This window comes from Haliotis rubra, unplaced genomic scaffold, assembly GCF_003918875.1.
Source record: "Haliotis rubra isolate DU_JTF1 unplaced genomic scaffold, ASM391887v1 Scf32, whole genome shotgun sequence".
NCBI lineage: Eukaryota > Metazoa > Mollusca > Gastropoda > Lepetellida > Haliotidae > Haliotis > Haliotis rubra.
The window spans coordinates 1,588,402-1,732,580 of NW_025766991.1; the positions used below are offsets into that span (position 1 = coordinate 1,588,402).

Consider the following 144,179-nt stretch of genomic DNA (forward strand, 5'->3'; position numbering starts at 1 on the left):
TGAACATGTGACAACCAAATTTAAACGAAAGTTCGGGAGAAGATAAGGTTCAATCACGAATCATCAATGAGAGATGAAAACAAACCAATGTTGATTTGCAGTAACGCTGACGACAACACAAGTAGGACACTACTGAATCCACAAGCTATACCCTGGGGTGCATGGGTATGTGCAATGTGCCGTGAGTGCAGGGTGATGGAACATAGTAAGTCAGTCAAACAGTCAATATAAGTTTATTGATAACCTAATTTGGGTATAATTAATGCATAACGCCTAAGAGTAACGCCTACACACTTTACTGATTAAGCAAAGGTTTAAATTCTATTGAAGCTTCATAAAACACAAAGCACACCACACCCACACATCACAACGAAATACCACGCAGCACTAACTGGTGTCTATCAGGGTACATGTAGTCATCACTAATAAATAAACAAATTCAGCTGACCTTCAGTAAGTGATTCAACTAAATAATGGAAAAAATAAACAGTTAAAGTTGAAAATACAGAATAATTGTTACAACAGGAATAACACTGCAGTGTAAAGTCAGTTACTAAGTAACAGGAAAACCATTTGAAATTTCACAGAATATTGGATGCATCCACTGAAATTAGATACCTGAAAATATGCCGGCAATGGAATACACGCTCGTGTGATGAGGCAAAATACAGCAATTGCTTCTAAGCTAGCTTTGGAATCAGTCCATGATTGAATCAATCTTGGTGCAAGTTGATCATATCGTTCAGTTTATAGTTACCACGTATTGACGTGCATATGCAGTCTCTCACTGGATCACTTGGATTGTCAGTTGATCACTGGGCTTGTCACTCACTCCAACATCAGTCTTCAACAGCTCCTCATTGGGGGCTCCATTGTAATAGCCATCAAAGTGTCTTGTGGAGGTCACGATAACACAGGCTAGGGTGTGAGAACTGTTTATTTGAACTGATGACAAACTGATGACAAACTGACACCCTGTAACAAGGAATGAGATAATAAGAATACATTTCATCTCACAATCTGACATATAAAGGCAACAATTCTACATAATCATAAGTGATACAGACATCTCTACTTTATATAATCTTGACATATTGCGGTCGTTGAAGTTACACATGCAATACGGATATGGCATGACATGCATGATGTTATATTCAATTAATTATACTATACAAATATATATAAACATATGTACCCTGTGATTCCCACGGGGGTGTTGTTGTCCGTATTCAAGATCATCTTGTATGAACCTGTTCATGATATAAAGCATACCATGAGTACTAATCTATTTACACACCTAAATATTTCATCTAAACTATTATCAATTCAGTAATAAACAATACAAATTACTGCCAGATAACCAAAACCACACATACAATCAGATATGGTATTTCTTATATACATACACTCAACACACACACACACACACACACACACACACACACACACACACACACACACACACACACACACACACACACACACACACAAAGTATATGTGACATTTGTAACACAGCATTAATCTGATATAGATATGTTTACATGAAGTGATTTATACATTACAATGGCATTAAAAGAACATAATAGTAACTAACCCTTTTAATTTCTGGTCCTGTGTCTCTCCAAGTGTCCAAGTGCAAGTTGTAAGTGCCAGTGACAAGAATGCATATGTGGAAAAAAAAGGGTTTGAAAGTGGGACACCTAATTCAAAATTAGCCAATCATTAAAATACCTGGGCTTATACTTTGATTGCTAGCTGATCTACCCGACACTGAAGTGGACTTACCCAATGAAAGTACTTAACAAAAGAAATGAGGTTTTAATGATACTAGTTTATTTGCAACTGCTTAAATATCTTATGCAGCCGGAAATAAGAGATTTGATTATTCATAAATCAGTGAAGATGACTGGTTCATATATCTGAAATTAATACAATAAATAGTTATTAATTACTGTATTGCCTGAAATATACAAATGACATTATTTTAAACATGTTAAAGTAAAACAGCAAAATGATAAAACATAATCACTATGTACAAACTTAAACTCTACCACAATAGTATGCCCACGTTTTTTTAACAAAATCGATGATCACATTGATCAGCGAAAAAACCTATTGTAACAAACAGCAAAGTTCCTGCAAGGTGTTTCTGTCTGTATTGACTTGTTTCCATTGTGTGTGCATACGATGTATGTGTGCAATGAAATCATATTAACTTTTTACTCGTGATCAATAATTACGTGGAACATAAAAAATTATGTACAATTACACATCTGTTACTGACGAATGCATAGGGGCCTATTGGGCAAACGTTCTGTATGACTTTGACAACGACTTCATCCTGGTCATGAGAATACGTAAGTAACTTAAGCTTAATGTTTTACATTTAACTGTTATGGTTGTATTGACTCATATACTTAAACGGGATGTCTTGTTGTTTTGAGGCCATGTATCTATAATTATTAGGTAAGATATTCGCATCTTGATGAAACTGCAATCGAAAATACTTTGAACAAATCTTAGAAATAGAGTCAGAAATAGCGAATGCCGAGACAGCTATACAATTTGTATCACAACGAGTGCCAACGTGCAGGTACACGTCACCATGTCTCATGTGGTTGTCTGGCACTTGGAAAGAGTAATGGGTGGTGTTAATCCTCCTTGAAGTATCACGGGTTGAATACCAGTGCCATTGTTTATTGTGTTGTCACCCGAAAGGGAGTCTACTTGTCGAGGTAGGTCACCTATTCTTTACATTTTAGCACTTTCAATACGGATTGGGTGGCCAAGTCGTAGAAGGCACCGCAATTCACGGTATTGAGTTGCGTGTCTTGACACGCTTGACACTTATGATTGTGGGTTCACATCCCGGTTCGCCCCGATTATGTTGGTAGGTTTATCAACACCATCCCAATGCTCAAGGGCTTCACCCAAGGTAAAGGTCTGAGACCTGTATCACTTCGGGCTTTTCCTGTGGAAGGTCAGAAAGATCGTATTATATAGAGGATATCATATGAGTTCCCATGCCATACAATGTTTACGACACGAGTGCCTAAATGTCGGTATTTCCGAGCGAGAGCGGGGATACACCGATATTTAGGCACGAGTGTCGTAAACATAGTATGGTATGGGCACGAATATGATATTATGTTTATTACCGAAGTCGTCAAATTGAGGAAAATAAACCCAAATCTACTTTCAAACATAGGCTTGCTACCCGCCGTCGGCTCATGTAGAACGCAACGTCACAGGAGAAACCTGTCGTCATAGCATTGTTCATGACGTCACGTCACCATGACAAAGTGATATTTTGCCCTAGGGCATCGTATGAAAAATATGAGCCCCGATATGTTCGCCCTCGTAGGTAATAATATACAGTAATCAACTCCTGTTATGGCGTTACCATGGGCATTCTATTGCAACACAGGATCTTATTTCAGTAATCCACAACAATATCCGGATTAGAATTCGTCTTCCCACGTTATCATAAAAGGCGACTAACGGGATCTGATGGTCTCTCTCGCTGATTTCGTTGATGACATGAATTGTATTCTTATTGCGTACACGGAATGCCATGAAACCAAGGCTCCAGCCAGACAAGTGTAAAGGCCGTGGTGTAAACAGTGCTACTAAAGTGTAACGTTATTAAACTAAAGAACGCAAACAAAATGCTGCTTAACATTAAGATAAGATATGAGATAAGATGTAACTTTATTATCTCGGAGGAAATTCCTTTTGCATCAAAACGGTCTCAACATGAATCTATACACAATTCACAAAAATGTACACAATAATTACATGCACAAAATGAATGCTGGTTACACACATTTACACAATAAAATAACATGATTCAATACAATTAAGCAGATTGGTAATGAGGCTGAATAATTCTAGTAGTTATCACATAATGATGATTGAAAACATTTGTTGCATTCACGAATACTGGATGGTATGGAAGACTGTCGAGCTCTGTTTTGAAGAAAGGTAATCGAAAGTGACGTCCAGAAGGAACTAGTTCAAAATGGTGAGATAAAATATGGGAAGTATCGATTCTAATGTTAGTTGCGATCAGTGCAGAATAAACGACGCTGATCAAAAACAACAATAGTTATAGAAGAAAATCATTATTATCACCTGAGAAGATTACCGTTGTTGTTTAGTAACAGAAGACCACAAATTATACCGATTACTAACCTCCAAATTACCTGATTAACTTTTACATTTAAAGATTAACGGCACGGTAGGGTAGCCTAATGGTTAAAGCGTTGGCTTGTCACGCCGAAGACCCGGGTTCGAATCCCCCACATGGGTACAATGTGTGAAGCCCATTTCTGGTGTCCCCTGCCGTGATGTTGCTGGAATATTGGTAAATGCGGCGTAAAACCAAACGCAGTCAGTCAGTCAGTATTTCGTCATAAAATTAAACGAAAATAGGCGTTAAGCTAAGGTGTAAACCCAGGTTGTAGCACTAAAATATGACACCGTCTATTAACTGGATTCTGAGGATTTTTGGTGCAATGGGAAATTCACAATAGCTTGTTGAAACACGGGACTGCTTTTTATCAAGAAGTCAGCTTTTGTACTGTCATACACAGGACAATTTTTTCTTTCTTTGTTATTTCCTTCAACTGTTATGTTTGCAGGGCATTTAGAATTTGGGAGGTAGCATAGCAGCGTATGGTATGTATTTACAACTTCTTCAATATTTACAACACGAAGTTTCTGGGCTACTTCTTGCCCCTTCATCAGGTGAATGAAGGGGCAAGAAGTAGCCCAGATTCGAACGTCGTGTTGTAAATATTAAAGAAGTTGTAAATACATACCATACGTTGTTGTGTTCATTTGTTATGATCTCCATTAAATGGATGGAAACTATAGTGGATAATTATATTGTTTATTGGAGCAGGTTCAGTACCGCTTAAACGTTTACGCAAATGACGTACCTGAAGTTGATTGTGATCGGCATGTGATGTCACAAGTGACTGTCCTTACCTGGGGCGATCAGATGTCGTGTCATTTCGATGCTCACGTGTCCTCGGGTTGGTAATTGTCAATCTACTGCATCTCATGGTATCGCCAGCCACAGTGGACTGGCGAATCTGGAGAATGCCAATCGCACGTTCACGAGCAACATTTGTAAGACGTGGCATGAGAATTATTTATATCTTAAGAATTGTTAACGTGTTACACCAGCACATTCTGCACAGGTGTAGGTGGTTTGGCAAATGGAATTGTGGTCACATGACCTGGCGCAACGCCCTGGGTCGCTTTTCACAAAAGAGCGTGCTGCATGTAGCCTGTGTGGTTCACCATAGCTGAAATGGGCGGATGCGTCAGGTTAGACCTTGGGCCCGTTTCACAAATCGATCGTAGCGCTACGACCGTCGTAAGTCTATGTTAAAGTACGGGGTTACGATCATCTTAGCGCTACGATCGCATTCGCCAATATTAACCACCTTTTCTACCCATTTTTAATATAATTCATCAAATATGAAGTTTCTTTTTTTTTGTTCAGTATATTTCTGCGGAGGTCACATTGAATGTTTGTAGTTAGATCAATGGTTTCTAAAAAACCATTAAACTATATTATTGACGATATTGTTATTCCATGTTGTTGCGAACACAGCTGGTGATGCAAGTAGTCAACAGATTGATCTGTATGAAACCGACCAGGTATAGAAACAACTATTGCGAAACTGGCGAAGGTCGTCCAAACATGATAAAAACTGTTTGTAATTGATTCAAGAGATTGATTGGGTAAATGTTTCAGGAGCTGATAGTGGATGCTATCAGCCGTATCATGACCTTGCGCTGATGCATTATTCATCTCATGTTGTGAAATTATTTCATTGTAGTTTTCGGATTTTCAGAATTTGCAATAATTTTAATCTTTTCTTGTTCATTTATATTTCTGCAAATGACGATAATATGTTGACATCGAATGTGCAGCTAAAGTTTCACACAACGTATTTGCAGTGTCAGATCAATCAGTTAATACTGAGCATATTTTTTTTAAGATTATGAACACCAGAATTTGTACTTTTGATTTGATTTCTGTATTATGTTCCACTCAGTCTGTTCTTAGATCTTGTGCCATGTATTGTTATATTGTAAACTGTAGGATGTCGGCAAAAGTATGTGACTGCTCTTTTCCTACGACCCGTGAAAATCCGGGTTAGTTGTCTTCAGCAACCCATGCTTGTCGTAAGAGGCGACTAACGCGATTGGGTGGTCAGGCTCTCTGTCTTGGTTGACAAACGTCATCGTATCCCAATTGCACAGAACGATGCTCATGATGTTGCGTACAACGGTGCTCACTGGATTGTCTGGTCCAGATTTGATTATTTACAGACTGCCGCCATATAGCTTGAATATTGCCGAGTGTGGCGTTAAACAACAAATTAACAAAGCAACTGTTTCCTACACTACACTTTGCAGTCGTCAGTAAACCATGGTTTACGAATGTGTGGTTCAGCCGAGTAGAAATAATTTCATCAGCTATGTTATTCTGTTCTTCCGAGAACAGTCCAGTTGTATCATCGCTTTATTACCTAATATCAACACTGATTATTCAATGGTAATTAGATAATGGCATCATCAAAACGGTTATATGAAACTCTTATTAGCATATCATTATCTAATGACGTCCTAATGTAATTAAAAAAATTTTGGGATTCCCCTAAATACTTCCCACTATTCCCAAACGTAAACACGTGCGCTTTACTCCCGGTCGTCCGCCAAAGGGGGACCGTTATCGCCTAAGCCTCGAAACAGAAATTATTTTTCGAAAGCTGCGTTGTTCAATTACTACTGGAGCTGGTTAGGAAATATCTCAAAACTGAATAGTAGCAGTGCATCACAGTCACCCATGAAACAAAAGAGATCAAATATTTCCTTAAAGCTTGACTGGCAGAACAGCTTTACGTGTTATTCACGGACGTGTCACTGGTCAGTACTACCGTGGCAGCATCCTGAATATTAAGATAGTGCCATTAGCGCGCCGACATGAACATCGTTTTGTGTTTCAGTGAGTGAGTGAGTGTAGTTTTACGCCCCACTCTATATTTGTACTGAACATGATTGTAAACACCATTATTATTCGGAACACAAAAAGTTAGGGATCGTGAATATTTTAAAAATATGTTTATGTAATTGTGCGCTCAGTCTTCACAACAAAAACATGTCCCCAAAAATAGCGACTTTAATGATTTTTTTTATCGTTGTATACATACTGTTTTATTGAGGATCATTGTTGAGGTAATAAGAGATAAATTGGTTTGTGTGTCGCACTCAGCAATATTCCAGCTATATGGCAGCGGTCTGTAAATAATCGAGTCCGGACCAAACAATCCAGTGATCAACAGCAGGAACATCAGTCTACGCATTTGAGATTCGATGTGTCAACCAAGTCAGTGAGCCTGACCATTCGATCCCGTTAGTCGCCTCTAACGACAACCATGGGTTGCTGAAGATCATTTCTAGCCCGGAACTTCCGAGGTGTCTTGTGTTCCAGGATGACAACGTATGGTCAAACAGTTCTTGTATTGTTTTTGACGGGTCGGAAACTTTTTATCGTTGATTCCTCACCAATACAGCACAATGCATTTGTCAAATTCACAAACTTTCATATTGTTCATTATTATATGTTTATAGAGATTGTGCCAAGCTGTATTTCTTCACACTTGAAATTTATTTAAATTTGAAATTGTAGAAAAGGGAAAATTGCACAAAATGTAATTTTTTTACGAATCTGCGCAGGTATCTATATACAACGATAATGTTCACTATCTATGTACGCATACACGTATTCATGCAGCATATGAGATTCACTACAAAATGCGTTTGACTAATACGGATAATATAATGTCTTTTCGTGAGGCTTTTCATGATGTTGATCAATGGATTATCTGGCTCGGACTCGTTTATTTACAGGACGCCGCCATATAGCTATAATATTTCTGAGTGTGGCATTAAAAACAACAAACAAACCCAAACAAACATTCGCAACCACTGATAAAGAACAAAATGTCTATTTTTTGTATACTACTGCATTGAGCACTTATAAAAAATTCGCGTCTTTTGTATTTAAAACACCATTAATTATTAAATTATACATATTTAGATGCTTGATTGGCATTTTAGAAGATGATATTTGATGAACATAGAGATTTTTTCTGGGTTACATCTTCTTTTTATTATCGAGTACAACGTTTCAGGGCTTGTTCTGGCCCCATCATCAGGTAAACTGAACAGTAACTGTTAACTCTGGCCGTGACGTCACAATGCTTATGACGTCACAATGCTATGACGACGCAATACATGTGGTGGTCAATAGATACAGATGACATGGCTCATAGAATACATGTTATTATGAATATATATTGATCCATTAATTTTGCAGTAAATGACATCTTATATATTCATAATAACATGTATTCTATGAGCCATGTCATCTGTATCTATTGACCACCACATGTATTGTTGTTCAGTTTACCTGATGATGGGGCCAGAACAAGCCCTGAAACGTTGTACTCGATAATAAAAAGAAGATGTAACCCAGAAAAAATCTCTATGTTCATATACATATTTAGTATGTAAATATCAAAGCTTCAGAATGAAATATTACTTATGGTCACGCATCATGAGCTTCCTTGAAGTGACAGACCCAGTGAATAAGAAATATCCATTTCAATCGAAATCCCAATTAAAGTCCAGCACGCATAGACTTTGTTTGCTGGTTCAGAACGCCAGATGTTGTTATCGACCAATATTCAAGTCGAACACAACCATTATTCTGGAAATACAACGTCTATCCTAGAGAATAGTCAGTCTTGATTTTCCAAATGCGTACAGCAGTGAATATGAATCCAAAATATTTCTACAAAGGAAGGCTAAATCTATCATTTGAGGTGAGGTGAGGTGAAATTGGGTTTAACGTCGTGCTTGAGAATATTTCGCTCATATGACGACGTGCATGCGTGTGTATGTGTAGGTGCGGCTGCTTGTACTAGCCCAGACTTAAGCTGGTTTTATAGTGCTAGCCCACTGAGATACCATGCAGCAGTGAAGCATGAATACCCCACTCAGACACATTATACTGACTCCGAGCCGACCAGTCCTTGTTGTACCCAGTAATGCCGAGCGCCAGGCAGGGACCAACAAGTACCATATTTTAAGGTCTTTTGGTATGACGCGGTCTGGGATCGAACCCGCGACCTTCCGCTCTCCGGGCAGACGCTCTAACCACTACACCACGGAGGCGGTCTCTATCATTTGAAATATACTATCCCAAAAAATGAAACGCATAGACCAAAAGTCTGTTGCAAAAATGTTGTATTTTCAAACATGTATAACTCGTCAACAAATAGACTGTAGTACATGAATTTTTACTTCACCTTAGAAGGTCTATATAACCAAGTGGATAATTTTAGATGACGGAGACGTGGAGCGCGATGGCGACAACGTAGCACGGTCCCGACGTCGGGTCTCCTGGCTCTCAGTCCAATCTCTCTCAACGATGTACCGATCTTGGGCTGCAGTGGTGACTCGAGGTCTGCCTGTACGGGGATGGTCAATTGTTATACCGGTTTGGTTGTAACCTGCTGCAAGCCGTGATATCGTGCTGAGACTAACATGCAGACGCCTGGCAACAAAAGATTGGTAATCTCCAGCGTACATTCTTTCAATGGCGATGTTCCGTGTCGCAGCGTCAAGACGTGGCGTAGTGATTTGACCATGAAACTCCTTCAAAACGAATGCCGATTTCCGAAAGTAATTTTTATAGCCATGCTCTTTGCTGCACAATTTCAACTGGAAGGTGATTTATGTTGCGTTGTGGCGATGCCTTTTTAATCCTTGTAAGAAATCTCATCAAAATCAACATTTTCAGGTAAAATCGATTTTTTTTACTTGTGCAATTGTGTAAAATCATGTTATCAACACTTTTGTTACAAAGGACAAGGTATGATAAAGGCCCTTATTGGCCCACAAAATTTCATGATATTCAAAGTTCTACAACATGATAATTTTAGCATAAAAAATGCTAAATAAATTGTTGAAATTACCTCCATATGTTTTTTTAATATGTTTTAGTGCTGTTTTTCCTCTTTGAAGACCTCAAAGTTAACCTATTTTACAATATCTTCGAAAAACCTGCATTTTCATATTTTCAGAGTGATAAAAAAGTGTGAGCAAAAGCTTGACCCATCCCAATTTTTTCACCACACATGAAGAGAGTAAATTAGAATGCACTCCTAAAAAATTGTGGTGGGTCACGCTTTTGCTCATATCAAAATGTTTAAAAAAGTACATTTTTTCTGTTGTATGAAATTGCCCCATACAACATCTCAAAAATAAACATTGGCGTAAAGTAATATCTCTGAAAACTATCCGTCACATTTACACAACTATACCATGATTCATTACTATTTTGAATGTTTTAGAGCACTAAAATGAACTTATCAAACATTTTTATTAACAAATTTCAATATCGTAAGGGACTCTCAAGGCTGATTACTTTGAGGTAAACAAGGGTAGTTTTTGGGAGACCCTGTTGATCACTGCTGGAAAAATAAGAAGACATCAGAAGAGTTTTCAAAATATGATAAGGCAGAATTCTAAAGGTGAGAATCTTTGTAATTATGCTAGAATTTTATCATATTTGTTCTATCATCTGTTTAGCAAACCCCTCTCTGTCACCTGTCACTGTCAAATAACACTGGCATTCCACTGGATGTAACTGTGTATAAACATACACATTTTAACAAAAATAATGTACCTTGGTGTTTTCTAGGATATATCAGGCTACATTTAATATTGTTAGAATAAGAACATTGTATCAAGGTCTAGCAGATTATGAAAAGCAAGCAGACTTCAAGTGACACATTGTTGCAAAGTATAATATATAAGCTTAAAGTGACAAATCGTAACAGTAAAATCTGTAGCCTAGTGGTTACAGTGATGGCCTCTCAATTTTTTTCTGTCATCAGACATTCAGGTTCAAATCCTAATGTTTTTTTTCTTTTCTGTTACCCTTGAATAGATTTATAATATCAAAGTTTTAAAACAGAATTTTCTTTTTGATATAAAGTCATCTGTTTTCAGTTGAGAGAAGATCTGGGTATGGCAGACACCAAAAACAATATGCCAGTTTCCAGCAACTCTAGTGATACACGGTTGAATGCTGCAGTTCTTGACAGTGATTCAGAAACTGATTCAGAGATTGATGACCATGTGGATGAAGAGTGAAAGTGGATGTTTTATATATCTTTGCAGTGAATGAGTTGTGAATAATTACTTTTGAAGATTTTTGATAACTGACTTTTAACACTTACTTGGTGTCAAAATCAAGCTGTGCCAAGAATGTAATTTCACCTGAAATAGGCCCCTTTGAGGTCAAGACCTGTGCTTTTAGTGCAACATGATTGGTTATTATAACAACATGCTTGAGAATATTTCGCTCATATGACGACGTGCATGCGTGTGTATGTGTAGGTGCGGCTGCTTGTACTAGCCCAGACTTAAGCTGGTTTTATAGTGCTAGCCCACTGAGATACCATGCAGCAGTGAAGCATGAATACCTTCCACTCAGACACATTATACTGACTCCGAGCCGACCAGTCCTTGTTGTACCCATTAATGCCGAGCGCCAGGCAGGGACCAACAAGTACCATATTTTAACGTCTTTTGGTATGACGCGGTCGGGGATCGAACCCACGACCTTCCGCTCTCCGGGCAGACGCTCTAACCACTACACCACGGAGGCGGTCTCTATCATTTGAAATATACTATCCCAAAAATGAAACGCATAGGCCAAAAGTCTGTTGCGAAAATGTTGTATTTTCAAACATGTATAACTCGTCAACAAATAGACTGTAGTACATGAATTTTTACTTCACCTTAGAAGGTCTATATAACCAAGTGGATAATTTTAGATGACGGAGACGTGGAGCGCGATGGCGACAACGTAGCACGGTCCCGACGTCGGGTCTCCTGGCTCTCAGTCCAATCTCTCTCAACCTGTTCCGTACAGTTTGACCGGATATCCTCCGAAGTCCAGGCACCCTGGCTGCTATGTTCTCACCCGTGGCAGTACGATCACGCAAATGTAGTACCCGGATGTACCGATCTTGGGCTGCAGTGGTGACTCGAGGTCTGCCTGTACGGGGATGGTCAATTGTTATACCGGTTTGGTTGTAACCTGCTGCAAGCCGTGATATCGTGCTGAGACTAACATGCAGACGCCTGGCAACAAAAGATTGGTAATCTCCAGCGTACATTCATTCAATGGCGATGTTCCTTGTCGCAGCGTCAAGACGTGGCGTAGTGATTTGACCATGAAACTCCTTCAAAACGAATGCCGATTTCCGGAAGTAATTTTTATGGCCATGCTCTTTGCTGCACAATTTCAACTGGAAGGTGATTTATGTTGCGTTGTGGCGATGCCTTTTTAATCCTTGTAAGAAATCTCATCAAAATCAACATTTTCAGGTAAAATCGATTTTTTTACTTGTGCAATTGTGTAAAATCATGTTATCAACACTTTTGTTACAAAGGACAAGGTATGATAAAGGCCCTTATTGGCCCACAAAATTTCATGATATTCAAAGTTCTACAACATGATAATTTTAGCATAAAAATGCTAAATAAATTGTTGAAATTACCTCCATATGTTTTTTTAATATGTTTTAGTGCTGTTTTTCCTCTTTGAAGACCTCAAAGTTAACCTATTTTACAATATCTTCGAAAAACCTGCATTTTCATATTTTCAGAGTGATAAAAGTGTGAGCAAAGCTTGACCCATCCCAATTTTTCACCACACATGAAGAGAGTAAATTAGAATGCACTCCTAAAAATTGTGGTGGGTCACGCTTTTGCTCATATCAAAATGTTTAAAAAGTACATTTTTTCTGTTGTATGAAATTGCCCCATACAACATCTCAAAAATAAACATTGGCGTAAAGTAATATCTCTGAAAACTATCCGTCACATTTACACAACTATACCATGATTCATTACTATTTTGAATGTTTTAGAGCACTAAAATGAACTTATCAAACATGTTTATTAACAAATTTCAATATCGTAAGGGACTCTCAAGGCTGATTACTTTGAGGTAAACAAGGGTAGTTTTGGGGAGACCCTGTTGATCACTGCTGGAAAAATAAGAAGACATCAGAAGAGTTTTCAAAATATGATAAGGCAGAATTCTAAAGGTGAGAATCTTTGTAATTATGCTAGAATTTTATCATATTTGTTCTATCATCTGTTTAGCAAACCCCTCTTTGTCACCTGTCACTGTCAAATAACACTGGCATTCCACTGGATGTAACTGTGTATAAACATACACATTTTAACAAAAAATAATGTACCTTGGTGTTTTCTAGGATATATCAGGCTACATTTAATATTGTTAGAATAAGAACATTGTATCAAGGTCTAGCAGATTATGAAAAGCAAGCAGACTTCAAGTGACACATTGTTGCAAAGTATAATATATAAGCTTAAAGTGACAAATCGTAACAGTAAAATCTGTAGCCTAGTGGTTACAGTGATGGCCTCTCAATTTTTTTCTGTCATCAGACATTCAGGTTCAAATCCTAATGTTTTTTTTCTTTTCTGTTACCCTTGAATAGATTTATAATATCAAAGTTTTAAAACAGAATTTTCTTTTGATATAAAGTCATCTGTTTTTCAGTTGAGAGAAGATCTGGGTATGGCAGACACCAAAACAATATGCCAGTTTCCAGCAACTCTAGTGATACAGGGTTGAATGCTGCAGTTCTTGACAGTGATTCAGAAACTGATTCAGAGATTGATGACCATGTGGATGAAGAGTGAAAGTGGATGTTTTATATATCTTTGCAGTGAATGAGTTGTGAATAATTACTTTTTGAAGATTTTTGATAACTGACTTTTAACACTTACTTGGTGTCAAAATCAAGCTGTGCCAAGAATGTAATTTCACCTGAAATAGGCCCCTTTGAGGTCAAGACCTGTGCTTTTTAGTGCAACATGATTGGTTATTATAACAACATGTTTAGAATGAAATGTGTACTGTATATATTTGCAAGAATGTTGTAAATACTGACTTTTAACACTTACATGGTGTTAAAATCAAGCTGTGCCAAGAATGTAATTTCACCCAAAATGGCCCCCTTTGAGGTCAAAACCTGTGATATTTAGGGAAGCATGGTTGGTTATTGTAATAACATGTTGTGAATGAGATGTTTACTGTATATATTTGCAAGAATGTTGTAAATACTGACTTTTAACACTTACATGGTGTTAAATCAATCTGTGCCAAGAATGTAATTTCACCTGAAATAGGCCCCTTTGAGGTCAAGACCTGTGCTTTTTAGTGCAACATGATTGGTTATTATAACAACATGTTGAGAATGAGATGTTTACTGTATATATTTGCAAGAATGTTGTAAATACTGACTTTTAACACTTACATGGTGTTAAATCAATCTGTGCCAAGAATGTAATTTCACCTGAAACAGGCCCCTTTGAGGTCAAGACCTGTGCTTTTTAGTGCTACATGATTGGTTATTATAACAACATGTTGAGAATGAGATGTTTACTGTATATATTTGCAAGAATGTTGTAAATACTGACTTTTAACACTTACATGGTGTTAAATCAATCTGTGCCAAGAATGTAATTTCACCTGAAACAGGCCCCTTTGAGGTCAAGACCTGTGCTTTTTAGTGCTACATGATTGGTTATTGTAATAACATGTTCTGAATGAGATGTTTACTGTATATTTGCTAAAACCGGTTGTGAATACTGACTTTTAACACTTACTTGTTAAAATCAAGCTGTGCCCAAAATGGGCCCCCTGTGAATTTTCGTGGGACATGATTGGTTGTGAATAATGAGATTTTTTGTAATCAACTGGCAAGTATTTGAACCTTGTGATTGATGTTGACATGTTCCTTCATCATGAATACCTGTTGCAAAACTGATACTATTTGTATGTAAATAAACTGATAGTTGTATATAAGTCATTATGGCACACTGATATTTCAGATTTCTTGTTATTTTTTCATGGGAACTGATAAAACCCATTTTTGGCCCCTCAGCATTGAAATTATGGCCTCGGGTCATTTAAAAAATAGCTTTTTTATGCAAAGCCATCTTGTCTCTAAACAAATAACATGTGTTCAGCCAATTCTGTTTGTGGGCCAAAAACCACCCTTATCATACCTTGTCCTTTTGACGATTGTCTGAACACAATAGGTAATTAATAGATTTTTTAAAGTCCAAAACGTCTATGCGTTTCTTTTTGGGGATAGTATATATACTGTTAATTGCATAAATTGCTTCAATATTGGTGACAATGAGGTCAAGGTCACAGAGCAAGGTCACAGCGATGTTTCATCTCGCATTTTCCTCAACTGCTGAGTATGTTATAAGTACAGCACCACGTACTTGGTATCATAAAACACCTAAAAGACATGGCTTTCTGACAAAATGCTTTAACATTTATTAATATTTTGCATTTTGTTGTAAAGCATTCTTGTTTGTTGTGAAGATATTCGTGAAATGCATGTGAAATGTCATACCCCAAAATTTTTAAATTAAGTGACATGTCACTCTCTCTCTTTTCAATTTCAATTGAATGTTCAGTATTGTAATTGTCATTGCATGTCAAATTTCAATGGCTGCAACTTCACTCTCGACAACTTAACTCTCGACTGACAACGTATTCAGGCGTGGTGGTGTGTGGTCACAAGTCAGTGGAAGTTATACAACGTTGGTCGCGGACAGTCCTTGGATGGGTGACCGCTGACTCAACTGAGTGTGTCTAGGACTTTAGTCCTGCCCCACAACGAAGCACACGTGACACATGTGGTCTCACCTTAGGCAAGTGAGTTTGTTCATGAATTGCCTCTGTTCACCCAGCAGTGAATGGGTACCCAGTGGGATAAGTCATTCAATCAATCTTTATTTACAGTACTGAAGAGACCGTAGGCCTATAGTACATTTTACATACATACAGTAGCAGAGGGTGCAATATAAAAGAATATATAGTAAATAATATCACATCTGTAATGCAGAGGATCTCATATTCATGGTATGGTATACATACACTGCGAGATATTTTGTAGCTGTTTGATTTTAGGATGCCATGAGGGTATAGAATTTGTCTTTTCGGGGGTTCAAGTAGAAATATTTCTTTATGTATTCTTTTATGATATTTGCATACAATGGACAAACAAGCAAGAAATGATATTCATCTTCTACCTCCTGATAAGTACAATATTTACACAATCGTTTTTCCCGTGGTATCCCTAAATGCCTACCTTTTTCTATTAGGAGATCATGGGAACTACATCTGAAACGGGCTAATGCTGTTCTGAATTTCTTAACATTAATGTCTAGAAGATATTTTTCTGTACGAATGAATGCTTTAAAACAGGAATAATGGTTTAACTTAATGTGTAAACGTAGTGAAAAATTCCACTTTTGACAATACATATCTCTTAGCCTTTGTCTTAAATCATATATAAAATGCTCTGGTGCTGTTACATTTTTTCTCTCCAGATATAATCATAACCGCAAGACTGAAGCTCTCTTAGCGCTAAGATAGTCGTAAGTGCCATACATTAACATTAACTTGCGACTATCTTAGCGCTTAGAGAGCTTAAAAAATCTAGGCCCATATCTTGAGACTGCGAAGCGAACCCGTTTCCATAATGTCAGTTTAGTCATTTTCTACAAATGTGAGTAGAACAGGTCTCCAGACAGAATTTGTTTGAATTTTGTCATTCATTTGAAATAACAAATAGCGTTGTTTCATTTTTTCGTTATTCAAATTCTTCATGTGAATATCTGCGCAAGAAACTCAAATTATAATGGTTTATGCCGGTTTCCAAATGTTGAGTTTACGTATTTTAAACAAATACACAGCTTAACAGGGGACCGGATAGGTATTAATGTATTAATACATTGCACAGGTACCTCAACTTCCCTCTTTGTTTCCACTACCTCAAGGATACTAGTAACTGGACAATATGATGCTGAATACGAGATCACACAAGCACATCACACATACAATGTATATGTACATGGACGTGCACACGTACATATGCTCACACACGCATTAAGGTAAAGCATTATGGTACGTAGCCTTTCCACATACCATAAAATCAAGCAGTTATTCAATTTCTTAAATGCACATTGATCAGCTGGCGAAAAGAGTATGAGCACACGGGGCAAAAAGCTGAATTGTACACCAGTGAAATAAACGTAAATACAATAGGATACATGACGTACGTTGTCCGATATTTCCTAACTTGGGCACTGATTTCATATGAAGCTGCACTTCTGAAGCATATGCTCATCATATATTGCCGTATGCACGAGCACCTATTTCAGCTATGCTATGACCGGATTTGCAGACATTTCCAAGCATGAATTAAAAATTTAATACCTCAGGAAATACTTAATCATACAGTGTTTCCAATACATCCCTTATAATTGTAATAGGTGCTGTAAGTTTTGTTTCTTTTCTATGTTTACTAGTGTTGGAAATATGAATATTGCCTTAAGTGAGAAAGCAGTTGTAACTTTTCAAATGTTTTCATGCTTAAGAAACTTAGGCCTTCGTCATTCACCTGACGAAGGGGCAAGGAAATGCCCAGAAACATTCTGTATACAATAAAGAAGTTGACATTTATACTATTTTGTCTTATGCTAAGAAACTTATGTATCATTCCGGATATCAAGCGTATATATTTGAACACATTTTATATTTATCTTATTACCAGTACTAAAACAAAACGATCACAGAATTTTGCACCATGTGAAATACTGGGTTCAGCTGAAGCCTTTGAAGTCAAGACCCATATGACCTCATTAAGCGTCTGTCGATAGGAGGCTGTCTAAGCAAAACATTGTTATGCAAGCGGACAGGTTTCCATTAGGTCACCAGCTTAATCACTTCCCATCTACCCGGCCCAGTGTCATTTCTTTAGACAAATGTGGGTGGGAGTAAAGGGCTACAGACTAAAATTGAATCGTTAAGCGTTTGCTTGAATGTTGTCATTCACATCGGGGTTTGATAGTTGTTTAGGGTATGCAATATGTTATCACTCTCTTCTCGTTTATCGGGTGTTAGCCGACGACAACATTACAATTTGTGACATGTTTCGCATTATTCAATGTAGTTCTGGAATACATGATTCCTGCATTCAATCGATAACAAAAGATCTGTATTCGAAACCTGCTTAAAGATATCTTACTCACATGTAGGACTGCACGGTATACCGGTATATCGGAAGACGCTTTTCAAACGATACGTATTGCAATATTTTTTTCTGAGAACCGGTATATTGGGTAAAGAACATAATGCTATCATTCAATGACAAAATTACGAGTCAGATTTCAGACACGTCCATGGGAAGAGGTGAATCTTCCTAACAATGCCAATCCATTACTTGTAGCTTCAGTGTCTTAAATAGTTATAGCGCTGGATATTGCATTGGGTCAGTGCTCCTTTTGCAGGAAACAGATCTGGGCAAGCACAAGCTTCCCTGTGTTGCTCACAGCTGGTGACCATGTAATCTCTGTTGGAATTATGTACTTGACGACTGCCGATTTGGTTCGGTTCATCTGGGCAAGGTCTGTCAATATGTGTATACGAATACAAGGCTATGTAATCCTATATCTAATGCATCTCACACGTCTGCTAATGCCTGTACCAACTTGTGTGGCTATATTGAATAGCTGATAGTGATTATATGTAAATTGACCATTTCTTCTGTGAGGTACGACTTATGCAGAGTCTAGTTGATATTGTCGACAGACAGTGTGTTGTCAATAATGGCATTGGGATTACCGAAATCAATATCATGAGACTGACTATGCATATATTCATTACCATTCCAACAGGTTCCCAAATATGTTGGACCCGTAATAAATGTGGGTGAGAATTGCTCTTCAGCAACCCATGTTGTCATAACAGGGAACTTCCGTGTTCTTGTTTGATGCATGCGATCGTATCCCACTTGCGAAAATCGATGCTCATAATGTCATGTAACATGTTATGTGTAAGTTGTAAGTGAATATCATTGTAGATATTGCTAAATCGGAGGCCTACATATATTATAAACGTTATGGAACAAGCAGACTGTTCATATAAATATTATCTAGGAATATCTAGAATAACAACAAACAAAACAAACACTTAATGTTTTGCATTAAAGCAAAACGTTTCTTTCGCAATACTTAGTTCTTCGTCAAATATTCCTCTGTGATAAAGTTGCAAATTTGGATTAAACTTCGCCGTGGCCACAAAGAATTAGATGTTCCTTGCTGGTGTACTTTGTCCTCGTAATGAGCTGTGACTATATTTACGAAATCAGTCGTGATACCGAGTTCCTGCAAAACTTAAATGTCCTAATATTTCCAATATATTGGTTGGAATGCAATTGGTTGGAATGCATATCTCTCAATATTCCATGCATATACATTCCACCTCATTTATACCCAAAGTGTGCTAAGCATTTGAAACTGTACGATTTCCTGTAAACCATTTCTATCGTTTAACTTCTAATATTTGAAATAATGTCGGAAATTGTAAACTATCCAAATTATTCCACATGGTATTACTGACGGGCGGACGGAAAGTCAGATTGTTTAATGTGTGATGCCATATAGCCCAGGATACAATCAGACGCATTGCATAGTGATATGATATGTAGTTAATAGCATGTGAATTTATTTAGCATATCACTTACTATACAAATGTATTTTCAGAAAGATAGCTAACTCCTTTTAAGACGCTACTATTTCTTGTTGACATAAAATCTACAAGTCTCTGTCCTGATGGAAATCATCGATTTTAGTATAGAGTAACATCTCTCTGCTTGACTTATAGTGAGGACACACTAATGCAAAATTATATATCCTCGATCTCCTTCAAATAACATTTATTGCAGATTAGGCATTGGAGATCATACGTTTTAAGTTTTTCACCTGTATTTTAAACCACGTGATAGACATCGGAATTTGGTTAGAATTCTCATAAGACCTTTCCCAAAATTTTACATTATGTATAATCCAGGTTCTAGTAATGGTTTGTATCATCCATAATATCTGTGAAATACAAGAGTATTAAATTTATACCAATTTGGATTTGGTAACCAGTGCATCTCAATAGTAATATGTTCATTAAATCATTCTCAGATTCTTTGGATATATGCTGTCATTCACATATGCGAGATGTCTTGCATCGGTGCATTATCCTGTATTATCAGTATTGCATATGGATTCAGAAAAACAATGGTTCCAAATTTTCTGATAATCATAAGTGTCATTCTGGGGTAACTGAACATCGGTACCCATAATCAAGCTGCAACACCAATGTGAGAAAAACATATTTTTATAAACGTATTACAACATGAGAGAGAGAGAGAGAGAGAGAGAGAGAGAGAGAGAGAGAGAGAGAGAGAGAGAGAGAGAGAGAGAGAGAGAGAGAGAGAGAGAGAGAGAGAGAGAGAGCAGAGAGAGAGAGTTTAGAAAGATAGGTGTTTATTTATGTGGTAGTATCTTTACTCAAAAACTACTAGATGGATTTCAATGAAACTTACTGGATCTCATGTGTATGTCCCCATGTCAAATCAATTAGGTGTTGAAGAAAGTACACTCTTCAAAAAAAGAAACGCAAAGCAAAATATCATTGAAAAATTTGGTCATATTCAATTATGTAAATCAACAAATATAAATGGTACAGCATTTAAATTATGTAGAGCAATATATTGGTAAATCGTGCATATTTCACAAGAATGATAGTCATCATAGTCATTACTGCTCTCCAGGAGGTGACGTTGACGTTACTACCTTGTATGACCACCTCTTACTGCTGGAACTGCACGACACCTCCATGACACAGATTGAATCAGTTGTTGGATGTTTCGTTGTGGAATCCTTCTCCATTCCTCCTGCAGCATGTTGAACAACAGTTACTGTTAAAACCTCAATGGAGGATTACGACGTTGACGTACACGTTTTTCTGTCTGATCCCACAGGAATCCATTGGTTTCAGATCCGTGGATCTGGAGGGCCAGGGGAGGACATTGATGTTGTTATTGTCCAGGTAGTCCACTGTAGCACGTGCTGTGTGAGGTATGGCGTTGTCCTGTTGGTATAGCTCCCTTTGGCGGTCGACAAGACGATGCACGTGAGGACAGAGAAAGTGGTCGGTATATCTCGCAGCCGTAAGACTGCCTTGGACGAGCACCAATTCCGATCTGCATGTGTATGAGATGGCTCCCTACATCATCACACCATCTCCACCAAATCTGTCCACTTGCCTCATGCAGTTTGGATGCAAAACGTTCATTGCATGGTCTGTAGACACGTTGTCTTCCGTCACGTCGCTTGAGGGGATACCATATGTGCCTCCAGTTTCCAAGGTTCTATGTCTGCACCGCGCTACACCATCTGACTCGCGGACGTTGACGTACTCGTGTCAGAGAGGGGGCAACTTTTGAACGTCTGGCACGCAAACCTACCTTTCGGAGACGGTTCCTGATTGTCTGCTCGGACATTCTCCGGACTCCAAACCGTTCTTGTCCTGTGTCCCGGGCTGAGCGATGGTAGTGACGTAGGTGGGTTACCCGGATGTAGCGATCATGGGTTGGTGTGGTGACTCACGGTGTTCCTGGTCTTGGATGGTCATTTGTCGAAATGGAATGCACAAAACGATCCCACAAACGAGTTATTGTGCTGGGATGAATGCTGAAGGTCCTCGCCACGACACTCTTGGATTCGCCAGCTTGTTATTGTCCAATGGCAATATTTCGGTGGGCAACGTTGAGACGTCCCATTTTCTCATCCAGTATTTGCAAGGGTCTTGGATGAATTTGCGAGATGCATTTGGGTCTTTTATAGTGTTAGGTTGTACTCATGCTTTGCACGTGAAAAAGAATAATTGAGGCTTTTGGTTGTGTTCCGTAACAGTCAAGTTCATCATCACAATCATGATCGATAAAACCATTCAAAATCAATTGGTTATGGTTGCATTCGTTCACGCATGTTCTTCTAAACCATACCAACAACAATATTCAACCCTCAAAGCATGCTTACTTTGACATATGCGTACAAACTTTCGATCATCATTTTCAAACCTTATTTTGCGTTTCTTTTCTTTTTGAAGAGAGTATGTTAAAGTACATGTACACAGTGGTACTTTGAGAATAATCGCAATGTTAAATAAATGGGGAATATTAATAATATCTCAAAACGTTATTGATGGATTTGAATGAACCTTGGTTGTTATGTTAGGTATGACACAAGGACTATCTGCGTACGGTTCGGTGAAAGTACATTAAAGTACAAATACACAGTAGTACTTCAAAAATGTAATAGTGAAAGGAAATTGCTGTGCAATGTTCTCTAATGAGGGCCCTTCTAGTTTCCAAATTAAAGAAAAAAATATACGTAGAATTCATGCTTGTGTTTGTATGACAAATAATGTCAAAGCTTGTATTTCAACAACATATTTTGTTCTTGCAGGTTAATGACGGACTGATTGACTATGCAAGTTACTTAACAAAGTACTAGAATCTGTACTTTGCTGGGAAAGTGTAATCCCAAATATAACATATCTTACAAGTTACTTAACAATTTGAAAGTTACAATAAATATACTAGTGCACATTATACATTGCACTTGCATACCCCACTTGTAATATGTAGTTATCTGTTCACTGTGATATAATTTGTCACTCCTGTGTTAATACATTCAGTTTATTTTGACGGCAGATTTGACTTTATGTCATTTGTCATTTAATTACCCAGACACGGGTGTCAGTGTGTCAATTCTGACTGTACTGGTAGGCCTGATTTGACACTTGTGCACGACTATATGATAGTCACATTAACCTTACCTGGGTACTATTATTACTATCATTACTACATAACTATGTCGTGGTAGTATATTTCATGAAATGGGAAAATACATTAATTGAATTAAATGGTTTCAATTACTATAGGCCAATACTTACAATGCTGGTGTCCAATGAAGGAAAGGCAATATTTGATTAATTTAAATGATTGTGTCATATTTTATGTCACCAAATTGAAATTAGAAGCATATTGTGTGGTTATCTCTACATCATCCATTATAAGCTGCCTTTTGATATGCTACATGACTATGTTGTGAGAGGTTTATGAAAACATGTTTTTCTCGCAAGCAATTTTGGAAAATCATATTCAATCACCCCACAATGACACTTACAGCAAGCAGAAATAATGGAACCATGTTTTTCCTGAATCCATACACAATGGTGCTTACAATTAGTATTGGTTCCAAAAATTAACATGAAATTCCCACGGAATTACGCAAGCCCCTGCACTAAATACCTTGTACAGATACATCCTCTCATTTCGCTATTTCCACTATCCCAAAGTAATGCTAAATAAGAAATCAAACAGGCACATCAATGTACATGGATGTGAAGACGTAGGCATGCTCACACACGTAGGTGCATTTTCATCCCTTTTAATTATTCACGCGTGTGTTAAATGTATGAAAAATCTAACCCTGGTCATGCGAGATTTCAAGGGTATTGAAATCCATGTCCTAAATTCACAGCATTTACGTTTGTTACACATGCTAGAAAACACATGAAAACAATGGCCAGATTTGCACACATATGAAACCAATAAAAATAGTTGAGTGCTCGTTTATTTCAATACCCTCTTAAGCGTGTGCAAATCTGAAATCCAAATGATATGTATATTTCAAACGTTGTTCATATGACCGCGGGATGAATCGTTCATTTACTAGGGTAAGTACATTTGGGACATACTGTTCCTTTGTCTGGTGATACTTTTCTGTATTTCCTTTCGATCATTTATATATTAATTGTAAATGATGCATATATAAAAATACAGCTCTAAGAAATGATGCCTTTTGCCAAGACTTTCCAAAGGAATGATATCGATTCCTCTGTTCATTTTCTCTCATACACTGCTCCTCTATATTGGGCGGTATCAACAGCTGGTCCGAGCGTTCACACCATCTCGATACTTCATCTCAGATCACACATCTCAATACAAACCACAGCAGGTGCGGTGTATTTAATGTATGCAGTCCGCGTCGCAGGTCTACAGGAATACGACTATTCTTGTATTGCAGTTCATATATTATTACTTTGATTCGTGGAATTATTTACTACGGCTTGAAACTACCAGGTAAATATTTTATCATCATTCTAGACACTCCCATTTACGGGCATATGTATTGTATAGATAGCTATTTACAGTCAGAAAATGTAAATACGGACTCTTTCATCTTGAATTCACTGATTTTCCTTTTCCATTAGCAGATTTATCTGAAAAGATTTGAGTACAGGTATCTTGTTGGTTACAGACAGGGGCTAGCGGTACTGATGCTCCTATTGCACTAATGATGGAATATTGTTCGAGTAAGGAGATGATAAAGTGAAAATTCTTTTGGCCATCCGTATTTGTTACTCATCTACAACCTCCACCCGCAAGACAGCTGGCTGGCGAAAAAAATCATGAACACTCTAGAAATATAAGAGCGATTTTCACAAATTGTGTTCATTTGTGTAAATCGAACTATATGATAAACGAAAACAACAGATGAAATGGTAATAGTTTTAAATCAATTGAAGATCTAGATCGGCCGCGGGTTCCCGAAAATGTTTTTAATAAATGTAGAGTCTGACGAAGAAAGATCAAGTTGATTTGTCATGAGTGGTAGATTATTTTTTTATCACTTCAGGACATAAATTTCCGGGGTAAACTCTTACAAATAATATCGGTAATAATAGTTTTCGGTAATATTATTTCATGAATGAAAATTCAAGGCGAGCGGGAAATTGAGAAACAAAAAAACAACTACGGTCAGTCTTATCAATTCGCATTAGGGCTCTAGGCTGTCGAAAACGACCAATGAACTGTTACAGCATTTTGGCTCGTTAGAGCGCAACATCAACGCCAGTGACGTAACGAGGTAAATTGGTAAACATATGGCATGGAGATCCACTTTTGGACAGTTTCCTGTGTTTCATCAACGCTCTGCATTTAATTGATAGCAGGTTATAAAGCAAATATTTAATATATATTTGATATGAAGTAACGATATGACTAAACCGTGTGCGTACACTCCTCAACACGTTTATGTCCTTGGAGGAGGGGGGTTCCCCGCTTGTGGTGGGGGGTATATCATCCGGAAATGATCTATGTGAGTATGTTTCCATCAATGTATAAATGATACAAGCACCGTCATCCGCCACCCCAATAATATCACAATATCATGTCAATTCCATTGTAAATTAAGGGTTTATGCTCAGCGGACAATAATTGGGTTTTGTTTTGTTTTGTTTTTGGATTTTTTGGTTTGTTTATCTTTTGTTTTTGTTTTTGATATGAATGCTCAACATTTACATGATGGACATCAGGGGCGGTTGGGTAGCCTAGTGGTTAAAGCGTTCGTTCGTCACACTGAAGATCCAGGTTCGAATCCTCACATTGGTACAATGTGTGAAGCCCATTTCTGGTGTCCGCAGCCGTGATGTTGCTGAAATATTGCTAAAGGTCCGTAAAACTCAAGCCACTGACACTATATGGACATCTTCATAAAATTCGGAAAGAATTAGCTCTGAAACGTCGTGTAAAGAATATAAAGACGTTGTTATCGATAAGACGTGTCATGTAGATGACTTCATATACACATATATAGAGATTATTAACCTGTGTCTTCCCGTATCATGAATATCATGTATTAAGAATAAAAATTCCTTTGGCGAACATAATGCATATTTTGTATTCCTAATATATGATATTTATGATACGGAAACACACGAGGTTAATAATCTCTTTATCAAATAATGTCATTCTTAAAATTACTCTAATAACAGAAGCAAATCGTACGTGTTATATGAAGAGAATCGAGCATTCGCGTAAGAATACTTAGCGGTACACCAAGGTGAAGGTCGTTCATATAGTTGTGACTAGTCGCTAATACAGTGTAAACATAACTCATACTTAAAATAAGATCTTTCTGTCTAAAAAGAACAACAAAATCGTGCAGGGTTTTCCTGGCAGTGTTTCTATTTCCACTGCGGGTAATCACCTCATCAATATCAGTTTCTGATACCTGACGGAACGGATCGTCGTCAGTATTGTGATCGACAGATCGAAATCCTTGGTTGGTACCTTTCTTAGACGACTGCCTTTCAGTCGTACCTCATAATCAGTGCCTTCAATTTGAACGAAGTACTCCGTTTCATGTTTACCAAAGTCAGTTACTTGCAGTAACGACTCCAGAACCTCGGTCATCAATTCTTACAGAATCACCAATTTTGAGAATGGGGGCAGCCATGTTTGTTTACAAACAATGTAAATTCGTGACGACGTTTTCAATGAAATATTTAAACGTTTTAGGATTCGCATGGCGTGTATGGAGTTTTGTGAAAGTAGTTCGTGGATTGACCTAATTTGCATAGTTATCAGATTTGGATACCAAGTTTATCAGATTGCTTTATTGCACCGATAACACCCTCCATCAGATGATAAATTTCACATACACAGGACATGTTTACATGGTTGTTTTGCTGGCTTCTTTCTTCACTACCACAAACCACTATACAGTACAGTACTAGTGCGTGTGACTGAATATTATCGTTGCTGAATATTATCGTTGCTGAATATTATCATTACTCCAGGATACTACCTTAGTGACATTAAAACATGATTTTACATATATTTCATTGACATCATATTACTAACTACATCAATAATATCAAACATATCTCACCTGAATAAAGGTGAGTTAAGGTTACATACTTTTATATATACACCTGTATATATATATATGGAGATTGTATGTGCGTATGTGCGTGTCAGGTCGGCTGTTCTCCCCATATATTCGACCAGTGCGAGTATTATAATTTTATGTTATATAATATGAAAAAAACAATTCTTCTACTCACTAGAGTAGCGCATGTACAGGCTACTTTTGTTACCGTGATGGTTCTACCGTTTATTTGCTTGTATAACTTGTTGAAATAAAACGTATTGTTTTCCATGATGAACCCAAACGATATCCCCAAACTATACTAGCCACATAAAGAAACTGTGCATTGTCAAAATATTATCCCAGTTGATAAGTACGATAACAATGTCAACGGTACATATAAACCGTAATGGAGGGATCATGAGACCATAACAAGTCGGGAGAATTTCAACTGAAAAGTCAGTCACAATGACGTCACGAGTCCACAAGCGGGACAGGGGTCAAACGACCATGTCACAAGCTCAATAACGGGTATGTCCACCATCGGCATTGAGAACAGCAGTGCATCGACGACGCATAGAGCCCATCAAACGTGCAAGGAAGGCTTGTGGGATGTCACGCCAGATTCTCTCAAGTTCTGTTGCAAGATCAAGGACGTTATCTGGCGGATGAGGAAGACGGCGTAGACGTCGATCCATCTCGTCCCAAACATGCTCTATCGGGGAGAGATCCGGTGAATTTGCAGGCCAAGGCAGTAAGTCAACGTTGTGGTGTTGCAAGAAATTCATAGCAACCCTTGCCGTATGAGGGCGGGCACTGTCCTGTTGGAATGTTAACCCAGGGCCATGACGTTGCAGAAAAGGAATTGCCACAGGTCGAAGAATCTGATCCCTGTAGCCCACACCAGTTAAGTTGCCCTGAACAATCCCCAAAGGAGTTCTTTGGCGTGCTGTTATTCCTACCCAAATCATCACGGAACCACCACCAAAGCGATTCCTCTCCAAGACACAGGCCTGTGCATAACGTTCTCCCACGCGTCTATAGGCACGTTGACGTCCATCACTATGGGAAATGTTAAACCTAGACTCATCTGTAAAAACAACATTTCTCCACCTTGATTGACCCCTAGCTTGCTTCCCAGATACATACAATGGTCACCCACACTACGTCATCACAGGCAATCGCTCACAGCTGTCGACTTCATGTTTATGTTTCATACATGTATTTAAGCTGTACATAATGATGTAAGCTTGTACCTCCAATACCGCAGAGCGCTACCGCAGTGTAAATAAAGTTCAATTCTGTTCATGATTTCTGTTGGAACAATGCCCTTGGCGACAGCCGCTTGATTCGGTTCGTCTGGTTTTCACGTGAGCCAATTCAATAATATGCTAGCTATTGTTAATTCATTTACCCTCCGCACTACTGGCAACCTGGTCATACTGAAATCGGGAAATGAACGACAGTTGGCGTGGTAGCATTCATCTAGGCGAGGGGCGGTGGGGCAGTCTAGTTGTTAAAGCTTTTGCTCGACACGCCGAAGACCCGAGTTCGATTCCCCAGATGGATACAACGTGTGAAGCCCATTTCTGGTGTCCCCCGCCGTGATATTGCTGGAGTATTGCTAAAAGCGGCGTAAATCCCAACTCACTCACTCACTCGGGATCATATATTAAACGACTGTCAATAATTAATTCGCGCAAAATCTATTTCTAATGCATCTACCTCGTTTGCCAACGTGTGTACCAACTTTTCTGTGCGTGTATTGAATAGCGCTGATAGTGTTTATATGCAACTTTCCCCTGTGAGTTAAGACTTTTGCAGAGAACAGTTGCAACTGAATGATTATTCTTCATTCAACTGATACAGCCTGAATCAGATATGTTATTCAATAACACATGTTGTCGTAAAAGGAAACTAACGTGATCGGGTGGTCGTTCTCACTTATCTGTTTGATGCATACCATCGTGAACAATTGACTTGCCTTTGCATGCGTTTGCGATAGGTGACCAAGGTTGGTCAGGATACGCTCACCGTTTCCCTGTGTGGCTAGGGTGTGTCTTTTTCAAGTAAGACAGTTGCAAAATTGCTAACCCATTACATTTGTAACCCAAGTCATACCGTAAACACAAAATGACAACGACCCGTGAAGTTCCGGGTTAGAATTGGTCTTCAGTAACCCATGCTTGTCGTAAGAGGCGACTAACGGGATCGGGTGGTCAGGCTTGCTGACTTGGTTGACACATGTCGTCGTATCCCAAATGCGTAGATAGATGCCCATACCGTTGATCACTGGATTGTCTAGCCCAGACTCGATTATTTACAGCCCGCCACCATATAGCTGGAATATTGCTGAGTGCGGCGTATAACTACACTCACTCACTCACATACGACATCTGACTAGGTAAGACCAAAGCTATGATGGACACGTTACTCCATACAAAAAGATGGAAAGGTTATTCCATATAAAGACATCTTCTGTCAATCTTTAATCAACCTAAACCAACAACTGACCACCTGGAAAAGATCAGAGGAACATATGTGTCTAACACATAGCAATTCGCTAGCACCAGTAGTACTTGTCGCCACAGCTTCTTCAATTTACAGGGGCGGCTGGGTAGCCTAGTGGTTAAAGCGTTCGCTCGTTACGCCGAATGCCCGGGTTCGATTCCCCACATGAGTACAATGTGTGAAGCCCATTTATGGTCCCCCGCTGTGACATTGCTGGAATATTGCTAAAGGCGGTGTAAAACTAAACTGACTCACTCACTCATGAAGACACAAGATACATAAGAGTAAAACTGCAGCAACCCAGAATATACTCTAATAATTGTATCTCTATAGAAAAAAAACAGTGTATTGGTATTCCCTTTGAGTGAATTAACTTAGGTTAATAGAGGCAATTTCCTCCAACGGTCGATGTTTTAAAGCTGCCTGTTTCAAATTTCAGACATGTTTCGCACAAGGAGACGATGGATGAGAACGATGTTCACGGGCGCCCTCTTTCTCATTTGTTTCGGGGTGTCAATGAACTACTTTCGAGTGGAACAGCTTCACTCGTACAGCAAGGACGATACGTTTACTAAGGTATAATGTTCACTTGTACGGTGACTAATGGCAACGCTTAGGTATAATACCTTATTTTTTATATTACATTGATTTCTTTGTTATTTTCGAAATTTTGACTTTTTTTGTCATTACGTCTCACATAAACATGTGTCTTGTTAGAATCCAGATATCAAGATTCCATTACCATGCGTCAGTAGAATCTCTGGTGATATATAATGTCACATGCATCAAGACTCACTTACCATGCGTCAGTAGAATCTATGGTGCTACATAATGTCACATGCATAAAGATTCCATTCACATGCGTCAGTAGAATCTATGGTGCTGTATAATGTCACATGCATCAAGATTCCATTACCATGCGTCAGTAGAATCTATGGTGCTGTATAATGTCACATGCATCAAGATTCCATTCCCATGCGTCAGTAAAATCTATGGTGCTGTATAATGTCACATGCATCAAGATTCCATTCCCATGCGTCAGTAAAATCTATGGTGCTGTATAATGTCACATGCATCAAGATTCCATTCCCATGCGTCAGTAGAATCTATGGTGCTGTATAATGTCACATGCATCAAGATTCATTCCCATGCGTCAGTAGAATCTATGGTGCTGTATAATGTCACATGCATCAAGATTCCATTCCATGCGTCAGTAGAATCTATGATGCTGTATAATGTCACATGCATCAAGATTCCATTCCCATGCGTCAGTAGAATCTATGGTGCTGTATAATGTCACATGCATCAAGATTCCATTCCCATGCGTCAGTAGAATCTATGGTGCTGTATAATGTCAAGATTCCATCCATGCGTCAGTAGAATCTATGATGCTGCATGCATCAAGATTCCATCCATGCGTCCAGAATCCCATGCGTCATGCATCAAATTCCATTACCATGCGTCAGTAGAATCTATAATGCTGTATAATGTCACATGTATCAAGATTCCATTACCATGCGTCAGTAGAATCTATGGTGCTGTATAATGTCATGCATCAAGATCCATTCCATGCGTCAGTAGAATCTATGGTGCTGTATAATGTCACATGCATCAAGATTCCATTACCATGCGTCAGTAGAATCTATGGTGCTGTATAATGTCGCATGTATCAAGATTCCATTACCATGCGTCAGTAAAATCTATGATGCTGTATAATGTCACATGCATCAAGATTCCATTCCCATGCGTCAGTAGAATCTATGATGCTGTATAATGTCACATGCATCAAGATTCCATTCCCATGCGTCAGTAGAATCTATGGTGCTGTATAATGTCACATGCATCAGTAATCAACAGCATGAGTCAGTAGAATCTATGATGCTGTATAATGTCACATGCATCAAGATTCCATTCCCATGCGTCAGTAGAATCTATGGTGCTGTATAATGTCACATGCATCAAGATTCTATTCCCATGCGTCAGTAGAATCTATGGTGCTGTATAATGTCACATGCATCAAGATTCCATTACCATGCGTCAGTAGAATCTATGGTGCTGTATAATGTCACATGCATCAAGATTCCATTCCCATGCGTCAGTAGAATCTATGGTGCTGTATAATGTCACATGCATCAAGATTCCATTCCCATGCGTCAGTAGAATCTATGATGCTGTATAATGTCACATGCATCAAGATTCCATTCCCATCAGTAGAATCTATGGTGCTGTATAATGTCGCATGCATCAGTAATCAACAGCATGAGCATTGCTTGTCGGAATTGGTGTCCACCAAGTCAGCGATCCTGACCACCCGATCCCGTTATTCGCCTCTTACGACAAGCATGGGTTACTGAAGACCAATTCTAACACGGAGCTTCAAGGGTATTTGACGTAGGTAATTCACTGCAGGTTCATAAACCAAAACTGAGAGCAGTGCAGCCAGATGAGTTCGAGGTTGAACCACAACACCACCCTACAGGATCGATGGAAGCTGTGTACAAAGAGGGGGAGGTGGGCAACTTTGAACCTCCTCCAGAGAGAGTCGTGGAAGGTCCTGGTAGGTATTAATCAACTGATATATCGTAAGATAACACACTAAACTTTTATAGATATTGAGTAATTGGTACCATATTCTAGTTTAGCTTTTCCTCCTTTCATAGGAATCAAAACTACATAGCTGTTTATATAAAACAGAGTGAATGAGTGAGTACGGTTTTAGGCCGCTTTTAGCAATATTCCAGCAATATCACGGCGGGTATAAAACAAGAAGGAAAGGTAAGAAATAATGGCAAATCGTATGAAATGATCACTTATCAACCACATTCCACATTTTATTTCACTCAAATTGTCGATTATACATATTTAGATAAATAAAAGTTTCACTAAACATTTTTGGCATTCTTTTTGTCTGCAGGTGAGGGGGGCAGACCAGTAAAGCCAGTGAAGCCAGACCAAGATTCATTAATGCGTTACGGCTGCGACATGAAAGTGAGCGACCAGATCTCGCTGCAGCGCTCTATCCCTGACACCAGACCAAAAGAGTGAGTAACATCTGAATCCATTTTGTCAATAGTACATGTCACTACCCCGCGAGCCTATGCAAGTCAAAGTGAATATGGGGGCAGTGGGATAGTCCAGTGGCTATCGTAAGGCCGAAGAGTGAGTGAGTTGGGTTTTACGCTGCTTTTAGCAATTTTCCAGCAATATCACGGCGATGAAGATCAGAAATGGACCGAAGAACCGGGCTCATTTCCTCACATGGGTACAATGTGGTTTTGTTTTTTTTGGTTTTGTTTTGTTTTTTGTTTTGTTTATCTTTTGTTTTTGGTTTTGATATGAATGCTCAACACGTACATGATGGACATCAGGGGCGGTTGGGTAGCCTAGTGGTTAAAGCATTCGTTCGTCACACCGAAGACCCAGGTTAGAATCCTCACATGGGTACAATGTGGGAAGCCCATTTCTGGTGTCCCCCGCCGTGATATTGCTGGAATGTTGCTAATAGCGACGTAAAACTAAAACTCACTCACACACCAAGTGAACATGAGAGTCGGAGAGAGAGGTTTTTTAAAGTAAGTTTGAAAGTTGTCATGTTTAAGGTAAATTATAAATACATGAAGATGTACCACTAAATTGTTCTACGCCTTAACTCTGCACGATGAGAGTTAAAGATTCAAATTTAAACCTCTCAAAAATTTGGGCTGCACAGTATATTTTTCCGTATGTCCGACACGTGCGTTTGCTTTGTTCATGCTAAACATCTACACAATTCCGTCCAAACGGTAACAAAATTCTTTGCTTTTCAAGGTGCAAGTTCTGGCACTACCCAAGCAATCTACCAGGTGCTTCTGTGATTGTCATCTTTCACAATGAAGGCAACAGCACGCTCCTGAGGACTATCAACAGCATCATCAACCGCTCCCCACCCTCCCTTCTGAAAGAGTTGGTCCTTGTGGACGACGCAAGCACCAAGGGTGGGGACAGATTTACATTTGCCACCATTTTCGCCCCTATATAATGTGCAGTGAAAATGATTGAGTGATTGTTGGTTGATTGGTTGGTTGATTGTTTGGCTGGTTGGTTGGCTGGTTGGTTGGTTGGGTGGTTGGTTGGTCGGTCGGGCGGGCGGCCGGGCGAGCGAATGAGTATGGTTTTACGCCGCGTTTAGCAATATTACAGCAAATATCATGGCGAGGGACACCAGAAATGGGCTTCACGGTGAGATTGACTGAAATGATTTGTTTTGTTTGAGTGGCATTTTAGAAGTTGCTGGTATAGAGATGACACAACTTTATGGATGATCAACTTCTTTATTTTAACAATAGCGACGTTTCGGTGTACAGTCCGTTTGGCTCAAAAGCGGACCGATGAATTGCAATCTAACTCGAAAACTAATAAACATAATATACTCAATGAAACGCTGATCATAATCAAAACATCATACCCACTCTGTGAGGATTTTGCAGAAAGGGACAGTCAGGTGTTCGAGAAGCACGATCACAGACAAAGTTATTTATTCATTAACCTGTGCTGTGCCGTCTCCATCCGTTCTCGAACACCTGGCTGTCCCTTTTCTCTGCACTCCTCCCTCGTAACAAATAGTGAACTGTGTCAATATTTTAATGATAGATTGTTAAACAAATTTATTACTTTTAGGACAAAAAATCTGCAAAAACCTCACAGAGTGGGTATGATGTTTTGTTTATGATCAGCGTTTCATTGAGTATTTTATGTTTATTAGTTTTCGAGTTAGATTGCAATTCATCGGTCCGCTTTTGAGCCAAACGGACTATAGGTTCTTTTACCGTTTTCAAGCATAAGAACCTATACGGAAACGTCGCTATTGTTAAATTAAAGAAGTTGATCATCCATAAAGTTGTCATCTGAAATGATTTGTATGTTTTATAGGCTTGAAAGTACACGAAATCAATGAACATAATTAAACACTCCTCTTGAAACATATTGGATAGTCCCGTGAGAAATGGTTGATAATGGTGAATATTTGCAAATGTCCTGGGGGGTAAATAATATATATATATATATATATATATATATATATATATATATATATATATATATGATGTGTGTTTGTTATATTTATTTCGGATCACATTTCAAACATTGGTAAATGTGTAGAATACCTTCGTGTTGTCAACCTTGTGGAACAGTTCTGTCCTGTGTGCGAGCGAATTGTATTTAAGCGCTGATTTTAACACAAGTCCAGTTAAAAGGCAAATATTATGGATGACAACTGTTTTTTATTGTATGTCAACGTCCCTTCGTCAGGTGAATTGTAACAAACAAGATACATCAGTGAGTATATATACTAAATGGACAAGAAGCCAGTGTGGCATGTATATACAATAAATTGGAGTGAGTGAGTGAGTTAATATTTATCGTCACATCGGCAATATTTCAGCCATATCGTGACGAGAACATTTTATAATTATATTAAAGATGAATAAAGTTAGAAATTAAAAAAAATGTTGATGAAGAACAGTAAAACTACCAGTGTATCACATATATCTATTTAAAACTAGCAATTAAATCTAAAATATTGGAACTATAAATGACAAGACAATATAGAAACAGGCTGTAGATTGCTAACGACTGAAGGTAGATCATCATAATAGGGACCATGGGGACTTACAGTACATTTGCTTCCTGCATGGACCCTAGCTGGATTTACACCATCCCTTCAGCTGTCAGCAAGTTTAGACAATTTAGCCATAAGTTAAAATAACACATATTCTACGCTTAAAAATAATGGTATGTTTAAACTTACTTTGAATGTTTTGGGACTTACGTATCCCCACAGGAGGAACAATAAATTGGCTAAGAAACGGGAGATGAAAGATGAGATGTACGTACAGATAATAGGTATTGTTTACACAAGGGAAGAGTTTGTACAAGTGATTAGCAGATGTGGATAGAAGCCAGTAATGACCTAATTGACTTCCCAGTCCATATAGCGAATCGCCAGCTTAATGTAGGACTAACCCCCGCAGTGATGAGTGACTGAGACGTTTACCGCTTTGGCGAAAACCACCAACACTGGTTTGGTGCTGGCAAACATAGAAACACAATTGAGGCGAACGGGAAAGTGATCTCGAACCCACATTCGTAGCTTCCTGGCGTGCCCAAGGAACGCAACTCTGCAAGGACTGAGTAAGTTTAGTTTTTGCGCCCCACTCAGCAATATTCCAGCTATATGTCGGCGGTCTGTAAATAATCGAGTCTGGACCAGACAATCCAATGATCAACGGCATGAGCATCGATCTACGCAATTGGGATACAATGACATGTGTCAACCAAGTCAGCGAGCCTGACCACCCGATCCCGTTAATCGCCTCTTACGCATGGGTTACTGAACACCAATTCTAACCCGGATCCTCTTGGGTCAACTCTGCAAGGAAATGCAGAGTTTTAGATACAAGTGATCCGGCACTTTGTTTTAGAAGTGATTGTTGCTTGCTTCACTTACGGCCTGCAAATAATCAAATATTGGAGAGATAAACTAGTGATTGATATCACGAGCTTCGGCACACCATGTCGAAATGACCTGCAACTTGAACTGGACAAGCTTAACAATTACGTTGCCTTTAGGAATATGTAATTGAGTGATGACTTTCTCGTATTCTAACCCAGGTCCCTGTAGTATTCGGGGCTGTGGGGTAGCCTAGTGGTTAAAGCGTTCGCTCGTCACGCCGAAGACCGGGTTCGATTCCCCACTTGGGTACAATGTCTGAAGCCCATTTCTGGTGTCCCCCGCCGTGATACTGCTGGAATATTGCTAAAAGCGGAGTAAAACCCAACTCACTCACCCTGCAGTATTCATTTCAAGTATATCTTAACCATCATCTACTTTTCAGATCACCTTCTTGCGCCTCTAGATAATTATATTCGCCGGTTCAGTGGATTGGTCAAATTGTTCAGGAACAAAAAGAGACTTGGGGCTATGGGTTCTCGGACAAGAGGAGCAAGGGAGGCAAAATCTGAAATACTTGTAATACTTGAGCCTCATTGTGAGGTTAATGTGAACTGGTTACCTCCCCTGATTCAGAGAATTGCTCGTGATAGGTGAGTATACTTATTTCTATTACCACAAAGGGTTCATTATAAGTTGTTCACTGGTCACGAGGTCACGAGGTTGATGTACCCTTCGGGCTCAGGGAACATAAACAAACATCGAGGGTACATCAACCCATGGGCCCCGAGGGACCAGTGAACAACGTATTTATCTTACCGAACACCTTAATGTTAATTTTGATTTGTTTGAAGCACGGGTACAAATCTTTTTGTAGCCATCGCTAGATTTTGCAAACAAGAAAAACAGATTTAGAGTTATCTCCCTTCCATCGATTTGCATTCACAAACCATCGGTAATTTCCGTACATCATTACGTGATTCAATGTTATTCGAGATAAGAAATTACTACCACGAAGTACAGAATGAGTTGCCATTGACAGCGGGGTACATTGAAATGTTACTTGTAAGCGGGGTACATTGAAAATAACAGAAGAGCGCTCAGTCAATCAGAAAGCGACATTTATGTGTGCGGTAAGATAATATGACATGGCACCACTTGATGTCTCTGTAAGACCAACTATATAAGATAGACCTGCAGTGGACGATTACAAAATTAACATTCATTCAGCTGCATCATTACGTTAGATTTTAGGCAAAGGTGTATCCATATTGATAACAGCTGTATTCTGATGCACTTGGTAAATACTCTAGTTTGTCATTTCATAGAAGTACTAGAATTGATTATGCTAATGAAAAATATTTGACAGACTTAGATATTAAAGTTTATAGGATTTCATTATCACAATTTCGTTGTTCGGGTCATAATCTTATGATATCAGATGGTAGAAAGCTTAACAGTTCAAGAAAGAAAACGTTTAAGGTTTTGTCCCTTTTATATTAGCCAAGAGCTTTTGTATTAGCCCAGAAGTGGAAACCGATTTTCATTTTTGCTTTATATGTTCATTCTTTAAGGAACTGAGGCAGAATATTTTACCAAAATATGTTATTACCCAACAGATAGAAGGTGTGTTCAATTATTTTCTACAACTAATCCATTAATTAGAAAATATTTAGCTATTTTATGTAAAGGAGCATATGGAGAAGCTCAACCTAATGTTTCAATCATCTGGCTTCTAGAACTGCCATGGCGCAACCCACCGTTGATGGAGTGCACTACCAAGACTTTAGATACACACCAGTTTTAACGGACATGGTGAAAGGTGTTTTCGACTGGGGTCTTCGCTACAAAGAACAAGTAGTAACTGCAAAGGAGCGGACAGAGAAATGGAAGCACAACTCCGAACCTTATGCGTAAATATTACCTCTTCAGTTCCACTCTTCTGGAATCGAAGCCTCTGATCTTGCAAGCTTATGGCAAACATATTTTTATTATTTATCATAAAAATATAAAACATCAGTGCAAAAGAACACCCAATCGTTACTATCCTCGGAAACAGAGTCCGTTTGATGTAAAGGCTGTGAAAAGTATATTTCATGATAACTGAAAATCGATATGACACCAGGTGTTCGAAAACCAAACAGTTCTTAATGAGGAAGAGTATTTACAAGTGGAACCTAAACCATTGTTTAGAATAACGCAAGGTCCGAAAAGGAGAAGTCTATATTGTGACCATTATGTTTAGTTATATGACTGTGATGTTGATGTTAATGTTATTTGTTTTAATTTCCTTTCTTGCTGATGTTTTGGTGACTGTAACGACATGTGTCCAACCAAATCACCCAAGCTCGTCCTCCATCCCATTTAGTGGCCTTTTGTGTCAAAATCCGTGAAGATCCGGGTTAGAACTGATCTTCAGTAACCCATGCTTGTCGTAAGAGGCGACTAATGGGATCGGGTGGTCAGGCTCGTTGACTGTGTTGACACATGTCATCGTATCCCAATTGCGTAAATTGATGTTCATGCTGTTGATCACTGTATTGTCTGGTTCAGACTCGATTATTTACTGACCGTGCGGCGTAAAACTAAACTCACTCACTTTTGTGGCAAGAATCAGTTGCTGGTGACTTATGTTGGCCATCATTCATATCTCTTTCTGTTCAGCCCGGGGGTCTTATTTTCACAACCCGGTAGATCAAAACCAAAGTGGATCGATGAAAGCGTATTGATAAAATTAAAAATGACCTTGATAAAAGGGAAACATTTACAACTTGAGCGGTATTGAATTTCGATCGAACAGATGCTGTGGTATGCCGACTTTCAATAACATCACATTATAGTCTGTACCGATGAATTGCACTCAGAATTGTATTCAACTTAGGATAAAAGTTGTTTAACAAACGATCATAGATTCAAATTGCTATTATTGATTTGTATTACAAGGGGGTTTGCACATTACATGAAACACCGAGAACAAGTAGGGTTGTCTAAGTTAACGCTCATCACGTACTGCATTTACCTGAAACGTGTCTCCATTGACGAGAGTGACTGAATTGGCTATTTAGCAGCATTTTATCGTTATTAAGGCAGTTAACACTACAAATGGGCTTCACATATTGTAGGCACATGGGCAATCGCATAATAATGATAATAAAAAGTCCTTTCATATTGCGCATTTTTTCATGCACATTGCATTCTCAAAGCGCTTACATATTACACCTGGTGAACGAGTACAGAACACTCCACAGAATATTGCTGAGTGCGGCGTTAAACAACCAACCATGACAGCCTAAAATTACAATATTGACAAATTTTGTGGACAACAATTTCTTATATTTCGTGAGTGGGACGTTTCGACACAGATTATTGTACCAGTTTTGATCGACATGATAAATATGTACACCCGGTGTAATTACTGAAGGGCCACTTTAGTATGTTGGACGTCAAACACTAGCATATGCCAACAAGCGTCAATAGCTCTAAAAAGGGGAAAGGGGTCCATAGCTGTTGTTTCGGCATATGTTACAATGGAATAAAGCGGACGAATGTAAGAACAATCACAAGTTCAAGATTGAGGGTGACGTGTAATACATGATAAACCGTTAGACAGTATGGGTAAAAGATGGTTTATTCCAGATGAAACTGAATTATACTTTTTAAGTCGAAAATGTCACTCTTTTAATACTTCTATCACTCATACAAAAAGTATACAACGATAAAAATCCCTATTTTAAGGGAAGACTGAGCACATGACAACCTTTACATATTTTTAAAATATTCATGATCCCTAACTTTTTGTGTTCAGTATAATAATGGTAGTTAATTTCAGATTATACGTGTGTATCATCTATCTATCTATCTATCTATCTATCTATCTTTCTTTCTTTCTTTCTTTCTTCCTATCTATCTATCTATCTATCTATCTATAGAAATATTTGTAGAGCGCTAGTATCTGGTAGAACCACTCAAAAGCGCTATACTGTGCTAGGAACTGGCAGTTGAAAGACTTGTTGAGGGTCCCGATTGAGGAACATCGTATGCCTTTCCGAAGAAGTAGGTATTCAGATTTGAACGCTGACAGTTCATGATGTGACCTCAGACTGAATGGCAGACTGTTCCACAGGGTAGGTCCGGATGTGTGGAAACATCTTTCTCCAAATGTTCTGGTTTTGTTGGAGGGGACACAGAGAAGCAGTTGATCTTGTGACCGCAGATGTGCTGGCTGGTAGAGTTTAATGAGGTCTGCGAGATATGCTGGAGCGAGTCTATGTAAACATTTGAATACCATCACTAGTATTTTGAAACTAATCATGCATTATAAGAAAACAGGATAATATTAATGGTTAGTTTCTGATGGTGCACAGTTAGATATAGCCGTCTGTTTGGCCCAACTTGCCCAATGCCCATGTATTATTGTGCTGTTGTTAAATGTGGAGAGAGTCCATTGTCATTGTATTGTATTTCTTACCTTCCTCGTGGTGTCTTAAAGCTCATGGTGTATCGACTTGTATGATCCCTTTACCACCATGAGGAGGATGTAAGAACTAATGCCTGTTTAAACTTCAACACAGAACTCCAACACACGCCGGTGGACTGTTTGCAGTCACCCGCAAACACTTCTTTGACATCGGTGGCTATGATGAGGGTCTTCAGATATGGGGAGCAGAGGGCTTCCAGCTTTCTTTCAAGGTAAATATGCTCCCTTCATTAACCGTCTTCAAATCCCGAGTACTGATCCATAAAATTCAACAATATTGATATTTATTTACTTGCATTTTGTATGCGCTTGGAGCATGCCAACGATGCATGGGGTTAAAGCCCCTTCCAAGAACCATCATCATCATCATCATCATCATCATCAGGCGTGGAGTCAAGGCATCTTCCAGCAGGCACCATCATCATCAGCAACAGCAGCAGGAGCAGCATAATTAGGCGTGGAGTTTAAGCGCATTCCTAATAAATCATTAATATTAATCATTATTATTATATACATGTACGTAGTTTGTGAAGGAGAGGGGTACATCAGTGGAGTACCTCACAAAAGGAAGCGAGAAGAGGGTCACGTAGGAGAGAGTGTACTTTAATGCCATGGGCTGAGTTCAATGTTATGAATAGGGTGCCTATGTAGATTATGGTATCAGCGTTTTTCACCATTGCATAAAAGATTCCCTGAGTTTGTTGAAACATATTTTTACTGAGAGGTTGCAGCGGGGGTTTCTTTGGAAGACAACCCGTTGACACTCTTCCGGTAAAGTAAGGGTACTTTGCAAGGGTTGATTCTGACATCAATACTACCACAGGTGGAGAGTTCCAAGTCTGTTCCCTAGAAATTTTGATGCAGTCTTTCAGACCATTTCGATCGTTCTTGCTTTTGAAAGAATGGACTGACAAACTTTAAATATTACTGCTGCAAACTTGTGCCCCTTAGGATATATGATCGTCGGTGCTGATACCATCCTGGATAATCTCCAGGGTATACGTTCCGATAAATCTCCACTAGCACCATGGATGCATCTAAGGCTCGGCCCGATAATTGTATTATCTCCCTTTGCTGGTTCTGCCTTCTCACAGCAGCTAATGAGATAAGCCGTTACAACCGAGCTTGCCAGTGTTAACAAAGATGGCGACCGCAGCCGCGAAGGTTTGCTCGCTGTGCATCTCAGATTTAGGGAAAAATCATACAGACAAATTGACAGATCTGAAACCTTAAAACATATATGCAAGAACTCCTTCTACCTCTTTCAGGGTACCTCTGCAACAATTCTGTTGCCAAGTTTATTCGTTATGATGGAAGCCTTAAATTGGTACGCTCAACTTCCCAGCGTAGAGACATGATTGGAAAAAAAAGTCAGCAAAGGGAGGTAATACAATTATCGGGCCGAGTCATAGATGCATCCAAGATACTAGTGGAGATTTATCGGAACGTATACCCTGGAGATTATCGAGGATGTATTGATACCGAATGCGCCCTGATTTTAATCCTAGGGATTTCACAAATTTCACTTTCTGGAGGGTTTTACCAATATAGTGAACTGTTTGTATCACTGACTGACATGATGTGGTATAACAATGGTCACTGTTCTTTTTCAGCAATGGATGTGTGGCGGTAGATTTGAGATGGTGCCATGTTCAAGAGTTGGGCACATCTACCATTACACAATGCCCTTCACCTTCAAAGGATCCTACTTAGAAAAGGTGAGTATCCTAGGTCATGTGCGTGACTAGATATTCTTTTCTGGACGTTGCGTAAGTTAAAGCATAATCGGTGATGTGGGATAGCCTAATAGCTAAAGCTTTCGCTTGTCACGCCGAAGATCCGTGTTCTATTTCACACATAGGAGCAATGCGTGAACTTCAAGTGAAGCCTACTTGTGGTGTCCCCCTCCGTGATATTGCTGGAATATTGCTAATAGCAGCGTAAAACTAAATTCACTGGCTCACCCCAAGCATAGTCGAAGCGGTGTTTATCGGGCTTAGATCCAGAAATAAATAAAAATAACAGCCTAATAAATTTGAAAATGATTTTAATATTCAAATATCAAGCGGAAACACAAATTAGATTTGTTTATCTCATATACAGAACTAGAATTAATTTAGAATTATGTTCGAAACGTGAACCGGAACACCACATTAAGGCTTTGGAGGATCATAAGTTAAAAGTTGCGTTCCTCAGATACGCACCACGTATCCATGATTGTGGGTTCGAATCCCGATTCAATGTGGGCTTTTAGGCCTGTTTAGCATCTAAGACCTGCATCTTATCTTCCATTCCTTCAAGATTGAGCATAAGGTTTGTTCAATATTCAGCGTGCCATCTACTAAAATGCCGCTCAAACATGTTAACTGCAGAACCATGGACATGTTATCAAAGTCACTGATACTTACTTTCTGACCAACTATCGGGAAAAGATTTTGTTACTGTTTATTTTTTCACGCACCGAGCTACTGAAATTTACATCTGCAGCTTAACGTTTGCGAAATAGAAAACGTGAAAGGTGGGAGAAATGTTTTAATTAATTGAATAATGCATCTGGAACAGTGGCTTCTTGTAAAGGTGATGTATACTTAATATGATTTCTCATTATGTGGAAACATCATTATGTCCGCAGTTGTTATCAATAGTATTCTGATACACACGCATACATGACCAATTGTTACAACTGGATGTTAAAATATTTTAGTTTGGTCGCCTTATTGTCTAATTATCTGATTGGTGGAGGAGTGGTTAAATCTCCTCTGCTGGTTGGTTAACTGGACCTCCTGTTCAAGGAGCTAAGAGAGGACTCACTATGAAGTTGGTTTTCATAGAATAACGTCCGCACGGCGGAAGGATGGATGGACGAATACAAGGAATATCTCTACAGACAGTATCCAGCTCTCAGGACACTGAAAGTTAATGTCACTGATCAAATGGAACTCAGGAAGAGACTGGGCTGCAAGAGCTTCAAATGGTTTATGGAAAATGTGGCATATGATGTGCCGAAGGATTATCCTCTACCCCCAGAGAATGTAGTGTGGGGAAATGTAAGTATGCCAGTTGTCTTAATTTTTTTAATTTTCTTTCAAATGATATGATTTTGGACAAAGCATGATCTGTGATATCTGTATTAAAGTGAAGTGAATTGCCTACAGTATAAATATACCGAGTAAGAATTAATGTTCAGTTAGGCGAATAGAGATCGGGTGGTCAGGCTCTCTGACTTGGCTGATGCATGTCATCGTATCCCTTTGCGTAATCTGTAATCATGCGATTCAATCACTGGATTGTCTGCCCCGGGCTCGATTACTCACGGACCCCGTTGTATAGCCAGATTATTGTTGAGTCTTAAACAACAAACAAATATATCCGGAGGCAGTTGTACGACTTCGAAGATATGAGAATATGCTTACAGATGATAGAACTAGTCGTCTTTTCCACAAATGCTTGTCTCAACAATGTTTAAGAACCTACTAAACGTAATAAGTAACAGCTTAAAGTGACCACGGCGGTCTAAGTGTTACTTTGTCCTTGTGAACGTTACTATACAATGCAACCAGGAATATCATAGCATAGTAGTGAGTGAGTTTAGTTTGCGCCGCACGCAGCAATATTCCAGCTATATGGCGGCGGTCTGTAAATAATCGAATCTGAACCAGACAATCCAGTCATCAGTATGAACATCGATCTATGCAATTGGGATACGATAACATGTGTCAACCAGGTCAACGAGTCTGACCACCCGATACAGTTAGTAACCCCTTGCGACAAGCATGAGTTACTGAAGATCAATTCTAACCCGGATCTTCACAGGTTCATATCACAGTAATTGCGTAACACATGGTTACATGGAGGCATGGCGGACAATAATTTGAACGTCTTTGATACTCCTAAAGGAGAAGAAACTTCAGGGAGACAGGTCTTGAATGTTGAGTGAACGTTGTTTTCCACTGTAAGCATACCCGAGCAGCTTGCTGCGGCTGTCTTTGAATAATCCAGCAATGGACCAAACAAATCAGTGTGGTCTAGAAGCCAGACCCCCAAAATGGTGAAAATGTGGTGCAGTTCTGGCGACCAAACGGGATGTGTTTTTTCACAATCAGGAATGATTTAGCTACCGTGCGTAACTACCGTGCAGGGGCCCTTTTGAGGTGCAATATGTCATGTCAGTTATGGCAATATTTTAACCGATAACTGGATGGTTTAATTTAATAACTCTGGTTTGGATAGACCGATTTTCATCAAAATAGTAGGTTTGGAATGCTCAGATCATGATTTAAAATTGTGGACAATATTATTACATATATGCTCATCAGCAAAGATTTTTGGTAAGGTCAAAAGTCAATTTTAATAGAAAGGGCATTTGATGAGAAAATATGAGTTGAACGTTACAAATTAAAGGTAATTGTTTCCAAAATTATGTTTTTCTAATTCATCTATATCATTTGAAGATCATATATAACTTTGGTTGGCACTGTATGCAGGAAAAACATTTACCAAGAAAACACAATTTAGTACTTTGTATTTGGATCAGCAAAATATTATATAATGTCTGTTCAACAGTAACAGCTCCATAGTCAACGATACCAAATAAGTCGAAGATACTGTTGGACTATCATTAAAATCACACAACATAACAGAAAGCTCTTAATTGTATAATTTTATTATTCCAGATGTCTTTCTCAGCTCATCAAAGAATGATGAGTTAGTCATGTCATCATAACACAAGCAATACTTCCTTCATATCAATTCGTGTCTATTGTTCCTAATAGTCCTAGTGTATTCCTAGTTGACATGTTAGTCAATGTCAACAATGTCAAGATCACGGGAACATGTTTCAAGTCCACATCCACATGCTTAAGTACACAACAGGTTCAACCTTTTTGACACCTTCCTGAGTTCCTGTACATTGACTTTTACATGCACAGTTATGAAGTTGAAGAAGGTCTACGGAAACGATTTAGTCTTAACTTATTTGCAACTTTATCAATTTTACAAATTTAAGGTAAGTTTACCAGAATTATGTTTTTACAATTCAGCTATATCATTTGAAGATCATACATACCTTTGGTTGGCACTGCATGCATGAAAAACAACAATTCAGCTGATGTCAGAAGGAGATATGTTTTGATAAGTGTCAATATTGTTTATATTTGTGTCACTTCACGCTCCAGCTGCACTGACATGCCGTGAAACCCTTAAAGCTGATAGATAATAGTATGACATCCTAATGGAAGGTTTACAATTGACATTATGGTGTGCCATTTTTTCTGTTTACAATGTGAAATATTACGACTTTTTACACCGGCAATCATTAATATATTGTTACAGATATGACACACTGATCAAAAAAGGCTACAGGCTACAGACAGATGTTATAGACTTAAATGTTGTCATTCACATTGAGGTTTGATAGTTGTTTAGGCTATGCAATATGTTATTACTCCGACCTGGTTTATTGGGTGTTAACTGACAACAATATTACTGTTTGCAACATGTTTCGCATCCATGCATTATACAATTCTTTCAGGTAAGCATGTTTTCAAATGTATTGATTTAGTATTTCAAGCAACGCTGAAGGTTATCTGGAGGTCGTGGACGTATCAACGTATTAACGCCTTGAACAGATAGACCTGTGAAGGTCCGGGTTAGTATGAACCTTCAGTAACCCATGCTTGTCGTAAGAGGCGACTAACGGAATCGGGTGGTCAGGCTCGCTGGCTTGGTTGACACATGTCATCGGTTCCCAACTGCGCAGATCGATGCTCATAATGTTGATCACTGGATTGTCTGGTCCAGACTCGATTATTTACAGACGCCGCCATATAGCTGGAATATTACTGAGTGCGGCGGAAAACTAAACTCACTCACTCACTTGAACAGATACCTCCCATCTTTCCTCTATTTCCACTACCCCATGTATAATTGGAGAAAATAATCATGCTGATTAAAAGATCGCACAAGCAATCATACATACAATGTACTTGAATTAACCTTAAGTTTCCATATTCCATTAAATCAAGCAGATATTCAATATCATAAATACACGGCGTTTCTGGGCTACTAAGAAGCAGCCCAGAAATGTTGTGTTGTAAATAATAAAGAAGTTGTAAATCCATACCATACGTTGTTACGTTTCCTTCCAACTTCAAAATGCCCATCAAGCATCTACATGTTGATCAGTTTACAGTGCAAACAATGTGAAAAGTTACCCATGATTAAATGTAGTGATTAGGATGTAGTTGTGTGGCATTTCACCAATAAGCGTGCGCGCACGCACGCACACACACAATCAAGTCACCAGGAAAAAACGGGAGTTCATGGTACAAACAAAAAGTAGGTCACTTAATTCGCTACTCGAAAATAATCAATTAATCCTGCTTAGGTGGATTTCATCTTGAATAGCCCCAGCCCATACAAATGCAACAAAATAGCAAATAAACAAACACATCCACAAAACCCATTGCATTAAAAGGCTACACAGCGTGCAAGTTTAATATTGGATCTAACAACAGTTGTTTAATGTGGGAGAAATTCAGAAACATAGATATGGTCTTGAAAAACACCAAGCATATCCGGAGCATGTTTGGATCCATAATTACAGGATCCTGGCACGTTATACAAAGCGTAAGCCTCTGAAAATAGGAAATCTTTATGGCAATATATAACTCCGTATATACTGAATTAGCCCCAGTGAGCTCGGAGATTCAGAACCATTTGGGGTCTAGACTGGCATCATTTGGGACTATTGCATTACAGAAGGGGTTGGGCCGAAAGTTTGGAATATGAGACAGACTACTGGCATGTGTAAGGCCCCAGCAATACAAAGCGACTGTGGTTCTTACAAGGAGGGAAACGCATTTAAAAAACTTTATCTCCTAGTAATATTAGCATTCATATTTCGGAAAATTAATATATATAGTTTGGCATGAAATGCATGTGGACCCGTTTTTTTGTAAATATCTCTTCATCCAATGACCCAATCGATCTCAAACTGTGCAAGTGGATGTTTTGTCAGACAACCTAATCACATTGTAAATCACAGATTTTATGCATTTGTATTAAACAATCTGTCTATGTAACTGTCAACAAAATAAACAGCAGAACGCAGACTGCTTGCAGAGGGAGGGAGCCAATGACCTGTAACAGCGTCAGTGTTGGGTCATAAAGGTCAACGTTCATGAGACTATGCATTTATTCACTAACCATTATCACAGGTTCACAAATATGTTGGGTCAAAATTGATCTTCAGCAACCCATGTTGTAAGAGCGAACTAATGTGATCGGTTGGTCGTTGTCACTTACTTGTTTGATGCATGCCATCGTATCCCACTTGTGAAGATCGATGCTCATAGAGTCATGACCATGCTATGTGTAACTGTTTTGTGTATATCATTACATATTACTAACACCGAGGTATGCATATTTTTATGAACGGTATAGTAGAAGCAAGATGTTTATATGAATATTGTCTAGAATTTCTTTGAGTTGTCCATAAACGTAGGCACTTAATGTTTTGTATTTAAAGAAGTACGTTTCTGTCGTAATAGATCTTCATCAAATATTCCCCTGTTCCTCTGTGATAAAGTTGCAAATAAGTTAAGACTTAACTGTTTCCGTGGACCTTCTTCAAGATATCTGTGCATGTAAACGCCAATGTACAGGAAGGTGTAGCTGCAAGAGGTTGAACCTGCTGTGTACTTCGGCATGTGGATGTGGCCTTGAAACATGTTCCCGTGATCTTGACAATGTTGACATTGAGTAACATGTCAACCAAAATTTCCTTCGGGATAATAAAGTATAATTTTATCTTATCTTATCTTATCTTAACTGGGAATATACTATGACTATTAAAAACAATAAATACGAACTGATATGAAGGCAATGTTGTTTCCGTTACGATGACATGACTGTGTGTACAATTGGTAGTAAGATACCATAACGCCTTTCTCATCAGTGTGTCATATCGTTTACAATGTATTAATAATTGCCGATGTAAAAGAAATCAAGAAAACCAAAGTCGTAATATTTCACATTGTAAACAGAAAAATGGCACACCATAATGTCACTTGTAAACCTTCCATTAGGATGTCATATTATTATCTATCAGCTTTAAGGGTTTCAGGGCATGTCAGTGCAATACTGACACTTATCAAAACATATCTCCTTCTGACAGCTGAATTGTTGTTTCTGCCAGAATGTCAATAAACGCAAATTTATATGATAGGTCAACAGTATCTTCGACATATTTAGTATTGTTGATACTTTGTAAAGCATGGAGATGAAATTCTCTTATATATTGCTGATCTAAATACGAAGTACCAACCTTTGTTTCCTTGTGATGGTTTTTTTCATGCATAAAGTGCCAACCTAAGGTATATGTGATCTTCAAATGATATAGCTGAATCAGAAAAACATAATTTTTGAAAAAAAATGCCTTTAATTTGTAAAGTTCAACTCATATTTTCTCATCAAATGCCCTTTCGATTAAAATTGACCTTTGATCTTACCAAAATATTTTTGCGATGATCATATATGTTATTTTATTGTTTACAATTTTAAATCCTGATCTGAGCATTCCCAAACTACTATTTTGTTGAAAATTGGTCAATCCAAACCAGAGTTATTAAATTAAACCATCCAGTTATCTGTTAAAATATTGCAATAACTGACATGACGTGTTGCACCTTAAAAGGGCCCCTGCACGGTAGTCACGCACGGTAGCTGTTGACAACCGTCTTTAAATCAAAGCCAAATCATTCCTGATTGTGAAAAAACACACCCCGTTTGGTCGCCAGAACTGCACCACATTTTCACCATTTGGGAGGTCTGGCTTCTAGACCAGTGCATTTGGTCAGGAGCTTCAAGGAAACAGGTCTTGAATGTTGAGTGAATGTTGTGTAACACTACAGTTACCCGTGCAGCGTTTTTGAATAATCCAATATGGATTAAATAAATCAGTGCAACTGTTCAGTATCATCGGTACTTGGTGACACACGATAAAGCAGGTGATACAATATCCATCCAATCAACATTTGCCCACTGTTACAAACATGAAGTTTGCGTGACCTATCCTAGCTGTGGCAAAGAGGGACAGAAGGAGGTTCGTTTGTGTGTTTGCTTAAATAGTACTAACTGCACGTCATAATTATTTGAAATGCTGTTTGGTAGAGCTGGTTTATTGCTTTAACTATATAGCTAGATTAGTACCTGGGGCGGTTTGGGTCAACTGGCATGACGGAATCAATTATGCATCGTGTTTCAGATTAAAGAACGGCATGGGAGTCAGTGTTTGAGGAAATACGACCGAAAGTTAATACTCGGAGCCTGTGAACAACATGGGGAAGTAAGTGAGATACGTGTTTCTGGTTGCTATAGCCTTGGTCCATCTTTAAACCATTACCATCCATGTTTCTGACCATCCATCCATCCTTCAGACATTCCATCCCTCCTTCAAGCTATCTGTCCATCCATCCTGCAAGCCATCCATCCCTCCTTCAAACCATCTGTCCATCCATCCTTCAAGCCATCCATCCCTCCTTCAAACCATCTGTCCATCCATCCTTCAAGCCATCCATCCCTCCTTCAAACCATCTGTCCATCCATCCTTCAAGCCATCCATCCCTCCTTCAAGCTATCTGTCCATCCATCCTGCAAGCCATCCATCCCTCCTTCAAGCTATCTGTCCATCCATCCTGCAAGCCATCCATCCCTCCTTCAAGCTATCTGTCCATCCATCCTGCAAGCCATCCATCCCTCCTTCAAGCTATCTGTCCATCCATCCTGCAAGCCATCCATCCCTCCTTCAAGCTATCTGTCATGTCCATCCATCCTGCAAGTGCCATCCATCCTCCTTCAAGCTATCTGTCCATCCATCATTCCATTCCTCCTTCAAGCTATCTGTCCATCCATCCTGCAAGCCATCCATCCATCCTGCAAGCCATCTGCCCATCCTTCAGACCCTCATCCCTCCTTCAAACCATCCATCCATCTTTCGGATCATCTGCGTATCGTTCAGACAATCACCCATCCTTCAGATCATCCATCCCTCCCTCCTTCAGACCATCAATCCATCCTTCAGACCATCCATCTTTCAGACCATCAATCCATCCTTCAGACCATACATCCATCCTTCAGACCATCCAGCCATCCCTCCTTCAGACAATCAATCATCCTTCAGACCATCCATCTTTCAGACCATCAATCCATCCTTCAGACCATACATCCATCCTTCAGACCATCCAGCCATCCCTTCTTCTGACCATTAACCATCCTTCAGACCCTCACCCCTCCTTCAAACCATCCATCTTTCAGACCATCTGTCCTTCCTTCAAACCATCCATCTTTCAGACCATCTGTCCTTCCTTCAGGCCATCCATCCATCCATCAATCCTTCAGATCATCCATCATCCATCTCTCAGATCATCCATCAGACCAACTGTCCTTCAAACCATTTAACCATCTTTCAAACCATCTGTCCATCATTCTCTTCCCACAGAGGTTACTCCTGTCATATCTTCCTGCGTAACCTCTGTTCTAATACGGCCATATTTCCCGTTTCTCGTAAGATCCCCTAGCGGCAAAAGATCGCAACACGAATTATCTCCCTTCTTTCTATCCAATCAGAACACGTGTTACATCGACTTAGATTCAACTTGACTAACACAAGCAAATGTGAGGCCACAAATATCCCCCAACTGCCGGGGACTTGTGTTGATGTTACACACAAGACGTTTAATGGCTAGCTTGTCCGTTGTCAACGAGGGCGATGGAGACGCCACTGATCCGCCATAACATGACTGAGTTCTGTCTAGAAGAAACGTTTGCGCATCGCGCAGAGGAAGTGGTTTAGTTTTCTCGAAGTACACGGAAATTACCGAGGCCATGCGAATGGTCACTTTTGAAACAACGTCGCTGATTGCACAACTAAATCTGATTGTCTCCAATCACGAGTCTTGAACGCTCACACCACGAAAGGGCCGTATTAGAACAGAGGTTACGTAGGAAGATATGACAGGAGTAACCTCTGTGGGAAGAGAATGTCTGTCCATAGGCACAGTCAATGTTTACTTATGGGCCGTAGTATTACTAAATGAAAAATATCAGTCAGTTCAAAAAATTCTCTGTGATGTAAAAAGCTAAATATAGCAGTGTACATCATATGAATGGACCACTGAATACCCGCTTACACAAGGTCCACAGCAAATCCTGCTGGTCGCAAGACAAAAGTGGATAGGGGTATGCCAAAGTGACTTGTTTGATGACGTGTCTTTTCTGTTTTAGTATTTCCGGTACAATACAGCGGGACAGATGTCCGTTGGTGAATTCTGCCTGGAATTTAGGGGGAAAGAGTTTGCGTTTCCCATGTGTCCTGATGGATACAAACACCCTTGGGAATGGAATCAGGTAGTGTCTCTTGATATGATACAAACGTATTGCACACTCATTTTGATCACACATGCATGAATCGCTATGATTGCAGACAGTTATGGTTGTCAAGTGGTGTGAGAATTGATCTCACTACAGTCAACTAGGTTACACTTCCTGAGGTGAGAACGATACATGTTACAGTCTGTAACATGGCAACTATATGTGTTACAGTCCTCGAGGTGACAACAATACATGTTACACTTCCTGAGATACATGTTACAGACCTCGAGGCGACAATGATACATGTTACAGTCATTGAGGTGACAACCATACATGTTACAGTCCTCGAGGTGACAACGATACATGTTACAGTCCTCGAGGTGACAAAAATACATGTTACACTTCCTGAGATACATGTTACAGACCTCGAGGTGACAACGATACATGTTACAGTCCTCAAGGTGACAACCATACATGTTACAGTCCTCGAGGTGACAAAAATACATGTTACAGTCCTCGAGGTGACAAAAATACATGTTACAGTCATCGAGGTGACAACAATGCATGTTACACTTCCTGAGGTACATGTTGCAGTCATCGATGTGACAAACCATACATGTTACACGACTTGACTGAGATACATGTTACAGTCCTCGAGGTGACAACCATACATGTTACAGTCCTCGAGGTGACAACAATACATGTTACAGTCCTCGAGGTGACAACAATACATGTTACAGTCCTCGAGGTGACAACCATACATGTTACAGTCCTCGAGGTGACAACCATACATGTTACAGTCCTCGAGGTGACAACGATGCATGTTACAGTCCTCAAGGCGACAGCAATAAATGTTACAGTCCTCGAGGTGACAACCATACATGTTACAGTCCTCGAGGTGACAACCATACATGTTACAGTCCTCGAGGTGACAACCATACATGTTACAGTCCTCGAGGTGACAACCATACATGTTACAGTCCTCGAGGTGACAACCATACATGTTACAGTCCTCGAGGTGACAACCATACATGTAACAGTCCTCGAGGTGACAACAATACATGTTACAGTCCTCGAGGTGACAACCATACATGTTACAGTCCTCGAGGTGACAACCATACACATGTTACAGTCCTCGAGGTGACAACCATACATGTTACATGTTACAGTCCTCGAGGTGACAACCATACATGTTAAGTCCCGAGGGTGACAACCATACATGTTACAGTCCTCTACATGTTACAGTCCTCGAGGTATCAACCATACATGTTACAGTCATCGAGGTGACAACCATACATGTTACACGCCCTGAGATGACAACTATACATGTTACCCTCCCTCAAAGTCAGAACTGGGCGGTGGGGTAGCCTAGTCGTTAAAACGTTCGCTCGTCACGCCGAAGACCCGGGTTCGATTCCCCACTTGGGTACGATGTGTGAAGCCCCTTCCTGGTGTTCCCCGCCGTGATATTGTTGGAATATTGCTACGAGCGGCGTAAAACTGAACTCACTCACTCAAAGTCAGTACAAAGGTACCACAATGGCAGAATAAAAAGCAAATTCAGAGGCGGCATAATACAAGATTGGTTGTAACCATGATGGTCTTCTCTCAGTGCTCTCTCAGTTTTCGTGTTACAGTCTGTGACGTGACAGCTATACGTGTTACAGTCTGTGACGTGACAGCTATACGTGTTACAGCCTGTGACGCGACAGCTATACGTGTTACAGCCTGTTACAGACCTGTGTTACACGACGACAGCTATACGTGTTACAGCCTGTGACGTGACAGCTATACGTGTTACAGTCTGTGACGTGACAGCTATACGTGTTACAGCCTGTGACGTGACAGCTATACGTGTTACAGCCTGTGACGTGACAACTATACGGGTTACAGTCTGTGACGTGATATTGCTGGAATATTGCTAAAATCGGCGTAAAACCATACTCACTCACTATAGTTGATGATGTGACCACTGTACAGGTTACAGAACAAGACCTGCTTTTGATTTCATTTACACACAAAGTTGATACACCGCTATGAAGATGTCCAAGACGACCTCACGTCTATCTCACTCACTCATCCGTCTTGAAACGGCATATAGAAACCTACAGAACATTTGATTAAATAGACGTTAAATAAAAAAATTATTTCGCAAACATTGCCTCCCGTAATTATCTTTATTTTGTCATCCGTGTACCGTTTTACCTTAAAGATATACATTTCGCTCTAATGAACATATTAGTAGTTCTTAGTGCCCCTATAAGACGTGAAACACACCCCAAAGAAACCGCAGTGACACCTGCATAGATGGATGTGGTAGTTGCCAATCTAATTCTCCAATATCTATTTTTATTTCTAAAAAAATATGAATGTAAACAAAATATGATGCAAATTCATTTTCTTTTCAACCTTGAACAGTTTTTTTTCTAAAATGTCCCTTTCTTACAGTAATTATGTCCTTATTATTCCAGGAAACGGGCTTAATTCGACACCCGGTGCTCAAGAAGTGTATCCAAAGCGGTCAAGAACTGATTCTTGCCGAGTGTAATAACACGGTTAATACACAGCAGTGGATTTTAGAGAAGCGGAAATGAGGGAGAGAAACATCAGTTAACATCCTAGAGCAGCATGCTCTGGTGTAATGTGATGGGTTCAGACTGGGTTCAGACTGTGGTGTCTCTGGGTTCGGAGTGTGCTGCCTATGGATTCAGACTGTTGTGTCTCTGGGTTCAGAGTGTGCTGCCTATGGATTCAGACTGTTGTGTCTCTGGGTTGCTGCCTATGGATTCAGACTGTTGTGTCTCTGGGTTCAGACTGTGGTGTCTCTGGGTTCAGAGTGTGCTGCCTATGGATTCAGACTGTTGTGTCTATGGATTCAGACTGTGGTGTCTCTGGGTTCAGACTGTGCTGCCTATGGATTCAGACTGTGGTGTCTCTGGGTTCAGACTGTGCTGTCTCTGGGTTAAGACTGTGCTGCCTATGGATTCAGACTATGATGCCTCTGGGTTAAGACTGTGGTGTCGCTGGATTTAGACTTAGATGCTTCTAGATGTAGACAGTGATGACCCTTGATTTAGGTTAAAGTGCAAACCACTTTAAAAAGTTTCTTTAAATCTTAAATACTTAATTGTTTCAATATTTGTCCCTAGTGCACTAAATGAATATCCCCCTGATCTATTTCATGTAAGCAGTAAGCATTCTGATCAGGACCCTTTCTCCCCAGTGCGATCTCTTATTTGAAATGAGCGTATACCTACATGTACGTCCTCCAGACCTTGGCTATGAACACAACACAGTGTGAAGATTCTCAGTCAGAATTGGTGTTCAGGTACTCATGTTTGGTGCTACTAAATCGGGTGGTCACGCTCACTGACTTACATGATGCACGTCTTCGTACCCCAACTGAAAAGATCGATTCTCATAATCATAAAGATTGGATTATCTGGTCCAGAACCAATTAGTTTCAAAACCAACGTCATATAGTTGGAATATTGTTGAGTGCGTATGAAACAAACAGCAACCTACAAAACTTGACGGGTATGGTCAATCAGAGAGACGGGTAAGAATCAGAGACAGAAGCGTGCGGATGGAACAGCCAGTTACGGTGGCAGCCAAGGCCAACTCCGTCGATATTTACAAAATCGCCGTCCGAGTAAAATATAAATTATTCATGATCAGTAAAAGGGCCATAGACACATGTACAATGCATAATACTATACAAAAGAAATGATATGCATAATAACTAGAACATATTTATATATATTTACAATAATAATGCGCTACGTCGCATAATCGCTTCCATAAGATAATTTGCATACATATATAAAAATTTACTATTTTCATTTTGAAGAAAGCGTATGAGAGCATTTCTATCTTTATCATCAATATTTAACTTAATGTGATGTTCTTACATTATTATATAGTGCACAAATAAACATAAAATGAACCTCAACTTCTAAACTATTATTACAAAATGGACAAAATCATAATTCTCATAGGATATTATTTATTCTTCCTGCATTCTTCATGATATTTAATTCACCTAATCTTAAAAGTGATAAATATCGACTTAAGTCTTTGTTATGTAACGTTTTTAAACACTTTTGACACAAGAATAGAACTCTAAATCAGAGTGTTCATTTAACATAGAAAATATACACTGGATGTTACAATCTTTATCTCGTTGAGAAAACTACTTCCAGCAATTCATGAAACCGCAATATTTCTGAGCAATATAATAAGATAGGCTAATTTGTGTATCAAACATTTGAAATAAGACAGTGGGAGAAAGATCTTTTAATTTATGATGAATCTATTTATTTGGAAGAAGGGCTTTATTAGCTTTAGGAATGAGAGTCTGGACCAAGATAGTCTGCTGGAAAATAAAATACCCAAATAGCTGAACATCCATTTTTCGGATTTCTTAAATATACCTCCGTTGCTAAAAACAATTATGTCTGTTTTTGTAAAATTAACCTTTAAACCCCATTTTGTGGAATATTTGGATAATGTATTAATCTTCCTTTGTAAACCTATAACTGTATCAGAAAATATACATAAACCATCAGCATAAAATAATAAAAATACATCTTTCTTCGGACGATGTGAGATCCTCTTCCTCAAACATACTGAATTATAATGGAATGAGTATACATCCTTGGCGTATACCACTCAAGAAATTGAAATATTCTGAAATATTACAATTTGATAGCTTTATAGGTGAAATTGATTTAATGTACATATCACGCACTATTGAAAGCATTTTACCACGAAGATTGTTTTGAGCAAGAACATACCATAATAGATCTCCATTTACACAATCAAATGCTTTATGAAAATCAACAGGTAAACAATAAAATCGACCCTTAGACTTAGAAGTATTTTTTAATTAAAGCATGTAGAGTGAAAACATCATCAACAGTTGAATAGCGGAGTCCAGCTTGACATTCTGGATTTAAATAATTTCATTTAAAATAAAAGTGAATATTTTTCCGCATACATCCATCAAGGAAATACCTCTATAGTTATTAGCATCATTTCTGCTCCCCTTCATGTGAAGTAGGAGGATAATGCTCTGTGACCAAGCAGAGGGAAAGTCTCCAGAGTTAACAATACAATTTATAATAAGTGCATGCAAATAAGATAATAAAATATAACCACATTTCAGGAGGCAGTCCATCAGGACCACATGCTTTGCCAAGTTTTAAAGTTGATAATGCATTTCCTATTTCATTTATGGTTATCTCTTTATTTAAAATATTATGGGAATTATCATCAATCAATGTAAATTCATTTTGCAATATATAATGTTCGGCAAAGGTTATGAAATCTCCATCTTTAATGTTCAGAATATTTTTAAAGTACTTAACCCATTGCGAACTGCTCATAGATGTCGCCTGTGTAACCGGTTTACCTAATAATGACTTAACACCAGACCAGAGTGTTTTATAGTTGCCATCCTTACATGATCCGAGTAAGTGTAAGAAGCGTCTCTGCACCAGGCGCACTGTGATTACTATTACTATTCCCATTACCTTTCTGATCGTTACCGTCGATAATAAACATGATTGCTGTCCTCATAACCTTTCTATCGTGATGTTTGTCTTTTGTCGTTTCTCTGATGACATCTGAGGACAGTATGTGCCCTCAGATAACATAACACCCATGGATTTAGTCTGTGATGCCTCTGGATTTAGTCTGTTGATGCCTCTGGATTTAGTCTGTGAAGCCACTGGATTTAGCCTGTGCTACCCCTGGATTTAATCTTGACGCCTCTAGATTTAGTCTGTGATGCCTCTGGATTTAGTCTGTAACACATCTGGATATAGTCTATGATGCCACTGGATTTAGTCTGTGCTGCCCTGGATTTAATCTTGACGCCTCTGGATTTAGTCTGTGATGCCTCTGGATTTAGTCTGTAACACCTGGATTTAGTCTGTGATGCATCTGGAGTTAGACTATGTACCTGTGGAGTTTGACTGTGATGCATCTGCAGTTTGACTGTGATGCCTCTGGAGTTTGACTGTTATGCCTCTGGATTTAGTCTGTGACACATCTGGATTTAGACTGTGATGCCTCTGGAGTTATACTCTGATGCCTCTGGGTTTTGACTGTGATGCCTCTGGAGTAAGACTGTGATGCCTCTGGAGTTTGACTGTGATGCCCCTGGAGTAAGACTATGATGACTCTGGAGTTTGACTGTGATGCCTCTGGAGTTTGACTGTTATGCCTCTGAATTTAGTCTGTGATGTTTCTGGAGTTTGACTGTTATGCCCCTGGAGTTAGACTATGATGCCTCTAGACAGTGTCTGAACAGTTTCTAAAATACGTTGCAAAGCCACTTGTCCAAAAATGAGATGAACGTGATGTCATCAAGTATCGAGAGGTTACAACAAAATATTTGATCAACCATATCATAAATCAACAAGGCACTCACTCGTAGTGTTCGGATCGAACAGTAATATCCTAGATGGGGCTGGGGCTGTGAATTTTGTTTGTACAGCATAGTTTGCCAGTCGGCTCTTCCAAAACAGTTTGTTTATTTTTACATTTCATGTAGTATGGATCGACCGTTTGATATTCTGGAGTGGGATTTTGTATCGAAGCTTCAGGTATCAATGATCTGACATTGTTCAATAACAATCAAATAGCCAGTTCCCATCCACGCCTTGATCAGTGATCTTCACTTGTTTAACAGTTAGACCTAAGTACTGTGACCGAAGTTCACAAGACTGTATGACTAGAGAGATGACTTTTCCCATAGTGATCTTTCCCTTTTTGTCAAGCAACAGTAAGGAAGTTCCAGCCTTGGAGCTTACGTTTTACACTTTGATGCACAAACAAGAATGCTCATCTACCAAGATTTGAAAGAACGTCATACGACAATGATGCAGAAGTTGTTTGATCATTCAAAGTTTCGTGGTAAATATTGTTAGGACACGACTAAATTTAATGCAATTGTAATGAGTAAAAATATGTTCATTTTTAGATTAGATATCCTATCTCCTCTAGATTTATTACGAATACATAAAAAGTGCACTTTTCACTTTTTTGCAGCTTAACTGCACAATGGATATATTTTTAATTTACCTAAAAATCATATTCACTTAGATGAGTATGACAAATTAAGGACATGAATTCATTATAATTATTCGTGATGACATATATTGTCATACAAGGTATACCAGTGTGCCTGTATTATAACATCGACATCAAGTCCTGAATAGTACACACACACACACACACACACACATACACGCATGCAGACACACGCATATGCACACAAACTCGTTAGCAGTGTAATAACATTCAAAAGTGAAGGTCCCAGCATGGAGCCCTGTAGGACACCGCACTTACATTCTTGTCAGCGTATGAAAGATTGAGTAGAGCGAATTGATAGTTAGGTGTATTATAAGATCTAAACCAGTTCCAAACTGTTCTGTCGAAGATGAAATTATTAGAACCGCTGAAGTATGAACGCTTGGTGTAGAAGGACCAGCAGGACCACGTTATGGCCGTTAACGACAAGTCTGAGTTTACTTGCAACCGCCCGTGAAGATCCGGGTTAGATATGGTCTTCAGCAATCCATACTTCGTAAGAGGCGACTAACGGGATCAGGTGATCAGACTTGCTGACGTGGTTGGCACGCACTATCGTATCCCATTTGTGTAAATCGATGCTCATACTGTGGATCACTAGATTGTCTGGTCCACACTTGATGATTTACATACAGCCGCTATATAGCTGGATATTGCTGAGTTAAACAACAAACAATTCACTTGAAACCTAAACTAGATATGCTTGCTACGACTTACTGATTGGTGGGGCTCATCTAGCTTGGAGATAGCAAACTGTGTTCCGTGGGTGTACTCTGTTTAAAGCATATGAAGACGATGTGAAGACCATAAGTTGTTGTGCCCACATTTGTTGAAGCGGACATACAATATACTACATCTCGTGAACATGAACAGTGAAAGTGATACCGCATTGCTGTAGTGAGGGGAGTAGTGAGTAAGTATGGTGTTACGCCGATGTTAGCAATATTCCAGCAACATCACGGCGGGGGCACCAGAAATGGGCTTCACACATTGTACCCATGTGGGGAATCGAACCCGGACCTTCGTCGTGACGAGCGGACGCTTTAACCACTAGGCTAACCACACACAGATAGTACCGTAGACACTCACTATTACATTGGAGTACCAATGTATAAACAGAACCGTAACCTAAATTCGTGGATAACCTTGATTCGTGGATCGCGGTAATTATCACAAATTAAGTCTCGTATGACGTCACGAAGCGGTACTTTTGATGTACACACACTGCCACGCCTCGCTGACAAAAATGTTCCGAGTCTCTGCATTGCGCGTAAGCACACTACAATCTCATTGCCCAGCACTGAGATAAATAGCCCAAGATCCCTAAAGCCACTAATACCAAATTGTATTTTTACAAAATGTCAAGTAAAAAAGATACCGTTAGCACCAACCTTCTTTACATCTCGTCGTCTGTTTTCCAAGGTGTCATTACTCATTACAATGGGCTGTCGTACATAGTGATATATTGTAACCGACTACGTTTCCACAAAACAAGGTGTGTGCTCACGAATGGGTGATGCTTGCAAATGGCTTCGGTAAACAAACGTTTTATTCACGAGTGGAATATTAGACATTTTCAATTTGCTGAATCAATGAATAAAATAATCAATGAGTATACAAAATGAAATCGTGCATTTAAAATATACTAGCCACATAAAGAAACTGAGCACACAGAAAATTCCTTCAGAACTGGAATACAACACAGAAAAGACGACATGATGTAGACACTTTATAAGCTGAAGTATCGGGCCTAAACAACATGTCAAAAGAACATGAACAATATCCGTAACGATGACGTCAGAAGTTCAAAATTGAGTCGGGGGTCACACGTCGAAGTCACAAAGTCAATAACGGGTATGACCATCATGCGCCTGAATCACAGCAGTTCATCGACGACGCATAGAGGCTACCAAATTTTCTAAATGAAGGCCTGGGGAATGGTTTGGGACGTGGTCACTGCCGTCTGGAACCTGTGTCTTATATGAGTCACCCGAATCCATCTGTCCTGTCTTGGCGTCGGTACTCGGGGACGCCCAGAACGTGGGTGGTCGGCGACGTCATTACTGTTTCCCTTACGCCTGACCAATGCAGATATCGTGTTACGATGGCATTGGAAATATGCTGCCACCTGTTGTTGGCTCATGCATGCTCGAACCATTCCAATGGCTTCATGACGTTGAGCACATGTTAATCTTGGCATGATGTGCATGTGACTTTTCATGTGAATTTGTGAACGTTTGAATGACCAAAGATCAAGCTTTCGACAGTGACATCAATTTCTGAGTTTCACATGTTGTGTGAAAGCTGCACAGGCTGCACGTGCAGTAACACATTGCAAGTCCATAGGCCACCATCAATGACGTCACGTCGCCTGGCACCTGCATGAGCGTTTGATTGTCTCCAATACTTGCTATGTTCACACCTTTATTTATGCATAAAGACGCTGTCTGCCTATCTTTATATGTTATGTGTGCACAGTTTCTTTACGTGGCCAGTATATGATTTTCGCCGCACTTACTTATATCCACGAATCAAGGTTACACGAGTGTAGGCCAATGTAACTATACCATGTGCCGAAATAACTAAACAACTCTCTACACCACACTGAAAAGGGAAGGGACCCACAAATGACTTGTTATATCTCTAAAGTATTAAATCATCGTGGTAGAATGGCCTTTCATTTTCACATTCTACGAGCTGAACCTATCACTTCTGCATTAAATTATGAATCAACATTCCACACCCTTCCAAGGCAAGGGAGTTAAGTAAATGTTAAAGTGCAGTTTCAACCCTTTCCTAAAGCAAGGGCATAACTGATTGTAAATGCAAGATTTCTTCATACACATTTCATTTGGATGATTGTAAGTACGATTTTTGTGTTTTTTAAATGTACATCCATCCAGTAATTGAAACATATGACCGTATTAGGCAGCAGGTGACAAAGAAGGGCTAGTACAGTGAGTGAGTGAGTCAGTGAGTCAGTGAGTCAGTGAGTGAGTGAGTTTGGTTTCACGCCGCTCTTTATTGCCGCAATATTATGGTGGGGGCACCAGGAATGGGATTCGCACATTGTACTCTTGTGAGGAATCGAACCCGGGTCTTCGGCGTGACGACCGAACGCTATAACCACTAGGCTACCCCAGTGCCCCTCAGGCTAGTACAGGCTATAATGTACAAAATCAGAATCCGTAGTTTAACAAGAATCTCAAGCACATCTGACAGCTGTGATTGGATGATCTTGTGTAAATGTTTGTTTTGTTTGTTTTTGGGTTGGACAGTTTAGCTTCCTGTACTCGGAAAACAAACTGTTTGAGGTACTCATTTCTTTTGTTTTAGTGTTGCTTTCAGGCGAGACTAAACACTCGTGTGGTTGTAATATCTGTTGACGGCTTAGTTAAGATTTTTTAAAGATGCGTCAATGTTAAGATAGTTGGTTTTTCGAACCTTCGGCAAGGATGGAAACTATGGTCAGTTACCTCCCTTGCCATAGGAAGATGCGATACATATGACATGTAATAACACAGACAGGTGTTCGGCTGAACCTGAACAGTGTACAACCATGCGTATGTTCATGTGTTGACAATTATCATGTGTTGACAATTTTCATGTGTTGACAATGTGTTATATGCAGCGTTAAACAACAACACACAAACGTGTTTGTCATCCATCTTCAATAAGTATTTTGGATGATGAGCGTGGACACAATAGGAAAAGGTTTGTCTATTGTTTCTATCTACGTAGAAAATATAACTACCAGGTACTACTTATGACCTACTCGTTATATTTATTCAGGTGTGTCGGAGATTAAATATTTACAATTTACAGATTTAAAGCAAACATGTCAAGTTTGTTACAACTGTAATCACTGGACATGCAATGGCATATTTTCACAGTAACATTACGTTATGTAAACATCAGCATGTACATATAAACTCAATACAGTTTATATTATGAAGGGACCCTGATATACAAAATAAATTATGTTTATTGCCATTACCAATCCGTGTCGTAATCATCGGATTTCCTTGTTAAGTACCATCATTGTTGCCTCATCATTGATGCCTGGATTAACCCTTGGCTTATATTTGTCCACTGCTGTTAACAATCAGCCAAATAACTACTGGCTTCCCTTATAGAGCTATCTTTTTCCTAGATAAGGATGGAGGGGTTTGAATATACTCCGAAACGTCGTGTTCCTAAAATAAAGAAGTTGACATGATAAATTATCTTTATGTGGTTTGTTAGAAAATAAAGATTCATGTTTTAATAATCTGTCTTCATGTTTAGCTTTGAATGTAAGCAATGGAAGTGGAGAGTTGTCAACCAAGACACTCTGTCTTATTTGTCCACGGAGAAATACGATAGGTTACAAGACTCTCTCGACAGGCCAGGTGTTTCCTCTGAAGGAATTGGCCTTCACAGGAACGGTTCCGTGTAGTACCTTCAGTCTTCAGATATTTGTGGGACATGTGAAGTGACGTGTCACGTGTTCTTCTTCCAGGAATAGTATGCCTCAACTGTCCATTTCTGGTCCATACTGGTTTCATCACATGGCGCCAACACAACATCCCCGGATGTAGATGACCCCTTCATGCAAAGATCTTTCTCTGTATGTTTTATTTGATTTGTGTCCTGTAACAAAGAATGGTTGGGCGTAAGAAGGTATTGCATTTTATAAGATACATAAGGTATACATCAGTAGATTTCAAATAATCGTTGAAATTCCCCCATGATTAAATTTCTCGTGGCCCATGACATATTCCAATTGCATGTTATTCTGTGATAAGTCAGTTATTGAATCTGACTAAAGTTGAGGCCATTCGTCCTCGATTATAAAGTAATACTATAATATGTCCGTTTGTTAGGCTAAATATCCTGGATATTTCCGCCCATGATGTACGAGGCACGGCAAGAATATCGCGAGTCCATTCGGGGGAAGCACCGTTCACTACCAGATTTCTCAATAGCGAATGTCGACTATCGATTCCAACCATTTTCCAATAGAATTCGGGGCATGAAAAGGTTCCATGTTGGTAAAACGTGGTGCCAACTGTGCCGCAGTCGGTTATACTATCAATGTTTTACAATCAACGTTTACAGACGGTATTACACTTGCACATGCAAGTGTGAAAACTTTGTTGCTTTCCTTCTTGAGCCTATACTACCGATCGCATAGGGCTGCGGCATAAAATAACATTCAGTCTAAATCATATCACACCAGGCCAGTGTGATGACTAGCATCTTCCCTGACTCGCTCACACAAACTGGTCTCTCCCGACACTTTTTTTTATACCTGGGTGCTGACATACATGACATACATGCTGTATCATGGTGACCTTCAATAGGGCCCGTAAGTAGGTCACGACACTTCACTAGACCTTAGTACTTCGGGTGACTAACAACTGTTCATACCTTTACGAATGGTCTCATGGTTGCCATTTGATAGTAAGGAACCAGATGATCCTTGCAGGAATAACAAATTTCCGATCTAACCATCCCCCAGTTAGCCAACTATTACCACTGTCAACAGCTGTGACAGCCAAGCATGGTTGTACACTTGGTCCGGTCTAGTAAGTTCATATTTGGCGGTCGCGCAATTTGGAATCAGAATGGTTCTTGATTATACGCTCGTCACCGGAAATTTTGTACCGGAAGTAAGCTGGGCCCCGTCTCGAATATTGGAAGTTGCCGCGCACAAAGGGAGGCGGGAACCAGCTTAGTACCGGAAGTTACGCCTCGCGAGACTTACAGGCCCTATACCCAGTCTTACATACCTCAATCCAGTTCCATGGTTCATTATCAGGGCCTGCGCAACGCGTGAACCTCAGTCTAAATGGCGCCTGTACTTTCGCTGATATACAAACTTCGCCATGAGCTATTTGTCCTTTAGTATTCCGACGAAATATCTATAAAAAAAGATAAAATTCAGATGCCTTTTCAAAAGTAGGTAGAATATCGACGTTGGTCCGATGTGAGAAACACATTTGAAGGCAAAAGAATAAAAATAGTAGGAAAGTACCCAAAAGCAATATTCTAATGTCAACACCAACTGAACTTTGCATATAATTATGAGCTTACGAACACATACACTTTTCGAAAATGCTGGCAAGTCCTAAGTATTTGAAGGCAAAACTTTCAAATATGTTTCAAAAACCTTTTCAAATATGTAAATAATAACAGGTTATGGATCAGCTGTGTCGCTGGCTACAAAAGGCCATACCAAGATCCATCTGAAGCTTAACAAAGATATATATGAAGCACACAAAAAGATGATGCTTTGACCATATGACAGTAACGTGAAGTACCTCTTCCGCTCGACCATCACAGGCTGCCATCTTTGCATTTCTGTTATCTTTCCACAGACAACTGTTTGTGCCCTTAAGACGTATCTGAAATGGGAGACATACCTAATTCGCAATAGGAAATGAAAAAAATACAAAATATCAACACTTTAACTCGTAAAGAGGTACGCTGTATAATGACCGATTTATCCAAATACACAGAAAGTAATACCATGTCCCACTGTATATTTGGTAGAAGGTGATATATCTGGATACACAGAAAGTAATACCATGCCCCACTGAATATTTGCTAGAATCTGATTTATCTGGATACACAGAAAGTAATACCATGCCCCACTGAATATTTGCTAGAATAGAAGCTGATTTATTGGTAGAAGCTGTATATTTGGTAGAAGCTGAGGAAAGTACATCAACATGTCAGGGGCGACATTCTCGATGTACCACTTGAAGCTTTTACAGCGGAGCTTCCGTCTCAGCTCCCATTGGTCAGACACGTCCACGTGGTAGCCACGTAAGTCAGGTTCCCGTATGTAAAAGTTTTCCTTATATTCATCCATCCAACCTTCGGCCACTCGAATATAGTTCTGGTAAATAGTAAAAAGCACAACAGAAAATTTATTTATTATTCATCGTCATTTTCATCATGATTTTATCATCACCGCTTCATTCGGAAAGTGACCCTCGATGTCACAGTTGAAAATGTAAGTTACCTTGTACCGGCATGATGTATTGATACACAAAATGATACATAAAGTGAAACATGACAATTTTTCATGGAATTGTTTGTTGCTATAGAACAGAAAGTAGAATTAATTCACTAAAAGGGAATATCAATGCACTGGTTTAAATACATATGACTCTCCATCACCTAAGATACTATTGTTAGTATGTATTATTGGTTGCTGCAGCTTTATTCTTCTGCATCTTATCTTTTCATGCGTGAGTAAGTTACTTTTACGCCGCTTTTAGAAATATTCCAGCATTATTTCGGCGGGGCACACCAGAAATTGGTTTCACATTTTGTAACCATGTGGGGATTCGAATCAAGGGACTGGGCATCTGGGCATCAAAAAGCCAAATGCTGCCAATTAAATTATTTTTTAATTAAAATATTTTTCAATGAAAGTTGTTTCGATTATTTTCTCGCTGCTTCAACTATTTTCTCGTTGCTTCGATTTTTTTCCCGTTGCTTCGATTTTTTTCTCGTTGCTTCGAGTATTTTCTCGATGCTTCGAGTATTTTCTCAACTAATTTTTCGTTGCTTCGATTATTTTCTCGCTGCTTCAACTACTTTCTCGTTGCTTCGAGTATTTTCTCGTTACTTCAAGTTTCTGTCAAAAACTTGAAATTTGAGTATTTATTCGTTGCTTCGAGTATTTTCTCGTTGCTTCGAGTATTTTCTCGTTGCTTCGAGTATTTTCTAGTTACTTCACATTTCTTTCAAAAACTTGAAATTTCGAGTAATTACCCGTTACTTCGAGTATTTTCTCAACTATTTTTTCGTCGCTTCGATTATTTTCTCGCTGCTTCAACTATTTTCTCGCTGCTTCGAGTTTTTTCTCGTTACTTCAAGTTTCTGTCAAGAACTTGAAATTGTGAGTATTTTTTCGTTGCTTTGATTATTTTCTCGCTGCTTCAACTATTTTCTCGAAGCTTCAAATATTTTCTCGTTACTTCGAGTACTTTCTCGTTACTTCAAGTTTCTGCCAAAACTAGAAATTTCGAGTATTTATTCGATACTTAGAGTATTTTATAGTTACTTCGAGTATTTTATCGTTGCTTCGAGTATTTTCTAGTTACTTCAGATTTCTTTTTAAAAAAAATGAAATTCGAGCATTTCTTCGTTGCTTCGAGTATTTTTCGTTGCTTCAAGTTTCTTGAAACGAAATATTAATCGAAGCAACGAGAAAATAGTTGAAAGAACAAGAAATACTCAAGCACCGACCAAATAATCGAAGCAACGAGAAATGTCGCTGAAAAAACAAATATTTAAAGCTACAAAAGTGGCAGCATTAGCCTTTCGTACGAAACAACAAAACTAGTGAGTTTGGTATTTGAAGATTGCTACTTACATGACGTATTACGGGTATTTTGATTTTGTCTGTGGAGACGATGTTGACGCTGTAGGGCATGTAGGGGTGGTAGATATGTCCCACCCTGGAGCACGGTACCCACTCTATCTGACCCCCACACATCCATACCTGTAGGGTTAAATGTACAATTGTTATGATAGGAAGTACGGAGTTGAACGCGAAAATGATTTCCAATAGTCATGAAGGTGGACACAAGAAATAGCCTTCACACACAGTACCTATGTTGGGAATTGAAACAAGCCTTTCGGCATGAGGGACACACGAATTACAGGTTCGGTTTAAAGTCACTGCAAATGATAATAATAACAATAATAATAATTATATTTATGTGCATAACACACCAAAATCACACCCAAAGTGAGTGAGTGAGTATGGTGGTTTTACGCCGCTTTTAGCAATATTGCAGCAATGGGCTCTGCATTATTGCCCTTGTCAATAAATCAGTAAGCACTTCAGGTTCATCCTCAACTCCCTATAAGTAAAGAACTCAAGCTGCCTTTCAGATATAGTGCAGCTTGACGTACGAAGGTGAGAATTGAGCGATTGGGTCCATCTAAGGGACACAACTCTTACAACTTCCTGAATTCTGAACATAATGACAAATGTTGAGCAGAATTCAGGAAGTTGTAACAAATGCTGTTATACCAAAGAGTCTTACCTTGAAAGACAGCTGAAAGTTTTCACCACCCCAAACATGGAGATTGGGATCATACCCGCCAATTTCATGGAAATACTCGCGGTTCATCGCAAAAAGGCCTCCTGCATGCGTTGGAGATCTGCTCGAAAAAATATATGAGTGAAAACATCAACAACAATAATAATATGATAAATAATATTGAAGCTCGGCCAGTGGGACAGACAAATTCTCTTTCAAGACTGTAATCCGACCAATACTCTCGTAGGGAATGGAACCCGGGCCTCCGGCGTGACGAGCGAGCACTTTAACCGCAAGGCTAACCCATCGACCCCGCTCAGTCCTTATTTCATTCAATTCACACTCACTTATGAGGTTCCGTTGGGTATTTCTTTCTGGCTTTCTCTTCGGCTGTTAGTGGTATCTGCTTGTAGTTAAAGCCCCAATCAAACACGCCCTTTTGTTGGTCGAGTGACGGCAATGGAAAGTAAAGCAAGTCGGAATATTTGATGTAGTCGACAGTTGGCAGAGCTAAGGTGTTCCTGAAATACAATCACGCCACGAGTACTAAGGGGACATAACTTTTGTAAACAGCTCTGTAGCTTTTTTACTTCATTGTTTCAATAGATCAGTTGATGCCAAATAGCATGAAAGAAACCCTTTTGTCAAAGAGAAGTGTTAGTACTGGATGCAGATTTAACTGAAAGTACACCGTGTTTGTTGAGCATCTGACAAAAATATTTCATGTTGCCTTCGTTTACTGGACTGACTGACTGACTGAGTTTGGTTTTACGCCGCTTTTAGCAATATTCCAGCAACATCACGGCGGGGGACACCAGAAATGGGCTTCACACATTTTACCCATGTGGGGATTCGAACCCGGGTCTTCGGCGTGACGAGCCAACGCTTTAACCACTAGGCTACCCCACCGCCCCTCGTTTACTGGAATATGATTGATATTGATGTGATTGCTGTAATGTGATTGAGCTTAAAATTGTTTGAACGCTGAACATTGCTCTATAGGATTGAGCGTCTGTCTGGAGCGTTGAAGGTCGGTAGTTTGATGTTACAGAAAGACGCTAATAGAAGGTACTTATTTCTTTCCTTGACTGACGCTCAGTATTAACGGGATGTAACATGATAAAACACTAAAATACACACGAGTCGCGATAAGAGCAATAACCACACATAAATTCAGTCTCACATCATCGCAATTCTTGTGTAATGCCACAGTTACGTCAACTAGTGCAACTAAAGAATCCACTTGTAATTGGATTTCAGTCAGTTTCGACAAACCTGACAACCAGAGTAAGAACTGGTTGGACTGGACTAATGCTGAACGTAAGTATCAAACGTTTTGATAAAATGGGGCAATGAATTAAAATTCATGACTCACCTATTGAGAGCTATTCTATGTAACAAGGGAGGTAACCAGTTCACATTGCATTCACAGTGTGAGTCCAGTACAACAAAGACATCTGCGGTAGCCTCCCTTGCTCCCCTCATCCGGGCACCTATGAGCCCAAGCCTGTCTTTGTTCCGGTACAATTTGACCAAGCCATTGAAACGCTGAATGTAGGATTCTAATGGAGCCTTCAGGTGATCTATAGAATAGAAAAAAAACCGGTTCAGCTGGTATCAGCATATCCATAAAACATGGAATATTGTAACATAGTACGGTATATGCTAGCTAAGATACATAGCGTTCACTGACGCTATGTATCTTAGCTAGGTATATGCCATCAGGGTCGACATTGTAACGGGAATTGGGAATTACAATTTCTCAGTAAAGTACAGATTCTAGTACTTTTATTGGGTTGAGTTCCACCCGGGATTCGAACCCACACGCTCAGAGTCAGGCACCTAATCGCCAGCATACTCAACAGAGGGGTTCAGAAAGTCCGTGGTCTAGATTACCAATTGTTGGATTCGATTATTGTGGAAGCCGCGCTGGCTGAGTGGGTTAGGCGGTTGACTGTCTGTGCTGGCGATTAGGTGCCTGTCTCTGAGGACGGGATTCAACCCAATATAAGTACTAGAATCTGTACTTTACTGAGAAATTGTAATCCCAAATATACCATGTGTTACATTTAACCACTTTCTAAATGACATTGTGTATTCGACGTTATTGTCAAGCATCGGAATACAAATTACAAAGATTTCTGCATGGTGCCCTGATATCCCCATCTTTGAGATACCGCCTCAGCTTCACTAAGAGTGTTTGAACACATCCCTCTACCACACATTAAATTTTATGGTAACAAGCTTAACCTCTACTGAGAGGGAGTCTTTACCAACGGTGCTGCCGTCGTCCACGAGGACCACTTCCTTCAGGAGGGATGGCGGGGAGCGGTTGATGATGCTGTGGACAGTCCTCAGGAGGGTGCTGTTGCCTTCATTGTAGAATACGACCACCACCGAGGCACTCGGAAGATTGGTGGGATAATGCCAAAACTTGCACCTGGAATACCAAAACTTGCACCTTGAATGTATTACAAATACTGATCAATGCATACCATGAATTAAGATATAAAGGGTCAACAAATCATTTACCCAGCATTCTCTAAGACGAGTTTTTCACAGAGTTGTGTTAGTGTTAAAAGACCCATAACAATATGTTTTAGGGGTGTTGTTTTGTTCTTAACTATTTTCCTGAAATTCAGGATAGTATGTCAAATACGCCAGACCTCGTAAAGTTAATGTTTCCCGGTTAAAAATGAACGAACGTTTCTCTAGTGTAAGGCTATCGTGTTTAAAATACGTTTCAAATATCCTCATGATCAGGAACTGTGACAATTCTTCCAAATTGCTTCAAGAGAACATTTTATTTGATTCCCCGATATATTCGAAATGGCTTAAACATCATGTTTGTCATTGGAACCTGCTACACAGATGACTGCACATCAAACCAATCACAAGCTTGCTAGGTCCATGTTGGATTTATGACTGTCACAGTGATAAAGCTTAAACATTAGTGACTGACAGACGTTTTGACAAGAATGTTTGCATTCCTTGTATAACAGGGAAAATTTATATTTAACCAATAATGATCGAATAGCCGTGTGCTAACCTACTCTGTGTCCCTTGTGTCAGGGATGGATCGGTCCAGTGATATCTTGTCGCTCACACTCATATCACATCCGTACTTTTTAATGGACTCTTCGTCAGGTGTTTTCAAATAAACCGCTGCTCCATTTTCCCCTGAATATGAAAAACGACATATCTTCAATATCGTAGCTGGTACCCTTTTATCGAAACTGAAATACTGATGCAGCAGTAAAGATGTGGTCAATTATATACTGAAGGAAACAATAAAGGTAACAGCACTTCATGACAGTGTTGCTTTGTTTATTTTCAGATTTCCTCCCACAGCGCTTTTCAAAACTGGTGATGAAAACTGGAAACTATTAAAGGAACACTTGAATTTTCATGTGTTCCTTTATTTGTTTCTCTCAGTATATGTAAGATGTGAGAAAGAATTATGAAAGGAATTTCATGTTCCATCGGCAATCGGAATCGCATTCTTTCACCTCTTCGATAGAGATTTGTTACTGTTCTGTGCAATATATGAGTGAGCGAGTTTTATACCGGTCTTTTCTATAGTTCAGAAATATAACGGCAGGGGTCAGCAGTAATGGGCGTTACACACTGGAATAACACCCGGATCTTCCGCGTGAAAAAGAACACTTTAAGTACCAGGCGACACCGCCGCCCCTCTCTGCCATAAAGTTTGAGGGCGAAAGCTTTGGTTGGTATGAAACCACACAAAGGTTCCAGCAGGTTTGTGTTTGAATATGTCATAACGGATATCAGAACCTCTGATAAAGCACAGCAACCTTACAACTATCTCTTGCCATGATATGAAGTTCGATGACGTCAACATCTGCTAAAATATCCTTGTACAAACCTAGCAAATTGTTTTACTCATAATCGTATATTACGCCAAAATACCATCTGGATATGCCAGTAACATTTTCAAAACCAACCTGGTCCAGAGCGCACTTCTTTTATAGTTGGTTCATAATTTCCAAGTTCTCCCTTCTTGAACACAGCCCCAGAGTTGTCCACCCTTGGAACATCCTTCTCCTCATTGGGCAGATCCTGCAGAAGTTCCTGACCCTGCTCTTTTGGCTGTTTTTGTACACGTGCTTCTTTCGCCGAAAGCTAGGTGAAAACAGAAGGTGTTAATCGGAATCACATATTATTGGCGAGTGTTGGATTTACGTCGGTGTTGGTGCAATGTGCAGGCCTGTCGTGGTGGGGTCAGCCAGACATGGCTTCAGGAACGGTACCCTTGTGTGGAATCGAACATGACTTTCGTAAAACGCAGTCCCTTGGACCAATAACCTAGTCCATGGCTTCTTATCAGATATTTACTAAAGTGTTCCTGCATGGTATGCAATGCTATTAGACTTGCACAAGTTTAAAAGGCTGATTGTTTAAATAATAATTTCTAGGTTATATATATGAGACAAGTTGTCTCTAAAACGATTGACACCCATTGAATACTGTCCGCTAATCTAGAATTCCTGTTAAAAAATTGAAATACTGCAAATTGAAGGACTTCTCATTCAGCTTTGCCTTGGAGCAAGTCTGTGATATTTTGAACGTTATATCAGGCCCTGTATGTTCACATCTCCAATAGAATATCATTCAATGATATACTATCTAAGTACTATGATCTGTTTTATTGATGTTTTAGAAGTCGATGAACAATAAAGGTGTGATATTTTACTGGATGACAATTTTATTACGTATATTATGATACGACGATTCGGTATAGAGTCTTATACTCACTCTTTCTTGACAATGGTATAAGAATCCACGCCGAAACATCGCATCATAATATAATAAAGACGTTGTCAGCCAAACAGTATCACACCTTTCTTATCTAAATACTAATTACAGTAAAGGTGTAACTGATGTGAAAGCGGAAATGGTCAAATCAGCGTAATTACATCAGTTTTTTACATTAAATGCATGCTATTGACTTTGTGTTAGTCCTTTACATTCAATGCATGTTATTGACTTTGTGTATTCCTTATGATCCTTAAATAGTTGACATTCATATGGTAATATGACATTGATTTTACCTTTGGTACTTACCTTGACCATACGAGGTCTGTAGGGGTCATGGTTGTGTTTTTCAAGGTCGTTTAAATCCTTGTGTCCACTTGTTATCATCCATACAGCAATTACAAGACAAGTGAAAATAGCAACCTTCAGGCGGCCTCTCCTCCAGAACCATAGCAACATCTGGTATGGCTTTCTGATACTGGTCGCTTGCCTAGAATGACGTTCGAATATTTCTCATTTTCGAATTGAATATATTGTTTAGATTCGAAGTAAAAGGACACATTTATGATATAAGTAATGTGTGTTAACAAGTGCATTCGTATATACAATGGAAACCTGATACCCCGCAAGCTCCCTCCTATGTACCCCATTTCATTGACCGGGTCATTTGTTAACCGAGGCGATTGGACTTCGTCTGTATAAACAGGGTTCCATAGTATGTTGAAACAATATAGTGGAATTGCGGTAGATCCATTGACAGGAGACCTTTATAACAGCATCATGGCTATCAAAATGGTAAATGTAGGCATAACCAAGTTCTCTCCTCGGTACAAGTAATAACCCCTAAATTCGGACAGTAGGTTCACAGTACAATAGTACGGATCACAAATGTGCTGATTAAGTAATCCTGAGTAATATAATGTCATTTGGTGCAAGTTTTTGACTTTCAAACCCCAGTATTCGCACGGAAGGCGAAATTCCCGAATGAGGGTATGGATGTGTGTTATTCGACACTGCATAGAAATATGGTGATTAAGTCTTTCATCAAATTTCTATCACATATTGAAGATGAATGACTCAATCAATGTATTAAACATTACACGAGGGAAAGAAGCAACGTATTCTTTAACCTGAAATGCCTACCTTTGGAAAACCCTGGTTGAGACACGGCACTACTGATGTGCATCTAGTTCGTACTCACGACATACACCTCGACTGAAATCAAGGAAAGCGGAATTCATAACGAAATCGTATATGTGAAAACCAACAGGACGGGAACTCAAGCTATCATTGCTATGTGCAGTGTGTCTTTTGTACAGGAGTTGAGATCAATGGGTTTTATGGTGGTGTTGGAGTATTGACAAACAACAGCCGGACCCGACAACAAGCTCGATGGCAACGTGTTGCCACACTCCATACCTGCGGTGATGGTAGCCCAGAAATCAGCCATGCTACATGTTATGCTCCTGCGTTATTCATGCAGCTAGTAGGAAGCTGGGTAAAATACATAACCTGAATTTTTTTTTTTACCTATGTTTTCGGAGCGACAGGTCTTTTTAACAGTTTAACAACCAGAAGTCAATTTATTTTTTCAAACATTTTCTTGAACATTTTCAATAAAATACACAAGAAAGCATACCCACAAGCACACTCATGAACAGATGGTGTCATTGATTTCCAGTGATCCATCCATCTAGTGACCACCATTTTGTTGCGTACCCTGAGTCGGATCTGTTTCGGCAGATAACCGAGACCGTTCTCTGCCACTGATGATTATATTTCCAATGAAACCCACAGAATCATGAAGGATTTATCCAATTGTCGTTTATCCTGTACATATCCTACCAATAACACCAAACTTTTAAAATATATTTTAATGAACTTAGTTGAATATTGCAGAATATTCGCAAATTTGGCATATGCCCAAACGTTAATAGAAAATGGAATGGAATACGTTTTAAGTAATGGAAGAACGTTTTCTTGCACAAGATAACTGCTTATTTATGAACGCGAACAAGGGGTTCCGTGAGTGTTTCTTGGTTCATGCTCACCGTGACAGTAATGGTGGGGTTTTACCAATGACTGTGGTGAAGGTCTAATCACTTCTAAATTCCCTCCCACATTTAACAAAAAATGGAAAACCGTACTCAGAATAGTATCGTTGGTTATGCATGGGATATTATCCAGAAACAGGTGTTATACAGGGTTACATGTTTCCCCCTTCCATTTTTATCGTTTACTCTCTTTATGCTTCTGCCTGTCTGTAGAGAGCGCTTTCAATGTGGTGTTATCCACTGAAGACGTACGGAGTAGTGGTCCTCAGGATAAACAATTATATCGCACACTGGTACAGTCAAACATCCTTGTGTCGAACATTCGGTTGTCTCGAAGTAAATTAAAACCTCGGTCCCTGTGTGTTCTTTATTTAGTCGTCAAGTTTCGGTTGTATCAAACCTCAGAAGACTCGAAGGTCCTTTTTACTTCGATACAATGGTGTTTGACTGTACCTGTACTCTTCTAATACTCCATGCACACGACTCTTCCAATACTCCATGCGCATGCCATATGGGCAATAACATCTGAACAAATTAACGATGCTTTAAATCCGTCTAGTTTGAAAATGGTCTTTGTTCCAGTATTTGTTGTATTTGTCCTACCTTATTTAACATTACCGATTTTCATCTTCTAGAACAACTGATCCTTGAATATCAGGTATACAAGCCAAGTAAACACAAGATAAAGGGTGCACTAAGTCTTGAACGCCGCTTTGAGTGAGTGAGTTTGGTTTTACGCCGCATTTAGCAATATTCCAGCAATATCACGGCGGGGGACACCAGAAATGGGCTTCACACATTGTACCCATGTGGGAAATCGAACCCGGGTCTTCGGTGTGACGAGCGAACGCTTTAACCACCAGGCTACCCCAACGCCCAACGCCGCTGTGAGCAGCATGCCAGTTAAATTCCAGCTGAATGCATGAGGAAAGCCCAAAGTGATGGTCTTAGAGATTTACCACTTTTATGAACCCCACAATCACAGGTCTGGTGCTGAAATAAACTAGGAACATAATCGAGCTGAGCCAGGAGTCTAATCAGGTTTCTGGGTGCCAAAGGGGCGTAACTCTGCTAAACGATTTGTGGCGACTTAGACGTCATCTGTACACCCAGTTGTATCAACTATGTAATCAAACACAACACTTATTTGATACAAACCACACATTTAATTGAACTAACAAATGATTTCACTCATTCTCAACATGACATGACATGACATAAGAAAACTTAGTTGCATCAAAACTTTCGGATAATCGTGACAAAATATACGCAGTGTCCGTAGACACACAAGGTATATCTAATAAATACCGTATTTCTTCTAATTAGCGTTCTGGCGCTATTTCTTTCAACGGACTTCCAGACCCGGCGTTTATCAAAGGCCCGACGCTTACTGCGCTTACTGTGTGTACCGTAATTAATTGTTAGTGAGCGTTACGTCAAAGTTAGGGACAATTCCTTAATATATATATTTTTGGATCAAGGAAGAATACATTTATTAAAAAACGTACCCGGCACTTATTAGAGGCCTGGCGCTTATTTCTTATAACGCTGCTTAACCCCGGCGCTTATTAGAGGAAATACGGTGCGTGTATTTATTATAATAAATGTATTTATTATGTATTCTTTCTGCAATGGAACAGTAATAATAAATTATGATTCAATATGATAGGATGCCATCGAAACACTGATTTTTATTGACAAGGGTTGAACTTCATGCACACATTCTGGAATAACAGAAATTACGGTAGAGCCCTGTTCTTATTCACGTCATACATGCACACTGTGCCAGATCCTGCAACAACACCTCAGTTATTCCTGGTTGAACCCGCGCAGCGAAATCTTTAAGATGAGTTGAGATGGATCTCTTCAGATGACTGTATTTTCAGATGAAATAGACTCTGTAATTTGATGATGGGTGATAAAAGGCGGATTTTATGCATTCCCATAGAAACAGGAGGCATTTTTGTACCTTTTGCATGTGGAATTTTGATCAGTTTAAACTATTGTCTTTTTCATCAGCTCTAAGCTGGGGTATCATCACATCCACATGTATATCTGCTTGAATATCCATTTCTGGTCGTTAGAATTGATATCACATTTCCCGAAGAACAGAAAATTTGTCCTTTCGTCGAACTGGACGCACATATGTATCGCGTTGTGTCTGATTTGTTGTGTATCCTGAAACAGAAAAGATCCTTGCAATAACCATACAAATAAGTGTCGTTCATGCTATCAACCATATGTTTGGTTTCCATAGACAAGAATTTTACAGGTTGCCTTTATTTAACTGGAGTTTTGAGGTGCAAAATAAAAGTGAGTGAGTGAGTTTAGTTTTACGCCGCACTCAGCAATATTCCAGCTATATGGCGGCGGTCTATAAATAATCGAGTCTGGACCAGACAATCCAGTGATCAACAGCATGAGCATCGATCTGCGCAATTGGGAACCGATGACATGTGTCAACCAAGTCAGCGAGCCTGACCACCCGATCCCGTTAGTCGCCTCTTACGACAAGCATAGTCGCCTTTTGTGGCAAGCATTGGTTGCTGAAGACCTATTCTACCCCTGATGGATAGTGTAGAGTAATCACTTCTGTTCCTTTCCATAGCTTTTAGATTCATGATTGTGGATAAACTTAGCAGGGAATATATGTGTTACTTATTTGTATATTTAAATGAGAAGTGATTACTGTACACTTGATCCATGTCAATCAAATGTATATGTCTACGCTGAGGAGTTATATTTCTAATCTATATTAAATAATAAATATACATTGCCAATTTCTGTAAAAGCATTGTGTAACAACTTTTTCAAATGCATGTGCATTCATTGTGTAATTGACTTAGCATTTTACAAGAAAGCTTAACATCAACATAGATATATTCATTTAACTTTTCTTGTGCGTTTAAGACCTTCTTGGAGTGAAATATTACCACTCATTGCCCATATTCCTCGGTCTGATCTAATTACTAATGGGGCGGTGGGGTAGCCTAATGGTTATACCGTTCGCTCGTCACGCAAAAGACCCGGGTTTGATTCCCACATGGGTACAATGTGTTAAGGCCATTTCTGGTGTCTCCCGCCGTGATATTGCTGGAATATTGCTAAAAGCGGTGTGAACGCACACTCACTCTACTTACTAACAGTTAAAAACATTTGTCATCAAAACGAAATCTATTGGTCTCATTCTTTCGAAATCAACGTCGATGTATTTGAATTTCCGTTACCCCCAGTCATGCTCTAACTATTACGAATCACATATACCTATAGTATATATAAATCCGTCCTCACCTTAATATATTGCCAGGATCCTTTGGGGTTTTCGGGACATCGGGATATCTGGGGGTATGTATTGTCCTTTGTACGCAACAGGCATCTCTCCCCCTGGGTCAGTCTACCGTGCACATCTAGTCGGTAAAACTACAAATATATCGAAGTCATTTACATTATACTCTGGCCGCTATTAGAGGGTACAACATTTACATGATATACATCTCAATATACAGTTATACAATAAAATGAGAACAGATAGCAGAGTACACTGTTCAACTGTGAAAGATGTTGTTTGTGCTAGACAGTGACATAATGCTTTTACACATTTTGGATAATTGTCGTAGAGCTCCAAGTTTTCGACTATTAAAAAGTAATTTCCTTTTAAAGGATTTTGGGTATTTTGTAAAATATTTGTGAATTTACTGTTGTCTCTCATTTTACAAATCTGGACAGATAAATAAATAAACTCGTTGAACTGGCTGATTGCATGTCAGTGCGTATGGCGTGGAACGCGACACTTGACAACCATTTGTTTCTCTGGTCCAACCTTCATCACATACTTGGGGCAGTGGGGTAGCCTAGTGGTTAAAGCGGTCGGTTGTCACGCCGAAGACCTGGGTTCAATTCCACAAATGAGTACAATGTGTGAAGCCCATTTCTGGTGTCCACCGCCGTGACATTGCTTTAGTATTGCTAAAAGCGGCGTAAAACTAAACTCACACACTCATTACCACCATGGCCACGTGATACAGCTGGACAAATGCTGAGTGCGGCATAACGCAACAAATGAAACAAAAAGGAACGCTTCAAAGCAAAGAAGCAAAGATATGATGAAGAAAATTGGCTCCTACATCAAGTTGACAGGTCGTCGAATCAAGTTCACTCGCTAAGTCTAAAAATCATTACTATAAAATACCTATAAACTTACCTGTGCTTCCTTATATGGTCGAGAGGCACAAGGAATCAGCATTAACTTCCCTTCTCTGACTTGTGTCCAACACTGGTCAGAGTACCATGGTTCGAATCTGGCAGATAGCAATGAACAGTAATTAACGTCTGTTAACTACGAATGTGCTCCACATCAAAGCTCACGCGGATCAAATGTTGGAAATTTCAAACATTCATCATTGATGTTTAAGATAAAAAAAACAAAACATAAATATCATAGAATATCAGAATCCTGCCCCTTCCGCTACAAGTAAGTTAATCTTAAAGTACTACAAAACTGTCAGTCTTATCGCTTTCGTCTTCAAAATAAGAAAATATTTTTCCAGCTAGTGAGTGAGTACGCTTTTAAGCCGCTTTTAGCAATATTCTCGCAATATCACGGCGGGGAACACCAGAAACAGGCTTCACATATTGTACCAATCTGGATAATGAAACCCGTGGCTTCGTGACGATCGAACGATTTAACCACAAGACTATCTCTCCGCCCCTCCAGAAAAGGATTATTTGATATTTAATATAATTGCATATCCAAACTGCTCTTAAACCATTGATTTTCATATGGGGTGACTAACGGCATCAGGCTCCCTACTTCGTTGACACATGTCATCATATCCCAGTGGCATAGATCCATGCTCATAATGTTGGAACATTTCATTTGTCAAGTTTTTTTGTTTTAGAAAGGTATGAATTTAATGTATGTAGCCCAAATGCTGATGTGTTATGTACTGTGATTAACGTCCAGGATTGAATTAAGGATAAACCAGATATATTTGTCTGAGAAGGGAATATTGTGTGGTACCTCAGGAATATTCAAGCCATATCTTGACTGTACATCACTGGATTATCTGGTCCATACTCGACTATGTACAGACCGGCACCACAGAGCTGGAATATTGCAAACAAACACAAATACTAGGCCCTACCTGGCCCCATTCCACATTTTTGGGAGGAGGCGGAAACTGTTCAAGAAGTTCAAATGCCACGTTGTCCATGAACCACTTGAAACTTTTGCAGTTGTGTTTGCGCCGGAACTCCAGCTGCGGCTGTAGATTCTTCAGTGGCGTCCCTCGTAACCATGGTTCCAGGTTATAGAAGTGTTCCTTGTGTTCCTCGTCAAACCAAACTTCCACCACACGCATATAGTTCTGGCAATTACAAGAACATATAGAGCAAGAATTATTCATATATAATCACAGTCAACAGAGACTTTGTTACTCAATTGTGCTCTGCTTGAGTGAGTGAGTGAGTGAGTGAGTGAGTGAGTGAGTGCTTTAGCAATATTCCTGTAAATCAGTGAGTGAGTGAGTGAATGAGTGCTTTTAACAATATTCCTGTAATATCAGGGCGGGGGACACCAGAAATGGGCTTCAAATATTGCAACCATGGGGGAATCTAACCCGCGTCTTCGGCGTGACGTATGCTCTGCTTGAAGTTGGCTCTACATTCTGCTGATCATAATTCTAGGTTTATCTGATTAATTTCCAAAATATTTTATAGCTTAATAACTTTATTTAGTTTTTAAACTACCATATGCAACTCCAATACTTAACCCATTGTAAGCTGACGAGCATCTGACTAGTCTGTCAAATAATCCTATACAGAACCAATGTCGACCGCTTAGATCATTCCCTCTTCCGGGAAGATCCGGGTTAGAATTGGTCTTCAACGACCCATGCTTGTCGTAAGAGGCGACTAACGCGATCGGGTGGTCAGACTCGCTGACGTGTTTGACACATGTCATCGTATCCTAATGCCCGTTGATGTTGATCACTTGATTGTTCGGCACAGACACAATTATTTACAGACAACCGCCATATAGCTGGAATATTGCTGAGTGCGGCGTTAAACAACAAACAAGAAGTAACACAGATGAGGAGACGGCAGATGGAGATATTACCATCTTGGTAACGGGGATCCTGTACGACAATGAAATCTTTCTGTCTATTGTGTATTGCTTATAGATGTGTCCTATCCTGGAACATGGCACCCACTCGATACTGCCTCCACACTGCCAGATCTGTGGAAGAATCAGGAATCAATGGTAGTGCCATTATATTCGCCGAAAAGCCGGGCCATTTGTTACATGTGTGATGCTTCTCTAAATGTTCTAATCCATTATACTAAGTGACGATTGGTTGGTTTGGTGTTTTAACGCGGCACTCAGCAATATCCCAGCTATATGGCGGCGATCTGTAAATAATCGAGTCTGGACCACACAATCCAGTGATCAACACCATGAGCATCGTTCTTGCGTGTACGCAATTGGGATACGATGACATGTGTCAACCAACTCAGTGGCGAGTTCATAGTAGATATATGAATGTGACACTTATTAACCCGTCAACACAATTATACTTTCTAACGGTTAATTGTATTATCCAGCTTTGACGCATATTCACGACAATCGTTTGAGAAAGTCTGAAATCGTTACCTTGAAGGAGAGTTCAAAGTTCTCCCCGCCCCAGATTTCAAGACCAGGATCGTAGGCACCTAATTCAAAGAAGAACTTCCGGTCCATGGCAAACAGGCCTCCAGCATGTGTAGGAGATCTTGTGATAAAAAGGGGAGGTCATGAAACGAGGAGCTTGTTTTCCTTTAAAAGGTAATCAATTAGCTAACATAACCCAACCAGTTTTAACGCCAATTTCAACAAATCACAGGTAAAATTTGATATGTTTCGGGGAAAAAACAAATTAGAAAACACGTATAGTGAAAACAGTTATGAATTACCATCCATCTATATTATTAGGAGCCTAATTACAAAAAATATAAATAGCCTAAACATATCACTGCCTTCATAAGAAAAAATGTATTACCCTGTTTTCGTATAAATGCTCGTACACTGAAATACCTTAGTGTCGTAGTTGAAAGGACCTACATAATTACTGGTTCGATACAACCGCAAAATGATGACTAAATACGGAATACGCACAGACCAAACTTTTACTTCGAGACAAACGTATTTTCGACTCAATGGTGCGTGTATTGGAATGGGTTGCACCTGTAAGGTTCGCTCTTGTAGTTTCTTCGTCCCTCTTCCTGGCCAGGTAAAAGGCTTTCCTTGTAGAACAATGACCACTCGAATATCCCTCGGTAGTGAACGCCGTAGTAATTAGATCTGTACGTGTACTTAGTCCAGTCGATGCCATCGATTATAGGAACAGCCATAATAGTTCTAGAAGTAACAAGTTTAGGTTACATAACCCATATTGACTTGTTGGTCACGAACTGAAGATTAGACAGGTTCACAATGCTATCCATCCATCCTTCCGTTCATCATCAATCCATCCTTCCGTCCATCCATCATCCACCCACCCACCCATCGATTCTTCCGTCCATCCATCATCCAACCCATTCTTCCGTTCATCCATCATCCATCCTTCCGCCCGTTCTTCCATCCATCCACCCATTCGTCCGTCCATCCATCCTTCCATAGATCCATCCACCCGTCATCCATCCTTCCGTCCGTCAATCCATCATCCATCCACCCACCCACCCTTTCTTCTGTCCATCATCCACCCACCCCCACCCATTCTTCCGTCCATCCATCATCCATCCTTCCGCCCGTTCTTCCATCCATCCACCCATTCGTCCGTCCATCCATCCTTCCATAGATCCATCCACCCGTCATCCATCCTTCCGTCCGTCCTTTCATAAATCCAACCATCTATCCTTCTGTCCAATATGCTTGCTATAAGAAGTTGCTACTACTGTGTCCGGAAGATGCATACAATTTCACCGTGAACAATCCAAGAACATAATGTTTTGTTGCATTTTGATTTAAAAGAGGATTTAGCAAAGCATTGAACCAGGACATATACTGACGATATAGTGAACTATGGTCATTCTAAAAGTTATTTTATCAACCCTTGGAACAATTTCATTGATTTCAAGTTATCTCCTGTCATGTCGGCTCTTACCGGTCATGGGCTATCCTTGATAGTAAAGGAGGTAGCCAGTTCTTGTTGCACTCGCAGTGAGCGTCGAGGAAGAGTATGACGTCACCAGTAGCTAGCAGCGCCCCCTTGGTCCTGCTCCTGATGAGGCCTTCCCTCTCGTCGTTCCTGTACAGCTTCACCAGGCCCTCAAACCGCTTGACGTACAGGTCCAGCTGCTGCTTCAGGTGCTCTGTGGGCGAAGATGAACAACTATTGCATTACGCCGCAATCCAATATTTCAACAATATTTAGAAATTGACCAGAACTACCACTGTTTGACAGTTTGAGAAGCAATGGTCCACGCTGACGGAAGACTATGACACACAGATGTGCACACTCTTCCTCATCTACTTCTTCTTCATCTAAAGCAGTAAGGGTAGCCTACAGGGGGTAACCTGTTGGCTCGTCACGTCCAAGATCGGCTTCGATTCCCAACATGGATATAATGCTCGAAGCAGAATTGTGGTTTCTTTAGCCCTGATGAATATTGCTAAAAGCCACATAAAACACAACGGCGTTAAACCCAACTCACTCACTCATTCACTGTACAACAAAGAAGCCCTACTGATCAACTACTCTATTCGCTAAAAGCCACAAAAACTAAGCGGCGTTAACCTCACTCTCACTCCCCTTCTGGTAGCTCCCCTTCTGGTAGGAGTCTCTCGTTCGTTTGGAGTCTCTGAGGTTGTAAATGTCTCAACGTAGATCCGTCAACGGAGTTACCTTTGTCACTGTCGTCGTCGACGAGTATCACTTCCTTCAGAAGCCGGGTGGGTGAGGTGTTGATGACGCTGTGGACTGTCCGAAGCAGGGTTGACCAGCCCTCGTTGTGAAAGACGATGATGACGCTGGCGGTGGGGAGGTTCTCAGGGTAGTGCCAGTATCTGCATCTGGGAGATAGAAGGGTGGAAATAACTCATTCATCTATCACAAATGTTTCTCTTGCAATCTATGCTAAAAGTGAAAGACGTCTTCATGGATCGAGTAAGGATGTGAGTAGCATAGTCAAAAAAAACATTAAAAAAAACATTCGCTCGTCTGAAGAAGATTCGATTACCCACGTGGGTGAAATGTCTAAACCTTATTAGTGATTGCTAAGAGCGGCATAAAATGTTATTCACTCGCTCACATATAACGGTTCACATTAAGCGGTTAAGGCCATGTAGCATTTATTGAAGTTATTCATAAGCCTTGTTCCTGAATGGCATGACATCGGATGACATGGCATAACAAATGTTCCACGTTGAGTGAGTGAGTGAGTTTAGTTTTACGCCGCACTCAGCAATATCCCAGCTATATGGCTATAAGTAATCGAGTCTGGGCCAGACAATCCAGTGATCAACAGCATGAGCATCGATCTGCGCAATTGGGAACTGATGACATGTGTCAACCAAGTCCGCGAAACTGACCACCTGATCCCGTTAGTCGCCTCTTACGACAAGCATAGTCGCCTTTTATGGCAAGCACATGGGTTGCTGAAGACCTATTGTACCCCGGATCTTCACGGGTCGTACCACGTTGAAGATCATCAGAGGTAAGTGGTGATTCGAATGAGTTAGTATAACATTGAAACTGTAACGTACTGGGATATTAAAAAGGGCAAAGACAAGTTCCATAGCCATAACAAATCTCTACTAAAAGATAAACAATTCTCTAATAAAAACGTTACGTAATTTTTAATACGTTTAGATACAGTCTAAAAGTAAATTGAACCTCTTCTTGAACACTACGGTAAAGTGGGCAGAATTTTCAGCAAGGATAAACTTCTGTCAACATTTAAAATTTAACGTGAAAGCTCAAGACACATGAATCAAGTTTTGGTATGGAGCCATATTTTGCACTCACTTTCTTCGCGGGGCAGGACATAATTAATACAATTGGTCATTAAAAGGTTGCAACATTTCATAGTAGGGTTATTTTTTCAAGTGAAAATAGCCATCAAGCCGAATCTTAGAAAGAACTTGGCTTACATATACTCACTCTTTCAGGCGGATGTCTGGTAGTGCTCTGTCCAAGGCTATCTTATCACTATTGACCAGGTTAAACCCAAACTCTCTTGCCGACATCTCAGCCTCTATCTTCTCTTCATCTTTGGTGATGACTGGCTCCCCGTATTCGCCTGCAGGAGTCGAACATTGAAGAAAAACATAAGCATATACGTACATGCAACAACAACATACGCCATTCACATGTATTAACATAATTGCACACATTGTTGTAGGAAATGATTTGGGTGGGTTTTGTTTGATGTCGCACTCAACACTATTCCAGCTATATGGCGACGGTATTCATTCATTCATTCGTTCGTTCGTTCGTTCGTTCGTTCGTTCATTCGTTCGTTCATTCATTCATTCATTCATTCATTCATTCGCATACCTGGACCAGTACGGTTGGCGGGGTCAAATGTTTCGTAGTTGCCGATTACGCCATCTTTGAACACAGCCAGTGGTCTTGAGTCGATGCTTCCCCCTTCATCACCACCCTCACCTCTTTCTTCGGCACCCTCTTTTATACTGTCTTTGCCACACAGCTTAACTTCCTCGTCACATGGACCAATGAATTTGTTTTTCTGAAAAAGATAAAATGTTCAAGAATGCAAAAATCATAATGACTAAATAATTAAGTAAGCCGTTATATTTATGATTAAAATAGTTATACAGTAAACATCTGCATGTACCAAATGTAGTAGCAGTGAGTTTAGTTTTACGCCGCACTCAGGAATATTCCAGCTATATGGCGGCGGTCTGCAAAGAATCGAGACTGGATCAGATAAGCCAGTGATCAACAGCATGAGCATTTATCTACGCAACTGAGATACGATGACATAATGTCAACCACGTTAGCGAGCCTGACCCCCGATCCCGTTAGTCGCCTCTTACGACAAGTATGGGTTACTGAAGATCAGTTCTTCATGGGTATGAAACCAAATGATAATAATCGAGAATTACATAATGACTGACCAGAAAAGAGAGGAATTCGAATAACTGGGGTCCGGAAAAGCATGGTACCTGTCCATATTAATTTGCAGCGACTGTCAGTTAAACAATTGCGAGTTTCAAACAAATTAATATCCCTTTCCGATATTATGTCAGCGGGGTTCTGCGGTTCTTATATTTCGAAGTCTGGGACAGTATTACGAATAGGTAGCCGGGGCAAGTATGATGTAGTGGCATTCTGGGGTAGTATTGTGAATAGGTGCCCTGGGACATTAGAAAAATAGTAAGTATGGGGCAGTGTTATGAACTGAGAGTGTAGTTTAGCATCCTGAACGGGTATTCTGAGATAGTAGTTTTGGGTAGTTTGAGGAAGAAGTATCAATCGATAGCATCAGGTAGAATTATGAATAGATATTCTGGGGTAGTTTATGAATAGGTAGTCTTGGACAGTATCGACAATGCGGGATATGTTTGAGAGTGAGTGAGTTTAGTTTTACGCCGCTTTTTTAGCAATATTCCGGCAATATCACGGCGGGGAACACCAGAAATTGGGCTTCACACATTGTAACCATGTGGGGAATCAAACCTGGGTCTTCGGCGTGACGAGCGACGCTTTATCCACTAGGCTACCCACCGCCCCGATATGTTTATGAACTTTAAATCAGGGTGGAATTATGAATAGAAGATCTGGGATATCATTATTTATTCGTAGTATTGGATACAACTATGAATAGGTTATCTGGGACAGTGTTATGAAGAAGTATTAGATAGTGTTATGAAGAGGTAGTATGGGATAGTTTTATCAATGGGTAATCTTGGGCAGTGACAATACGTTAATATTGATACATAACCCAACTTAGAAAAGAGGTATATTTGTTTAGAAATAGCGGGATAAAACAAGCAACCGTAGTTGAGATAGATGGGTGTTATATTCTTTCACTCAGATAATTATTATTATCATACAACAGAGCGTTGTACTCGTTAAACGGGAGACATGATGAAGTTCATTGTATCATATGACATCATACGTTAACGTTCAAATGTATACAATTGACGGATTGACCTCGTTATTAATAGTACCGTTATGTTTAAAATAACGGTTAACATTTATCCAAATAAACATTTATTTAATAAAAATATCGCAGTACTCCAATAAGACAACACTAACAGTTTAAATAGACAACTCCCAAAAATGATTTTCGATAAACATTTGTGTATTAGTCATCTGTCTTATTGATAAAACATATTTAAAAAGACTTCTCAACGTATACACGCTTGCTGATAAAAACGTGACTAGGCAAAGTCCACTAAACCTTGTCATCAACTCCATACAACTGGCTAACCAATACACAATAGTCATACAATCAATACACAAAACGTAGACCTACCTGATATCGCTCGTGCAGTACTCGGCGATCTATGCCCTGGGTTTGTGGACTCGGGACTTGGAAGCAAAAAGGTCCAAAAAATAAAACAAGAGCTCCTGTAACACATATTATTAGTAATTTGCTTAATTTTCTAGGCCTACGTCTCATGCCGAAATGAAATATATCTTCATGATATGATGATTTTCTGTGTTCTGTGTCGGATGAAATGATTTTAGGAAATAGGTGCACGCATGAAGGTGTAACAGATGTTTCAAACAAGATCAATGATAAATTCTGGACTGTATTCAGAAACGGAACATGCATTGATCTTGACGTTTCATGAGTCGCAACAGATGTCTGGTGGGAAAACGGCGTTAGAACTGACATGCTTTTGTTTGACAATGTGCACTATCGAGCAGCTGCAGCTGGTGTTCATTTTGAGTTTTAAAATAATTACATGCTCATTTCTGACTACATATTTCCAAACAGGTTGCGAAAACAAGTTCGTTTGTTTGGTCATTAAAAAAATAATGGAAAAGAACGAGTACAACGAATTGACGGATATTTCATGCATGAATATCATGTTATATTGGTTAATATTATATTGGTTCAATAATGTTAACATCCAGCATTCTCAACTTCCTGAGGAGTATCCAAACCAGGCTTTCAAAGCTGTTTTGACAGTCCACGTTTGGCATGGCGTTAATATACATGCCCACATGCCAGTACGAGTAAATAATGTTATCAGAGTGTAAATGTGCTTCATCTATAACATAACACCTAACATACTGGAACTTTTCAAAGAATTGGAAAGGTACTATACTGTAATTAAGTTTGAAGGCATGTAACCTTGGAAACTTATCTTTATACATGGGCAGATGACCAAGCTGATACCCATATACACGAACATATGTCAAAATTGACACTCGTACACTCAAATAAATGGCAAAACTGATACCCGATCGTGAGTGAGTGAGTGAGTTTAGTTTTACGCCGCACTCAGCAGTATTCCAGCTATATGGCGGCGGTCTGTTAACAATCGAGTCTAGACCAGACAATCCAGTGATCAACAGCATGAGCATCGATCTACGCAATGACACCCGATCGTTATCACGAATACGTTATAGATTGATATTGACAAAGACGGACAGGGAGAGTGAGATGGGGTTTTCGCAGCTTTTAGTATTATTATGACAATGACGATTTATTCCGGTATAGCCTAAAGTACATTTAAGGTACAGAAATAGTATTACTTGGGACCGTTCATAATTTATGGCTTGGGGGTGATGATGATTTTTTAGGCAGAAGCATGTACAATGTGAATGACCAACGCCCCTAAGATTTACGTACCCCTTGCATACCATGTACAATATCAATTACTCCCTCCCCCTTCCCATAAGTTTTAAGCATATTTTTTAAATATTCTTATGTACAAAATTGTTGACCCCCCCTAGTACACGTCTTTGTTTAAAAGACCCACTGGTAACATGAGTATGTCATGTCTGTGAAAATATTTCTTTAACTGACTGACTGACTGAGTTTGGTTTGGATCAATATTCCAGCAACAAATGAGGTTAGTTGTTGTACCCATGTGGGGATTCGAACCCGGGTCTTTGGAGTAGCCAAACTTTAACCACCAGGGATTTCTTTAATGTAAGGTTGGATCAACAAATGAGGTTAGTTATTCAGGTGAGTATGAACAGGTTCTGTTCCCTCAGAAATCTGCTTTTAAAAAGGGACCTCTATGGTGAAATAACTGGTATATCATGCTTCTTAGTGAGTGAGTGAGTTTAGTTTTACGACGCACTCAGCAATATTCCAACTACATGCGATTATGTAAATAATCGAGTCTGGACCAGCCAATCCAGTGATCAACAGCAAGAGTATCGATATACGCAATTGGGATACGATGACATGTGGGTCAACCAAGTCAGTGAGACTGACCACCCGATCCTGTTAGTCGCCTCTTACGACAAGCATGGGTTACTGAAGATTAATTCAAAGCCGGATCTTCACGGGTCATGCTTCAAAGATGATATTGTCTTTCTAAGTTTAGAAACATTCACTTTACAGATTGATAAAGAATACAATTCAAGAAATTCCGAATCAATCAGGGAGAGTAAACAAGTGTGCGTATTGTTTTTAGAGCGAGAACCTTCTATGCTTTATTGTGACTTACAGTACACTTACAACGAATATATATTTTTTAACAAGGGAGATAACTCTTTCAGTAAACTCGCGTGTATCATAACAAGGAACTGTTGTACCTAGGAAACGGAAGTAAACATCATGGTGTGAAAATAGGCAGCAAGGTGCTCGCTCGTCGCTTCTGAAGACAATTTGAATAATACAACTTGTTACAAGTGCTGTACTCTCTGTCAGAAGCTCAGTAAACATGGCGTCAGAGATATGGAAGAGAAAGCCTCAATACATGATGGTGAGAGAAGGATCGAGCGATGATCTGCACGCGACATGGGCTGGGCCAATCAACACTAAACTGTACGGTGACGGGTTGCAAAACCTGTGTCGAAATACATCGAACAATATCAGGAGGATTAAATCGTCAATGATGAGATTGGACCCATGTCTAGAGTACGGAACTGAACATTGGCACACAGACAGCAGACCGGCTTCAGGTACACGTCGTCATGTTAACTTAGATTGGAATGAAAATGTTTTCGTTCTGTCATGTTCACTCTTTAACTTTGGTTCATAGTTGAGTGTTTTGTTTGTCGTTTTGTCCATTGATGTGTCTCAGGCTTTCACGAAGGAATTTATATATCAGATTAGTACATAAATGAAATCACGATGATGTCTGTGCCCTTGGCTTGATCCTGTCTACATTGTTCAGCCAGCATCAGTGAAATAGATGAGAATGCGGTATTATTCATCTTTTTGGGTAAAACTCATTTCCTTAAGTCTTTTTCCATAACCATGATTAAATACACACACGTATTGGATGTCTGATGGATGTTCAAAATGTTCAAGAAAACTATTATTCACTTTCACAAAGTTTTTGTTTGACATTTCTATTTTTTAATTATCAAGAGTGTAATTTAATATACAAACCACTAGCACACTATCAATTACCCCCCTTCATTAAAATGAGCATTGATGATGATACCATAAAAGTGCTATTATTCAAACATGCAGAATTCTTAATGCTTATCATACATTTCAAATTGAAAAAATAGATGACAGGTTGCCAAACTTATAATGAAACATGCAGAATTCCTGCAACGGATATAGCTTAACAAATGCTAATATCATTAAAATTATATTTCAATTTTACTCACTCTAAGTATATAATTAATATCTGATATTACTACCCTTATGTTAACCTAATCAAAACCAACTTTACTCAGTGTCAGCTCAGTGTCAGATCCTTATACTGACATACATTGTTCGATGGTCATTTTCAAATGGATGTTATAGCATTACAAGAATAAAAAGTACACAATTCGTGTTGTACAACACAAATTTTTCAATGCGTAATGAATTAACACGGATATAGCTAGCTTATCTGGTCCCTTTTAAATGCACATACTTAGTTTAAAATGCAATTCCAGTAAATGATTTCTTCTGTGTGAATGAAACATAAAATACACAATGCCATTTAGGAATTTGTCAAATGTAACACATGTTATATTTGAGATTACACTTTCTTAGTAAAGTACAGATTCTAGTACTTTCGTTGGGTTGAGTCCCATCCGGAATTCAAACCCACACCCTCAGAGTCAGGCACCTAATCGCAGGCACACAAAGTCAGACACCTAGGCCGCTCAGCCACCACGGCTTCCACTGATAAGTGTTAATTGGTCTAGGCGTCTGACTTTGTGTGCTGGCGATTAGGTGCCTGACTCTGAGGGTGTGGGTTTGAATACCGGATGGGACTCAACCCAACAAAAGTACTAGAATCTGTACTTTACTAAGAAAGTGTAATCCCAAATATAACATATGTTATATGAATGAAACAGTTAAATGATTAATTATTAATTACAAGCACTTCAATATTCTGAGCAGCGGGCGCCAGTTATGTTTTTCGTTGTTAGAGACAGGATACTTATTAATCACTACTTCAAAAGCTAATAGGGATGGTAGGGTAGCCTAATGATTTCCATATAGGGCTGCGCAATATAACCGGTTTACCGGTATTTACCGGTTCAGACATGAAAACGATACGTATTGCGATACGCTGATCAAAAACCGGTATTTTGACATGCATTCGGAAAAGTTTGTAACACTCGGAAATCTTTGGATATTTCCTTGTTTCATTTGTGCCAAATATTCACATTTTTATTTTATCATGATTAAAATTTGTTATTAAAGCTTAATCAAGCATAGTGATTTTGTTGTGTTTTTGCTCTATAAATCAAGCAGTAACTCGATTATAAGTAGTTTTCTGTTTAAAAATACTTCATGCAATATATTGCAATGCAAATCGCAATACATGCTTTCGCATCGCAATATATCGCAATATGAATATTCTCTGCAATACCCACCCCTATTTCCATATAGGTACCATGTGTGAAGTTCATCCCCTGCCGTGATATTGCACAAATATTGCTAAAAGCGGCATTAAACCATACTCACTCACTCATTCACTGACACACTCACTCAAAACATAATTTCCATTTCTCTGAACAATTTCACTACACGTTTGGTTTCAGGAAATCTGCAAACAATTTAGTTATTTTAACCAGAATCAAAGTACTTTTTCGGTATTTCCTCAGAAACCGATTGTATGTTAAAGAACACCTGATTATGTTGTTATGCGTAGAATCACTGCATGTCAAACTAGATCCACATCCTGCATGTTTTCAGCTCAGGTATATCAAGTCACAGCACCTGACAGGGAGAAGGTGTCCTGGCACGATCCAGGTGTGATGTTTGCTTCATTTGGTTCTATGCAGTCACTTGCTTCCCAGTCAACAAACAGCCTGGCCAGCGAGAATATCACTTCCACAGGTCCATAGATTTTGTTGTATTCACTTTACATTATATTAACAGTTATCCTTGGGCGAGCATTTTGGTAAACATACACAAACCCCAGGATGCCACCCTGTGATTTCCATATGCCAGTTTGATTGGATCCACAATCTGTTTACTTTGTACACCACCCAACTGGGCCATGTGATTGATGATAATTCTGTCGATCACCACATGTATGCTGACGATACTCAGATGTCAGAATGTTTGAATCTTGATGATAGACAACCACTGGCTAAATTAGAATCATGCACCATCCAGATTGCATCCTGGATGTCAACAAACAAATTAAAGTTGAATCAAGATAAAACAGAAGCTATGCTTATTGGTCGGATGCAATGGTGACGAAAGAAGGGGATACGCACATGTCTGTGTGTCACGAAAGTATACCATTTGTACCTGTGGTCAAGAATCTGGGTGTCTTGATAGAGTCCACATTGAGTATGGATTGTCATATACAAGAGCTATGTCGAAAATGCCATTTTCATTTAAGAAACATCGGCAAAGTAAGGCATCTTATATCCCAGGAAGCTGCCGCTGCATTAGTACGAACACTGATATTCTCACGTCTGGACTATTGCAATAGCCTACTGTGTGGTGTGTCACATGAATCTGTTTCAAAGTTACAAAAAACTACAAAATACTGCAGCTCGAATTGTGTGTCTTGCTCCAAAGTTTGCACATATACAGCCACTTCTACGATCCCTACACTGGCTGTCCATCTCAGCTAGAATTGAGTTTAAAGTTCTTGTACTCGTATACCAGTGCCTTAACGCTATCGCGCCATCCTATTTGTGTGAACTTGAAAGCCAGTATAATCCAACCAGAACTCTCAGATCCCAGTCCCAAATTCTGTGCACAGTGCCCAGATACAGACTAAAACGATTTGGATTCAGATCATTTGCCTACCAATCAGCTGTTCTATGGAATTCTCTGCCTGAAGATCTCAAAACAGCCCCAAGCCTGCACTCCTTCAAAACTCTCCTCAAAACGTTTTTATTTAAGAAGTACTTTGTCTAGACTCTCGCCCAAATAACTTTACTTGTAGCGCCATGAGCATACCAGCTGGCGTGGAGATTGGCGCGTTACAAATTCACTCATTATTATTATTATTAACTACATCTAAGATGCCATTTAGGATGCAAGTACCAAACCAGCCTCCATTTTGGGTTTGCAAATCAACAGGGCAGCCATTCCCTTGATTTATGATCCATTTTGCGAGAAATTCAGTATTGAAAAATTGATTGATACCAAAAGAAACCTTCAAATGTTTTTGATGGAAAGGATGTCACATGTCCATAAGACTGTCACTGGCTTTGATTTCTAATATGAGTTACCTCCCTTACCCTATCCTTCATGTTAATGTTTGATTGGTTGCTGTAATGTCCTGAAAATCCTTGAGATGGATGGCATGCTGAAAAAGCCCCAAAGGTAGAGGGAATTGTCAGTAGTCATAAAACTCACACACTCAGGTTACATTTGGGCGGTGGGGTAGCCAGGTTACATTTTGAAATTACCGTATTGAAAATTAGGTGGTCACTATACTAAGAACATTCTATTGACACTATTGAATATGTCTGCAGAATGTGTGAGCATGTTAAACATGTTACAAAATTAACTTTGTCAGTAGGAGGGCGATAATATTCTCATTAAGAAAGTGATGATTATGTTTGTTTTTACAGCTCAACATAATTTCTGCTACCTGTGTTCCACTTTGGAGGAACATCAAAGACATCTCCTTCATTCTGTGAGTAACAATCTCAGTTTATGGTGGTTACTGCATATATCTTAATTAAATTGATTTCCAGTGATTAGTTAGACAAGCTTTAGTGAATTAACTCTTGTATTTTCTGCTGGTGGCAGATTAGGTTGTTGCAAGAGTCCACATTGTTTTCACAATACACACTAGCAGAAACAATGGTTTAGTTTTTCAGTTAAAATTTGGATCACAAGGCGGTGAAAAAAGACAAATGTTTTAATTGATGAGATAATTTGTTTGGAAATTTTAGGATCGCATTTGTACAAAATTATGTTAAAATATGTACGAAATACAAAGACCTGTGTAAAAAACTGATTTTACAAAATTATTTCTTAAGGGTGATGTAAAACTTGTTTGTTTATGGATGTCTGGTTTTATTTCAAATCATATCTACATTCTATGGCAAAAGGCTTTTTTGACAGAGACCAGCAAAAAGATCCTTGAAGCCTCGAAAGCCACGTATCAACTATGTTGCACCCCCGCCTAGAGTCAAGGTGAAGGTTGAAGAGCCAACAGCACCAGCAGAGATCTTATACCGCATCGTCGTGGTGACCAGCGCAAAGGCAAACGCAGGAACAAGTGCAAATGTAGGTCTATAAAGTAATAATAAGAGTTATTCTGGAGATCATTCTTGTTATCCAGTAGCCTGTTATTGTAGTTATTGTTGAAAGCAATGTTAAACCAAACATTGGCCAGTATTGTTGTGTGAATGTGATTTTACACCACAGTTAGGCGTAGTGCAGCTATATATTTGAATGGGTGACCGTGTTTGGCAGCTTGACTCCTGAGAGTTTCTAGGACTTCTGTCCTGCCCCACAATAAAGCACACATGGCACATGTGGTCTCATCCTCAGAAAGTGAGTTTGTTCAAAACTGCCTCTGTTCACCCAGCAGAAAATGGGTACCCGGTAGGATAAGTCATATGACTATTACCCCTCTAGCTCCTTATAGGCAGCTTGGGTTAGCCGCTGTAGTAATGTCATATTGTATGTGCTTAGAGCATGCCCGTACGGTGTGGAGTTCAGTGCTATATAAGTGGCCTTATTATTGGACCTGCATGAAAGGCCAAATAAAAAATATGTTGTGGTTCCAATAACATCTCTTTAAAATTTAAGGTAGGTAGGAAGGAATTATTTTTATAATTTTTTTTTAGAAGTAAAGTACGAACTAAAAACACATTTATCAATGTGTAATTGTTTATTCAGTCAAGCTTGCAGCCATCATGTCGACTTTCTCCATCTCCATCAAAATGACCGATGTCCGTTGGTGCCGGGACAAAACAATGGCATATGAGAGCTTATTTTATTCCTACCTCGTAAAAAAAATAGGGTCGGCACCAGAATTTAAGGGTCGGCCGGGTAATCGAACCACAAGATTTTTTTTTTACACCTGTACATATTTTTTTTCCAAGGCTAAATGTCTGTATCATATGGAAGCATATGAAGCCAACACTCTGTGGTATACACAACCAACTCAACTAGGCAGCATTGGGCTGCACTTACACATTCCTCACCATGCACTTTATTTTGTTTTACTATCTTCAGGTACATATAAGTTTACATGGAAGAGACGATACAGCTGCACACAGTTGAAGAAAGGTCGAGGGTCTTCAATGTTTTGTTTTATGAGGGGCACTACGGAGACATTCTTCTACAAAGGTCACCTACATCAATGATTGAGGTAAGATAGCTGGAAAGCCTTTCACCTACATCTACGATTGAGGTAAGATAGCTGAATGAACAGCCAAGTTTTGAACAAGACTTTTCTAAATGTGTCTTTCAGTACTCATATATTGAAAAATGAGGCTGATGTTGTATCTGGAGCCCTTATTTTGTATTCTGTGTTCACAGGCTATCCAAATCCTTGTGATCCTTAGAACCAAAAGAAAAATTGAAATGGATAATGGTAATATATATGTTGATGATATCTTTTTATTTGTATTCTTGTATAAACTGTTGTTTTATAAGGACTTTTCAGAAAATATTCCATCCTGAATATTCACACACTCCAAAAAGATTATTATTGGATTGTGCTATTAGAACTCATTATAAACTGACAGTGACGTCACTATTGTTCTCACAAGGCAGTATTTCTAGTCGTATCCCAATGGCCCGTCGATTAGTGGGCATTACTTAAATATTGTCCCTCTACCCCGTGATATTTACTTCAATATTGTCCCTCTGCCCCAGGATATTACTTCAATATTGTCCCTCTACCCCGGGATATTTCTTCAATATTGTCCCTCTGTCCCAGGATATTACTTCAATATTGTCCCTCTGCCCCAGGATATTACTTCAATATTGTCCCTCTACCCCGGGATATTACTTCAATATTGTCCCTCTGCCCCAGGATATTACTTCAATATTGTCCCTCTGCCCCAGGATATTACTTCAATATTGTCCCTCTGCCCCAGGATATTACTTCAATATTGTCCCTCTGCCCCAGGATATTACTTCAATATTGTCCCTCTGCCCCAGGATATTACTTCAATATTGTCCCTCTACCCCAGGATATTACTTCAATATTGTCCCTCTGCCCCAGGATATTACTTCAATATTGTCCCTCTGCCCCAGGATATTACTTCAATATTGTCCCTCTACCCCAGGATATTACTTCAATATTGTCCCTCTGCCCCGAGATATTACTTCAATATTTCTTGTTTTTAAGATTGATATAACTTTGTCTTGCTATCACTGAATGCCATCGTAAAATATGACATTATTGAAAACTTCCAACATATAGTGCCGATATCTGGTTTCAAACCTGCAACTCTTCGCTTACTAGCTTGGCGGTTTTATCCACCAGGATAAGAAGGATCGCTGTGAAGAATAAGATTGTTTGTCAGCATGAACCGTGTGTTCCTCACAAGACGTGTAGTGCGGGCAGCGCACGTGCAGGACACGGGTAGCGCGTGCAGAGCATGTGCATTGCACGTGCAAGGCAAGGTGTCTGCTGCCAGTCTCATCCCAGTTGATTTCAACAGTAAATACCAAATATTGAAATTATATCTTCGGTCAGTGTATATTATAAGTTGGATATAACATGACCTGTGGGCATTTTTGAAAAGTAAGCCCATTTCCTGTGGGAAGCGGGCTTACTTTTCAATAATGCCCGCGGGTCATGTTATATCCTACACATAATCATGGTCTTGCAACATGATGTTTAGGCCCTTTCCAAAAATGTTGTTAATAATATTGATAAATATGAATATTTGTATATGATCTGACATCTGACTGTGACACTGCTAGAGTTTACCTATATTCTGACATTGTGACACTGCTAGTTTTTATCTGTAGTCTGACTCTGTGACACTGCTTGTGTTCATCTGTAATTTGACACTGCTTTTATTCACCTATAATCTGACTCTGTGACACTGCTAGTGTTCACCTGTAATCTGACACTGTGACACTGCTAGTATTTACCTATAATCTGACACTATAACACTGCTAGTGTTTATTTATAATCTGACACTGCTAGTATTTACCTATAATCTAACAGTAAGACACTGCTAGTATTTACCTATAATCTGACGCTGCTAGTATTTACCTATAATCTGACACTGCTAGTATGTACCTATTATCTAACACTGTGACACTGCTAGTATTTACCTATAATCTGACACTGTGACACTGCTAGTATTTATCTATATAATCTGACACACTGCTAGTATTTACCTATAATCTGACACTGTGACACTGCTAGTATTTACCTATAATCTGACACTGTGACACTGCTAGTATTTACCTATAATCTGACACTGTGACACTGCTAGTATTTACCTATAATCTGACACTGTGACACTGCTAGTATTTACCTATAATCTAACACTGTGACACTGCTAGTATTTACCTATAATCTAACACTGTGACACTGCTAGTATTTACCTATAATCTGACATTACTTGTTTTGTGTGTCCAGCATGATGGCCTGGAGAAAAAGCATGCATGGTACCTGGAGTACATAGTGGTCACCAACATGCTGACTGACCAGTCCTGGATGTTTGTGTGCAACAACTGGCTGTCCCTGCACCATGCCGACTTCCGAATCAAGAGAGACATTGAGGCCTCACTAAAGGAGAAGGTTGAGCGAGGTATGCAGGTTTGTTTTGTCTCCTTCAAACCGGACACATATTGTAATTTAATATATGGCTTGTAAACATCACGCTGAAGCACAATTCATCTTCTGGACGATCATCACATGATCTACAGGTGTTCAAAGGGGCAAGGAATAGCCCAGAATAGAGAAGAAGTTGACATCCATAATATTTTGTCTTTTAAATGATGTAATTGTTTGGACCAGATGCTAAAATGGTATATTTGATTGACAATGTTCTCAACTTTACAGAACTGGAGATAACTGTGATAACTGGACACAAGAAGATGGCAGGAACGGATGCCAAGGTTTACTTGACGCTATTTGGCAAGTCTGGCATGAGTCCCAAGTTGCATCTCCCTGATGACAAGAACAAGAAACGCTTTGAGAGGAACAGTGAAGACCATTTCAAGTTCAGGATCAAAGATATTGGAGAAATTAAACGAATCAGGTAATGTTGTAAACACTGTCAGTGTTATTATTTACTTTAAAGGAATTAGAGTATTGTCTCATGAAAAGCTAGTTGTGCCTGATAATACCTTGAATAGAGTTTGTGGGTGGTTGACTGGATGATAGAGTGAGTGAATGAATTTGTGGGTGGGTTAATGAGTCAGTGAGTGAGTGAGTGAGAGTGATTAGCTGACTGAGATGGTGTGGGCATGGGCGGATCCAGGAATTTTGGGGGTTCAGGAGCCCTTGTATCAAGATTCTTTTGAAGAACATTTTTGGTTTTTAATCAGAAAACATTCAGTTTTTACTGTGGTTCTTTTATTTACGAAGTTAACAAACCTAGGTAATTGAAATCTAAAAGCAAAATCTCGACAATATCATTTGCTCTAAATAGTTTGATAATCTGCTTCACTTTTGTCATTTGCCCATTGGGGAAGTGGTGTGTGTAGCCTAGGGGTTAAAGCGTTCACTCATCACACCGAAAACCCAGGTTCGATTCCCCACATGGGTACAGTGTGTGAAGCCCATTCCCGGTGTCTGCCGTGATATTGCTGGAATATTGCTAAAAGCGGCGTAAAACTAAACTGACTCACTCACTTATTTACCCATCAAGCTGATCACTGATGCACCATTTAAGGCTGTGTTAAACCTGACTCACTCACTCACTCTCTGAGTCCACCTTGTTCTTATTTTGATCCAAAATGAATATTATGATCCAAAACGAATTCCTTTTAGGGTAATAAAGAATTGTCTATGTCTGTCTAATTCAGAATTGAGCACGATGGGTCTGGCCTGGCAGCGGGATGGAACCTACAGAAGGTAACATTACTGGTGCAGTTTAATACTAATGTCCTTTGTATCGAGAGTTGGGATGATTAGACATAAAAGGTTCTCTAAATTATTGCTGTACGTCAAATGATGTCACCGAATGTGCCATGTTTGTACAGACTGACAACTTAATTACGCCTGGATGTCATCAGCTCTGTATTCAAATTCTGTAACTTTTCAAAGGTAGGTGTGTCTTAAGTCTACTTAATTTTCAGTTGAAGAAGGAAGGCTATTGCCTGCATTTTTACACTCTGTTAAGGTGGGAGCATTTATCACCTACCATGTCACTTTCACTCTTTATATCACACTTACGTAATGCCACATCATATCAACCACTGGTTTATTGGTCCTGACTTGACCATTTCTAGGCCACCAACCAAAGCAATAATATGTTCTGTAGGTGATTTTCTTCTGAAGCTTTCATGATTTTTTTAACTCAGTTCCTTGATTTTGGGTTAACCACCTTTTGTCAAAGTGCCAGCTGCTATATGATGATAACAGTTTATCAAATGTCTGTCTTAATTGTGAAGAAATACTATTTCTCACGACTTTAGAAAATTAGTTTACACATCCATGAACCCTTAGAAATTGATGCCTGTATTGGACAAAACATTAAAGTCTGAAACAAACTTTCTTTGTTCTGCCAAGTGCATACATATGTGTATGTTAAACATTTAGGCTGATGAGACAAGATTAATAACACAGCACCATCTTTAGATACCTTTTAACAAAAGAACAAATCTGGAATATTTGTATTGTTTCATTTCCTCTCCCCTAGCCACCAGAGCTGTGAGGTGCCTATCACTACCCTAAACCCTACCTTGATGCAATTGAATAACATTGTAAGGTTCTGTGATATAAATATTTCTGATTTTATAATTGTTATTGACATGCATAATCTTTTTTTTCGTATTGTTGATGCACATATCAGTTTATCAAATGTTTTTATATTATTTAAAAGTTATTTCATAATTGTTTAACATAACATGTGATATCAAAGATGATATATTTTTTATATATCGTCAATTTTAATGATCTTCAGCCTTGAACTAGTCGTTTGTTTATAGAATAGTTTCAAAGAACAATTTGCAGTTATTTTTAACTGAATTGTAGGCAAGGGATTGAAGCATTTTTAAACAGTGATGATGATGATGATGATGATGATGATGATGATGATGCTGATGCTTGTCTTGGGCTCCCTGGGAAGTACACACATATAAAATCACATCTGGCAATAGTAGACCAAGCCAATAAACAGATATAAGTTTCGTGGATTCTGCGAATTGTGCACATCACAGTTTTCCGCTTTGAATTAATATTCAGAACACAAAACATTAAACCAATAACAAAAGTGAATAAATACTCTCTCTAAATTTGTGCACCACAACACAAGGAGACATCAATAGACCTAGTTTCATTAAAATCAGATCTTAGTGCTTGTTTTAGTCATGACAGGTTGTAAGTTACAACTAATTTAAGCTATTATCAGGCAGGATGTTTGCAAAACTTGCAAATTACCACTTATTAAAGGTCACATGCAACTAAAAAAACAAACATAATTAAAACACAATTATCACTTTTTCATGACATGTAATATACATTGCTGATTATGAAAAACAAATAAACAAAATTATAAGCGTACAAGCGCAAATCAAAAGTGCAATATTTGGTACTTGGGTTTACTTCCCTCGAAACGAAGCACCCGGGAGACCGAGCCCAGTCAGAGAGAGTGGGTGTGCACTCAAGTGTTACGAAACTTTCGTTGGCTGGTTCATTTGCCGATACGCTGAGGGCTCATTGTGTGTGTGTATATAGAGATGTTGGGTTTTGTAAATACATGCTCATTTCTTCTGCATTTGCGTTCGATCCAATCAACAAATACTGAGATGGTGAACTACTGCGTGGCTGGAAACTGTCGTTCATTCAAGTACAAAGCAGGACTTGACACGGACAATCTGAGTTTGCACCGGTTCCGGGCCAGTCCAGTCATCCGAGAAAAATGGATGCTGTTTGTTTGCATCCCACAGACATAATAACATGTCATGTGTACAAGTATCACACCTGCCTGTCTGTGTAATTACAGAACTCAGGTGCACGAGCCATAAATCAATGTATTTTGTTTATGGTGTATAGCCTGATACGTTTCAAGTTCAAATTGCATGTGGTCAATGATTGAAGTTGTGTATTGCATATTGTCATTAGCAGACAGGCAGGCAGACACATAGGTGTCAATAAAACAGACATTGAGTTTTGTCTGTGACAGAGACTGCTTATCAGAATCAACATATTTTTCTATGTTTCTATAGACATGTATTAAAAGATTTCAGTTTACAAGCTGAGCAATTTTAAACAAAGAAATTAGTATTTCTACTGCTACAATTTCTTGAAAACTTGGTTTGCAAATCTGCCAACCCCCAAAAAGCAAGATGTGAAAACATATAAGAAAAAGTATGGGACCAGTGTATTTTGATTACTGCAGACCAAAGATGCTTGTAATCACAAGAAACCTCTTTTGTTCTCTAACTTCGACCACAGCAATAATCCTTGCACGCATCACTTGCTGTGTTTTTATGAGTCACCTTCCCGGTTCAAGCCGCGCGAACCAAATCACAGCTGTTGAAACCACTTTTCACCCCAGCTGGGGTGAAATTAGTGAATTGTTTGAACTCCAATTTCGCGGGGGTTTTTTCATCACGTTATTTTTCAACTTTATAAGTTGAATTTGCATTTTTGATAATTTGTTACTGTAAGTCCATACCGAAAGGTATCAGAATCTGCAAAGTTGTGTTTTGCGTTGCATGTGACCTTTAAGAATAAGTTCATTGGTAGGTGTAAGATGTATGGTATAGACAGGTCTCATCTTTCTATAAGTCAGTCAAGTATCCATGGTGGTGGTAGAGTTTAAGCGTAACCTGGACCAGAAATAGGGTCGCTTTGCACCCATCAGGTATCCATAACGTCCCTGAGAGTTATGTCCCTTTGTTTATGTGTAGAGGCTCCCAATAGAAATCATTCAGAATATTACCTACTGAAAGAGTCAAGACTAACAGTCATTTCAAATAACTTGACTTATGTCTACTGAGCTTATGTAGCTTTTGTCACAACCTGTAAGTCTGGCGCCAGTTTACCATTGTTCTTGGTCTTTCGGAAGCATTTCTAAGAAATAAACGAAACAATGAATGTGGAATTTCACATGCTTGTTCGAATTAATGATTGCACCCGAACTTGTTCAACAGATCAATATGGTGGCCATCTGAAAAAGCTAACCATGACAGTTAGTTGGTAATTTGTTGTGAAACATTAAATAATATGAGGTACGTGTAGTCAGACTTATAAGAATAAGTAACTGTTCAGTTTTTCCTATTGGTTCAAATTTTAACCTTGATTTGATTTTTGCACTTCAACTATTCAGAACAAATTAAAAAGATATCCCATGGCCATTCCTCAATTCTATTGTTTTCTGACATGATGGTATTAGGTATATGTGTAAATAGCTGTGGAAACAAACATAAAGATTCATTTTTTTGGTGATATTAGGGGTGAGTGTGTGTGTTTGGGGGGTTCCACACCTCTGCACATGCACGCACACACACACACAGAGCAATGTTGTTTTAGTCAGATTAGTTCAAGTCAAATTTCAAGATGGCCACCACAACTGCCATATTTTATCATCCATATTTGGCCATTACTCTGTCATATCTGTACAAATTTCAATGAATAATTGAATATTGTCCAAAACAATTGCTCATGCGTAATTATTTTATTTATTTATTTTTTAATTTTTTTTTTAAATATGATGCTATAAGCTTCCTAGATCTTGCATTTAAATGTATTTTATTCTGATTTGATATATTTGATGCTAACTTGATTGTTTTGGAAGAGAACAAAACAACAATCTCATTTAGTTTGCAGATTGTGGATCATGGAAAATGTTGACATCTTGTTACTAATGGAATATTTTATGGAGACTTCAATTAGCAACTGAGTGATTAGTGCCTTACTGTTAACTGATGTATTTTAGTAAATACAAGAGAGAATAAACCAGTCACTTGTTGTCTTTGTTTATTTTGTTCCTTATTACACATATAGAGAAGATGATGAACATAATTATAGTATCGTTTGCATATGCTGCAGCCACTGCCTGGAACAATCTTCCCCTTGATGTTCGCCAGTGTCAAACCTGTTCTGCCTTCAAAACAGCTATTAAAACCCATCTTTTCCGCCAAGCTTTCTTCTGATCAAATCTCACTGCGCTTTGAGCATAATATCCAAGTATGGAAAAGCGCAATACAAATCTACTATTATTATTATTATTATTATTATTATTATTATTATTATTATTATTATATATAGTGAGGTATGTACCACAGAATAGGTCCAAAGCCACCAGAGCTGGTCACAGGAGGTGACAGCTGTAAATGAATCAGGTGGACACTAGGTCAACGGCAGCTGGTTGATGGTATGACATTGGATGGTCAGACTATGTCAACTACAGCTGGTTGATGGTGTGTCATTGGATGGTCAGACAAGGTCACCTACAGCTGGTTGATGGTATGTCAATGGGTGGTCAGTCAAGGGCACCTACTGCTGGTTGATGGTATGACATTGGATTGTCAGACTAGATCACCTACAGCTGGTTGATGGTATGACATTGGATGGTCAGTCAAGGTCACCTACAGCTGGTTGATGGTATGACATTGGATGGTCAGACAAGGTCACCTACAGCTGGTTGATGGTATGACATTGGGTGGTCAGTCAAGGTCACCTACAGCTGGTTGATGGTATGACATTGGATGGTCAGTCAAGGTCACCTACAGCTGGTTGATGGTATGACATTTGGTGGTCAGTCAAGGTCACCTACAGCTGGTTGATGGTATGACATTGGATGGTCAGTCAAGGTCACCTACAGCTGGTTGATGGTATGACACTGGATGGTCAGTCAAGGTCACCTACAGCTGGTTGATGGTATGACATTGGATGGTCAGTCAAGGTCACCTACAGCTGGTTGATGGTATGACATTGGATGGTCAGTCAAGGTCACCTACAGCTGGTTGATGGTATGACATTGGGTGGTCAGTCAAGGTCACCTACAGCTGGTTGATGGCATGACATTGGGTGGACAGTCAAGGTCACCTACAGCTGGTTGATGGTATGACATTGGGTGGTCAGTCAAGGTCACCTACAGCTGGTTGATGGTATGACATTGGGTGGTCAGTCAAGGTCACCTACAGCTGGTTGATGGTATGACATTGGATGGTCAGACAAGGTCACCTACAGCTGGTTGATGGTATGACATTGGGTGGTCAGTCAAGGTCACCTACAGCTGGTTGATGGTATGACATTGGATGGTCAGTCAAGGTCACCTACAGCTGGTTGATGGTATGACATTGGATGGTCATACAAGGTCACCTACAGCTGGTTGATGGTATGTCACTGGATGGTCAGTCAAGGCCACCTACAGCTGGTTGATGGTATGACATTGGATGGTCAGTCAAGGTCAAGGTCACCTACAGCTGGTTGATGGTATGACATTGGATGGTCAGTCAAGGTCACCTACAGCTGGTTGATGGTATGACATTGGGTGGTCAGTCAAGGTCACCTACAGCTGGTTGATGGTATGACATTGGATGGTCAGTCAAGGTCACCTACAGCTGGTTGATGGTATGACATTGGTGGTCAGTCAAGGTCACCTACAGCTGGTTGATGGTATGACATTTGGTCATGGTCATCAAGGTCACCTACAGCTGGTTGATGGTATGACATTGGATGGTCAGTCAAGGTCACCTACACCTGGTTGATGGTATGACATTGGTGGTCAGTCAAGGTCACCTACAGCTGGTTGATGGTATGACATTGGTGGTCAGTCAAGGTCACCTACAGCTGGTTGATGGTATGACATTGGGTGGTCATACTAGGTCACCTACAGCTGGTTGATGGTATGACATTGGATGGTCAGTCAAGGTCACCTACAGCTGGTTGATGGTATGACATTGGGTGGTCAGTCAAGGTCACCTACAGCTGGTTGATGGTATGACATTGACACTAAGGTCACCTACAGCTGGTTGATGGTATGACATTGGTGGTCAGGTACAGCTGGTTGATGGTATGACATTTGGTGGTCAGTCAAGGTCACCACCTGGTATGACAGCAAGGTCACCTGGTTGATGGTATGACATTGTCAAGGATGGTCAGTCAAGGTCACCTACAGCTGGTTGATGGTATGACATTGGATGGTCAGTCAAGGTCACCTACAGCTGGTTGATGGTCACATTTGGTGGTCAGTCAAGGTCACCTACAGCTGGTTGATGGTATGACATTGGGTGGTCAGACTAGGTCACCTACAGGTCACCTGGTTGATGGTATGACATTGGGTGGTCAGTCAAGGTCACCTACAGCTGGTTGATGGTATGACATTGGATGGTCAGTCAAGGTCACCTACAGCTGGTTGATGGTATGACATTGGATGGTCAGATCAGTCTCCTACAGCCTGGTTGATGGTATGACATTGGTGGTCAGTCAAGGTCACCTACAGCTGGTTGATGGTATGACATTGGTGGTCAGTCAAGGTCACCTACAGCTGGTTGATGGTATGACATTGGGTGGTCAGACTAGGTCACCTACAGCTGGTTGATGGTATGACATTGGGTGGTCAGTCAAGGATTCATCACCTACAGCTGGTTGATGGTATGACATTGGGTGGTAGGTCACCTACAGCTGGTTGATGGTATCAGACAAGGTCACCTACACCTGGTTGATGGTATGACATTGGATGGTCAGGTCACCTACAGCTGGTTGATGGTATGACATTGGGTGGTCAGTCAAGGTCACCTACAGCTGGTTGATGGTCACATTGGTGGTCAGTCAAGGTCACCTGCTGGTTGATGGTATGACATTGGTGGTCAGTCAAGGTCAAGGTCACCTACAGCTGGTTGATGGTATGACATTGGGTGGTCATCAGGTCACCTACAGGTTCATGGCTGGTTGATGGTATGACATTGGGTGACATTGGTCAGTCAAGGTCACCTACAGCTGGTTGATGGTATGACATGGGTGGTCACTAGGTCACCTACAGCTGGTTGATGGTATGACATTGGGTGGTCATACTAAGGTCACCTACAGCTGGTTGATGGTATCACCTCAAGGTCACCTACAGCTGGTTGATGGTATGACATTGGGTGGTCAGACTAGGTCACCTACAGCTGGTTGATGGTATGACATTGGTGGTCAGTCAAGGTCACCTACACCTAGTTGATGGTATGACATTGGATGGACAGTCAAGGTCACCTACAGCTGGTTGATGGTATGACATTGGGTGGTCACACTAGGTCACCTACAGCTGGTTGATGGTATGACATTGGATGGTCAGCTAAGGTCACCTACAGCTGGGTGATGGTATGACATAGGTAATCAGTCAAGGGCACCTACACCTGGTTGATGGTATAACATTGGATGGTCAGACTATGTCGCCGACAGCTGGTTGACGGTATGACATTGGGTAGTTAGACTAGGTCACCTACATGACAAAGATTCAAAGTTTCAAAATACTTTGATTTCTTAAGAATTCGGTGGAATTCCACAACAGAAAGTTCTTGAAAAGACAGATTAATATGCTTCTAAAGCCGAACTGAATGTACTAGCTTATGGAATGATTTCGATGTTCTAGATACATTCTGCAAAATATCTTGAATAGGTAGAAGGAGTAGAAATTTTACAAGAACTTCGTTGGGAAGATCACTCAATCTGAAAAATAAGAACACAAAATTATTTTTTCAATACAGTATGATATTGCTCTATGTCACAGTTCTATGTCAAGTAAAAGTTCCATAGAAATTAAGAATCAATGTGTACTATCTCCCAATTGGCATTAAAAAGCATTTACTTTCCAGGAGAATTTATTTAAGGCGTGACTGCTAATATACATTATCAATAGTATAATGATTGATTCAAAACGAACTCACCTTTTTACACGAGACTTCCATCTACTTGCGATTTCCAAAATGTTCTAACTCCTGTTCACGTGACTAAAGGAAGGTATATGGTTGTTTGTGAATTTAGAATTTTTGGAACTGAGATTAGATTTTAAATTTGGAGATAAGACAATGCTGAATGGCCAAAAACGTGTTTCTCGTAGTAGTATTATGTATAACTACACAAGGACATAGAACCAATGGTTCAGAAAGAGAATATGGACCTAACTCATTTTGACCAAAATTGGAGATAGAACAACGTGGTTCTTAGGACACGAGACAGTCAAATCCCATTCCGAATTGCACCAGATTTAGGGTATATGCCATGTCCTCAAGACGTTACCTTTCATGAAAATCATGTGCAGTTTATATTTAATAAGGGGCGGCGGTTAAAGCGTTCGTTTGTCATACTGAAGACCCGGGTTCGATTCCCCATATGGGTACAATGTGTGAAGCTCATTTCTGGTGGCCCCCGCTGGGATATTGCTAAAAGCAGCGTAAATTCATACTCGCTCACTCTATTTAATGACATTGCCTTGGATATGGAAGGATTAACGGTAAGAATAACGACTACTTTAACCACTAGGCTACCCCACCGCCCCTAATTGTGATTAAACGTCAGCAGCGAGTGCGGATTATGGATAGTCACTTAGGTGGATTTGGATGCGTAACACAGTTCAAATCGATGTTTTTCCTTTGTTTTATTCCTTTAAAGAGTCCGTATATATCTCTTTCCCTTTTCTACACGCAACCATATGTTTGTTGTCTCTGTCCTGTACAAGAGATTGTTGTCATCGTTGGGAATCCATTTATTATGGTGAAGTATATAGGGGATTATCTGAAAACGCTGATTCCCAAGATGGATTTGAATGTAGACTTTGAACTGAAAAAAAGATGGCGACATGTTACGGAGATATTTCAAACAAAAACTTATGAGGGGTAACTGAAGACTAACTATGATCGGTTCTGAGCCAAGCTATGTTGATGGGGTTAATTGTTGATTTTTCAACAGAATACCCTCCGATCTCCACATTCTTCAGACTAGTGCCTAGATCCTGCTGTATATAGGCTTCCTTCTGATGCCTTAAACGTATTCGACAGCAGAAAAAAGCGTCATCAACATTTGCATAATGCTTATTATTTATGACTAAAATATACCATCAGCAAGTGATTCTCAGTCAAAGATGAAAACGTACCCCGTCACAATACCAGCTTGGGGCCATCCCCACTGGTACGACAGCCACACCAAACTTGACCAAAGGCCCGATGTTTTTCCTGTCAAACTGAAAGGGAGGACAAGAACTAGCACATCACAAATGTAGACCAATTAATCAGATAAATCTCGTTAAACATGATGGTATAGTTTATGTGATAGTGTTGGACTGATCGAACCTTTCCCATAAAAAGGAACTGACCAACTGTGTATAGAAGTAGGCGTTTGAAATTGTAATCGGCGAGTGAGTGAAAATCTAATGATATCGTTGATATCTAAGCCATAGTGTGATTTAGTGAGGGAGTGAGTGTGGTTTGACGTCTTAGCAATATTCCAGCAATATCACGGCAGGGGACACCGGAAAAAGGTTTCAAATATTGTATCGATGTGGGGAATCGAACCCGGGTCTTCGGCGTGACGAGCTAACGCTTTAACCACTAGGCTACCCCACCGCCCCGCCATGGAGATGATACAAGGAGATACAAGGAAATCCAGATACACGGAGCACAAACTTTACCAAAGATACGAGATATCCGTTTGTCGTCCCAAGCAGAACATTATTTTATTTATAAAACTAATGGGTACAAATATATACATTTATCATACAATGGGTAGCGTTCTCGGTCGGATAAATCCTACGGATATTTTCGGTATGACTAGGCTATCCTACTGTCTTTCTAAGTCGTGACAGAAGCGACAGCAACAGAAGATTTCCATGCATTAGCTAAAACAGAAATAAAACTTAACTTCACATTGACAAAATGTTGTGATCAGCCATATCGAAAGTAATTATACACTCTTAGAAAACAAAAGAAACGCATAGGTGATTTGGAGAATATTGGACTGAATGGACTCATGTAGATCCAGCAAAACAAATACAAATATACTATGTCTGTCCAAAACGTCATCTTTGTGTGATTGTAAACAGCTTCAGCGTCAAAAACGCGGCCATTTTAACTTTTCACCAAAACGTCACCAAGAAAACGCGAAGCAAAATGCACGGGCAAGTAAGCGGAAAAGCATGCGGTTTCGATCACTATAAAAAGGCAAACGTGCTTAATGTAGTCATTCGTTTTGGCCCGGAAAAGAGGAAATCATCATGCCACGACTGAGTGCCGCCAATCGAAACATCACCATATGCTCTTTGAAGCTGGGGAGTCGCAGTCTGCAGTTGCCTGACATTTCAACGTTCATCAGAGTACCATATCTCGCCTTTAGGATCGTTTTGTGCAGACCAATTCCGCCCAAGATCTACCGAGAAGCGGGCGTCCAAGAGTTACCACCCAAGTCCAGGACCGCTACATCCGGGTTGCTCACTTCTTGCCACAGCCGTGGAGACTGCACAACGCATCCGTGGTTCAAGAAGAATTTCCGACCAAACTGTCAGGAATCGATTGCGTGAAGTGGGGATTCGACCAAGAAGGCCAGGTGTCGCCCCTGTTTTGGGAGCCTTCATCGGCCCATTTGCTGGTGGTGGTGTCGTAGCGTCCGGAACTGGAACCTTAGAAACTTGAAGCGAGTCTGGTTCAGTGATGAATCACGATTTCTTCTTCACCGGCGAGATGGTGTTTACCATCGGAGATATATGAGCGTTTAGCCCCTAATTGCATTCGACAGGTCGGTGAAGGAAGTGTCATGGTGTTGGGTGTGATATCCAGCACACAGAGATCTGATTTAGTGGTGGTTCAGGGGAATCTGACAGCAGGCGAAGTCCTTGCACGTCACATGCTTCCGATTATGTTGTTCCAGCATGACAACGCTACTTCACATACAGCATGCGTCGCGGTCCGCTACCTTGCCAATTCTAACGTTACCAGATCTAAACCCGATAGAACACCTATGGAATGAACTCGATGGACTTGTGCTTCAACGTCAAAACACGCCTAAGACACTTCCACAACTGGCCATCGCATTGTACAAAGAGTGGGGAAGAATTCCGCAAGAGCGACTTCGTCGACTTATCCAATCTGTGCCGAGACGGTGCCAAGCAGTAATTGCTGCCAATGGTGGCCATACCTAGTACCTTGTTTGACGCCATCTTGTGGACACAAATATACAGAAACACAACAATATATTATTAGGTTGCTGTTGTGTTGGCGAACGTTTTGTCTATAGACGTGTGAATGTTCACCTTTTTACCATTGAAATTACATGAAATGATTGAACGCAATAAATTCTTCTAAATGGCTTATGCGTTTCTTTTTTGAAGAGTATATTTCGTCTTTGACAATGCCCTTTTAACCTACGTGCGTGCATGTTATATTCTTGCTCTGTTTGCCTAACGACATATATAATCCAGCATCGCTATGGTCGCTCCATCAGTCGGAGACAGAATTGGTCTTCAGCAACCCATGCTTGCAAAGCATGGCCTAAAGGGTTGCTGGTCAGGCTCACTGACTTGGATGACACATGCCATCGTATCCCAATTGCGTTGATCAATGCTCGTGCTGTTGATCACTGGATTGTGTGGTGGATTCTTTACAAACTGCTGCCATATAGCCGGAATATTGCTAAGTGTGGCACCAATCAACAGACAAGCAAAGAAACAAGTCCATCGGCCGATATGCAGGTCGCGTTTTGTCCCAAATATGATATTGAAGTTTGCTTAACTGTTCCATTATGAGGAATATTTCTTTGAGCTATAGAAATAATTATTTCGCAATGCGATTAATCACTACAATTCCCTAAACATTGTTTAACAGCATTAAGTCTCCATTCCGGCCATGTGTAGCCTAATGTAAACAGGGCGTCGATCCCAGATGTCTGTGCCAAGAACCAAGTTACACTTACTAACTGATGCTCCAGTTGAGTTTCCTCTCAAGCTGTAAACGTTTTACACACACCATGAAATTTCACGACTGCCGAACTTCCTCCACTCGAAGCGCAAGGTCTTACGAAAATCCCCTGTGGATCTATGTGTCTCACAAGATCCGTTAATCATAGAATCCGTTAGAATCCAAGATCATGATTTGTCAGCGCTATACACGTAAACAAGCTTTTAGTCCCAGTGGCGACATTTAACGCGATCACTCCCAATACAAGGTGCCTTCATCTGGAATGAAGTCTCATTCTCGCGAGATCTCTAAATACACGATATACTAGCTTACGTATTAAACACGTGCGAAACACACAAAACGTGTTAACAACGGAGATGTGGTAGGACACTATTATTTTTCCACACATATTGAATTCGCATTTAAATCCAACTCACTCGTTCAGATTACATCGGGTACAACGTGTGAATCTCGTTTTAGGTGTACCCCTCCGTGATATTGATGGACTCATGTTTTAGTATCTTGGCCTCATGTCTCGAAACATGTCACAACACATGTCATTTTATGTAACTTGATATATAAACTGAGTTCGTTTTTTCAAAGTTCCATGTGTCCAGGTGATAAAATGTTCTTGCTATCAAACCTCACTTTTGTGATTAATTTGGTTGCCATGGTGATTGAATTTTGGATATTGTAACATATGTGTCAGTCACACTATCAAACATTGACTACTTTTTAGATTACCACAGGTAGATAAAATTCTCCATCTTGCAGGTGGTCCAGCTGACAAGGTGTTGTTGCCATCAATTTTGTGACTAAATTAGGTTTCCATGGTGATTCAAACATATTTTGTGATCACTAAAAAACTAAACTCAGTCACTCACTCACTCACATAAACTGTTTCTGTGTCATGTCCAGGGGGTGGTTATAAATCACGCCTGTCGGTCTTAATGTTTGAAGATACGAGGATGCGTTATTTATAGAAAGCATTTAAGAAGACCATTCAACTTAAAAAGCATACTTACGTAGAAATAATCTATCGCTTCTGCTTCAAATCCATTTGGTCCTTTGTACAATTGAAACCAGTAGTGTGCCCCGCTTGTACTTTCAACATACAGCCTAACCTGAGATGCGCTTCCAGCAAAGAGTGCAAATCCAGTGACTACCTCGATATTATATCGAGTTTGTCCTTTTTTTCGCCAGAATCCGTCTGAAACAGACAGTTCTAATTATCTATCGTGTTCAAACGTAACTAATAATGTAAGTGTATATGACGATCGTATGGGTTGCTCCAAAGTAAATGTGTTCGTTAGTCAAACGGAAAACACAAGTACAATTCTCCATCTGCGTTAGTTGCTAATTCTTTGTGGCGTTCGCATCAAGGGGATATTGCGTACAGCGCCATATTTCTCACGTACTCAGTCTCTCACTCACTCAATTACTAAACAACTCTGAGAGCCGAAGGTCGCGGGTTCGATCCCCGGCCGCATCATACCAAAAGACGTTTAAATATGGTACTTGTTGGTCCCTGCCTGGCGCTCGGCATTAATGGGTACAAGAAGAACTGGTCGGCTCGGATTCAGTATAATGTACCTAAGTGACGTATTCTTGCTTAACTGCGACATGGTATATCAGTGAGCTAGCACTATAAAACCACCTTAAGTCTGGGCTAGTACAAGCAGCCCCACATACATACACATGCATGCACGTCGTCATATGAGCGAAATATTCTCAAGTACGACGTTAAACCCCATTTCACCTCACCTCACTAAACAACTCGCTCATTCCCGAAAGACAATGTGGTATTTTACGGCGCTTCATCATCTCTTATACATCATGATGTATGTACCTGTATAATAGGCCGGTAACCCCTGTACTGAAATAAACACAGTTTCACATTCGCTCTCATTCACCCAAAGACTTCCTACTCACTCAATCAATCACTCCTTGGGATTGTACTCTAAATTCATAAGAAAAAATGTTATTGTTTTACTCTTTAAATTTTGACCATACTTGATATCAACATGCAAGTTGAAAATATTAATTAAAAGCCAAACCCATTTACGCGTCTGGCTACATCAAAAGCATTTGTCGCAGAATCACCATCAAATTGGGATGACACCAGATATGCGATAAAAGGTAGTCCCCTCGCTGGCACTTGTCGCAAACACATGCAACGGCAAGTCAATGTAACGTCAGCTTTAATCTGATGTGATGTAACTGGAATACTGTTCATAGCGGCGTAAAATTGGTGAAGGCCCGTTACATACATTGCACAAACGACATGACATTCTTTACACACTTTGGTTTTTTTTTACAGATTCAGAAGTTGATATTTATGCTTACAACGGTCTCTTTTCAAGCGTGGTGAATGGTCATCTTGCCAGTATAGGCGTCGCTGTCGCATTCGCTTAAGACGTTCCTTGCGCCGCCGCTCCAGTTCTGCCTTCCGTCTCTCAGCTGCCTTCTTCTCTCGTTTTATCTGTTCCGCTACACAGTCATGGGGGTATTAGAGTGAGTGAGTTTAGTTTGACGCCGCACTCAGCAATATTCCACCTATATGGCGGCGGTCTGTAAATATTCGGGTCTGGGCCAGACAATCCAGGGATCAACATCATGAGCATCGACCTACGCAATTGGCAACCGTGTCAACCAAGTCAGCGAGTCAAACCACCCGATTGCCTCTTAAGACAAGCATGGGTTATTGAAGATCAATTCTTACCCGTATCTTGACGGGTCTGTGATATTACAAGTTAAAGTTGTCGATCATTTTGTTTGTACAATTGCAAGAAATAACATTGGCTGAGATAACAACGAAATCTGAAAAATATGTCCGATAGCATTTACATTTTGGTTGTTTATTTAGTGGTCATCAGAATACTAATGAATACTTTCTAATGAATGCTGACTTCAATCTGAATTCCAAATTCATTTGCAGTTTGTTGGTCATCTCCAAGGTGGGTACCCGACAGGGTCGATATCATTACAATGTGACCGTTAACCATCTAACGCCCCACAAGTCAACCTGTTTTGTATATCCCCGGAATAGCTGAGAAGGAATTTAGAGCGCATACTGATCCATTGTGCGCTGTGCCTATTTTCCTCCTTGACATTTTTTCAGTTGCAAATTGACCATAGCCTTATATAAGATGTTAAACTGTACATAGGATGAAGACGGTAATGACTGTTGGACGTTGTCGTTATTAATATGTCACGATATGGCTGAACTTTTGCCGACGTGACTCACTCACTTATGGATAATATATAAGATCTTTTTAAACTAAACATGCTTCAAAAGGTTAGAAATTTTGTTTATACCCCGATGTGTTAACCACTTCCTGCCTTTCACGATATCTAAGTATACTTTACACAATTCTACCACGACATTCAGACTGTCGCACTCTGAAAACGTTCTGTTTCGAATACAAAATTACAGGTATCAAATCGGGGCGGTGGGGTAGCCTAGTGGTTAAAGCGTTGGCTCGTCACGCCGAAGTCCCGGGTTCGATTCCCCACATGGGCACAATGTGTTAAGCCCATTTCTGCTGTCCCCGCCGTGATATTGCTGGAATATTGCTAAAAGCGGCGTAAAACTAAACTCAGTCAGTCAGTCAGTCAGACAGGTATCAAATCCACGTATTTAACATTTAAACAGCTCAGTCGAAACCACAGTAGAGTTATCTCTAACATGATTATGGAGGACATGTTTCAACAAATTACTATAATCGTATCGCTATAGTACTATTATCCTATCGCTAAAGTACTATTATCCTATCGCCAAAGTACTATAATCTTATCGCCAAAGTACTATAATCCTATCGCTAAAGTAATATTATCCTATCGCTAAAGTAATATTATCTTATCGCCAAAGTACTATAATCGTATCGCCAAAGTACTATTATCTTATCGCCAAACTAAAACATTACCAAAAAGCTATAATTGTATCACCAAAGTACTATTATCGTCTCAACAAAGTACTATAACCGTATCGCCAAAGTACTATAATCTTATTGCCAAATTATAATATCACCAAAGAACTATAATCGTATCACCAAAGTACTATAATCGTATCGCCAAAGTACTATTATCGTTTCATCAAAGTACTATATATAATCGTATCACCAAAGTACTATAATTTTATTGCCAAATTATAATATCACCAAAGAACTATAATCGTATCACCAAAGTACTATTATCGTTTCATCAAAGTACTATAATCTTATTTCCAAATTATAATATCACCAAAGAACTATAATCGTATCACCAAAGTACTATTATCGTTTCATCAAAGTACTATAATCGTATCGCCAAAGTACTATAATCGTATTGCCGAATAATAATATCACCAAAGTACTATAATAGCATCACCAGAGTACTATAATCATATCACCAAAGTGTTGTAATCGCATCACCAGAGTACTAGAATCGTATCACCAAAGTACTAGAATCGTATCACCAAAGAACGAAAATCGTATCACCAAAGTACTATAATCTTATTGCCAAATAATAATATCACCAAAGTACTAGAATCTTATTGCCAAATAATAATATCACCAAAGCACTATAATCTTATTGCCAAATAATGATATCACCAAAGTACTACAATCTTATTGCCAAATAATAATATCACCAAAGTACTATAATCTTATTGCCAAATAATAATATCACCAAAGTACTATAATCTTATTGCCAAATAATAATATCACCAAAGTACTATAATCTTATTGCCAAATAATAATATCACCAAAGTACTATAATATTATCACCAAAGTACTATAATCTTATTGCCAAACAATAATATCACCAAAGTACTATAATCTTATTGCCAAATAATAATATCACCAAAGTACTATAACAGATTCACCAAAATACTATAATAGCATCACCAGAGTACTATAATCATATCACCAAAGTGTTGTAATCGTATCACCAGAGTACTAGAATCGTATCACCAAAGTACTAGAATCGTATCACCAAAGTACTAGAATCGTAAATAGAAAAAAACCCGCCAAGGCCAGAAAAATCGGTTTCGATTATCTGCCAAAAGATTCCTTTGGGTGTAAAGAAGAAAACATGTTTACTTTAAAAACGTAAAGACGGTTTTCGATCTGTACGCTGAACTTTCATGTTGATCGCATTCGTATGAGACATTGTCGTCGGCTATGTAAATTTGAAGGGCGATCAAGTGATACACAATTTAAATAGTCACCGTGAATACAAGATAGCAAAACAAACATTTTGACGGAGAAAATATTCGGAAACAGAATGCAATGTACGCATTCTAAAAGATATAGAGATGAGCTCCGACATAGATACTGACTACTTCTACAAAACTGTTTGACGTCTCAAGAGAACAACCAGTTAGAATACCACACTTCGCTGTAATAGTGAGACGGCAAAAACACCACAAAACAAATCTCTTGTACGTGTACTTTAAGGATTCATACAGACGTAAACACCCACAACATATACAGTGATAAACTGTGTTTGGATTCAAACTAAGCACTTCGAAACTATACCAGTCTAGTGTCATGCCTAAAACACACACCGACGACACATACAGTGACATACTTTGTTGGGGTTCAAACTCAGCAGTTCGAAAGCATACCACTCCGAAATCAATGCCAAAAATACAATTTGTCCGATGGACAATCTCAAATATTCTCTTGCCTAATTACTTAAAAATCTTACCTGATTTTGTTATTGGTTGTGTTGTTAAAATGTCCGTTCCTTGTGTTAGTTATATGTTCTTTGAATGAAAATGTCCGTTCCTGCAGATGAGATGTATGTATGGAATTAGTTATATGTGTGTATGTATTGGAATGATTATTTCTATGTATGTACAAATATTTGTATGTATGTATGTATGTATGTATGTATGTGTGTGTGTGTGTGCATGTGTTGTGTGAAGTCATAAAGTTGCGCTAGCGCGATTCCCTGAACGCTCAATGTATCTCAGTTATGTTCGTCATGTGTGTTCACTTTGTGTCTTTGGCTATTCTTGTTCTTTGTGTGAATGTGTGTGTATGTGTATGTATGCTGCTGATGCGACCGACGTAAATCAACTTTCACTTACTGCATTTGCATAACTATCCAAGGGCACAGATGGTTAAATTGGCTAGATTCTAGAGGTGGTTCCCTTAAACGAGTTGGAATCTAATCATTTTGATTTCGAATCCCAGATGAGCCCTGGTTTTACTATTCGTAGTTTATTGGTCTTAACGAAATGGTAAACATTATAACTTTCAAATCGTTCAAGCAGCATTAAAACATTTTTTTAAACATTGCCCTAAGTTCCTAATATATTTTTAATGTGTCAAAAAGCAATGATACGGCTGTTTCCGGGACTTGTTATTAGCCTCAAATCTGTTACATTTGCACCTTGAAAAATGTTATTTTTGTTGACGTAGTAGTTGAAACTTACCGTTATATATGAGTGTTGTGTTGAAAGAAGTAGTTCCACCAATGGTTTGGTTTTCATTCGATCCTGAAACTAATGAATTTGTGTCTGTTATGCGAATGATTGATGCATTGTGCAACTTTTCCGACAAATTTCGTCACTTAAAGAATTTCCTAAATTTGAAAATACTTTTGTTAAACAAGTTAAACTATAATCGTCTTCAGATTGCCTGGTGTGACACATAAACTTCAAAGAAACACCACGGTTGTCAAATCAGTAATCGCTTCGAACGAATCCTATGTACCTCAAACAATGCTTGTTATCACGAAAGCCTAAATTCCACTTTTAAGTAGTATAAAATAATTTGTAAGCAAAAATTTCTTGTTGTTTCAAATACTAGTATTCGTTTATTTTTCTCGTTACTTGATTGTATTTTTTTGTTACTTGATTGTATGTTTTCCTTATATCAAGTTTAGTCGTCAGAAGTAATGTTGAAACATACCATTAGCGATGAAAGTTGTGCTCGGGAGAGTAGACCCATCACTCGTCTGGTTGCCATTTGCTTCTGTGACAGTGACTAAGACAAAGCATAGAAATTGTATATGTGCACACATGCTCGCACGAACGCGCAAATAAATACACATGATAAAAGATCCCAAGAACACCTGTTTATGAATAAAAACATTTTGTTGTTTCCCATGAAGCTTCATATCTGCCCTTAAAAGATAATAGTCGAGAACGTATTTTGAATCTGACTCTATGCCATACCTTGGTCAAGCTCTCATGCTCCTGGCCCTCTGCTATTGTTTTACACTGGATGTGTGTGTTCCCTGACATGCTATAGTCCCTTCAATAACACATGGCCCGTGAAGATCGGGATGGAATCGGTCTTCAGCAACCCATGTTTGTCGTATTAGGCATCGTATGCTCAGGTTTGGTGAGTAGATGCATGTCATCGCATACCAATTGCAGAACGATGCTCATTATGTTAATCACCGATCTGTCTGGTCCAGACTCGTATAGTTGTAGACCGACAGGAGAATTGCCGAGTGGGGTGTTGGACAACCAACCAACAACCAAATATACAAGAGTTGTGACACAGCAGATGGGGTCTGGGATGTCGGTGTCAACAACAGCCTTTTTGACGACGACAAAGATCTTTTTTAATGTACATGTATCAAAAAGCAGTCATACGCCTGTTTCCCGGATCTGTCATTAGCCTAAAACCTGTTACATCTGCATTTTGAAAAAACGCTATTTTATTCACTGAGTATTTGAAACTTACCGTTGTATATGGGTGTTGTGTCAAATGAAGTAGTTCGACCAACTGTTTGGTTTTCATTCGATTCTGAAACTAAGGAATTTGTGTCTGTTAAGCGAATGAAGCATTTGGCAACTTTTCTGACAATCTTCGTCACTTTAGGAATTTCCTAAATTTGAAATACATATAGTTGAGCTATGGTTTCAGATAATCTGTCTGACAGTCCAAGCCGTCGTCAGATTGCCTGGTGTGACACATAAGCTAAATACAAGTACCACGGTTGTGAGTTTGTGTCTGTTAACTTTTCTGACAATCTCTCTTAACTTAAAGAATTTCCTAAATTTGAAAATACATATATAATTAAGCTGTGGTTTCAGATAATCAGTCTGACAGACTCACCTCGTCTTCAGATTGCCTGGTGTGACACAGAAGCGTTAAACAGATACCACGGCGGCTAAAGGAGTAATTGCTTTGAATATATCCTCCGTCCCTCAAACAATCCGTGTTATCACGGAAGCCTGATAGGCTTACAAATTGATGTAAGTGTCTCGTTATTTCAAATATTCGTTCCTTTTTTTCTCTCTCGTTACTTAATTATGCTTTCATAATTTGATTATGTTTTCGTTATTTCAAATTTAGTCATCAGTAGTAATGTTGACACATGCCATTGGCAATTGACGTTGTGCTCGGGAGAGTAGACCCATTACTTGTTTGGTTTCCATTTGCTTCTGTGACAGTGGCACGCGCGCACGCACGCACGCACGCACGCACGCACGCACACACACACACACACACGATGAAAGATCGCAAGAAGACAAAAACATGTTTATGTCTAAAAACGTTTTGTTGTTATCCATGAAGCTTCATACCTGTCCTTGAAAAATAATAGTCGAGAACATATTTGGAAACTGACTCTATGCCATACCTTCATCAAGCTCTCGTGCCCCCTGGCCCTCTGTTGATATTTTACCATTAAATGTGTGTGTTCCCTTACATGCCATATTCCCTTCAATAATACATGACCCGTGAAGATCGGGTTAAAATCGATCGTATGCTCAGGTTCGGTGACTTAGCAGATGCATGTGCATGCCAATAATAGAACGATGCTCGTGATGTTAATCACTTACCGTTATATGAGTGTGTTGTGTTAAATGAAGTAGTTCCACCAACGGTTTGGTTTTCATTCGATTCTGAAACTAAACAAATCTTTGTGTCTGTAATGCGAATGAAGCATTGTAGCACCTTTCCAACAAAATATTCGTCTCTTTGAAAAGATGGGTTTCCTTAATTTGAAAATACACTGTGTAGTTAAACTATGGTTTGAAAATAATTAGTCTTGCAGTCATTTTAGCCTGTCTTCAGATAGCCTAAATTTGAAAAGAAATACCACGGATGTGAGTTTGCCTGTGTCTCTCTTAAACCACGGTTGTGAGTTTGTGTCTGTTAACTTTTCTGACAATCTCTCGTCACTTAAAGAATTTCCTAAATTTGAAAATACATATATAATTAAGCTGTGGTTTCAGATAATCAGTCTGACAGACTCACCTCGTCTTCAGATTGCCTGGTGTGACACAGAAGCGTTAAACAGATACCACGGCGGCTAAAGGAGTAATTGCTTTGAATATATCCTCCGTCCCTCAAACAATCCGTGTTATCACGGAAGCCTGATAGGCTTACAAATTGATGAATACTACCAAATTGGCACTAAGTGTCTCGTTATTTCAAATATTCGTTCCTTTTTCTCTCTCGTTACTTAATTATGCTTTCATAATTTGATTATGTTTTCGTTATTTCAAATTTAGTCATCAGTAGTAATGTTGACACATGCCATTGGCAATTGACGTTGTGCTCGGGAGAGTAGACCCATTACTTGTTTGGTTTCCATTTGCTTCTGTGACAGTGGCACGCGCGCGCACGCACGCACGCACGCACGCACGCACACACACACACACACACACACACACGATGAAAGATCGCAAGAAGACACACGAAAGATCGCAAGAAGACAAAAACATGTTTATGTCTAAAAACGTTTTGTTGTTATCCATGAAGCTTCATACCTGTCCTTGAAAAATAATAGTCGAGAACATATTTGGAAACTGACTCTATGCCATACCTTCATCAAGCTCTCGTGCCCCTGGCCCTCTGTTGATATTTTACCATTAAATGTGTGTGTTCCCTTACATGCCATATTCCCTTCAATAATACATGACCCGTGAAGATCGGGTTAAAATCGATCGTATGCTCAGGTTCGGTGACTTAGCAGATGCATGTATGCCAATAATAGAACGATGCTCGTGATGTTAATCACTTACCGTTATATGCGTGTGTTGTGTTAAATGAAGTAGTTCCACCAACGGTTTGGTTTTCATTCGATTCTGAAACTAAAGAAATTGTGTCTGTAATGCGAATGAAGCATTGTGCACCTTTTCCAACAAAATTCGTCTCTTTAAGAATTTCCTTAATTTGAAAATACACTGTAGTTAAACTATGGTTTAAAATAATCAGTCTTGCAGTCTTAGCCTGTCATCAGATAGCCTGCTTAAAAGAAATACCACGGATGTGAGTTTGTGTCTCTCTTAAAAGCGAAGCAGTGTGCAACTTTTCTGATAATCTTCGCCACTTTAAGAATTTCCTAAATTTGAAAATAATATAATTATGCTGTGGTTTCAGATAATCAATCTGACAGCCTCATCTCGTCTTCAGATTACCTGATGTGACAGAAGCTTTAAAGGAGAATACTAGAAAATTGCAATAATTTGCTGGGTGAAAGATAAAGTCATCAGAAACATGTACCCCGATTTTTATTGCAAAAATATGGTTTGTTATGTTTTTATCGCGAAAACAGTTTCTGTTATCTGAGCTTCGTCCATTATGCATATTCCGCTGGAACTCACGTGACCTTTCCGCTCGTGACGTCATATGTGACAAGCGTCCGCCATATTCCCAAAGAACAAGCGCTACACTAATACAAATCGTGTTGTTTCTGTCGTTTTGTAAATGGTACGATGGTGTATTCCGTTGCCTGGGGATGCACGGAATCATCGAACAATGGAAAGAGCCACCATTTCTTCCGTTTTCCAAGTAAAGAGACAGATTTAGGCAGGAGAAATGCTCCGATCATTCCGAGTCGGACGCATATGAAAGAGACATGCACACATGGGGTATGAAAATCCCAAAGCTAGGCTGAAGAAGGAAGTACCCACGAGATTCATTTATACTCCATCATTCCCTGTTACAACTTACTGTCAGTGGTATTTTTAACATAAATTAGATTAAAGTCAGTTTGACAGTCGAATTGCCACCGCTACAAATTGCCCCAGCAAATTTAGTCAAAGTGCCCCGAAGTTTTGGTCAAACTGCTCCAGGGGGAAGTCAAAATGCCCCAATTTAATTTTAAAATGATTAAATGTAGGCCATAAATGCATAGTTTTGTCAACTTTGATATTATGTTCTTCATATAAAAGTATATACATAGTTATGAGTTTACTAGTGGAACATTTATCAGAAATATTACTTCCTAATAACTTATATATGAAGAACATGATATCAAAGTTGACAAAAACTATGCATCCATGTTATGGCCTATATTAATATTTTAATTTAATAACATTATATTTTAAATAAATTTGACCAAATTAGAATGAATAACTAAATTTGCTGGGGCAGTTCGACTGGTATCCATGAGATATATATTATCAAAATCAGTAAGAGATTTCACATGAGCTTGAAAATGTTTCGCTATAACGTTCTTTTCGGTTTGGAGCCCTAAATGCTGCAGTCTACCTGAAACATTGCCGAATACAACGGCAAATCATGAAGTACTTGTTGCTTTCATTGTTTTCCATTTTGTCCAATTACGCACGTTGGCATCAGACTCGCTATTTGTCAGTAGTGTGTGCCGTGAAAGTTGTTCTGTATTCTCATTGGCTGACAAGATGTCATTCTAAGGCTATGACCGAGTACCATAACTATTTCCATAACCAAACACTGGGGAAACATACATTGTCCTAACTAGTATTTTATAATTCACCAGTTTTCGGGGAATAACTTATCTGCGTCGCGAATATTATCTCTGCTCTTGATACGTTATTAATGAGAACTAGGATCCTAATTTTTTTAAACAAAATAATTCCAGTGTAATTTTTGTAGCAGATAATTTCTATTTTCCCCCGTCTGAAGCATAATTATTTTGTTTTTAAATCCCAGACACCCTACAGTCACCCATTTGACACAAAAGGAACTGCAATCACATTTTTTTAAAAATAATTCTTAGGGACTGGTCATATATTTATAGGGGTGGGTTTGCTGGTTGGAACTGTATCACATTTTGCTGACAAATAGTATTCTTGTTAAGTGATATGGTCTATTTTAAAATTTATTTTGACCTCAAGCGGTGCCTCCGTTTTGCTTGATTCTTCTTCTTCATATTCACTGGGAGATTGTCTTGCAAGATATAAAATCGGATCGTAATGATACGGTCTAACATCCATTTCAGAAATGACATCAGGAACATCTTTTACTGCTTCAGAATCCATGGACACTGTTATTGTGAGGTAAAATCAAAGAGGAAGCCATCAGTAACAGGCACATATGGCGTCAAGTCACGTGATACCCCGTCTGATCATTAACTGTCGGGTGTTTCCGTAATAGGCGGAAATACGAGTACGTTTTTTGTGTTATTATTGCTATTTTACAAACTTTTTGCCCAGTTTTAATCACGGAAGGTGACTTTTAGAATATCCTTTACAATATATCAAAAGTTTTGTTTTCGTTCGTATTCTCCTTTAAACAAATACCACGGCTGCTAAAGCAGTAATTGCTTCGAGTGTATCCTCCGTCCCTAAAACAATGCTTGTTATCATGGAAGCCTGATACTACCAGTTTGACAGTATACATTAATTTTTAAGTCGAACTTTCTAGTAATTTCAAATATCCGTTTATTTTCCTCGTTACTTGATTACATGTTCATAATGTCTATTTATTACCTACGAGGGCGAATATTTTTCATACGATTCCCTAGCGCAAAATATCACTTTGACATGGTAACTTGACGTCATGAACAATGCTATGACGTCACGTTTCTTCTGTGACCTTGCGTTCTACATGCAGAGACGGCGCGTCAAGTCGAAACATTGATTACACAACAATCTCGTTTCCTGTTGACTGGGTCCCGTCCTATTGCGCAAATTAGTACAATAACCAGTTCAGAATTTTGAGGCCAATTCATTTAACTGGATACATAATTATTAATCAGTATTATTTGATACATCTAAGCACTTGTATATTGCAACACTACGCTCCTTTCTAACGTCGTGCCTTGTGTCTGTCGTAAAACGCCGTGCAACGAAACCTGGAAATCGTGGAAATCTCAAAACGAGGCTCTCCCGCTAGAAAAAAGTCTTTACGGACTTGATATTATATCAATCACATTGTGCGTTATACGGAACTACGCTGAAAAAGCGCAAAAAACACATAACAGGTGTAACCAGTGAGCCAGATGCATTGTGAATCATTTTACGACCTCATCAAACAGGGGCAGTCTGTGACGTCTTAGTTAAGGTCATGCTGCCTACACCTCATCATAAAATATAGAAATACGAAATATGTTATTAAAGTCTAATATTAAAAATTCATTTGTAAATACCATTTTCTTATGAAACAAAGGAATTGGAATGCCAAAGCAGTGTAACCATGTCTTGTTTCACACGAGAAAGTTCGGATCGGCTGAAATTGTCAAAATAGGTTAATGAGACTCATGTTTCGGCTCATTGTCTGGTTCCCGGCACCCTTTGCGCGCGTAACCTTGCGCCAAAGCTAGTATATTGCAATATGCGAGACTGGGCCCAGCTTAGCCTATGTTTGAAAGTAGATTTGGGTTTATTTTCCTCAATTTGACGACTTCGTGCCTAAATATCGGTATATCCCTCGATCTCGCTCGGGAAATACCAATTTTTAGGCACTCGTGTCGTAACCATAGTATGACATGGGCACTCATATAATATCCTCTATTTATGTTTTCGTTATGTAAATGTTGAAACATACCATTAGCGATGAAAGTTGTGCTCGGGAGAGTAGATATATCAGTGGTTTGGTTTTCAGTTGCTTCTGAGACGGTGGCTAAGACAAAGCATAGAAATTGTATATGTACACACACACGTTCGTACGACAAAGAAACACACACGATAAAAGAACATGTGAGTAAATATATTAGGTTATCATTGTATTTGCGAGTTTAGAAAATATCCGTAGGATTTATCCTGCCGAGAACGCTATCCATTGTACATGATAAATGTAAATGTATATATTTGTACCCATTAGTTTTATAAATATAATAAATGTTCTACTTGGGACGACAAACGGATATCTCGTATCTTTGGTGAAGTTTGTGCTCCGTGTATCTGGATTTTCCTTGTATCTCCTTGTATCATCTCCATGGCGGGGCGGTGGGGTAGCCTAGTGGTTAAAGCGTTCGCTCGTTACGCCGAAGACCCGGGTTCGATTCCCTACATGGGTACATTGTGTGAAGCCCATTTCTGGTGTCCCCCATTGCTGGAATATTGATAAAAGCGGCGTAAAACCATACTCACTCACTCACTCATCTACATGGTGTTGACAGAGTATAGCAAGAGTATGGTGTCTCACAATTACCGATAATTTAAGGGAGCATTTGGGGGGCTTAATAGCAATGGTCTGTAAAGAGACACCTGTATCTAATCTGTACCTGGAGATCCGAACCCCAAATAGAAAATATATTATAATGGCAAAATGTTCCTCTTTGCTTAACATTTAGTTCCAGTTCGTTCAGTAGCGCATGTTTAGAAACATGGCTCCTGACCATGCCATCTATCAATAAAAGTGTCAGAGGAGGTTGAGCGAATGTCGTTTTACGTGGCTTTTAGCAATAACCCATGAAGATCCGGGTTAGAATTGATCTTCAGTAACCCATGCTTGTTGTAAGAAGCGACTAACGGGATCGGGTGGTCAGACTCGCTGACTTGGTTGACACATTTCATCGGTTCCCAATTGCGTAGATCGATGCTCATGATGTTGACCACTGGATTGTCTGGTCTAGACTCGATTTTTTACATACCGCCGCCATGGAATATTGCACCGTGGAGGGCGGCGTAAAACTAAACTCATTGACTCACTTTTAGCAATATTACAACAATATTATGACTAGGGCCTCAGAAATGGGTTTCATGCATTGTATCCAGGAGGGGAATCGAACTCGGATCTTCTGCGTGACAAGCAAACCCTTTCACCACTTTGCTTCCCCACCACCCGATCATTAAATTGTTTTATTGTTTCTAACACCCTCGTTCCAGATAATCCTGCGTGATAAGTGTACGATTTTATTTGAACGTTTCAAAAAGATTTTACCATTGGTTGAGTGTTCTGTAGTAGCTGAGATAGGTGATCGAGTCGTCTTGACGTCGTGAGGATCGATGCCTGTGTTTAAAACACGAAGGAATATATCGAATGAATATTTTTACTGTACGTCATATCATATCAGTATCATCATAGCCATGTTGAATCACGAAGCCTTCAGCTATCTAAAGGCGACAGAGAAGGTGAGAGAGACAGAGAAGAGTGGTAGAGAGAGTGACAGAGAGGGAGGGGGTGGGGGGGTGGAGGTCCAGGGGTGGTGGAGATATCCCAAACATCGCCAGTTAATTTCAACAACTGGTATCTCATTGAACATTTTTCACCTTATAACAATTCGCAAACGTCTTTTGTAGCATATTTCTTCTTATCTTTAGTGTTATTTCGTCAGAGCTTTCATATCTTATATTTACAAAGAATTTTCCCTTTCAAAATTTGCCAACTTACCACATTTATGATCATACCAAGTTTCGTTTCCTGGTCTATCCATCAATGAAGACATGCTGGCAATGCATGTGAAGCGTGTTACGTCGAAGGCAAAATATTCACAGCTCACATCTAAACGCACTTTGAGAAACACTTAAATACACTGGGAATATTATCCAATTCCCATATGGACGTACCACGACCGGCAAAGGCCTTGCAATGACATGTGGTCATGTTGTGCCCAGTGTGTTGGCCGCTTATGCATACCACAAAGAGGAGAAGTCTAAATTTTGATATCATAATTAAACGAGCCTATTAATTCGATGTTTTTGGGCTTCAACAAAGCGCGTGTAAACGGGGAGGCATAAGGCATATATGTATGTACACGATAATGCTTCGATAGTACTGGAGTCTGTTTGTATTTTTCCCTTGACGATGGTTAATTAAAAATTAATTTCATTTCTTAGTTACCAGATTTAATATAAACAATATATCCTGCTACAAAAATATATCATATTTTTAGCGTATAATGTTTCAGTACAAATATGTCTTAAGTTAATGTGATAAATAACTTAGAGATTTTGTCATGCGACATGCACTGACGCATTTCAGTCTGTTTCAATTTAAAATAAACATTCATATACATTTCATTCACAATTTATCTGTGGAATCCTAGAAAGGACACTGTCGCATTGTCGCCCTCACAAAAAGTGTCATAATTAACCAACTGTTAGAAAATATTAATATTACTCAAAGCGCGACAATGCGTCAATGTCTCTTCAAGAATTCTGTAGTTTTCAGAGTTGCCTTCACTACGTATGTCGCATTGCTAAGTATACATTTTCAAAGTCCAATTGAATGAGTGCATGAATTTACATAAATATTTATGTAACCTTTTAGTCGATTTGACATTCAAACTGACACGTCGACATTTTGACTTAAAATTAGAATGTTTGTGAATTTTTAAATATGATCATTTGGAAAAGTATCCCACAAGTGGACTCTGGAGCAGATATGATCTATATATGATTAGATCATCATGATTTAGATGATTAAGACTGTGGCCTGTGTCGCCAAGGGCGTAGGTGTGGCTATACAAAGATCACATAAGTAATTTGATAGGGGATAAAGCACCGTCCCTCTGTGTGTGTGTGTGTGTGTGTGTGTGTGTGTGTGTGAGAGAGAGAGAGTGTGTGTGTGGAGGGGTGGGGATGGCCTTGATAGTTGGTGCATAGGCGGATCCAGAGGGGTGCGCGGATTCAGGGGTTCGCACCCCTTTTGTCCCGAAAGTTTGGTCAATGACCATTGAAACTCAGGTGAAAATGAAGTGTGCACCTCTGCTTTACTCAATTGTGCGCGCGCACACACGCACACACACCACCACACCCCATTCTCAAACAGCTGCAACCGCCCCTGATGTGGATGGCTGTGTTTATACAGTTATTTTGTTGTCTAATTTATTTGTATGGTCTAATATTTGATTGTGAGGGAGGTGATTAGATCATGAAGATTTATATGTTGCATGTCCCAACATACCAGTGCAGCATACAGGGCAGTGGAGCAGATGCGAGATATTTGTATGCGCAAGTAGTATGTGAATGATTGGTATGAGTTATTACACAAGCCAAGCGGTAGAACGGGAGGTAATAAATTACGAACGTATCGAATGTTTAAGGATGTGTATGGCTGTAGAAAGTTATGTGAGTATGAGTATGCCCTTTCGTTCTTACCGCTCTGCCTTCTCCAATTCAGATCAGGTACTGCTCGTCTGCATTTGGAAACCGGCAGATACTAGTATACAAATGTGAATGTGAATGAGAGGGTATCCGTTTTCAGTGCAGTGAGAGTGTTGAGGATGAAAGACACGTTCTGTTGTATTGCCCATATGTATGATGATTTGCGTGAAAGTTTATATGAAAAATGTCTGTTTTAGCTATCCCAACTTCTTAGATCTTAAATTAGTTTTACTTTTTTAAACACCATGTATATTTCAGTGCCAAAACTTGCTTTTTTATATCTTGCAAAGAAGAAAACATATTTTATACGGATAGATTTTTTATACTGTATGTACCTATATAATTATTTAGTATTTAGTATTTATAATGTATTAATACATTCGTCTCTCATAACCCTTAAAGGGTAGCTCACTTATATACTATATTTTATAAATATATTTATATATGTATTTTATGTGAGGTGAGACTGAAATAAAATATCTCTCTGTCTGTCTGTCTGTATATCCACAAGCCCTTCCGACCCTAGACTAAGGCTTAGTCTCTGAATATATATAATTTTGATAGTAACAAACAAGCCCATTTTATATTGAAAAAGGAGCCCTAGGGGAGACCAGAGATTCCCTGAACCTGAGGGAAATCTAGACTTGCTTTTATTTAGGGCTTTAGCACTGCAGAGAGGGCTTGGCAGTAGGGAAATTAATGTGGTTCAGGGACTGTGAGACAGACTATTCCGACCCGTGTAGCATACAGGGGTATAGAGAACATTGATATCCGTAAGTTCCCACCGCCTGGTTAGCGGTGGACTTAGAAAACATTTAAATGGCGTATGCACTACTGTGGGTGAGGCATAGACGACTACAGAAAAGGCTTTTATATCGTGTTCCCTATTACCCGGGTAGCATACAGCGGGGTCCGTTTCACAAAGCTTATCAAACTGTGGATCCGTGGATTTGTTGTGACGTTCGTCGCGCTTGCAACACGTAATAGACGAGGGTTCTAGACTAAAGGTTGTACGCTTGCAACACTTAATACACGAGGGTTCTTGACTATAGGGAGCCTTCACATATCAGGTGTCTCTTGCCGCATGATTAACTATATAGGACATTTATACAGTAACTTGTCTTACAAATTCAACGTGTTTTCAAAAGTAGTATGCATTCATTTTTTTATTCAAACATAATTGCATATATTAATACTCAAAATAAGATTAAATTGCGACAGATACCCGTTGTTTCGATTGCCCCGGCTATGACACGAAAACAGGCCCCATGTGCTTACAGGAAACATACGCATACAGGACTATTGTTTGGACATAAGCTGCGTTACTGATCTCAGAGTTGTCATTTCATTCAACAATGGATAATATTTCAACACAGGATATCAAGTTAGAGCAAGTACTGAAGTGTGTGATAATTGAGAAAAACAACAAATTATGTTTCAGTTCTATTCAAAAGGTACACAGAAAGAAATTTGTATATAAGACCTTAAACTCTTGACTCGAAGTAACAGTATCTAATTATGGTAATTGCAAAATCATATTTTCCACTGTATCTTTTATGTCTGCATTCATCCTCATTCAAGATGGACTGATGAATAAGTGAGGTGAAATGTGGTTTAACGTCACACTTAAGAATATTTCGCTGATATCACGACGTGCATATCTGCTTGTACAAGCCCAGACTTAAGCTGGTTTTATGGTGCTAGCTCACTGAAATCCCATTACGCAGTTAACCATGAATACCCCACTCAGACACATTATACTGACTCCGAGCCGACCAGTCCTTGTACCCATTAATGCCGAGCGCCAGGCAGGGACTAACAGGTACCATATTTCAACGTCTCATGGTATGACGCGGCCGGGAATGGAACCCGTGACCTTCCGCTCTCCGGGCGTACGCTCTACCCACTACACCACAGAGGCGGTCGGACTGTTGAGTAATGAAGCCAATGCAAGAATTCATCATTTTCTTGTGGTTTTACTCATATTGGATGACATTCACCTACATTTAGTGGTAGACATCTTTTTGGAGCTATGAAAGTGATACATTTGCTTTTTAGACCAAGTATGGTGTATGCCCAAGAGGTTTTAAATAACTTCTTTAGAAATGAATTAAGCAATGAGAGGAAAGACGTTCATACAAATGCGTCCAATACGAAAGAGCAATACAAAGAATGTGAGTTAAGTCCTTGCCCCGTATTCGATCATATGTAGACCGAAAGCCCCAAACAACAGACACTGGATACGTTTGTGAGCTCCTGGTTACATGCCCGGAACAAATTGTTTGATGGCTCATGTTTAATGACATTGCCCGAGTTTACTGTGCTGCACAAATGTATGTGGCATGTGTCACAAAGGTGTTGTATTCAGAATGCTCATTGAATTGAGCTGCAACGTTAAAGCTTCACGTTTCAGGTCACCTTCGTTATAAATAGACACTGCTCTATTCATCCTGCAAGAAGTGTGCACCGGATCCATCTTGACGCATATCACATGAAATTCAATGAGGGGTCCGTTCAGCTGTTTGTTGTCGTGATAACGAAATGCTTTTGTCCAACATGTGAAGTGTCCTACTTTGTAACAATAGAGATATACAAAATAAAAATCTGCCATCGCTAGACCGTAAAGTGAGGTGAGGTGAAAGTGGGTTTAACGTCGTGCTTGAGAATATTTCGCTCATATGACGACGTGCATGCATGTGTATGTGTATGTGCGGCTGCTTGTACTAGCCCAGACTGAAGCTGGTTTTATAGTGCTAGCCCACTGAGATACCATGCCGCAGTGAAGCATGAATACCCCACTCAGACACATTATACTGACTTTGAGCCGACCAGTCCTTGTTATACCCATTAATGCCAAGACCCGTGAAGATCCGGGGTAGAATAGGTCTTCAGCAACCCATGTGCTTGCCATAAAAAGGCGACTATCTTGTCGTAAGAGGCGACTAACGGGATCGAATTGGTCAGTTTCGCTGACTTGGTTGACACATGTCATCGGTTCCCAATTGCGCAGATCGATGCTCATGCTGTTGATCACTGGATTGTCTGGTCCAGACTCGATTATTTACAGACCGCCGCCATATAGCTGGAATATTGCTGAGTGCGGCGTAAAAACTAAACTCACTCACTCCTCACCCATTAATGCCGAGCGCCAGGCAGGGACCAACAAGTACCATATTTTAACGTCTTTTGTGTATGACGCGGTCGGGGATCCGAACCAGCGACCTTCCGCTCTCCGGGCGGACGCTCTAACCACTACACCACGGAGGCGGTCGCTGGACCGTAAAGCAACTATAAATATACGGGTAAATATTCAGGACAAAGATAAAATTCTGTGAACGTGAATCATATAACAGAGACACACTAATTAGAGTTCTAACTGTTCATTGTAAGTATGGTTTGCACACTGTTTAGTTACATGCAGATAGCAGTAGAGTGAATGAGTGAGTTAAGATTTTAAGTCACATGGGCAATATTTCAGTCATATCGTGACCAAAACCAAGTTACAATTTCATAATACATAAAGGTAAATTATATAACTCTGTCAACGAAGGACAGCAAACACTAAAACATGTTAACTGTATATGACATTGCTTATTCCATGGTCACAACGCATACAATATACAAAAGGCTATAGATTGCCAACAGCTGAAGATAGATCACCATACTAGGGACCATGGGATATATAGCAGTAGAGACCTAGCTATAGTCAGACATTGTGATGCTTGAAAAATCAGTCTGGAGAATCAGTACCATCAGGGTTTTTTTCCAGAAATTTGCCAATATAGTTTCAGAAAAAAGCGGATTTAATGGCAATGTCACCATCATTGATTGACTTGATTAAATTTTTGTCTAAAATATTTGAAACATTTCTTGCTACAATTTCCACAGAAGCAATGACTAGATCAAGTCTTTTAAAATTATTTGTCAAAAGGTTACGCATCAACATATTGTCCTTGTTCAAGGGGGCGGTGGGGTAGCCTAGTGGTTAAAGCGTTGGCTCGTCACGCCGAAGACCCGGGTTCGAATCCCCACATGGGTATAATGTGTGAAGCCCATTTCTGGTGTCCCCCGTCGTGATGTTGCTGGAATATTGCTAAAAGCGGCGTAAAACCAAACTCAGTCAGTCAGTCAGTCAGTCCTTGTTCAAGTTATAACTTTTTTAATTCAGCATATTCAAGTTTCGTTTAAATCATATTTCAAAAGATTTTAGGCATATACGTATTGGTGAGTTACATGCAGATAGAAGTAGAGACCTAGTGTTTGATCCTGGTGTGAGATCTGGACGACTCGTCCACCGTGTTCATTGTTCAAAATTTCAAGAAGGATATATTCGACACGATGTCGATCACAGACGATCACGTAGAAGAAAATGGTGTATAGATAAGACGGATCTGATTGATTAAAACAGCACTCGTACTTTCCTGAAAGACACATCTACAAAGAGTGGGTGAGTGAGTTTGATTTTACGCCGCTTTAAGCAATATTCCAGCAACAACACGACACCAGAAAAGGGGCTTCACACATTGTACCCACAAGAAAGAACCAGGTACATAAAATAATGTGTTTACACATTTTCCGTCAGAAAACACACACAAAATGCTGTCCTTGTTACTGCTTCCAGTTTCAGATTAACATGTTCACCTTCCATCAAAAAAGTTCATTGCTTCCGAATTGGGTGTGTCACGGGTTCCACGCCAACGTTTTGCAAACGGATACCACATGCATATCGCACGGGTTGTGCACGAGTGACCAAGCGATGCACACGGGTTGCGTCACACGTGGCAAAAGTGTGTTTTCTATTTCCGCAATCAGGAAATCTTCACCTGAATCTGTTGTTGTCCACTCAGCTCCTATCTGGACATCAGGCTGGGTCGTGGACAGTCTGGGTAGCCTCTGTCTTCTCTCGTTCCATTGGACGCGTTCTTAATGCGTCGACGTCGTGGGCATACAGAGTTGACGGGTGGTTGTGGTCAGATGTTCTGATCAGCCTGTCGTTCATGGTCGTCATCGTTCCTTTGCAGCTTCTGTCCGAGCATCTCCAGTAGATGGTGTCATTCTTTGCCTTGTTGTGACGTTACATTTTAACTCACTCACTCACTTTGCCTTGTTGGTTGTGTACTTGAATTCTCTGTGGTAAGCGTATCTGGTACCTCTACTATTTGGAAGAAACAGTACTTGAACAACCGCCAAGTATTGCCAAGTATGAGTGAGTGAGTAAGTTTGGTTTTACGCCGCTTTTAGCAATATTCCAGCAACATCACGGCGGGGGACACCAGAAATGGGCTTCACACATTGTACCCATGTGGTGATTCGAACCCGGGTCTTCAGCGTGACGAGCCAACGCTTTAACCACTAGGCTACCCCACCGCCCCTGCCATGTATGAAGTGTCCACATTTTACATGCATTTATATATGAAGAGAAACTTAAGATCAATTTCACGTTGTACTAAAACCCCCACTTGAAGCAAAAGATGATAGCTTTAAAATATTACAGAAAAGAAGCTGAGTTCATTGCAAAAGTCCTTGCTCATTTGAGACAATTAAGAAAACATGCAGCCTAATCTAATACAAGCCATCCCCTTCATTAAATAACTTAGCTTCTCCCAGCGTGTTAACACGGTCTGTTGCACGCCGAAATTCTACCGATTAGCATAGAGCTACTCAAGCATGAGTCGACTGATTAGTCTGGCTGACTGTTCAACAGTGGACGACTTGGGCCGCAATCCTGTAAGGGGGATGAAATCCGTGCAGTATATGATAGTATCAAGCACTGTGTTAAGCTCCCGAACCCTGACCCAGGACACTACTCTACCATTAGGCTATGTAACTCCACCAATACAATGTGCAAGTATTTGCTATCTCTACATGAGCAGTAATCCTGTAAATACTTGACATGTAACATGACTGACTGTTAAAAAACACCGCAACATTTAAAAAGAGTTTTAAGTTTATTGAACTTTCTTGAAAATCAGTACCATCAGCTTTTTCAAGAAAATGGCGAGATTATACGGATCCTGAATAACGGTAACTGAACTAACTGTTCAAAAACGAGGTTACTAAATTGTCACCATCATGAAACTTGATAACATATTGCATTCTTCCTATAAAATATTTTAAACATTTCTTGCTGCAGTTGTCTTAGAATCAATAATTAGGTCAAGTCTCTCACAGAGTATTTATCAAGAGCTTACGTGTAAACATAGTGCCCTTGTTCAAATTGAAACTTTTGAATTCAGTACTGTAGACTGACTCTAAACCGACATCCCTCTAATCCGACATTCCCCGTAAACCGACATATTTATTTGGTCCCGAATTTGTCCCTATAAGATATCATATAAAACACTCCCTCTAATCCAACATCCCTCTAATCCGAATTCCGACACCCTAATCCGGTCACAAAATGTTTTTAGGGCAAATTGACTCTCTCTAAACCGACATTGTATTTTCACCAGATATGGCATCGGTCAACACATGGTGTATGCACGTACATGTATTTAGCAATCAACTCTATACAATCTATAATAGTCACAAAACAGTGTAGTGTCAATCAGAATATAGAATACACTAAACGCCAAAAGAAACGTTGCCCTCCTTCCTGAATGACGGAGCTACCTATCTTCAGCTGGTGTTGTAATGCGTGGACGTCCACTTCTTGGTCTGTCTACGGGAACCCCAGCTCTGTCTTAAGCCCTGAATAAAGTCTTATAACCGTGATACGATGGCATCCGAGGGCGTTGGCAACAGCACTGTATGTTGACCCCACCTGCACCATTACAATGGCTCTTTCTCTCTCTTCAGCTGTTAATCATGGCATATTTCTCGTACTTGTGTATCATATCATGCATTCTAGGCTCTCTTAATAACCTATATAATCATTCTACATGTGAAATGGAAGCAAATACTGCTTGAATATTGCTGCGTTATGGTAACTGATTATTGCTATGTATTAACAGAAAATGGAAAAATGTTACTTTGCAAGAAAAAATGTTAGCAAAGACAATTGTAGATGTTCCTAAACATTTTTTCACAATATCAAAGACACGTTTTACTTGTTTTCACAAATGAAATTCAGCCCAAAAAAGTTTCAAAAGACTGAAATCATAGGAATGATTATTTTACAATTTTACACACTCTGCAACAGTAACTGTTGTTTCTTGTTTTAATAGTTGTAAAATGGTGACTTTAAATGGTTTATCTTTGTCTCAAAGCAGAATTTTATTTCAACCTTTCTTTTGGACATCTAAATAACTGTTATTGGCTTATTTCGGCATGGACGAAAATAGAACAATTTAACTCTTCTGAAAAAGACGCATTTCACCTAAATATAAATGCATTTGAGAATGTTTTTTCGTGATTTGCATAAAGCTGTGTTGTTAAGCTTTCTTATAAACTAATACCTTCTAACATATCTTTGATAGTTTTTAAGTAATTCATAAATGTAGGTGGGTAACGTTTCTTTTGGCGTTTCGTGTATATTAGACATAAAATAAAGGATGCCTCGTTCCACACCAACCTGAAGGAAGTGCCAAGGGTCGTAACATTTAGTTAAGGTACGACAGATTATACTTGAGACAAAATAGCATAAAGATTTTAACAAAGTAGAAGAAATAAAGTTTCTTCCCTGAGTAAATAAACGAGGAGTTTATTACACAGCAGTCACTCTTGCTGGACAACGGTATAAGAATCCATACCGAAACGTCGCATCATATACAATAAAGAAGTTGTTATCCATAAAGAATCTTACTTTCTTATTAGTCACTGAACGATTAGTGTGTGTTGTCACTATTTTATACCTATTTATCATAGATAAACGCATTTACTAAAAAAACTGACGATAAAGTTGTTGTCGTGAACATCAGTTGCTTTACCTAAATCCTATTGCCTAACTCGACTGACGATACGGTGCCAACTGCGCACTTAAGTTGACGGGATTATAAGATAATTCTGATAAACGTATTGAAGACATCGGTGTTGATGGGCGAAGTTCACAGTGAATTAGATTAGCTTATCTCTATCTGCCGACACAGTACAAGATGCTGGTCTCGGACGTTCGTTATCATTGTGACCCTTGGCAGCTTAAAGATTGTGGAACGTGCTCAGTTAGTCTGTACATTTCCTGTTTTAAGAAATATTGTCATAAATATACGTATTAAACCTTTGTGCGTTCCCCCAATGTTAATAATATCAGTATGTTATTACTAACCATAGCAAAGGAATTTATCCAAAACTCAATTTAGTTTAGTGTCCGAATATATTGACCCTCAAGGAATAATAAAATGACAAATATAACGGAAAAAAGAACGAAACAATATTATTCAGAGGAAAAAGGGCAAAACATTGACTAATTTTGTAGTGCTGATAGTACACTAAACGCCAAAAGAAACGTTACCCTCGTACTTTTATGAATTACTTAAAAACTATCAAAGATATGTTAGAAGGTATTAGTTTACAAGAAAGCTTAACAACTCAGCTTTATGCAAATCACGCAAAACAAATGCTCAAATGCATTCATATTTAGGTGAAATGCATCTTTTTCAGAAGAGTTGAATTGTTCTATTTTCGACTTAAGGTTGAAATACAATTCTGCTTTGAGACAAAGATAAACCATTTAAAGTCACCATTTTTCAACTATTAAAACAAGAAACAACTGTTGCAGAGTGTGTAATATTGTCTTTTCAAACATTTTCTGCTGATTTGCATTGGTGAAAACAAGTACAACGTGTCTTTGATATTGTGAAAAAGTGTACAGGAACACCTAAAATTTATCTTTGTTAACATGTTTGCTTGCAAAGTAACATTTTTTCCATTTTCTGTTTACACATAGCAATATCAATCGCAAAACGTAGCAATATTAAAACAGTATTTGCATTAATTTCACGTGTAGAATCATTCTATACGGTATAAAGAGAGCCTAGAATCCATGATATGATACACAAGTACCAGCTTGTGATTAACAGCTGAAGAGAGAGAAAGAGCCATTGGGATGTTGCAGATGGGGTCAACATACAATGATGTTGCCAACGCCCTTGGATGCCACTGTATCACGGTTATAAGACTTATTCAGCGCTACAGACAGACTGGGGTGACCGTAGACAGACCAAGAAGTGGACGTCAACGCATCACAATGCAGCAACAAGTTTCATCCTCACTTGAGTAGGTTTTTAAACAATCATTAAGGAAGGAGGGTAACGTTTCTGTTAGTGTATGGTGGTGTGGCATTAACAAGTGCGGTTATTGGCATACAGCCCTCAAGAAATCACGAAAGTATCAATATCCAGGCACAATGCCAATTTATGGTGTAACTTCCGCCAACTGCAATAACATCCCTGACCCTGTTCCCCACTGACTGCATTAATCGTTGAACGTTGAAGTATTGGGTTTCATTTCTGATGGAGGGTTTGTTCCTGTACATCAAGATCTTGTTCAGGAGGATCTCTCCGACGTTTTTGGCGAACCATGATGTCCCAAATATGTTCTATGGGATTCAGATCTGGACTCATGACGGGCCACGGTAGAATTGTTACCGCCTCTTAACGAAATATATAACCAACGCAAGATGTGGCCCAGCATTGCGGCCTATGAAGTCTGGCCTTGTGTTCAGAGGATGGTCTTCGAAATGTGGTACAACAACCCAGTCTAGGATATCGGTGATGTAGCGTTATCCATTTAGATTTTGTCTGTTCCTCACAAGGTCGTGTGAGAGGCATCACCACACTCCCGACAAAGAGTACTTGCTCCAAGATATTCTGCTAATGGTTTTGCGGCGCCAAACGCGAGGTTGGCCTATGTAATTAACAAAATAAGACGCCCGACCAGTAGACTCATCCCCATGACGTCAAATTCCAATGACGTCGAGCTTGACACCAAGTTAAGCATGCTGCTTTGGGTCCCGGGGATAACAACGGATGTCCGATAGGTCGTCTGGCTCTATATCAGGCCAATGTTAGGCGATTCCGATACGTCCTGTTAGACAAACGAAGTACAAGCTTCTCTGTTTTTAACATGTCACCTGACTTGAACGGATGAAGACTTGTGATTCTGAGAAGGACTGTATCCTCTCTAGGAGTTATCGTCACTCGTGGTCCACCTGAACGCCCACTGTCCTCAACTACAATAGTTTGTTGATATTTTCTGGATGGCAATGCGTTTATGTTAAATGGGTGTGTTTTGCGCTGGTGGCCACATCCGTAAATGAACATCCGATTGAACTTTTGAAAAGCCATTTAATTTAACACAAACCTAACCTCTATTACAGTAACGTTCGTTGTTAAAGTTGCATAAGCCCGTTAATGTATGTTGCATCCAACTGGAGGCCATCATTTTCACCGATGTATGATACGCGTCACAAATAGTTTTAAACAATTTCCTTCGTAATAAGATATTATTCTCAGGAAAAGAATATAATGAGTCACAGGGTCTTTGTATTAGGGGTGCAAAACGAATATGTAGCTTAAGCATTTTTCGTTATTTATAAATACATGTAGCAGAATCTCGTACGTGTACACATCAGGCGTAATTCAAAATTGTTAGCTTTTAGGTTAAGACAAAACAGTAAATGCGCTTGCTTGTCACGGAAGTGTCTGGTCCACAGATCACTTGACAGGCTGCCGTCGAATCACAGGAGAATTCACTGTTCCTCGGCAGGCTACAAGTGCTTCAGTTATATCCGAACTGTTAAAGTAAGCGCTGCAAATATCCTTTTCGCGAACACCTTGTGTCATCACTGATTTCCCCAGTAAGGTGGTTCAGCTTTGGTTGCTTGTGGTATAAACCTGGTTTTAATGTAAACCAGTAACTATATTCTAGTGAATTTGTTTATGTCATTTTCAACTGGTTTGTAATATACCCAAACACACCTTACAACTACACAATTCTTTATTTATAGATCTTAAATAATAATAACTTGACTGCAATATTGTCGATGCAATGTAACATTTTGGATACTCACCAGTGACGTTTCAGTCATCCATTCGTATCAGTTTTAGTTTCAGTTTTATATATAGTTATACTTCATTTATTAAACTCCGTGTGCCTACTCGGGAAATGTTCAAAATGTTTTGCTTGATTTCCTATTTGGATTTGTTGGTTTGTTGTTTGACGCCCATCCTCGATAATCTCCAGGGTATACGTTATGATCACTCTCCACTACACCCTGGATGCATCCACGGCTTGGGGCGATGATTTTATTACCTCCCTTTGCTGGCTTTTTATCCAGTCAGGTGCCTACGCTGGGAAGTTGAGCGTACCAATCACTACTCACTTTCGCGTCTTAAATTATCTAACCGTTTAAACTTGGCAACACAATTGATGCAGAGGTACTCTGAAAGAAGTAGAAGGAGTTCTTTCATATATTCTTTTTAAAGTTTCAGATCTGTGAATTTGTCTTTATTATTTCCCCAAAAATCTGAGTGGCACTGCGAACAAACCTTTGCAACTGCGACCGCAATCTTTGTTGACACTGGCAAGCTCGGTTGTAACGGACAGCTTAGCTGATTGGCTACTGTGAGAATGCGGAGCCAGCCAAGGGAGGTAATAAAATCTTCGCCCCAAGCCGTGGATGCATCCAGGGTATAGTGGAGAGTGATCGTCACGTATACCCTGGAGATTATCGAGGATGTTTGACGCCGTGCTTAGCAATATTCCATCTATATGACGGCGGTCAGTAAGTAACCAAGTCTGGACCAGACAATCCGGTGATTGACATCATGAGAATTGACCTACGCAACTGGGATACGATGACATGTGTCCATCAAGTCGGCGAGTCTGACATGGCCATCCCTTGCTTGGATTGAAGACCAAGTTTAGCCCGGCTTTTACATGTACTGTGACTTTACAAGCTAATCATTGAGACAGGTGTGGTACAATTCTGCAGGTGAAAATACGTTTCGTAATAAATTTGCGGAATTTAAGTTCCTTTCAAATGCCCGGACCGAACACGGGCCAAGCCGGACCGAACACAGACCAAACACTTTATTACAAATAGAGGAAAAGGTGCATGATCTTAACAAATAAAGTTGTATTTAGGTAGATATAATATTACTGTATAGACTTTTAAAAAAATACGATACTTCTGAGATTTTTATGTAGTTTTTTGACAGCCCGGACGGACGACTTGCGACTGTAGATAATATACAGTGCACCCTGGTTATAATGCCATATTTTTGCCCGAACGGAATTCCCTGCCCTTATAATACCCTGTTTATAATGCCAAACTGGATATAATGCCGTTTCACTGGCTACATGTAGTATACATACCTCAATTGGTTAATTGACATGACTCAAATTAATTGACCAAACTCAGTAATGCTTTAAGTAGTCATGTAATCCCAGAAGAGATATCACATGTGACAATACACTTCCTGCCACCTACAATAAGCCACCTGTAGCCCTAGACGCTGGGATTATCCAGGCATTCAAGGCTCATTACATTAGACATAATCTAATCCAATACAAGCCGACCCCTGGGTGCCACAGGGACATATATGCCCTTCCCTTCAACCCTCAATTTGAAGTCCAATAAAAATCAAAATATCCCGCGCACAAATACACTTCATAGTTTCGAGTGAGTGAGTTAATATTAATGTCACATCGGCAATATTTCAGCCATATCGTGACGAGAACATATTTGACATTGAAATGGAATATGTGTATATTATAAAAACTTGTCGCCGAAGGACAGTAAAACAACTAGAATATCACAATTAGAATTAAAACTAGTGTGGAAAGTTAAAGCTAACAGCACTATTAGGACAATACGAGATAAAAACAGGCTATAGATCACCACCAACTGAAGGTAGATCACCATACTAGGGACCATGGTCATAGTTTCGAATTCTGCGGGAAATTTCCTGTTTCTTGATACCATCCACTATTTGAGACAAAGCTCAAGTGCTGAAAATGACCTTTCAAAATAGACTTCATCGAAAATGTCGCCATTTTTGACAGAGTACGAAATCGCGATTCACAGCGTTATTTGCTGTATGTTTTATAATGTGAAAATCGGATAATTACTGGAAGTATTGAATTTCAAAAATACCATATTCATGATCACTGATATCAGGTTTACATGAAATCGCTAATGATAATTCTGAAACGTTGCCGATGAATCTAGAATCGGTTGGGATGTTTTCGAAATTACACTTACACGAACGCCGTAGAGCGCTTTCCGCCATATTGGATAGTGTTTACAAAATCACGTTTCACGAAGGCCGGTATTGAGACGCCTATTACATCACGTATGTTTCATATTCAGCTTCGAAAAATGCATCATTGAATTCCCCATACATTTTAGAATCAAACTGCAACTGGTCTTTGTCACCAATACCAACTGTCTAGATAAAATGAGAAGAAACATATTGGGTGTGAAAACGAACGCTGTGCTCGAAAGACTGCGCTTGTTTGAAATGTAAACAAAGACAAATTCCGATTTTACACTGCGTAGCATTATCTGTAATTGGGGTGACAACCATTATTGGCATGAGTATATATAGTTCCATGTATAAAAAGATATGTCATTTTTCATTGCATACTTATGAAGAGAAATAACTACATAATCATAAACAAAGAAAATTCTTATCCTAAACAAAATATTCGGGTGTTGAGAAATAATGTTTTTCATTTACGTTAAATTGATCCCAAACAGGTGCGCGTGCTGCTCACAAAAAGATAAACAGTCAAACCGTCTAATTATTGATGTATTCAGGACACTATTTAAATGGAAAATATCAGTCATTTATGTTTTGTCTATAGAAGCCGAGACCCTTTATACAATTAATTGAAATTAGGCGAGATATATACTAATCAGCATACCAATGTCGTCTTATTCCGACGTCGCAAAATGCATAAAACAAGCAATGACGTCAACTAAAATGTATTATTTTCAGCAATTTCATTACATTTGAAGATGTGGCTAATACTCTGGTAATAACGATGCAAAATTAGTCAAAATATTTCTACACAAACAGGAGAATATGGGAATCCAAGAACTAACTTATATATCAGATAGGGCCATCCAAATCGCTATTACGTGCTTTCACATGTAGTACGTTGTCATCTTTTCTCATAAGTTGTGAAACTACCAAAGCGTATCCACTCATATTGGGGAACTTTGAATTGGAATAGTCTGGTTCACGGTGAACAAAACATAACGAAAATATAGCGTCCGTATCCACAACAAATTCTCTCCAAGTGAGTTACATTGACCTAGTGTTAAGCACAGCGGAGTCATGCCCCCTTATCTTTATACGTGCATGACCTCTCTGTCGTCGTTTGACGTCATAGAAGAAATCCATTCTTGACATTTATTGCGAGTCATTTTTCATGTTGAGCGTATAACGTTATGCATAAGCAAATAAACCCATTTCATATATACATATGTCGTTCAGATATCAGGCTGTAAATTCTTCGCTCACACTTTCCGTAAAGATGCCACATTAAAAAATTCGTAGCACAGTGCTTTTATCGGTGTGCCTTACATGCGGAGAAATTTACTGTTTTTAAACGCATAAAAAAAATTTGGACATCATTTGGCAGGGTCTTCTTTGAGTGGCATTTTAGAAGTTGGGAAGTACAATATAGAACAAACTTTATGGATAACAACTTCTTTTTATTCGTGAGTGCGACGTTTCGATACAGATTCTTGTACCGTTGTCAAGCATAATGGAACATGAAGAAGGGGGAAGTGTATATATACTGGATGTAACAATGTAACAAAGAAAACAACATAATTAACATAATTGGCTAGGCAGAAAGCTGATGAAGCCAGAGAGTAGACAAAGGACAGGCGTGGAAGCCAATGATGTACAAATAATAATGAGATGTTTATACAGCAGAGTTTATACAGTAGATTGGGCTTGGTGGATGAGTGCATCATAAGCGGATGGAATGAAGTATCCTTGGTCTCGGTTGATGGTGGGCTTTTGGCGTTTGATGTGGATGGCTTCGGTGAGCTTGCGTTTAGTGAAGTCTGTTTGTTTGTTAGAGAGAATGGTGATGTCAGACCACTCTATTTGATGATTGGGGCTTGCTTTGATGTGGTCGGAAATGGCTGATTTGCTGTCGGAATTGGTAACAGAGGTCTGATGTTCTTTCACTCGGGTGTTGATGGGTCGGGAAGTTTCGCCTATGTAGCTCTGCCCACAATCACAGTTAATTTGTAGATGACACATTTTGGGTTGTTGTTCTTTACGGTGGCGGGTTTTCTTCCATTGGCATGGAGAATGTTGTTAAGGTTGGAGGACGCGGAGAAGGTGGTATCTATGCCAGCTTGTTGTTTTAGGAGGCGGCTGATTTGATGTGACGGTTTGCCAATGTAGGGGATGGATATCTTGATGGGGGCTGAATCTGGTTTGGGTCTTTTGGTAGGAGGTGACAGGGTTGCAGCAATGGTTCTGTTGACTATTTGGGATGGAAAGTGGTTACGTTCTACGAAGACTTTCTTGAGGTGTTCGATTTCATCTTGTAGTTTAGTTGAGCAGATGTTCTTGGCCCTTCTGGTTAGTGTGGAGATGATGCCGGTCTTAACTTTCTGCCTAGCCAATTATGTTAATTATGTTGTTTCCTTTGTTACATTGTTACATCCAGTATATATACACTTCCCCTTCTTCATGTTCCATAATGCTTGACAACGGCACAAGAATCTGTATCGAAACGTCGCACTCACGAATAAAAAAAGAAGTTGTTATCCATAAAGTTTGTTCTAGATTTGGCAGTGTCTATTTCTCAAACTGCCGAGGTAGTTGCACTTGCTAATACCTCTGTCACAATAATATTAGACCTTGCTTCACTCGCGGAAAGTTAAAAGTCATCACACTCGTTGAATTTTTTTAGGAAAGAAGTACGCTTTCGCTCGTTAGATACCAAACCATTCACTTGTTTCATAGATATGGTATT

General features: G+C 39.4%; 4 protein-coding genes across 9 annotated transcripts; 2 read left to right on the top strand and 2 right to left on the bottom strand.

Moving 5' to 3' along the window:
• Positions 1-2,243: 2,243 nt before the first annotated feature.
• Positions 2,244-57,602, top strand: LOC124283673 (N-acetylgalactosaminyltransferase 7-like). 2 transcript variants are annotated; one of them, XM_046719672.1, is made up of 14 exons: positions 2,244-2,358; positions 29,733-29,869; positions 31,703-31,850; positions 32,208-32,334; positions 33,101-33,267; positions 36,166-36,373; positions 37,460-37,633; positions 40,292-40,409; positions 41,811-41,915; positions 43,029-43,244; positions 49,463-49,543; positions 51,481-51,603; positions 54,039-54,212; positions 57,567-57,602. In XM_046719672.1, exons 1-13 carry the CDS (start codon positions 2,259-2,261, stop codon positions 54,159-54,161), a joined length of 1,827 nt encoding a protein of 608 aa, XP_046575628.1. In that variant the 5' UTR covers positions 2,244-2,258; the 3' UTR covers positions 54,162-54,212; positions 57,567-57,602. The 2 variants fall into 2 exon arrangements, with proteins under 2 accessions (XP_046575628.1, XP_046575629.1); XM_046719673.1 differs by lacking the exon at positions 2,244-2,358 and adding an exon at positions 24,096-24,210.
• A 4,821-nt stretch (positions 57,603-62,423) lies between these two features.
• Positions 62,424-73,795, bottom strand: LOC124283671 (N-acetylgalactosaminyltransferase 7-like). Of its 4 annotated transcripts, XM_046719670.1 has the most exons (15): positions 73,635-73,795; positions 72,801-72,981; positions 71,681-71,858; positions 70,769-70,895; positions 69,989-70,155; positions 69,091-69,298; positions 68,063-68,236; positions 67,719-67,836; positions 67,040-67,168; positions 65,348-65,551; positions 65,295-65,306; positions 64,971-65,054; positions 64,440-64,571; positions 63,107-63,297; positions 62,424-62,861 (listed from the first exon to the last, which is right to left on the bottom strand). In XM_046719670.1, exons 2-14 carry the CDS (start codon positions 72,948-72,950, stop codon positions 63,148-63,150), a joined length of 1,833 nt encoding a protein of 610 aa, XP_046575626.1. In that variant the 5' UTR covers positions 72,951-72,981; positions 73,635-73,795; the 3' UTR covers positions 62,424-62,861; positions 63,107-63,147. The 4 variants fall into 4 exon arrangements, with proteins under 4 accessions (XP_046575626.1, XP_046575624.1, XP_046575625.1 ...); XM_046719668.1 differs by having other exon boundaries at positions 62,424-63,297; XM_046719669.1 differs by lacking the exon at positions 73,635-73,795 and having other exon boundaries at positions 62,424-63,297; positions 72,801-73,182.
• Positions 73,796-75,691: 1,896 nt separating this feature from the next.
• Positions 75,692-87,258, bottom strand: LOC124283674 (N-acetylgalactosaminyltransferase 7-like). Of its 2 annotated transcripts, XM_046719674.1 has the most exons (12): positions 87,029-87,258; positions 85,081-85,273; positions 84,685-84,823; positions 83,428-83,594; positions 82,687-82,894; positions 81,768-81,941; positions 81,198-81,315; positions 80,664-80,783; positions 79,690-79,911; positions 78,747-78,843; positions 77,837-77,965; positions 75,692-76,723 (listed from the first exon to the last, which is right to left on the bottom strand). In XM_046719674.1, the coding sequence occupies exons 1-10, from the start codon at positions 87,173-87,175 to the stop codon at positions 78,823-78,825; spliced, it is 1,509 nt and encodes a 502-aa protein (XP_046575630.1). In that variant the 5' UTR covers positions 87,176-87,258; the 3' UTR covers positions 75,692-76,723; positions 77,837-77,965; positions 78,747-78,822. The 2 variants fall into 2 exon arrangements, with proteins under 2 accessions (XP_046575630.1, XP_046575632.1); XM_046719676.1 differs by lacking the exon at positions 80,664-80,783.
• A 2,030-nt stretch (positions 87,259-89,288) lies between these two features.
• LOC124283737 (lipoxygenase homology domain-containing protein 1-like) lies at positions 89,289-99,176 on the top strand. Its single transcript, XM_046719761.1, has 9 exons — positions 89,289-89,643; positions 91,832-91,975; positions 93,679-93,743; positions 94,178-94,342; positions 94,697-94,715; positions 95,300-95,416; positions 97,639-97,845; positions 98,100-98,298; positions 99,068-99,176. The coding sequence occupies exons 1-9, from the start codon at positions 89,403-89,405 to the stop codon at positions 99,174-99,176; spliced, it is 1,266 nt and encodes a 421-aa protein (XP_046575717.1). The 5' UTR covers positions 89,289-89,402.
• Positions 99,177-144,179: the final 45,003 nt, after the last annotated feature.

Excerpts from the sequence above, each read along its gene's own strand:
- LOC124283673 (XM_046719672.1), top strand. The coding sequence starts at position 2,259 with ATGTACAATTACACATCTGTTACTGACGAATGCATAGGGGCCTATTGG. Across the intron at positions 37,634-40,291 it reads CACAACTCCGAACCTTATGC|AACTCCAACACACGCCGGTG; the intron begins GTAAATATTACC and ends ACTTCAACACAG. Across the intron at positions 51,604-54,038 it reads ACCCTTGGGAATGGAATCAG|GAAACGGGCTTAATTCGACA; the intron begins GTAGTGTCTCTT and ends TTATTATTCCAG.
- LOC124283671 (XM_046719670.1), bottom strand. The coding sequence starts at position 72,950 with ATGTTGCTATGGTTCTGGAGGAGAGGCCGCCTGAAGGTTGCTATTTTC. Across the intron at positions 70,896-71,680 it reads AGAAGTGCGCTCTGGACCAG|GGGAAAATGGAGCAGCGGTT; the intron begins GTTGGTTTTGAA and ends TTTCATATTCAG. Across the intron at positions 67,837-68,062 it reads TACCCAACGGAACCTCATAA|ATCTCCAACGCATGCAGGAG; the intron begins GTGAGTGTGAAT and ends TTTTTCGAGCAG.
- LOC124283674 (XM_046719674.1), bottom strand. The coding sequence starts at position 87,175 with ATGAGACGTAGGCCTAGAAAATTAAGCAAATTACTAATAATATGTGTT. Across the intron at positions 81,316-81,767 it reads TACAAGAGCGAACCTTACAG|ATCTCCTACACATGCTGGAG; the intron begins GTGCAACCCATT and ends TTTTATCACAAG. Across the intron at positions 80,784-81,197 it reads ACTTTGAACTCTCCTTCAAG|ATCTGGCAGTGTGGAGGCAG; the intron begins GTAACGATTTCA and ends ATTCTTCCACAG.
- LOC124283737 (XM_046719761.1), top strand. The coding sequence starts at position 89,403 with ATGGCGTCAGAGATATGGAAGAGAAAGCCTCAATACATGATGGTGAGA. Across the intron at positions 95,417-97,638 it reads GACATTCTTCTACAAAGGTC|CCTATAATCTGACATTACTT; the intron begins ACCTACATCAAT and ends TGCTAGTATTTA. Across the intron at positions 97,846-98,099 it reads AAAGGAGAAGGTTGAGCGAG|AACTGGAGATAACTGTGATA; the intron begins GTATGCAGGTTT and ends TCAACTTTACAG.